At 45.1% G+C, this 144,179-nt stretch overlaps 1 long non-coding RNA gene across 6 annotated transcripts; it reads left to right on the forward strand.

The window, feature by feature from the left end:
- Positions 1 to 16,670: 16,670 nt before the first annotated feature.
- On the forward strand, positions 16,671 to 120,936 carry LOC133375157 (uncharacterized). Of its 6 annotated transcripts, XR_009760082.1 has the most exons (7): positions 16,671 to 16,897; positions 30,175 to 30,556; positions 90,843 to 91,006; positions 91,147 to 91,301; positions 92,727 to 92,805; positions 94,451 to 94,595; positions 100,982 to 101,281. It is a non-coding gene; the product is annotated as an uncharacterized LOC133375157 (long non-coding RNA). The 6 variants fall into 6 exon arrangements; XR_009760080.1 differs by lacking the exon at positions 94,451 to 94,595 and having other exon boundaries at positions 16,675 to 16,897; positions 100,982 to 101,278; XR_009760083.1 differs by lacking the exons at positions 92,727 to 92,805; positions 94,451 to 94,595 and having other exon boundaries at positions 16,679 to 16,897; positions 100,982 to 101,276.
- The last annotated feature ends 23,243 nt before the right edge of the window (positions 120,937 to 144,179 follow it).

Here is a 144,179-nt window from a genome sequence, read left to right on the forward strand (position 1 = left end):
CCTGTAGCAGTTTTAAGAGGAGCCTGCCTCTTTGAGTACTCAGTATTCTGTCCTACCCTAGAGCTGACGCTGGATGGGCTCTGTAGTTGGAAAGCAGCCTTGATTCATTCTGACTGGGGTGACCAGGGGCAGGGGACATCTCAGCCATGTGCCCTGTTGGTTTGTTCGGTGGCAGAAATGGCAGCCACTTCTAAAGTAAATGCCGCACACCTTTGCTGTAGGGACAAAACCTGTCCACCACCCTTCATGCTGGGTGGTCCAGCTACCACTGGATAGGAATAGAGAATGAATACTGATTCTGCTGACTGGTTTGCAAGTTATACAAACTAAACGCATACCTATTACACTTAGCAGACAACAGGCATCTTACAAAACAAGCTCTGCCCCAAAAAGCCACAAACTGTTAGCTGTTTGGGCACCATAGTCTTCTGCTGTTTGGAGTGGGCACCATCACTGAAGGTAGAGACACACTTATTGTTGTGCCAGTTCTACTGCATCTCCACCTCTGTTTTCTGAAAATGGGGGCGCATGATGCTAATCAAACTCCGCCCTTTTTTTCTGTAGAACCTGGTCAGTTCAGCTTGAGTGCATTTATTTTTAAATTCAGCTTCAGACACATTTCACAACTGAATGGTAGATGAACCCCTTGCCCCTCCAGGTGTGGCCAATGGAAATGCTTTGATGCAGGCTCACGCAGAGACAGTGATTGGCCCAGTGCTGCTGTGGGTGGTCCTGGAAGGTCTGAAACCAGCAGTGGGGAAGGGAGGTGTGTCCAGCTGAGGGCAGAGTCCCTTCAAAACACAGCCGGAAAAATCATTCTCACTACTTTTGAAGCGACTAGTGTGCCCACAGCCTGATTTGCTGTGCATTCTTCCTTCTGAAGGCAGGTCTGGGTTGTGTGAGGAGAGAGCAAGATGTTTCTGATAGCTCCCACTCGAAAAACAAAACAAAAACCCAAACCCTAACAGTTGGGTTCTGGAGATAGAAAAGCATTCCTTACCTCCATTGCAGAGCCTGGAAGCTGTGCTTTGTTCCTTAGGGGGTGAAATGGGGAGCTTGATATTTTCAATAGCATGCTCCATTCCACTAACAGCAGCAGCTCTTCTCTCTCCCTCCCCCATCTTCCAGCCAGACTTGATAGGGTTTCCTTCAGATCCTGCCTCAAAAAGCCCACTTTCTCCACAGAACATATGGCACAGCCCCCTAATTCTTATGCATGACTGTAAGTTATCCTGTAACTAAGCCCATGCAAGTATATCTGAAGTAACTCTGAATTGCTTCCCCTTGTGTAAAATTTTAGTTTGTAAGCTGTCTGGGGCAGAGCCCTTGCCTGTTGTATTTTGTAAAGCACCATGCACACAGGTGGTGCTATACACAGTAATACTTGGCTGCATATTTAAGCATGTGAAATACTAATTCAGCAGTGCCACCTGCTTCAAACAGCAGGAGACAATGAGGCTTAAAAGACCATGGTGGTCTCCTAAGTGTGATGGGTATATGTTTGGTCTGTATAGCTTGCAGCTAGCCAGCATCAGTATGCACCCTCCTTGGTAGGTGCCAGGTCTCAGGGAACTCCTTCTGGTCTTGCTGCCTGCATGGAACTGGCAAATAAGAGAGGTTGTTGGTCACCAGGCTGTGCTCTGGCTTAGTGCATCACAAGTTAATGCAAACCTGGATTAATCTACGTGTGCCTAAGAGGTGGATTTGGAAGAGAATCTTTTGTAGTGGGATTAAAAGGCCAAAAAATCCCAAGAGCAATAGGTGTGTCACTGTTCTTTGTAGAGCACAAATGAATATAAGATTCAACCAGAATGCATGTGACCTAATACCTACTGGGACCTACCTGTAATAGATTACCTTAACCACAAAGATAGCATAAATGCCTGAAGTGGTGCAATTACTTGCTGTAGTGAGCTAAACCGCTCTCTGGTTTTGAATTACTATTGCATTGCATTTATGGCTCACCTTTTCTTCCAAGGGAGCGGACATGATTCTGCCCCTAATTTATTCTTGCAGCAATCCTGTGAAGTAGGTTAGGCTGTGCGAATAACTAGTCCAAGGTTACATCCAGTGAGCGTTGTAGCCTGTAGTGGTTTGAACCTGGATGACACGCTGCCTGAATCTCCCGTGCAACTATCTGTTTGTTTTTGTGCTTTGGTGCGCTTTTGAAGTTTTAATGCTGGCTTGTGTTTCATAGATATAAACTGCCCAGAGGGCTATTTTTGTTTTTAGCAGGTAAGAAAATTTAAAAACAAAGTAAAATTTAAAAAAATAAATCACGTGTAGAATTGGGAAAGTCAGTGGCTTCAAGCTAGACGTGCCCTGCTTAAATCTTTATTATTGTTGCTGATAAAATTAAATTTGGTTTCTTACCGGGTCACAAAACACCTTGAGGAGAGCAAAATGTTCTCCTGTTCATTTCTTGATTTTTTTTAAAAAAATGAATGTCTGCTTTTTGTGTCACTCTTATCATCTTCATGCGTAGAGCCTGACCTTTTTTTAGCTTAATGTAGTGGAAGAGCAGAAGGGCAGGGTTGGCAGGTATTGGCATAAGATACAGCACGTGGGTGGTAGCACAGGTAGATAAGTGCCTCATAGCATAGTTTGGGCCATTTAGCCCCATAGAAATGCTGTCCAAGTCAGTATAGGGGCAGAATTGGCACTGGGGTTTGTTGCAGAGCACAATTCCTGGATATGAGGGGGAAGGGCTATGATTCAATGGTAGAGCATCTGCGTTGCAAACACAAGGTTCCAGGTTCAATCCTCGGCATCTCCAGGTAGGGCTGGAAGAGACCCCTGCCCAAAACCCTGAAGAACTGCTTCCAGTCAGGGTAGACAATACTGAGTTACGTAGACCAGTGGTCTGAATTGGTATAAGGCAGCTTCCTATGTCTGTTATCCGTAGTTGCTATTGAGTAACTGTTTCTGTGTGTGTGTGTGTGTGTGTGTGTGTTGGGGTTGGGAGAGCTGCCTGCATTTTATTTATTTACCTGAAACCTCTTTACCCCACTGCTTAACTTGGAGGTGGAGGACCTGTGACTCCACAGATGTTGTTGGACTACGGCTCCCATCATCCCTGACAATTGGCCATCCTGGCTGGGGCTGATGGGAGTTGGAGTCGAAGAACATCAGGAAGGGCCTCGGGTTTTGGTTTAACTGAGAAGACTCCAAGGGCAGGTTTCGAAGATCATTGGCGAGGCCAGTCCTGCCCTCAGGTTTGCAATCTAAAAGACACAACAGAAGCAAAAAACTAAATAGAGAGTGGGAAGGGATAAAGGAAAAAGCAAGCACAGGCACCAGTTCTTAAAGTTACTATTCTGAGTAACAGCCAGCTGGGGTGCCCCTAGGTATCAGTTGAGGGAGGGTAAAAGGGAGCAGGTATTGGCCTTCCAACTAAGTGCCGGGGCTTGTGCCAAATCACTGTACAGTAGGGCCCTGCTTCTCGGCGCCCCACTTTTTGGCGTTCTGCTAATACGGCGCCAGCGGGGGCGATCAGCTGGAGGGGGGGCTGGAGCTCCCCGCACTCCAGCTGATCGTGCTGGAGGAGGGGAAGGTCAGCTGTAGTGTGCTTCTCCTCTTCTGGCGTGATCAGACTCCCCTGCTCGAGCTGATCATAGTGGAGGAGGGGAAGGTCTACAGCTGATCTTCTCTTCTGGCGCGATCAGACTCCCCTGCTCGAACACACCGGAGAAGGGGAAGATCAGCTCAGGGCGATCAGACTCCTGCACTCCAGCTGATCGTACCGGAGGAAAGGAAGATCTGATCTTCTCCTCCTCTGGTGCGATCAGCAGGTTAGGTTTCAGACCCCCACGCTGCAGCTGATCTGCTTTCCGGCAGTTTTTGCTTTCTGGCAGGGGTCTGGAACCTCACCTGCCTTATGAGTGGGGCCCTACTGTACATGGCTGTTAGGCCCTCTGGTTTGGTGCAGTCTTTGCCAATCTTGTGCCTTCCAGGCTGTACTGCCTGGGACTGATGGGAGTCAGCACCGGGTTAGCAAAGGCTGGTGTGGTGGTTCACAGCTTGGGGAGGCCTTTAAGTCTGAAATCTCTCCTCCCCCCCCCATTGGGCTGAAGGCTTCATTTTCACTGTGGCGGTAAACCTGCCTCTGGACTGTCTCAACACAGATTGCTGGTAGAGACTTGGCTACTGAAGGCCCTTCCTAAAATAGATGTTGTATATGTCCAGAATCCCTGCATGCAGAAAGCAAACGTATCAGGGAGAAAGGTTTCGGCCTTGCCTTTTCTCCAGAACACAACTTTTCTATGTGCAGGATTCATTTATTTATTTATTTTTCATGGTGTCGGGGAGAGGGAGGAGCATGCAGTCACCTTATCTGCAGTCTTAACATCGAATAGCTTAGATTCTGGTTGACCAGCTCAGTGAGAACTAGACTGTAAAGTATAGATCTTTGTTAATATATTGCTGATATACTGGAAAGCTTTTAGTTGTAGGGAAGTGGTTTTTGATTTTTCTTTTCTTTTCGTCTGTCTGGGCCTGTTCTACAGCAGATGACCCTTGCATATCCCAACATCTTTAAAGCAATTGTTAGGGTTTTCCTGTCAGACTACTGTGATAAGGGTCCTCAGGGTAGGTTGCCTCAGGCATAGCCAACTACAAGCTTTGTTCATAGCCCAGTGGTATGTTGCTATGAGAACTAAGTAGTTAAGCCAGTTGCTTCCTAATAAAGGATCTTTAGGGGAACGCTATGACTAGGAGTGAACAGCTATTTTGATGAAAGGACCTGTTCCCCCCCCCTCTACTCCTTAGTAGAGGTGGGGAGGCAGCAAGACAGTTGTGTATATATATAAAAAAAGAACAAGATAAGAAGTAGAGAAAGGAAGACACAGCTGAGATTTAGACTAATTTACTGCGTTTGGGGTATGTGTGTGCAGACTGTCTCCAGGGCTTGATTAAGCTTGGGATAGCGGGTTCCCCACTCTGAACTCTCACATGTGGCGTAAGAATATAAGTAGAGCCTGCTGGATAGGGGCAATGATCTTTTTAGTCTAGCGTGCTGTTCTAACGCTGGCCAACCAAATATCTGTGCGAAGACCGCAAGTGGGACCCGAGCGCAGCAGCACTCTCCCCCCTCCTGCAGTTTCTAGCAACTGGTCATCACAAGCATACTGCCTGTCACTGTGGCCTGCACCTATACATAAGAACATAAGCCCTGCTGGATCAGGCCAGCCTTCTGTTCTCACAGTGGCCAACCAGTTATCTATGCGAAGCCCACATGCAGAATTCTGGGTAGAATTAGCATTCTCCCTGCCTGCGATTCCCAGCCACTATGTCGAATGCAAATATTGCAGGTGGGTGTAGAGCACTGATGGCCCCCTAAGACAGTGGCCCTAACTGCAGTTTAGTTAGTCTGTGCCTTAATCTGGACGTGGCTGTCTTCTGTACAGAACTGCTGTGGGAGCAGCGTACTGTGTGTATCTTGAGTGTTTTTAAGTCACACCTCCTCGTCTGCTCAACCTGTAATTTGCAAATAAATGCAAGTATTACAAAATGCCAACAAACTTCCAGTGACCTCCTGATGTAGGAAACCATACCTGGAGACACGCTGCGCTCCTGCAACTTCTAATTGCTTTGAGAAGTGGGGGTAACAGAATGATCACTTAGAAATTGCTGCATCACAACCTCAACCACCAGTGCACCCCCGTTCCATTTTCAACCATCCATAAGAAAACATATATTGCATTGCAGTGCAACTGCACATTTATCAGTGTGCCAAGCGTGTAGACGTGAAAGTGAAAAGATCTAGGGGTGAATTGTTTATTTCCTAATTTTCCTCCTTGAACGTCTGTGAGCATAAATTAAAGATTTCTCCAGGCATATTTTTTCATTGACCATGAATATCATAATTTTGCTAAGTGATGCACATATGTGTATGCACGGCAAGTTTTAATAATTTACAATAGAACTAATAAATGCACTTCTCAGCCTGGAAATGTTGAGCCATTTTTTTTCTGACACAAAGGCCATTGGTAGGAAAGAAATAAAAAGTGTATCAATTTCCTGTAAGTTAGCGTTGTATATATCCATTCACCTGGCTCCTGGTGGCAAGTAAGAATCATAAGAACACAAGAAGAGCCCTGCTGGATCAGGCCAATGGCCCACCTAGTCCAGCATCCTGTTCTCACAGTGCCTAACCAGATGCCTATGGGTAGTCCACAAGCAAGATCTGAGCTCAGAGCGCTCTCCTCACTTCCGGTCCCTAGCAACTGGTTCTCGAAAGCATACTTCCTGCAACAATGGAAGCAGAACATAGTCATTGTGGCTAGTAGCCATTGATGGCCTTGTTCTCCATGAATTTGTCTAATCCTGTTTTACAGCCATCCAAGTTGGTGCTCATCACTGCCTCTTCTGGGAGTGAAATTCCATAGTTTATCTATGCACTGTGTGAAGAAGTACTTTCTTTTGTCTGTCCTGAATCTTCCAACATTCAGCTTCATTTCATGGCCTCAAGTTCTATGTTATGAGAAAGTGAGAAAAACTTCTGTCTGTAGTTTGCAGGAAATAAGCAAGGAGAGATCTTATAAATCGTTTTTTAAATTTTGTTTCTGTATTAGGTTGTTGCTGTCCCTCAGATAACTCCAGTGCATGTGGACTAGTAAGTTTGTAGATTTCCTGCAAGGCTACCTTGTGAGATTTGTATTGGAGGCTTCTAGGTTTATTAAAGAATGGAAATGGACTGCCTTCAAGTCGATCCCGACTTATGGCTACCATATTAATAGGGTTTTCATGTAAGCGGTATTCAGAGGGGGTTTACCATTGCCTCCCTCTGAGGCTAGTCTTCCCCAGATGGCTAGGGCCCGCTCAGCTTGCCACAGCTGCACAAGCCAGCCCCTTCCTTGTCCACAACTGCCAGCTGGGGGACAACTGGGCTCCTTGGGACTAGGCAGCTTGCCCATGATTGCACAGTTGGCAGGGCATGTAACCCCTGAGCCACTCACTGTGGGGGTGATCTTCAGCTGGCCCTTGACACCTAGGAGACTCGAGCAGGGATTTCAACTTACAGACCCTGGACTTCAAGCCAGGCTCTCCTCCCCACTATGTTATACCAACTAGGTTTATAGATCAGGCTTATGCTATGCAATCCTGTATATGCATACTCAGAAAAAGTCCCATTGAATTCAAAGGGATGCCCAGGAGACTTAGATTACTGTCTTAATCTCCATGCCACACTAGCTTTTGATTTGTGAAGCTTTTATAGATGGTATTATCTTGCAAGGTTGAGGGGGGATTAGTCCGATTTGGTTCCTTCAAGTTCTTAAGGTTTTGTGATTGAAGTTGGCCCAATTTCAAACAGTTTATTACAGATTGAAATTTAACAATATTAGAGGCGTCAGAGCAAACACCACAAAATTAAATTAACACTGATGTAATGAAAAGAATTGCAGGTATATGAACCTGTATTCAGATCCCAAATTACTGTGACTTGGATCAATCAATTGGCTAATTTAAGTAACTAAAATGAAACAGTTGGCAAATTAGTCAGCTGGATTTGGCATTTTAAAATGCTGTCAGTGGTCCCTAAGATTAATACATCATTTTTGAGCATCTAATTTTTAAAAAGGTTTTTACTCTTGCTCTCCAGACAGCTAAATACTACCTTTTTCAAATTGAGGGAGGTCTGGAGTGGATCTGTAGAAGATCAGCAGCATTTTTACCTCTTGCCTTTACTTCTTAGAAGTAAAGTTTGAATAGAATTGCCCTTTTACCCATAATTAGGGCTGCAATCCAATATACACTTACCTAGGAGTAAGTCCCATTGAACCCAATGGAGCTTACTAAGTGTGTGTTTGTTGAGGGGGAGGTTAGGGGAACTGATGCCAAGTTGTGTAGGCGACCCAGTGACAGCTGCTTTTTTTCCCTTCTAGGTGTTGAACTTTGAACCTTGTACAGATGTTTACATAAAAATAGACACCTGGAAGGAGAAATCAGGATCTCCCCCTCAATCTCCATACATTTTTATTTTATTTATTACTGCATTTACTTCCCACCTTTCCTCCAAGGTGGCATACAAACATGTTTCTGCCCCTCACAATTTTATCCTCACAACAACCCTGTGAGGTAGGTTAGGCTGGGAGACAGTGACTGGCTTAAGGTCATCCAATGAGCTTTGTGACCCAGTGGTGATTTGAACCTTGGTCTCCCAGGTACCAGTCTGATACTCTAACCACTACACCATGTGTATATTTCTACTTGCCATGCATGTTTGCCTGGGCCTAATTTTGGAAAGGGCATAGCTCAGGGGTAGAGCATCTGCTTTGTGTGCAGAAGGTTCCAGATTCAATCCCTGGCATCTTCAGGTAAGGCTGGGAAAGATGCCTTATCTGAAACCCCAGAGAGCTGCTGCCAGTCAGTGTAAATGATCCTGAGCTGGGTTCTTGTCCTCAGTGTAGCATTGCTTGAGTGTCCAGGCTTTCTCAAGGTTTGCCAAACCTTGCTGAGCTTCCAGCCAGGTAACCTGCTCCATTTGAGCCTTGCTGTCTTTTCTTAGGGTGGCTGTGGGGACACACACCTCTTACTTTGCATGCTCAGACAATAGGCAGTTTGTATTGTTCCAAAACTTTGGGAAGCAGAAGGATCTGACTGCTGAGAGAAGGCAATGTAGTTTAATATGCCCTGAATAAGAAACTTGGAAGAGGCTGCTTAGATTGTGATCTAGTGTGAGCAGATTTCAGGTGTGTGGGATCCACCAACTGCAGCGAGTGCAAAACAGGAGCTGGAAGCCAGTTCACCTCCTGCACCCTCCCCTCCACAAGCCATTACTTTTTTAAGTGTCTAGCTCTCGGATGGGGAAGTTATCGCCCTCCAAATGTCACTGGGCTACAGCTCTCATCAGCTGCAGCCAGCATGGCTAATGGTCAGGGATAATGATTGCTGAAATCCCAACATCTGGAGGGCAACATGTTCCCCATTTCTGATCTAGTTCATGGTGCAGTACGGCTTAGATTGGAGTACCTGACATGGAGTCCTCCAGATATTGTTGGACTACAATTTTCTCCACCCCAGCCAGAGAGAGCGAATTAGAGGGGAGGAGGGGGTACAGGCAGCTAATTGTAGACTTTGTCCTTGTGGGCAAATGCAGTTAAATTTTTCACTTTGCCTTCTCTGTTAGAGAGCGCTTTCAGCCCAGGTGTGGGGACACACCTGAAGGCATTTTCTGTTCCCCACAGGGAACCAGGCAGAGAATCATACTGGTGGCAATCTGTATATATGTCCTAGGATGTACTTGTTTTAAAGGTTTAAAATACATACATCATTTGTTATTAGAAGTGGTCAGTGAGAGCTGCAACAAAATGTTGTAGTGTAGAATTATAGAATCGTAGGGTTTGAAGGGGCCTATAAGGCCATCGAGTCCAACCCCTTGCTCAATTCAGGAATCCAAGTTAAAGCATACCCTACTTTAAAGCCTGTATGTGGAGCAGGTGGTTGCAAATAGAATATATGCCCTGCTGAAAAAAAACCATTCAGCTGGGCTGCGAAGCATTCCTAACATTTCCTATAAATTAGCATCTATGCCTGGCTTGCAGTCATCTTCCATCAGTATCTTATTTCGCATGAAATGATTGCTAGCCCTCCTTGTGCTATTAATAGCCTTCTATTCCTGTGAACATGATCTCACTTGTTGCTGGAAAGGTTGGATATTTTTTTTTAAGGGGGGAGAGGAAGGGGGAGTATGTCTTTGCCTTTTATGCCAGAGCCATGAAAGGTCAGTCACATGGATCCCACGGGTTTTCCTCATATTTTTGTGGTGCAGCAGTGACTGACAGCCACATGACCATTTGTTTGCGGATGGCTGACCGGGGCCCAGATTGGCTGTGAGCTGCTGGGACAGAGGGAATGAAAAGGCTCTGTTTGTATAAGTTAATTCCTGGCAGGCTTGAGTCTCCACTGGAGGGTGACTCCGTGAAATGGCAAAGCCAGCCTTCCGTTTCTGGAGAGAGCTTGAAAAGATTAGAGGCTGCATCAGGGTGATGACTGCTTGGGGGTGGGGGTGGGGTGAGATAAATCTTAATCCAATTCTCAAAAGTGAATCACAGGGAAAGAAGAGTGTGTTCTGTGTGGAAGAGAAAGCTCTGAGTCATAATCCTGGATTCTACAGAATGCTGCTGTTTGCTCTGTCCTGTTCCCTGCTGACTAATGCAAGATGAGCAGCATTCACATTCCTCGGAGAATGACTTTCTTACCCCATCTTCACTTCTTTCACTTTTTCTTTTTGCCTTGCTCTTTTTTCCCCCCCTAACTATAACTCAAGTGAGATATTATCCCTATATGAATTTGGCCAGCCTCTTCCCACTGACCCACATTCCGGATTGGTTTTGTTATTCTTGGAGTTGTGGGGAGTCTAGGTTATTAATGCTCCGTGCTAATTGGCAAATGTGGATGAGGCTGGATTAACCCTTATCTTGAATATACATCTTAAGCTTCAAGGAATCCCTCATCCCTCACCCAAACGCATATCTGCATACGCTTTTACTACTGGGCCTCTTTATGGGAGGGGTGAGAAATTTCAGGCCAGGGAGAACATGCGTCCCCCAAGGCCTTGCTGTGTGGCCCACGGAACTCTTCCCCAGGCCACAACCCTCGCTGGCCTTGCTTTGCACCTTGAGAGTTTTTGCCTGGCTGGAATGAGTCCTTGAACTGTGATCATGCCTCTTGCTAGTCTGGATGGAGGACAGAGAGGTGTGTGCATAAACTAGCCTTCTGTACAAAGGTAAAATATTACATTTGTTGCTCCACCCACTTTTGCCTCCAGCCCTGCCCATCACTGATAGGTGGCCCCTGGAAGGATCCCCAGAAGGGAAGGCGGCCCTTGATCTGAAAAAAGCTTTCCCCAACCCTGGTTTAGGGATCTGTCTGCCCTTTAAGTAATAAACTGTCTCATCAGTGGAGCTGTCACATCTGCCATCTGACTGCTCTCTCCATCCCCATGCTGATGCATCAGTTCAGGCCTTTGTATACATGGCAAAATACCACATATTTGTTAGGGTTTTCACTCGCCCCTTGGCAAGCTTTCTGTGTGACAGGCAGACATCCAACGGATGAAGTCTCCCATAACAACATCTCTGGGAGTAAGGATGGGGAAGGTTCTCTCCTTATGTTTGAACAGCCCTGATGCAAATACTTTGGATAAAGGTGCAACAGGGCTGAATTTAAAAATAAAAGTGGGAGACAAAACTCTCCAACAAAAGCGGAGAGTGTGTTAGGTTTTGAAACTGAGCACAGTGAGGAACAATGCAGCCTGTTCTTTCTGTTCACTAGCTAGGGCATCTAATCTCATTAAAGGAACTCTTGAGCGCAGGGTTGATTTTCCTTGGCTGAAGATAGGAATTGTCTTTGGCACAGAATATGGGTGGCCTTGCTCATGCCTTGTCATGGGTGACAAGGATGCAGCTTCCCAAGGCTGTGGATTTTCTTTAAAAGAAAGGTCCACGGCCTTGGACAGCTGCATCCTTGTCACCCCTGACAAGAGTCTCATTTTCTTTAAAAGAAAGAAAAACAGGAAAGGGAATGGGGTGGGGAAGTTGATGTGAAGTAAGTCCGAAAATTTGGAAAAATGGTGTGGCTACTATTATGAGCCTAGGAAGTTGCCCTGTACTGAACCCATCCACTGGAGTCTCTGTGCCAGCCTCCTCACAACCTGGTGCCCTCCATCAGCCCTGGTCATAATGGCTTGTGGTTAGGGATAATGGGAGTTGTAGTCCAACAACATCTGGCGGGCACCAGGTTGGGAAAGGCAGGTGTAATCCAGGTGTAGGGAGCCTCTGGCCCTCCAGATGTTGCTGAACTGCATCTCCATCAACCTTGATCATTGGCCATGCTTGCTGGGGCTGATGGAAATTGTAGTTCAGCAACATCTGGAGGGCCAAAGGTTCCCCACACTTTGCATAGATGATATTGAGCTGGATGGACCGATAAGGCAGCTTCCTGTGTAATTTCTGCAGTCATTTTCTCAGACCTTGAGCTCACGGTCTTTCTTCTACAGTCTCTGTGGTTCAGGAGGATCACAAGTGAAATATTTGTTTAATTCTGGGCATTTTGTTAGGGTTTTTCAAAGCTTTATTACCCTTTGAAAATTAGGGTAGGATCACTGAACACTAAAGTCAGGATCATTCAGACCATGGTATTCCTGATCTCTATGTATGGATGTGAACGTTGGACAGTGAAAAAAGCGGATAAGAGAAAAATCAACGCATTTGAAATGTGGTGTTGGAGGAGAGCTTACCATGAAAAAGACAAATAATGGGGTGCTAGAACAAAGTAAACCAGAACTATCACTAGAAGCTAAAATGATGAAACTGAGGTTATCATACTTTGGACACATGAGAAGACATGATTCCCTAGAAAAGACAATAATGTTGGGAAAAACAGTAGAAAAAGAGGAAGACCAAACAAGAGATGGGTTGATTCCATAAAGGAATCCACAGACCTGAACTTACAAGATCCGAACAGGGTGGTTCATGACAAATGCTCTTGGAGGTTGCTGATTCATAGGGTTGCCATGTCGTAATTGACTTGGAGTCACATAACAACAAACCCGTTAATTAGGGGGTATCCTGGAAATTACAGGCTTCTTAGCTTAATGACTGTCCTGGGAAATCTGGTAGAAAGTATTATTAAAGACAAATTAACCAAGCACATATAAGAACAAGTCCTGCTGAAGCAGAGCCAGCATGGTTTCTGAAAGGGAAGGTCTTGTCTCACTAACTTATTAGAATTCTTTGAGAGTGTCAACAAGCATATAGATAGAGGTGATCCAGTGGGCATAGTATAGTTAGACTTTCAAAAAGTGTTTGACAAGGGACCTTCGCAAAGATTCTCGAGTAAGCTTAGCAGTCATGGAATAAGAAGAGAGGTCCTCTTGTGGATCAGGAATTAGTTAAGTAGCAGGAAGAAAGTAGGAATAAATGGACAGTTCTGTCAATGGAGGGCTGTAGAAAGTGGAGTCCCCCAAGGATTGGTATTGGGACTTGGCCTTTTTAACTTGTTCATAAATGATCTAGAATTAGGGGTGAACAGTGAGGTAGCCAAATTTGCTGATAATACTAAATTGTTCAGGGTTGTTAAACAAAAATGAATTGTGAAGAGCTCCAAAAGGACCTCTCCAAATTGAGTGAATGGGCGGTAAAATGGCAAATGCAGTTCAATATAAACAAGTGTAAAGTTATGCATATTGGAGCAAAAAATCTTAATTTCACATATATGCTCATGGGGTGTGAACTGGTGGTGAATGACCAGGAACGGGACCTTGGGTAGTTCTGTGAAGTTGTCAACCCAGTGTGCAGCAGCTGTGAAAAAGGCAAATTCCATGCTAGGGATCATTTGGAAATCTTTTGACCATAAAACTGCGGATATCATAATGCCATTGTATGAATCTGTGGCGAGGCTGCATTTGATAAACTGTGCACAGTTCTGGTCCCCTCACCTTAAAAAGGATATTGTAGAGTTGGAAAAATTCAGAAAAGGACAACCAGACTGATCAAGGGGTTGCAGCATTTGGGGCATTTTAGTTTAAAGAAAAGGCGAGTAAGAGGTAACATGATAGACGTGTATAAAGTTATACACAACATGGGAAGAGTGAATAGAGAAGTTTGTCTCTCACATAACACTAGTGAACATTCAGTGAAGTTGAACGTTGGAAGATTCAGGACAGATAAAAGTACTTCTTCACATAGCACGTAGTTAAACTGGAATTTGCTCCCACAAGAGGCAGTGATGGCCACCAACTTGGATGACTTTAAAAGAGGATTAGACAAATTCATGTCAGATAAGGCTATCAGTGGCTACTAGCCGTGATGGCTGTGCTCTGCCCCCATAGTCAAAGGCAGTATGCTTCTGAAAACCAGTTACTGCTAGCTACAGGAGTGGGAGAGTGCTCTGAGCTCAGATCTTGCTTGTTGACTACCCATAGGCATCTGGTTAGCCACTGTGAGAACAGGGTGCTAGATTAGATGGGCCACTGGCCTGATCCAGCAGGCTGTTATGTTCTTATGACATCCTTAATTAGGTTCATGCAATTCTTCCTTTCCTGAGTTGGGAAAAGCTATAATTTGTCATTTTTTCTGAACTTCTAAGCTTTGCGCTTGTCTTGCAAACTTTAATTTGTGACCTGTGAGTATGTGTGTGTCCCAATTTGCAGGGCAAATGTACACTGGAAGGGTAAATTACACCTCAACTCAGGAAAGGAAGATAGGAAATTGCCTTGCAGGGTGGGAGTGGGATGCAGGGTTTGGCATTAATATCTGAACCATCCCCGAGTCTTACATTATCCTGATAAAGTAGATGTGAAGGAATATGATGGTTTGATGACTGTGTGGGGTATCTGCAGCTGTGAGGCCTTCCTTATCTCCAACGCTCTGCTGTGTTTGTTTTCCAGTTCCTTCCTCCTCTCTCTGTTCTGTAATAACCCACTCCCAGTTTTCTGCTTGCTTGCCATCTACCTTGGTGTTCTTTCCCTTAGCTTTTGTCCTGGCTAACAGCAGTTCTGGATTACTGGGATCTTCTGCTTTGCCTTGACCTCTGACCTTTTAGATACGAATGTGCGTTGCACCCCTGCGCTAGAAACCCATTCCACCTCCCTCCATTTGTAGAGGTATCGGAGTATCCAGTGACCTGAGACAGCTTTAAGTTCCTTGGGCTGTATCTTTTCATCCTTTAACTTGTGCAAGGCCTTGCACAGCTGTGCCAGTGCAGTTGCAAACATCAAAGGCAGGTGCATCTGAGAATTTGACTGTGCTAGTGAAATGTGTTCATGATGATGCAGTGCACCTGATCTTGTCTGCCTCTTTCTTTTTTTGCCTTTCACAGCAGATCTTTTCAATTAGAGAGGTAACACTTGCTAGTGATTCAGCTGCCCTAGGGGAAGGAGTTGTAATTCTGTGGCAGAGCACATGCTTTGCATGCAGCAAGGCCCAGATGCCATACTTGGCATCACCATTAAAAAAAAAAGCCTCCTTCCAAATCCATCCCTGGTTGATGCTGTCATTTTTCTGCTTGCTTCACACACATCCATGAGTCATCCAGGAAGCGCTTATAGCTCGATGGTAAAGCACTTACGTTGCATTCGTAATGCAACCATAGTGAGATGTTTTCTTGGATTACGGCCAGTCTGGCTCCTGAGACTGCATGATTTGCCTCCTAAAGTACTCTGATACTTCGAAAGAGAGAAGAAGAAGAAGGGAAGGGGGGAGAGTACAGCTAGCAGCCCAGTTAACTTCCAGTTAAAGCAGCCTTTCCCAGCTTGATGCTCTCCAGGTGTTTGGGGCTATGACATGGCAGTGCTGGCTGGGGCTGATCGGAGTTGTAGTCCAAAACATCTGGAGGATACCCGGTTGGCGAAGGCTCTAGTGCTTCCACCACTCCCCACCCCCATGTTGGTATTCCCCACAAGAGGATTAACTCTGTCATGCCAAGTTGTGTCAAAATACCATGTGGTATTCAGGATTGGCAGAAGAAATGGAGGTGGGTAGGAAATGTTGAGGGCTCCATCAGTCCCTCTGAAATACCTAAATGTAAGTTGCTGTAATAGGTTCCCAACTTACTTTATTGTATAACTAATACTGTTTAAATAAAATGGAGCTATAAGTGCCAAGTGCCCACCAATTTTGGAGTAGATTCACTGGGCAATTTGGGTGCATTCTTCCTGGGTCCCATGTTCAATATGTAGCATCTCTAGGTAGGGCTGGGAATGTCCCCTACTTGAAAACCTGGAGAGCTACTGCCAGTCAGTGTTGACAGTCATGAGCTTAATGGGCCAGTGGTTTGACTCCATATAAGTCTACTATGTTCCTTATTTCTGCAAGCAAAGGAGCTACAGATCAAATTGGTTTTTAAAAATAAAAGCTGAACTTTCAACTTTTATTATTACTTATTTATTAAATTTATATCATCATCATCATTAATTACATTTATACCCCTCCTTTCTTTTCATGATAGAAACCCAAGGCAGCTTACATATGGCTCCCAGGCGATCTCCCATCCAGGCACTGACCAGACTGGACCCTGCTTAGCTTCAGCAGGGTGCTGGCCTCATGTGCATTCCAGGAATAAGGCCTGGTATATCCCTGTGTGAGGCTGCGCCCCCCCCCCAAGTCCTCTACAGCTACAATCCTGGTTGGTTCTCTCACTAGGAATATTGGAAGCTGCTTTTTACCAAGTTGGATCATTGGTCTGTCTACCTCGGCCCTGGCTGGCACTGGCTCTCCAAGGTTTAAGACAAGGTTTAAGGTTTTCTCTGGAGATGCCAGGGGTTGAACTCAGGACATGCTGTGAACCAAATACTCCAGCTATGTTACTGGAGTTGAGGAACTTTGAAGTGTCAACCGAGCTGCTGCTGTGTTAATAATAACTTGGTAAACTAGTCTATGGTGGAACCGGGACTTGAACCTAGCTTTTCCACCTGAGCTTTGATTATCCCCTGATAATTGATAACAAGGGCAGGAACAAAAGCAAATGCTTAAAAAAGCTGGATAAGTGTTGTTATTCTGAAGCAACTCTGCATCGGCCTTTTTTGTGTGTGTGGGGGGGTTTGTCTTCACATGCTTGGGTGGTGTCTGGGAGGCGCAACATCAATTGCCATTGAACGAATCATTTAAGTACGTCTGGAGGGGAGGGAGAGAGAACTAAGGCATCATCTTTTGATGCACTGATGCAGCAGCAGCTGTGAGCAGATCAGAAGCACGTGAGGTTGATAACATCCTTTTAAAGAAGGAGGGGTAGCAACAAATTGTGCCTGAACCACAAACTTCCTTATCTTTGAACTTTTCTCAGGCTGCTATATGAATTGTCTTGACAAGCAAGCGTCTTGCTCTGGTTCTTGCAGCAGTAAAACTCACAGTAAAACTGGGCCGCCGTGGGAAATTTCTTGACTGTGGAAGGATCTGAGGTTCGTCTGTAGTAGTTTTAGTGTTTTAATCTGTGAACTGTGGATAGATTCAGGAACTGCTCTGCACGTAAGACTGATTGGGTGCGAAGGAGGACAAAGCTCCTTTTGGAATAAACTGTATAATTTAATGGGGTTTTTGGCTGCATTATGTTGTTGTTATTTCTTCATTCAGGAGTGAAGAAAGCTACTAACTGCCCTAATTCCCTCTTCTGCAGAGCTATTAAAAGGTTAAGTCAGTGGTGGGGAAGATTTGGTCCTACAGCTGTTGTTAGACTCCAACTCCCATCAGCCTCAACCAGCACGGCTAATGGACAGGAGTGAGGGAAGGTGTAGTAACAACATCTGGAGGGCTGCAGGTTTGCCATCCCTATATTAAACATTGCAGGCATTCAAGATGCAGCTAAACAGCCACCTGTCGGGTATGTTTTAACTTGGATTCCTACATTGAATAGGGGGTTGGACTCAATGGCCTTATAGGCCTCTTCCAGCTCTACCATTCTATGATTCTATGAAATGGTAACTGTACTTTCAGTAGCGAGAGCAGGACCAGAAAGTGTGGTGACACCTGTCCTTTGGAATTCCCCACCTCATGAAACCAAGCAGGTGCCTACAATCTTTCTTTCCACTTCCTGTCTGCAACTAGCATCATATTGATGTGAATTGTGTTTACACTTTAAAAAAAAATTACGTTATATTGTTTTTATGTTATGTATCTTTTTTAAATGTCACACTTCAATATTTTAATGGTAAATGGTCTAACAAGTAAATAATAAAATTGGTGATTAGACACGCTAACAAATAAAAATGCCAGGCTGCATTGAAAGGAGCAGAAAATGCTGTGTAGCAACTGTTGCAGATTAACCAGAAAGCTGCAGGCTCCTGTTTTGGGAAGAGCGTATTGTTGGGTAAAGAGTCGGCTTTCTGGGGTACAGCGCATAGACCATTGGGGGGCAGTGGCTAGTGTCGAGTTCAGGTGTGAGGGCTCAAATTCCTGCTCAGATATTGACTAAATAATTGTTGTAGGATGCATAAGTAGTCTATGCTAAAAAAAAAAGCCTCTACGCAAGTTAAAATTTAAAACAAATAAATAGCATGCAAGTATAAAGCATCATGACTAAATTACACAGGTCAGCAACTAACAGACTCCTCTCTGCAAGTGAACTGCGTATATGCGCACGCACGCACGCACGCACGCACGCACGCACGCACGCACACACACACACACACACGTCCCCATCATATTAAGCAATCTCCAGTGAACAGTAGTAACTCACTGGCTGATAGGAAATGCTCAGGTTGTTGAAAATGCTGAAAACCATTAAAGTGCCTAAGACAAAAGAGAGGCCTTTGCCTAGTGTCAAAAATATTGTAGAAGGGGTGCCGTGAGAGCCTCCAAGAGGAGAGCATCCCACAAGCTGGAGGTGGGGCAATGCTGAAAAAGCCCTTCATTAAGTGAGTATATCTCTGCATCAACTATCTTATAAGGTACAGTTGTGAGAATAAGATGAAATTAACTCTCCCTTCTTGAATGGAAAGATAGCTTATAAATAGGAATGAATTAATTACTGGACTACATCTCCCATCATCTCTGACCACTGGCCATGGTGGCTGGGTGTGATGGGAGTTGTAGTCCAGCAATATCTGGAGGGCAACAGGATGGCTACCCCTCAGTGTTGTTTGTGTGTGTGCAGTCTGCTAAATAAAAGATATATAAATTTGAAATATAAAAATACTGAAGGCCTTCCTCTTTCAACAAGCCTTTTAAGTAGAGACCTTATTCCAGTCTGTCTGTGCTGGAATTACTTTTTTTAGATGTTTTTAAAGCTTTTTTAAAGGGGTTTTGTTGTAATATGTTTTAAAGTCTTTTGAAGATGTTTTAGAATGTTTTTAGCAGGGCTGTGGAGTCGGAAGCAATTTTGGATGGGTAGAAATGTACCGACTCCGACTTCAAAATAAAATCAACATTTTAATATTAATATTAATAAATTAATATACACTTGCCATTTATGAAGGAGTCGTCGGTCAGTAGAAAAATAGAGGAGTCGGAGTCGAAGGTTTGACGTACCGACTCCACAGCCCTGGTTTTTAATGTTTTTGTTGGCTGCCCTGGGCCCCTTTTAGGAGGAAGGATATAAATTTAATAAATACATAAAAATACAATATGAAAAAAAATAGTCAGGGCAACATGCCTTTGAATCCCGGTTGCTGGGGATCTCGAGTGGAGAGAGTGCTGCTGCGCTCATTTCCTGCCTGTTGGCTTCCTATTGGGGCATCTGGTTGGCCACTGTGAGAACAGGACACTGGACTAGATGGGCATGTGGCCTGATCCAGCACCCAGGCTGTTCTTACATTCTTACCATTAAAAAAGCCTATTTGTAAAGTGCTGGTTGTGTTTAAAATGGGCAACTCTACCCATGGGTCAGGCTTATTCTTTCTGGCATGAGAGTCCGTAGATAGTGCTATTAGAGACTCAGAGAGCCAGTGTGGTGTAGTGCTTAGAGCAACCTTTCCCATCCAGTGTGCCTCCAGATGCTGTTGGACCACAACTCCCATCTTTCCTGACCATTGGCAATGCTGGCTGAGGCTGATGGGAGTTGTGGTCCAACAACAGCTGGAGGCACACTGGTTGGGAAAAGCTGGCTTAGAGTGTCTGTCTGGGACCTGGGAGACCAGGGTTCGAACCCCCACTCAGCCATGAAGCTCACTGGGTGACCTTGGACCAGTCACTGCCTCTCAGCCTAACCTGCCTCACAGGGTTGTCATGGGGATTAAATGAGAGGGAGAACCATGTTTGTACGCCACCCTGAGCTCCTTGGAATAAAGGTGGAATATAAGTGCAATAAATAAAAATATTATCATCACGTAGTTCTGTAAGTGTGCATGGCACTTTCCAAAAGTGCAAGGGGACGGGTCTCTGTCCTGAGGAACTTGCAGTCAAAAATTTGACACAGGGGAGGCAATACGGGAAGGGAGGTGAAGGCAGAATATGATGGTTACGCATGCTTAAGCTTAGTTCCGATAGAGAAGGGATGGCTAACTTTTTGACCCTCCCAATGTTGCCGGACTACAGCTCCCATCACCTCTTCCTAACCATGGCTGGGGCTGATGGGAGTTGGAGTCCAACAGAGGCTCTGGAAAGGCACAGGTTCCTCATGCTTGCAGTAGTGCACGTGGGCAGGAGGTGTAGCCTTTTGTTCAGCCATCATAGTGCTGCCTTGTTCACACTGCCACGCGTGGGTGTGGTGCTTTCCCAGCTACCCTTCCTAGGCTGCAATCCAGTACATGTCTACTCAGAAGTAAGCTCCATTTTGTCCAGTGGGACTTACTCCCAGGTAAGTGTGTATTGGGTTGCAGCCCTCGTCTTGAAGCGACCTGCATTAGTCCCACAATAGTGGTAGGTGAGGTAACTGGCTCTGGTAGCAGCATCAGGAGGGAGGAACATGGGACAGTGTGGGAGAGCAGAACAGGGTGTGGCAACCTCTCCCAGTGCAGTTATTTTGTTATGTGCCTTCAAGTCAACTATGACGTGTGGCGACCCTATGAATCAGCAATCTTCAACAGCATCTGTCGTGAACCACCCTGTTCAGATCTTTTACAAGGATGCATTATATAAAGCTGTCATGCATTTTACTCATCCAGGAGTGCTCTTGCTACACTTTTATGATCTCCCCATTTAGCCATCATCACAGACTTTGACTGAGTCGCTTTATATCTCTAGCCCCAGCAGGTTTTTTCCTTCAGCCAGACCTCTGTTCCTTACATAAAAGCACATCTCATCTCAGAAGCACATCCTTTGAAGCATCGTTTCATTATTCAAATTAGACTTGCAATACTTGGGGCATGCCTTCACGAGGGAAAGCGTTTTAATTCATGCCTGGCGATGTTAATATGTTTTTAAGGAGAGGGTAGCTTGGAGAGAAGAGTTTGAATTATGGAGCACAATGTGCAGATACAGATGACTGAAAGTGAAGGCAGCTTATGATAAGATATAATCCAGGAATAGCCAATATAGTGCCTCCAGCTGTTGCTGGAATACAACTCCCATCGTCCCCAGCCAGCATGGCCAATGGTAAGGATCTCAGGGATTATGGGAATTTTAGTCCAGCTAAGTCTGGAAACTACCTAGATTTTTTCATTGAAAGATTGTGAATTCTCTGGTCTCTTGCATATCAATAAAAGTCTTGTGAGAGTGATGTTTTTGTCCTCTCCAGCCACTTCTGGGATGAAGCTCAAATGCCACCAAGTTAGAATCTTTAGTTCAACTCTCCCCGAGAGTACAGTGGCAGGTTTAAAAAGCTCAACACATTTTATTGCTGCATGAGCTTGCATGGGCAAGAGATGCACTTAGAATATGGAGCCTGATGGATGCAGCACTTATGATGAAGGGGAGGAAAGCGAAAGAGAGAATTGCAGGCCTGTGAAGTCTGCCTTTATGTGATCTGGAGGGAAAGGCCCTGATAGTCCTTAATTTGTGATTAACAAGGTGATTTGTATTGCTTAACTCTAGGAATGTTTTTAAATAGTTTGCAAATTGAGGCTTATTTTGAATAGAGGGGCAGGATGGTCATGGGTGGGTGAGTGAGACCATTTAACTGACACTTAAGTACTGTAATTCATGGGAGGATGAAGCTATCAATGTTGCCTCAAGCAAGCCGCCTCTGAATACCAATTGTTGGGGAACAGCTGGCAAAGGGCTATGAGGGCTATTGTGCTCATGTTCTGCTTGAAGGCTTCCCAGAGGCATCTAGCTGGCCACTCTGTAGAAACAGGAAGCTGAACTGGATGGTGGTGCGATGAGGGTGGTAGGCCATGTTCTACCTCCACTCTTGGAGGCAGTATGCCTCTGAATACCAATTGCTAGGAATCGCAAGTGGGGAGAGTGCTGCTGAGCCCATACCCGCGGCTGGCCACTCTGGGAAACTGGATGCTGGAGTATATGAGCCTTATGTTCTCAGTACTTACTTTTTTAAACTCTGTTTGGTTGATTAAGGCCAGCAGCTTGGTTACAGGCAGGCTGGCTTGAACAGGACAATCTAGTGCTGACCTTGAGTCGAATTACTTGTCAATTCAGTTGGCTCTGTCTGTATCAGGCCCATAAATTGAGTTTGCTATCATGCACTGGCTCCTTTTCTCCTTTTAATGCAATTAAGCCCTTTAAACAAGTAAAGGACTCCATGACTCAATGGAGTGTTCCACCCTGGGGGAATATTTTGCCTCCCTAGAATCTTGGGGTGGGGACCTTTTGGAGCCTGATGGATGCAGCACTTATGATAGCGAGAGGCTTAAAGGATGCTCATCTTCCTCTTAATCTCTGAGTTTTTCTGGTTGATAGTCCATTAGCCCATTGGAGAGAACACATAAGGAAGACAGTGATGGGTGGCTTTAAGCAGAGGAGCCTAGTCATTTGACAATTAACAGCCAATTTGGCTTGTTTGTGAGAGGTGATGTGAGAAAATAGTTTCTGGGTTCCTTAGAGTTAGCCAGCCTCAGATGAGTGGGTTTTTTTTAAGGACCCTGGAGGGTTAGGATTGGGAAGTCAATTTTTCAGGTTTCAGAAGAGTGGTTTGAAATGCACATCTTTTAAAAATGCCAACAGGACTCACTTTTCGTGTGCAAGCCAGCCCTGTTGACCTCAGTGGAACTTTAATTCCAAATAATCACTGAGATTTGCAGCCAAAGGCTGCATTGAATTACTGCTTCTCTTCCTGTGGCAACATCCGAATTCAATTAGTGTGGGGTTTGCTAAGCGAGCATCGCTTGCAGCAGGTCAGTTTAGTAGATCTCGCCCACTGATTCCCAAACTGTGTGCAGGGGCTCACTCATGTGCTATAAGCGATCCGAAGTATGCATTGAAATATAATTAAGGCATCCTTGGTGGGTTAGGTTTTTCAGGTTTTGTAGTCATTAGTTTGTGGTTTTAATTTTCATGTATATGTTTTTATATTGAATGTACCATGTATTTTATTGTACGTCGCCCAGAGTGGCAGGACAACCTGCCAGATGGGTGTCTAACAAATCCGATAGATAGACAGACAGACAGACAGATAGCATTGAATGTCTTCACTACTACTACTACTACTACTACTACTACTACTACTACTACTACTACTACTACTACTACTACTACAACAACAAAAACAACAACAACAACAACCTGTAGATCCCACTTTTCCTTCAGGGAGCTCAACCTGGCCTACACAGTTCTCTTCCTCCCTATCTGATCCTCACAACAACCTTATGGGGAAGGTAGGCTAAGAGACAGTAACTGGCCCACAAGTCACACAATGAGCTTCATGGCTGAGTAGGGATTTGAACACTGGCCTCCCAGGTCCCAGTCCAACATTAAATGCTACACCACACTGGCTAGAGTGCTGGACTTAGACCCAGGCTGAAATCCCTGCTTAGCTACAAGCAACATTAGGCCAATTACCACCTCTGTGCTTGATCTTCCTCACAGATTTATTGTCAAGATGAAAAGAGGGGGGGGCAAGCATTTATGCCACCCCGATCTCTTCCTTAGAGGAAAGGTGAGGTAGAGGTCAGTAATGGCCTGTATACCTACATACACACCCTACATTTAAAGCACATGACTTTCCCAAAAGGATCCTGAGACCTGAAGTTTATTAAGGGTACTGGGAATTGTAGCTCTGTGAGGCATAAACTGCACTCCTATGTGTTTTAAACCTGCTCTAAATGTATGATGTGTACACAGCTAGAGAGGCGGCAGTGCTGAATCCGCGCAGTATTTATTCCATTCCTGGACTGTGATGCCACCACGAACAAGACAATAAGGGACACTTCACATGCTATACCTTAAAGGTGCAAAAGTGCCCAAGGAGCATAACCATTTCTCAGAATGCACTGAGCAAGAGGAAGGCAGGATGTTAAGAGGTAATATTTGAAAGGGACAGGCTGCATACACAGTGGTGGACAACCTGCTTTTGTATCTAAAACCCCCAAGTCCATTCCCAGATAGGGCTGGTAAAAGCTTCAGTCTGAAGCCCTGGAAAGCTGGTGCCAGCCATAATAGACAGTATTGAGCCAGCTGGACCAGTGGTCTCACATGATAGAGCATTGCTTCCTGTGCAATATTAACTGGGCTACCTTGCAGATGCAAGGAGAATGCACTCCTTTGTCCTGGGAGCTGATTGAGGATAATTTTCTTTAATCTGTTTTAAGTGTCAAGTCAAGCATGTCTCAAATTTCAATCCACCTCCCATGCTGTAAGTACCCAATGTTTTGGAAACCCCTGAGCTATCCGTTTTTGCCCTCATTTGCCCCCTAGTTACACTGTATCTGAAACCCTCCTTCTCCTGCCCCCCTGTAACTGTTCTTAATTGGAAACGGGGAAGAGCCCTGGTTCTGTGGTAGAGCATTTCCTTTGCAAGCAGAAAGTCGTAGGTTCAATCCCTGCATTCCCTGGTTAGGGCTGCGAAAGATTCCCTGTTGGAATCCCTGAAAGCTGCTGCCAGTCAGTGTTGACTTGGAATAAGGCAGCTTTCTCTGTGAGAATCCTGCTTCTAAGGGTTAAAAAAAACACCTTCTGACCCATCAGCCACTTGAACAGTGCCTGGATATCAGGTTCACTGACATGGTTCCTAGGCATTGCAGAAGGCATTTGCTGATTCAAGCTTGGATTAAAATAAACAGGATGGTTGGGTTGCTTTGGTGAGGCTTAGTTCACCCAGTTGCAATGCAAAACCAGCCGGAACAATCTGCCTGTTCTCTCTCAGACTGGAGGGCTGCTGCCCATATAATGCCCAAGTGCATCCGAAATGACAGATTCATTCATGGCGGGGTTTTGCCAGCTGAAAGCAGAGTCTGAGTGCAGCAGAGAAGCCCTGCTCGATCAGGCCAAAAGCCCTTCAAGTCCAGCATTATGTTCTTACAGTAGCAAACCAGATGCTGATGGGAAGCCCACAAGCAGGACCTGTGTGCAACAGAGCTCTTGCCACTTGTGATTCCCAGCAACTGTTATTTAGAGGCATACTACCTCCAACAGTGGAGATAGAACATGGCCATAATGGCTAGTAGCCGTTGATAGCCTTATCCTTGGGATTTTACAAGCTCTGATATCAGGATGGCTCAAATGTTTCTGCCAGCACCATTGCAATATTTTATCCATGGTCTTCTAGCTCCTAGAAATTTTGGAGAAATAAAATCCTGCTCTGACTTTTGTGCTTGTGTTACTCTGTCAAGTGCCTTGTACATAGGTTTAAAGTAGCAGAGTCCTGTGGTACCTTAAAGACTGACAAATTAAGCTTTCCTGCACCTGAGCTCACTTTGTCTGTCAGTGAGGGGAAATATTAGTTGGCAGACATATAAAGGAGGAAATGGTAAGGTGGGAGTTGAATAGCAATGAGATGCAAAAAATAAGTTGATGATAATTGGAGCCTAAACATAGGTACACCTTTTACAGAAGCAGATTGTTGATAACTTAGTTCAACCCTGACGAGATGATTGGATTAACATCTGTTAATCCACTGGTTGGCCACTGTGAGAACAGGATGCTGGACTAGATGGGCCACTGGCCTGATCCAGCCGGCTCTTCTTATGTTCTTATGTAAATCCCTTTGCCTTGGTGTAACCCACAAGTGATGCCATTCAGCTTCTTGATGAATTGTATAATTTAGCTGTTTCATGGTTGTATTATTCCTTTTTGAAACTCTTCTTGGTTCAGAATGGCCACTTTGAGGTCAAGTTGTTCCTCTGGAAGCTTGAACATTGGGGTGTGTCAGGGCCTGCATTGTGGGTTGATGCTGCCGGGCACCTATGGAGCCCCACACTCAGCAGAGCCCCACTTCTGATCCCCCCAACCAATAGGCTGTGCTCCTTCCTCATTGCTCTTGCTTCCCATTTGTATGCTTACTTCAAGCACGCAGGTGGTGACCCAGAGCAAAAGAAGGAGCAGTGGCCTCCCAATGACCTTTCATAGAAACATAGAATTGTAGAGTTGGAAGGGGCCTATAAGGCCATCGAGTCCAACCCCCTGCTCAATGCAGGGATCCAAATCAAAGCACACCCGGCAGGTGGCTCTCCAGCTGCCTCTTGAATGCTTCCAGTGTTGGAGAGCCCACCACCTCCCTAGGTAATTGGATCCATTGCTGTACTGCTCCAACAATTAGGAAGTTTTTCCTGATGTTCAGTCAAAATCTGGCTTCCTGCAACTTGAGCCTATTATTTCTGTCCTGCACCCTGGGATGATCAAGAAGACATCCTGGCCCTCCTCTGTGAGACAACCTTTCAAGCACTTGAAGAGTGTTATCATATATCCCATCAGTCGTTTCTTCCCAAAGCTAACCATGCCCAGTTCTTTCAATCTCATAGGGCTTTGTTTCCAGTCCCCTGATCGTCCTTATTGCCTTCCTCTGAACCTGTTCCTGTTTATCTGCATCCTTTTTAAAGTGTGGTCTCCAGAACTGAACGCAGTGCCCAAAGGGACAGTGCAAGCCAGTGGGCAGTAGTGACAATAGCAAGGAGATAGATCCACCCAGGAAAGTAGCCTGCTAAGGGCTTCTTGCCTCAGTGACCCCCAACATCTGGAGCTGACACTAAAATAGGTTGCCCATAGGAAATTGCCTTGTACCTAGAGTGGAGAACCTTTGGCCCTCCAGATGTTGCTGAATTGCAATTCCCATCAGCCTCATCAACCATGGCCTGTGGCCAGGGATGATGGGAGTTATAGTTAGCAATATCTGGAGAGCCAAAGGTTCCCCTCCCCTGCTTTATACTGAGTCAGCTCGTTGGTCCGTCTAGCTGAGAGCTGTTTACATCAGCCTTCCCTGACTGGGTGCCCTCCAGGAGAGTGTGGTTCTGTTCAGGTCCTGCTTTAGGGCTTCCCATCGATTGACCACTGTCAGAGCACAGTGCTGGACTAGATGGGAGATTGGCCTGATATAGCAGGCTGTTCTGTGGAGAGTAAGGGTATCAATGACTACAAGGCATGATGGCTATGTTCTGCCTCTGCTGTCAGAAGCAATATGCTCCAAAATACCAGTTGCTGGAAATAGGTGAGAAGAGCACTATTGCACTCAGGTCTTGCTTTTGGGCTTCCCATTGGCCACTGTTAGAACAGGATGCTGGACTAGATGGGCCGTTGGCCTGATCCAGCAGGCTCTTCTTATGCTCCACATGTAGTGCTGAATATGGACATTGCCAGCTGTCAATCACTGGTTCTTTGTTTTCGTTTTGTCCGAGAGAAACTTACTGTCCGGGTTCTCTTTATTTAGGAGTGTCCCACACTAGAACTCTGTGGCCAGTCTTATGTCTTGAGGGTGCAAAAGTCATTAATGCACAGCGCATGCCAATGTGTCATGGCAGTGTAGGTGCTGAAAATGCAAGGTTGCAGTTTAAATGCCTCTTGCGAAAGAGTGGGAACTCTCTCACACACAGCTGGTGCATCCTGCTTAATTGCAGAGGATGAACACACGTGCATTGAGTAAAAAAAAAAAGTTGCTTTTGGGAGTGATAACAGCACTTGGGTACCATGAAATAAATCACTTTCCCCTTCCCTCCCTTGGCTTGCTTGAACAAACACAGCAGCCTCAGCCACACTCCTCCTTTTCTTGGATAGCCTCCAAAGATAAACAATATTTACTATGGAATGCTTCTTGTTTGCCACATCCATCCTACACATCATCCCCTATTAGGAAATGACTTGTGTGCATCTGTTTCAACAGAAACAATGAGAGCAGTTTGCATTTATAGGGGTATCTTAGCTAATACTTTCCTGAGTTAATAATAATGGTTTTGAATAATAAAAAAGAGCCCTTGTTAGAGTTGTGTAGGCTCAGGAAAAAACACAAAGTGAAAAAAACCCACACATTTTTTCCTGCTTCTTTTTCCTGTTCCCTGCCCCCCTGGAAAAAATGAGAAAAGAGAGCCCCTCCCTTCCCCCCCGGACCTTTAAATCTCTAGTCCTGGTGGATCAGACAAAGATCCATCTAGCCCATGGTTTTGTTTGCTGTAATGGTCTGCCAGATACCAGTGAAAAATGAACAAAGAAGGTATGGATGCAGCATCTCCCCCCCCCCCCGCTTCTCCCCGCTGTTTGTTGTTTGGAGGTATTCTGCCTCTGAACATGGAGGTTCTGTTTAGCTATGATGGCTAATAGCCACTGATTGAACTATGATGTGGGTTTGTCTAATCCTTAAACCAACAGACCATGCAGGCCAGTGATCACCTCCATTTCTAGGGGCTGTGTGTTCCACAAGTGTAAGTTATGAGTCTTGTGAAGACATGCTTCCTTTTGCTTGGCCTAAACCTAAAAGTTCTTTGTACTTTTGGAAACTACTAAATAAATTCTGTCAACAGCCTCCCCTAGAAGTTGGTCAGCATTACCCTGTTTTACAGGTGGGCTGGGGGCCGAAGGCTGGGCGACAGCTTGGCTTAGGTAAGTTCACCTGGTGTGTGTGGCAGAGACAAGACTGAACCATTCCCCCCCCTTCCTCTCTGAGTTTGACAATGTTGGCACCAGGATCCCCAAGCACATATAGGGCTGTCTCCTGTGCAGCTTAGTTGCGTGGACAATCACGTGAGTTGGGGCATCATTTTCCCCTAATAGCGAACTCAGGTGGTGTGTGCCAACCAAAATAGAACCACAGAGAAACAAAGAGGGAGGTGTTGGCATGCTCAGGGAAATTCTGAGGCTTGCAGGGACCAACACCCATCCCTCTCCCCAAATCCCAGTGTACGTATTCAGCAGCCATGGTGTCATGAGCCCCTTGGAGAACTTGGCAAGACTGGTTCAAGGAGGAGGAGGTCTGGGATCTGGGGAGGGGCCCAGTGGTCTGGGAGTTGTGAATGAAGAGGTCGGGGTGGGGCCTAGTGATCTGTCTGCCGACAGCCTTTCCCCCAAGTTGCCAGCCGTTGGGGATGGAGAAGTTGAGCCATCAGTCTGCCCTAGTGCACCGCCTCCAATGGCCAAACCATCATCGGACTGGATCAGGCCAGTGGCCTATCTAGTCCAGCATCTGGTTCTCATGGTGGCCAACCAGATGGAAAAGAAACAACAGAAATCTGGGGTGGGCGAAAATGGAATAGAGTATTCTGGAGGAATCTGGCTGGCACCCTGAACAGCAGCATTCACCTTAGGACTGAAGGAGCCACTGTGACTTTTTCTTGTTGTTGGTCCTGGTTTTGTTTTTTTAATTACATCAGGGAAACTTTGTCAGCTTTGAAGGTCATGGCAAAGCTTTAATAGCTGTGGGTTTCAAACTGTGGTGATGGGAATTCTGAATTTGTTTAGTTTAAAGATTGGTACTCTCAGATCACATCTGGCCAGGCCATCACTCCACAGGAGTTGAATGTGCAACCCAGAATTCTTTCCACTGTTCAGGGGTTCCTTGGCAGATGAAACAGGGCAAATGGGGGGGGGGAGCAAGCGAGCGAGCTTGAAAATCACATAGGAAAGAGGAAGGGCTCATTTGAGTAAGAAGGATTTTGGTTATTTAGCTAAGGTCTGCTGGTTTATTCACTTGTAGCAGATGGATGTGTGAGCCAGGTGTGTGTGGATCTGGGTTCTCTGCAGGTGTCTTCCCAACCTTTTTCATCAGGCCCAAATTAACCATGACTCGTGGATTGCACAAAAACATCCCTGTGTGATTTTTTTCTCCATGCCCTGGTGTCCAGTTTAAACGAGTCCCTTAGCTGCTGTGCATGATGAAGTATTAGCTTTCCACCAGGGTAACTTTCTGGGCTGAGGATCCCTGGAGTGCTGGTGTTCCAAGTGCAGGCCAAGTGACCTGGTTGAAATGAATTGCTGTGCACATGTAATGCCACATGGTTCCCTACCGTATGCATGCACCGTATTAAATTGGCCCCAAGTTTATTGAGATGTGTGTGTGGGGAACATTGGTACGCTTGCCTTGGATCTAGCCAAAGTAGATGAACAGTGTTGGCTTTAACCCTCCTTCAGAACCTTGGGTTCCTTCTGTCTCTGTCTGCCTCTCCCCCCCCCCCAAAAAAAAATGATGGTGATTTCCAGGGCAGTATAGTAATTTTAACAAGGCCTGACATACATACTGTACAAGTAAGCCCTTTCAACCTTTGCCCTTGAATTAACCTTGGCTTCTGGAAACCAGGATGCTGTAAAGCAATTAATTGCATGGTGGCTGCCTACTGAGCGATCAGATGTTTCCAGCCGCTTAAAGGAAAAGGGGAAAGTTATAATTTTGTCTTGTGAAGCCATTTCCAGTCTACTTGCTTCCCCCCCCTTTTTTTCTTTCCCTTGTATGTCCTGTGTAACAATCTCTCCTTGTTTTGTTTCCTTCTTCAAGGTCTCTGTCTTGATTTCTCGAACAATCCTGTAGACGCAGCCTCTCCAACGTCTTTGAGCGGAGAGAACAAGATATCCAAGGCCGTGGGATTTATTGAGCCACCCAAAGACTCCAGAGAATGCCAGCTGTGGATAAAATACCTTTTGAGGAAGGAGAAACAAAACATTTTGGCAGCTCCTGTACTTTCTCCCCCCCCCAAAATTCTTGATTTATTTATTTATTTATTTGTATTGCCGAAGATGGATTATTCTCCCACTACCACTGGAATATGTTTTTGTGGTCATTTTTTTCTTTTGGTGGATGCAGGGGGGAAAAAACCCAGTCATCTGAACTTGTGACTCCCTCCAACCCCTTTTCCATATGGTTTAGGTGTGTTACCCAGGTATGTATGCAATTACCTTACGTACAGATCAGTTTTGCAAAGATCGGTGGGGGGAACTCCATTTGTCCCACAAATTGTTCTCTGTCACTGGATTCCAGCATGCATGTATCGCTCCTGATGTTTTAACCACTATTAAGGCAGCAGAACATGGGAGAACATCTCTCCCATGTATGTTGTTTTTGCTAGAATGATATGGAGGGCTGAGTTGTCACAGGGCAAGCTTACAACAACACGGGCTTTCCCACCCAGAAGCGATAGGGATGGATTATTCACTCCAGGTGTGTCCTCCTGAGTTCATTCCATTTCTGCATCAGCCTGCAGTTTTTTTTAAAAAAAAGCATGGGAATTTGCATTGTTTTTGCATGCAGTTTTTTTCACAAAATACAAACACCAGTATACCTTTAACCCTAAAATAAGCATATTTTTTATATATTTTTAAGCATAGGACTATATCTCAAAATTCAGAGAAGTGCAAAAAACTGAAGGTGATAATCGTGTTCCGTGTGCTAATCTGAGAAAGTGCAAATCAGGTTGGTTTGCTAAAAAAAAGCACACAAATAAAAGCCTTGTGTGCATCCCTACGGTGATGGTAAGGAGCTTGGGAAGTGGATAAAGGAATGTCGTTGCCAAGGTCAGGCAGGCCATGTGTTGTGCAGTCCTGTGAGTGAGGCCTTGTCTCTAATGGCCACAGGATTCTCAGATTTTAGCTGTACCCAGTAGCCAGTCATTGTTTCTAGTAGCCAGTTTCTAGAGTGGCAAGTGCAGCAGGAAGCACCCCTTTCCCTCCCGCAGTGGGAGCTGGTGGCTCTGTGGCAGTGAACTCTGCTCAGGGTTTGCTAGTGGCAGTGATACTACATTCTGGCACAAGGTGCAACCTGTGCCATTTTGGAGGACATGCATTGTATCTCCTGCTGTTGCCAGGATGTTTTTAAAATGTGGCAGAGGTCATGTGGTGGGACAGGACTGGGGGTATGAGATCTTCTCTCTAATGGCCACATGCATGGGTGGGCTTTCTTTCCATGTTAATCACCTGGAATTATTTATTTATTTATTAAATTTATACCACGACTTATGGCCAAAAGGCCCTCAAGGCGGCTTACAAAAGAAAACGAACACAACAATGCATCAGTAGAACATAATACATCAATAAAATAATACAATTCTCAAAAGTAAATAACAGTTCTCAAAATTAGATAACAAATAACATTATTAAAGCAAATTATTGAGCAAGTGTTACTTTAAATACTTGTATATACATGTCCACAAGGCAAGAGCAAGAATAACGCTGGCAACTGTTTTCTTCGTTATCAGTCAAATTACTCGTCATTTCCACAGTCAGCTGGGTTCTTCCTTTTCAGACATTCAAATTCTTCAGTCCCCCAGGAATAAACAAGATAGGTTATAATGAAGGGAGTGTTGGCTCATGATTAGCTGAGTCATTCCACAAGTTGGGAATGGGTTAAACTGTATGTAATTAGTCAAGGACACATAGCTGCAACTAATCTAAGGTGCTGGCTATAAATTAGAAGCTAAGAGAGCCAGGCTGTGTGGGGGGATAGTAGGAGCATGTAATGTTGGTGAATGTATTTGTAATTGTTAATTGCACGTTGATAAAGATTTCTGTTACTGGCACGAAGCTGGACTGTGTCGGAGTTCTTCATTCCTGTTTGCCGCCTTACTGGAACTGTGTTGGCTGTAAACCTCTGTGTCCTGTGCAGCAAGCTAATTCTGCCTTGCCTGTGCAGACTAGAGCTCAACAAAGGGTTATGGGCCCAGTCATTGCAGCTGGCACAACGATCCTGTGAGGTTGTGCAACAGGCAGATATTTAAAACATGCAACAGAACTGGACAACCGAGAAGGGTGAGAAGAATGGCAGCGTTTGGAAGCGCGTCTTATCCCTTGGAAAGGCTGGGAAGCACCAACTACTCCTACTGGAAGGTAAAGACTGAAATGCTGCTGGTGAAGGAGGGTGTCTGGCACACTGTTGCAGAAGACCCCCCAGCAGCCCCACCGGCAGAGTGGATAAGAGCAGCAGAGAAAGCTAAAGCTCTGCTTATCCTAGCTCTGGAGAATGAACAGTTAATACATGTCAGTGGCTTAAACACAGCAAAGGAAGTTTGGAATGTTTTACGTGCTGTATATGTGAGAAAAACTGCAGGCTCTAAAGTTTTACTTGCTAAAAGACTGTACCAGACCCGATACAAAGAGGGAGAGTCCATGCAGAGGCATTTACAGAACTTACAACATTTGTTTGCTGACCTGCAAGAAATGGACATGCAGCATACACAGGAACAGGTGGCATATATTACGCTGTCTACTCTAAATGATTCCTGGGAAGGAGTGATAAGTGCGTTAGAAAGTCTTCCGGACGTGGACCTCAGCATGACGTACATCACAAACAAACTACTTCAAGAAGCAGAACGCCGACAAGAGAAAAGTAAACAGAGCAACAAAGAAAACCCGGAGCGGAATGCGCAAGGACCGAAGGCGTATGGAGTGAAACGTTGCTACAGATGCGGCTCCACAACTCATCTACGCAGACAATGCCAGGCAGAGACGAAAAGAAGATTGCAACAAAGCAAGAAAGACCCGTTTAAAGTGCATGTCGTAGGCACTAAAGACAAGGACAATGAACTGCATAACACATCCTGGGCTGTCGACTCGGGAGCAAGTCATTTTCTAGTAAATAATGAAAAACAGTTTAAAATCCTGACCCCAACAAAGAACCAGAAAGTTTATTTGGCGGATGGAAGCTGTCGCGAAGTTAAAGGGGTAGGAGTAATATATTTAAAATGTTTAAAAACGCTAGTTACAAATGTGCTTTATGTTCCCAGTATGGACAGAAGTATTATGTCAGTAGCCAAGTTAAATGCTATGAATTATGTTGTTAACTTTGACAAAGGGAAATGCACAAGAGCTAAAGGGAATAAGATTTGTGTGATGGGAAAGTTCAAAGAAGCCTTGTTCATAGTAAATGATGAAGCCCCACAATGTGTAAACACAGTAAGAAACAAACAAAAGCATGAAAAATGTATACATTTGTATCATAGGAGATTGGGACATGTAAGTTATGCTACTCTACTAAAAACAATGAATCATAGTGCAGACTTGCAGTTTAAACCTTGTAAGCAGTATGAGGACTGTGATGTTTGCAGTGAATGGAAATCAGCTGCAGCTCCCATACACAAAGAAAGGCTAATTAGCACTCAAAGGCCATTTCAGTTAATCCACATGGATCTGGCCGGTCCCTTTAAACAGTCAAAAGGAAATGCAAAATTTTCAAGATACGCTTTTGTTTACCTATTGAATAACAAAGCACAAGCCACTGGGAAGTTACAGCATTTTGTGGAATGGGTAGAGGCGAGATTCAAAACCAGGATAGCTACACTCAGGTCGGATAGAGGAGGGGAATTTCTCTCCTCAACTCTGCAAAAATATCTGTACAGAAAAGGAATAAAACACGAATTAACAGCTCCTTTTGCGCCATATCAGGACGGTGTTGCAGAGAGATATCATAGATTTTTACAGGACACTGTGAGAGCAATGTTAGCAGACTCTAAACTTACCCGGGATTTCTGGGGTGAATGTGCAATTTATGCTAATTTTCTGTTGAACAGGGTATATAAAAGTACTGTGGATTGTACACCTTATGAAAAGATGTTTAACAGAAAGCCTTATCTAAATCATGTAAAGAAATTTGGAGCAATATGTTGGGCACATATTCCCAAACCTCAACGTAAAGGCAAACAAGGTCCGAGAGCGTTAAAGGGTTACTATCTCGGCTTTGAGGGTGCATATCACAGAGTCTGGTTAATGAAAGAAAAACGTTTACATGTGTGTAGAAGTGTTAAAACACAGGAGCAAGACTGGGAAGACAGTACACAACATGTAGAAATAAACATAGATAGCGCACAAGATGAGCAACAGGAAATAAACGTTAAACCTGATCCCCAGGAAGAGAGGGGAGGGGGAATTGTAGACACTGCAGAAACTGAAGTTAAACAAGAGGCAGAGGAAAGAACAGTGGAATGTCAGAATGTTAAAGAGATAGAACAAAACATTGCACAGACAGAGAGTCCAGAAGTACCAATAGTAGAACCAACACCCATTCTAGAGATAGAACAAAACATTGCACAGACAGAGAGTCCAGAAGTACCAATAGTTGAACCTACACCCATACCAAGGAGATCAAAAAGAGCTAATCTGGGGCATCCTCCAGAGAGATTTAAAGTGACGACTGTAAAACAGGAACACAAAACACCAGCAAAGTGTCAGAATGAGGAAGATGACTGGACCGAGCAGGATTTTCAAGAATGGTATGCAATGCTGGATGGGGGTAGAGATTGGCGAGATAAGTTACATAACATTGTTTAGAAATGCTGACCAAGACATGTAAGAAACGGATGACAATGTTTATTGTAAATGTATATGCAAATGTATCTCAAATGGGACTGAGACTGAATGTATATAAAACTGTATTAAGTATGTGGAACAAGAATACATGTATAATGCAAAATGTAAAATGTAAAATGTAAATTGGATTGTTAAATGTAAAACTGGAACAGCAGAGCAACAGCATCACCCAACATGTGAAATGAGGTGGGGGCTGTTGGCTCATGATTAGCTGAGTCATTCCACAAGTTGGGAATGGGTTAAACTGTATGTAATTAGTCAAGGACACACAGCTGCAACTGATCTAAGGTGCTGGCTATAAATTAGAAGCTAAGAGAGCCAGGCTGTGTGGGGGGATAGTAGGAGCATGTAATGTTGGTGAATGTATTTGTAATTGTTAATTGCACGTTGATAAAGATTTCTGTTACTGGCATGAAGCTGGACTGTGTCGGAGTTCTTCATTCCTGTTTGCCGCCTTACTGGAACTGTGTTGGCTGTAAACCTCTGTGTCCTGTGCAGCAAGCTAATTCTGCCTTGCCTGTGCAGACTAGAGCTCAACAGGGAGGGGCCACCCAGAAAACCTGGGAATTAAACCGCCTACAAACATTGAGAAACTTGGTATCGATGGCGAACCGCTTGGTGTTCTCCAGACTGCAGAAGATCTCGTCTGGCGGGAGGGTGATGTTCCTATCCAGGCTGCCGCCAACGACACAATGATGCCACCGCCACTGTTCCGACTACCGCCCTGGCTGCCCCGCTCCGCCATTTTTATTAGCTAACTTGGGGTGGCGAGGGAGGTGCTGAGGCCTGCCCGGGCAGAGGCTCCTCCACAGCAGGCAGGAGGGCGAGTCCTTGAAGCCGGAGCCAGGGCAAACGAGAAAGGTTCTGGTGCCTTTGTCGCCCATGGCCTGAGAGAGTCACGCGCCTGGAGCGGGAGGCGGGCGGGCGGGTTGCGGCGCCCGAGCCGTCCCGATGACAAGGGTGCCTGGCTCCGGCGCTGCCGGCCTCTGCAGCTGAGGGAGGGATGGATGGCTGGAAGGTGGGTGAGGGCGCTCTGCATGGGGCACCAGCTGCAGGTCGGCAGCCAGAAGCAGCTCCAGGCCAAGGAGAGCCTGCAGTAAATCAGTCACCTGGAATTAAATTAGTCACCTGGAATTAAATTCCTTGTCACCACCGGTGACTATATTTGTGGAACCCTGGCAATAAAGAGAGGCTAAATTTTGGATTCTCATAATAATTTCAGATATTAATTGAGAAGCATAATCATCTGAATGCTCAGTCACCCTCTCATTCTGGAGGGGTCTCCACTTGTAATTTTTGAAAAGAGATATGCAGAGTGGCTTTGTTTGTACCTCCCTTTAAATCATAAGTGAAACATAATGATAGTTTAACCGGTGACTGTGCAGCATGCTGGTACATTGGGTTGATATTGTAGGTTAGGTGCTGTGCTCCTCCCTTGCTCCTGCTGCTGCCACAAGCTAAGCCATGGCTCGGCTTAGTGTTGGGTCAGAATCCTGGCTTATGGCTCGTTTCTCTCCAAACAAACTGTGAGTGTTAATCAGGGTTTGTTCTAGCCTTACCACTTGTGGTTTGTTTGAAAGAAATAAACAGTGAGCCTGGATTCGTTTGTACTGCTAAGCCCAAACCAAGCCTTAATTGCTGGCAGCTCAGAAGCAGCGGTGAGAGAGGAAGGGAGGGAAGAGCAAAGTGCCCACGATTTTACCCTCATGCACCAGCACACTGCATATTCACCTTTTAAATCGCAGCTAAGTTTAACTATAAACCATGTTTATACGTGATGTGTGAATCAGGCCAGTGTACCTTCATGTGCAGCCTCATGCTGCAAAATGTGCCGTTCATGATGCTTGGCTGCAGGCCCGGCTCCAGCGGGTGGCTAGGTGGGGCACTAGGTTGGGCACTGGGCTGAGGGCCTATGAGCTCACAGGGCCCCCTCCCAATCACCGGTCCCAGGCCTGGTCACCACCTCCCACCACCTGTCTTTGTTTCCCAGTGGCGCCATTGCCACCTCTTTCTCAGGAGTGCTCCACTGTGAGCCCTTCCGCAGACACCGCCATCAGAAGCATGTCAGGCCCCGCCCCCTCGGAGACTTCCTCTTGCAGACATCGTTGTGGCTAAGGTGTCCACAAGGCAATGTTTCCTGCGCCATGGAGGCCCGATGTGCTTCTGGCGGCGGTGGCTGTTGAAGGATTTCCGGCAGGACACTCGGAGCCCTCCAGTGCTGAAGGGATAGGCGAGCATAGAGGAGGAGCAGGTAGTGACACTGACAGACCCTTGCAGCAACAAAGACAGATGGTGGCAGGAGATGAGTCCTGGTACAGAGGGTGATGAAAGGCCTGCTGTGCTTGAGGGCCCCCAGAAACCTGCTTGGCTGCCATATTTCCTTGTAATGTTGTTGGCATGCTTGCAGTGACAATATGCTTTCTGTTTTTGTGGGTGTTTGGAGCTTAAGAACATCTATCATAGAATTTGTGTTAGATCTTTCCTTGGTCATGTTCTACGTGAGGCCTGTGTGCCTTGGCTAAGTGCACCTTGTTGTGAATGATAACAGGCTGAAATGCATTCTGGCTCTCTTTATCCTCACTGCTTTCAAAGATGCATGATTTATTTTTTAGGATTATAGCAATAGTATAGGAAGCTGAGGGCATGCAGAGGTCAGTATTTCGCACAGTTGCACGGATGGGTGGGGAGGAGGGAATGTTGGCTCAGTACAGAAATGTTGTTGTGATGATGATTAACAGCAAAAGCTTCGTTGGAGTTAAGGCGGAATTCTATGAGTACCCAGCACAGACAAACACGAAAATTGCAAGTTTTTGTTGAAGGTCCCAAGTTCTTGGTTTGCATTCTGATGTGTGCTTCCTAGGGAGTTATGTCTGTTGAGCTTTGTGAGACTCAGATTTGACTAAGCATGTTTTGGAGTGTGGTGGTTAGCAACCAGTAAGTGGGGCTGGATGCTTTTTAAAGCATGTGTTAGTATAGTGATGTATAACAAACCATGGGTTCTATCGAATGCTGTGCCAGTGGGGTTCTGCTGACACAGTGGGACTTCCATTTCTTCTTCTGCTCCCCTCCGGAGCTGATTTTGGAGGGCATACAGGGGGATGGAGAGGACAGGAGAGGAAAACAAAATTCTGTTGCACGCATGGAAGGTGCAGCATTGGATACATCCTCATGCAACTCCACATTTTAACTCCACATTTTAGGAACATAGGAAGCTGCCTTACACTGAGTCAGACCCTTGGTCAATCTGGCTCAGTCTAGCACAATACTGCCTACACTGACTGGCAGTGGCTTGCTTTCCAGGGTTTCAGAAAGGGAGTCTTTCCCAGCTCTACCTGGAGATTCAAGTGATTGAACCAGGGACGTTGTGCATGAAAAGCTCTACCAGTGAGCTACAGTTTTTCATTGCTGGGGGAAGGTTCGCATTACATTAACATCAATGTTTTGTTGTTGTTATGTGCCTTCAAGTCAATTACTACTTATGGTGACCGTAAGAATCAGCAATCTCCAGTAGCATCTGTCATGAAACACCCTGTTCAGATCTTATAAGTTCAGGTCTGTGGCTTCCTTTATGGAATCAACCCATCTCTTGTTTGGTCTTCCTCTTTTTCTACTCCCTTCTGTTTTTCCCAGCATTATTGTCTTTTCTAGTGAATCATGTCTTCTCATGATGTGTCCAAAGTATGATAACCACAGTTTCATCATTTTAGCTTCTAGTGATAGTTCTGGTTTAATTTGTTCTAACACACAATTATTTGTCTTTTTTGCATTCCATGGTATCTGCAAAACTCCTCCGACACCACATTTCAAATGTGTTGATTTTTCTCTTATCCGCTTTTTTCACTGTCCAACTTTCACATCCATACATAGAGATTGGGAATACCATGGTCTGAATCAGTGGCCAACATTTATTAATTAATCCTTTTGCTATCCTATGGGATGCCTTTCAGAGTGATGAGGTCCATCAGGTCCCATCACTGGGCTGGTTCACAGGGTTGGTGAAGATGCGGCTCTTTAAAAAGGGCTTTGGATTAATTGTGTATCTTTTGCTGGCTCACTTCTGTGTCACTTTTGGGCTTCTGGGATTTGTTTAAACAGGTCTGGATGTTCTTAACTTCTTAATTTTGTTTAGTTTTTTTCTGTGTGTGTGTGAGAGAGAGAGAGGGAGAGGGGGAGAGAGAGAGAGAGAGAGAGCCAACTTGCATTTCTGTAGGCAGGATAGAAAGTTTTAAAATGAAAAGAAATATTGTGATTTGCTGACCAGACTGGTTATAAATTACAGTATTTCATTGTTTTTGTATCTGCACCTGTCTGTGGGCAAATTTGTTCATTTATTCCTTGTGAGTTCCTTTTTGCATCCCTACAGGAAGATAAGGTTAATATGTGTGTCATGAAGGGTCTTTTTTTGTATAGTGGTCGTGGGAGTACTTTCTAGTCCTATGAAAAAATGAGGAAGATGTTGGATTAAATATATTTATATAAAATTTGAGACAGGCATTTTCCTTCTCTGTTGTTTGGTGAAATCTGTGCAATCTGACTGACTCTGTTATTACATGGCTGGTTAAGGAAATTCCATTTTGCTTAGGATGATACTGTACATCCGTTGGAATTTTTTTTTTATTATTGTAACTTTATCACTTCCTCTGTTTTGGAATTTTAGCTGTCATTGTTCAGCCCTGGACTGCAGTCTGTGGAATTTGCCCTCTGTGCGAGGAAGCTCTTGAATTTTTCACTGCTGATGTAGCTCTGCCTTTGCCGACTCATGGTGAGCTGTTCACAGCTGTTTTGAGGGGCACTGGAGGGCCTGCGAGAGACTCATACTCGCTTCGGAACATAGGGTTGTATTCAGCTAAGCCCTACTCAAGAGGGTACCCACTGAAATTAATGACATGTTTATTAACTTCAGTGGGCCTAAGTAGAACTAGCATTGACTATCACTCATAGGAAGCTGCCTTATACTGAGTCAGACCAATGGTGCATCTAGCTCAGTACTGTCTACACTGACTGGCAGGGGCTTTCCATGATTTCCGACAGGAGTCTTTCTCCTCCCTACTTGAAGATGCAGACCTTCTGCTTGTGAAGCAAATGCTCCACCTCTGAGCTTACAGCTCTTTTCTTCAGCATTCTTACTCCTTCAGGTAGGGAAAACAGAGAGAGAGGGCTACTGCCCCCAAGCCTAACAGCTAGGGTCTGGTGACATGCTCCCTTTGAACAGTAAGGTTGCGTATAGCCAGGAAGGGCCGCCGAAGGTCATCCGGATATTGCTAGACTACAACTGATGGGAGTCCAGCAGCATCTGGAGGTCCACAGCTGCACATCCATGCATATAGCCATTGTTATTAGTAGCCAGTGGTCTAATCGCCATCTTGTGGCAGTGAGTTACAGAGATGTTATTGCATGAGCAAGTCCTTCCATTTGTCTGTCCTGAATCTCTCTCATTGTGAGAGAGGGGAAGATGGAGAGGGTTCTGTTTTCCTTCCCAGTTTTTACTCCTCCTTCGTTCCTTGGAATGATGGTGATACCAGAGCCTTGTAAATAAAGCCCATGAAAGCTACTAGCCTACTCTAACAGAACAAAATAGTATATAGTTTACCTTGAAATAGGTCTTGCTTTATATTAACTGGGACTAATCATATGCATAGGTTACTGAAAAGGAAGTCTTTTTTTTTTCACTAAAAAGAAGCGGGTTGGGGACAGAGGGGGCACCATCAACACATTCACTGCCAGCTGTATCTCTTCTTTGGCTGGGCATTCAAAGGGAAGGGATGGAAAGGGAGGCAGCCAGCAGGTGGCCAGCTCTGATTCTGGTAACCCTCCTTGGGGGAAAAATATCACCTGCATACAGTTCTTTATCAGTGATGACTGCCAGGTGAGTACTTAAATACAAGGCTTGTGGCAAGGGCTTCACATCATAGAACAGCCTTTAAACCAAGGAAAGGGGCCTTTTGGCTTTCCAGACATTGTCAGACTCCCATCTCCCATCACTCCCGCATTTGCCATGCTGGCAAATCTGAGGCTGGTGAACAGAAGCCCCCAGGGCCAGATCCCACACCACGTGGACACACAGAGATAGAAGCCTTAGATGTGCCTTCTCCTAGACCTGCTTCCCAAACTACTTCTCTGGGGAGCGGGGAGAGTGTTGCTGTACTCATGTCCTGCTTTTGGGCTTCCCGCCGGCATCTGCTTGGCCATTGTAAGAGTAGGATGCTGGACTAGATGGGCCACTGGCCTGATCCAGCACACTTTTTTTTAAGAACATACCGAGTTTGAGCCATCAAAGGGTTTTGTTAAAGTAATTGTGTGAACGTGGTTTTGGTGTGTCAGCAGGAATTCTTACCATAATGGAGTTAAAATGGGTGGGTAATGTTGGGAAGAAGTCACTGGTGATTTCCTGGAGTTTAATTGGTCATTGGGCTGTGCAGTCACACTGTTGGTTAAGGCTGTCTTTTTTGGCAGTGCTGTGTTCCAGACGGTGGCTGGTTTTCAAAGCATAGCCGTCTGCTCCCGAAGCTCAGGCCAAGACACTCTTCATCTTGTTATATTCTATTACTCAGCAGTCTCCAGGCGGATGGTCATTGTGCTCAATTATGTGTTTCAGTTTTTATTTATATATACATGTAAGCCAAAGATACGTTTCCGAAAAAGATTAAAAAAAAATCCACCCAGTTATCCCTAGAGAGTTGGGGAAATCAAGCATTTTGAAAGAGCCGGCTTGTACCACGTCTGTGCAACTCAGATTATGGTTTGGGGGGAAAAAACAGAAAGAGCATGTCTGTAATAAGTGGCTTTTCCTGTGCTGAAGATCAGAGGCTCTGTGTGTCATGGACAATCATGGTTTCACTGATGAAAGCTGCTGTCATTATTTACAGCATCCGATGTGGTTTAGCATTCTCTTTAATCTCTTCCAGTAGTGTTGTTTGATTTTTTTCTGTTTGTGTAAAATATGCGTACTAGTGTGGGTTTGTGTGTGCAAGTATACATGCGCGTGGATGCATATGAACGAAAACACAGTGTGGTATAATGGTTAGAGCATCGGACTGGGACCTTGGAGGCCAGGGTTCAAATCTCTGCTTGGCCATGATACTCGCTGGATGACCTTGGGTCAGTCACTGTCTCTCAGCCTAACCCACCTCACGTGGTGGTTGTTAGGATAAAATCGGAAGAGGGAGAACCATGTATGTACGTCACCTTGAGCTTCTTGAAGGAAAAGTACTATATAAATGTAATAAAATAAAATAATGCTGGAGAAAATAAATTTCAAATTGTAGGGGCTGCAATACATTTTTAAGAGCAAATACCGGGAATGACTAAGGCTGCAATCCAGTACACACTTACCGGGGAGTAAGTCCCATTGAACCTAAGAGCTTACTTCTGAGTAGATATGTATTGGATTGCAGCCTAAGAAATTGAGTTTTAAATTGTAAGGTTTTGTTTAATTCAGCCATGACAATTTGGGATTCAATTCCCTACTCCTCTGTCGGAACCCTGATCAGGAGCCCTACATAGTTTTGTGAGAGATCCTGTATACATTTGGTTGTTAATTACAATTATTTATATGTGTCTTCTGCAGTTCTTCACCCAAAGGGGCCCCCTTTCAAAATTCCTGTTTATGCGTCAGGCTTCCAACCCTTCCTGCCTGCTCCCCCCCACAAAAAATATTAGCCAAAAGTATTTAAACTGAAATGTTTGACGTTGAGGGGGCAAAAGATTGGCAAAGCCCACTTACAGAATGGTCAGCTCTGTGTGTATTTAGTGAGGAGTACACCACACTGTTTTCAACAGAGATTAGTCCCAGGTAGTTGTGCATAGGACTACAACCTTAAATGATACATTCAAACATATTCAAAACTTTACTTAGAAACTTTTTTAGTGGAATATTTGTAAATATGTAAGACATGACAACTCAATAGAATATACTTCCTTTCAGGAAAAAGATGGGGCACCATTGAAAACAGCCATTGTACTGATTTTAGCACGCTTGTGCTTGTATAAATACATACACGTGTCTACACACAATATGTGTTGTACATACATTCACATCAGGGCCGGATTATCCATTAGACTTAGTAGGCTGAAGCCTAGGGGCCTGCCATCCCCCCCGCTTCACTTACCTTTTACTCTGCTGTTTTTTGTGGTTTGCCATCAATGAACATGGCGGCCAAGGTTTCCCTAAGGGGCTGAAGCCTCTGCCGCCATCTTGGTTGATGGCATGCATGCGTGCTATACGCGCACATTGCTGCCATCAACCAAGATGGCGGCAGAGGCTTCAGCCCCTTAGGGAAACCTCGGCCGCCATCTTAATCGATGGCAAACCTGTACGTGCAGTGCGTGCAGCCGCAAAAAAAGCAGAAAGGTAGGTGAAGCTGGGGGATGGGATGGGAGAAGGGGGGCCCAAACACCAATCAGCCTAGGGGCCCTCCTCAGCTTAATCCGGCCCTGTTTCGCATACAGCTTTACTCTTAGTCATCCAGAAAAAGCTTATAACTCTGAAACGGCAGAATTTGACTGGTATATTGTATCAGTTCATGATGCTACTAATTCATTTTTATGAAATAATACATATTTGGAAATGGAAAGTTTTTTCCCATCCCCCTTCACTGTTTCATGTCCTAGCCCAGGGGTGGAGAATCTCAGGCCTGGGAACCAGTGAGGCCCACCAGTCCCCTCTGTCTGGCTTGTGGGATTCCCCCTGGGCCAGAACCCCTCATGCCCTGTTCCACGCCCTCCTCATGTGCTTTTGCCTATCTTGAACTTTAAGACGACGTCTCCTTGCCTGGATGGAAGATGGAGGAGTGTGTGTGCATGTAGATATGCTCTGACTTACGCATGGCTGGGATGTAGCCTACTGAGCAAAGATGAAGTGGATCTGTTGCTCCACCTCCTTTTCCTCTGGGCTTGCCCACCACTGGCACGTGGCTTCTAGATGATGGTCCATGAGGAAATGGGGCCCTTCCCTGCCCCTGTCCTAGCTTTGTAAAACCAGGAGAGGCATTGGACATAGTCATTTGCCCCAGCTGAGACGCACATCTGCAGACTAAACGTCAGTAGATATATCTGCCTAGCAGAAAGTAACATGGAGAAGAAGAATGTGCAACTTGCAGCAGCAGCAAGGGGAAAAATAACCTGGCTGGAAGGATCTGGTCATTGCAGGGGCCTCTCATCTCATGTGCGTCACCTGCTGGGTGCTGTAATCACTTGTCATATCAGAACTCATTCCTGTTGAGGTTTGCGAGCTGTGATAGAGGAAATTAAAACAAGCAGCCACTCTTGTATAAATATTTAGCTCCCACTGTTTAAGAAGTGTGCAGTGCAGCAGACAAAACAAATGAAATTTCACAACTGTTTGGGCAAGTTTCTCCTCTGGTTTGGCTCTGAATCGCAGGGTGGCTGTGACAGGTTTGGGTCCAAGTCTTAAAATAATAAGGCTATGTCCAGCTAAGGTCACATCCAGGCCACATATTTAGATCACTCTTATACCACTTGAGCAATCATGGAGAATCCTGGGAGCTGTACTTTAAGAGTGCTAGGACTTGTTGGTCTGTGAGGTCAGCACCCTTAACAAACTGCAGTTCCCAGGATTCTTTGGGGGAAGCCATAAAGTGGTATAAGAGTGCTTTGCATGCATGGTGTGAATGTGACTCCTGAGTCATACTCAGAGCAGACCTGTTGAAATCAATGGGCATAAGTAACATTCAAGTACGATTTTGCAGTCAGCACTTCTAGATGCAGTATTGGGGCAGTGTGGAGGAGACTCCCCCGTGACCTCCAGTTGGTTGTATTGCTGCTGCCTACTGGGAGATAGAGGCGGAGGGGCAAGGTCAGCACGGTATAACCACATTGGCAGAAGCACTGGATAGAACTATTGCCAGTGTGTTTGCCACCCCACTCCACCATTTGGTACTGTCTGGATGATGGGCATGTCTGTTAAATTACGAGGAACAATTGTGTTCTTGTGGCTTGGGTACAGGCCCAGCACTAGCATGCGGTATTCATAATCAGGGCCTACTGTTGATGCCTCCTCTGGGCCATCTTTATCATTTAAAGAATGCTCCCCCTCTCCCATTATGATTAGTGCTGGATGGCTGGGTCTGGGAGCCGTCTCTTAAATTTCCCACATTGCTGTCAGAGTAACGTTACTGCTGGGCATTGTGGGAAATTGTAAGGACAGACACCACTTAGTAAATCTGCAAGAGGGACCAAGAAATGCTTGTTTGTTCTCCTGTCAAATGAAGTGGGGCAGGTAACCGCCAGGTAGAGGGCCTTTTCAGTGGTGGCACCCTGGTTATGGAACAGCCTTCCCAGGGAGGCTTGCCTGGAACCAGGTGAAGACTTTCCTGTTTACCCAGACCTTTGAAGCAACTTATAGGTTGGGTCCCTCAGTTTTCAAGTTTGCATTTTAACTTTGTGGTTGTGGTAAGCTTTGCTTTATTGTGTTTTATGCAGCTTTTGATTTTATGGTTGTAGGTCCTATTTTGTATTTATTTTCCTTATTTATTGAAAGCAATTCAGAGAACTTTATGCTATAGAGTGGCATATAGATGTCACAAATCTGCAGTGATATAGAGTGAAAATTTTCCAGTGCTTTATTTTTCTCTGGGAAATTTTTCCATTTGATAAATCCATTAATAACAATGAATGAATGCCAGTTGAATATACAATAGTTGGCAGTTTCTAGTTTTTACCTTTGTTCACTAAATCTGAGTAAACTAAGCATGCTTAATTAGATTACTCCCTAGAGCATCAGAAACTTTTCCAATGCAAACTTAAAAGTTTTCCAAAAAGGTCCAATTTAAAACTTTCTGGAAAACCCACAGATTTACTGCAGATTTGAAAAGTGACTTGACACACTCTAGAGGTGATGAACAAAATTTACCACAATAGTTTCATAACTGGTATTGATGTATTGTATAGTATTCCTTGTGATCTATTTGATTGTCAACTGTGTTTTATGAGGCAATATTTTTTTCTATATAATAAGGACTGATTTGATTTGAACCAGCTCTTCCCTGCAGACCATTATTGAGTGATGTCCATTAGTCTCATAGCCCTTGCTTGAAGAACACAGCAATAGTTTTACACCAAGTGCTTATTTGGATAAAGTAACTATCATGATAAGTCTTGATCTGAAAATCTTTGTAATGTTTATTTATTTATTTTATTTATTTATTATTTGATTTATATCCCACCCGTCCTCCCAGCAAGAGCCCAGGGTGGCAAACAGAAATGCTAAAAACCCTTTAAAACATCATAAAAAGACCTTAAAATACATGAAAACAAAACAATGTTAAAAACATTTTAAAAAAATAGTTAAAAACATATTTTTTTAAAAAAGGGTTAAAAACATATTATTAAAGAAAACATATTAAAAGCAATTCTAACACAGACGCAAAATGTTTGTTGTAGTCACTGTCTCGTAGCTAACCAGAAGTCACTGAATGTTGGATATGGTTGCAGGAGAAACAGAGGTTTCAAATCCCTGCTAATCTGTGATGCCCATTGGGTGGTCTTGGGGGATAAAGATGCCTCACAGGGTTGTTGTGAGCCTTAGCATGCCTCTGAGGAACTTGATGAGAGGGTAGGATGCAAATACAACCAAACCCAGCAAGCTGCAATTGTTTCCAAGGGATAATATTTTGTTTAACTAAACTTGCATACTAATCTATTTATTTATTCATTCATTTGATTTATATCCCGCTCTTCCTCCCAGCAGGAGCCCAGGGCAGCAAACAAAAGCACTAAAAACACTTTAAAACATCATTAAAACAGACTTAAAAATACATGAAAACAAAACAACTTTAAAAACATTTTAAAAAAGCATTTTAAAAGCACTATTTTAACTGTAAACAAAACATTTTTAGGCGGTTAACAACGAGTGTAAAATGTACATTAAATTGACAATAAAAAATCAACATCAAAAGGAAGTTTATAAAAAAACCTACTGGGAGGAAGGGCGGGATGTAAATCAAATAATAAACAAATCCTAGAGTGGGGGTTCCCAAACTCTGGTCTGTGAGCTTCAGTCAGGTGGTCTGTGCTGTGTCCACGTTAGGTGTTCACATTGATTTTTAATTGTATTTTCATTTCTTCTTTTGTTTCTCATATTGTATTTTCTTGTATTACAGTATGAAAATACAACATAAAAGAAGCAATAAAAACACAATTAGAGCATACAGCATTTTTAGCACAGTACGCTACAGGTGCTGCAAGAGGCAGACAAATCATTAAGTGGTTCGCCAAGTTCGTCAGCGATCTTTAAGTGGTTCATGGAAAAGAAAGTTTGGGAACCACTAGTTCAGAGGGGAACTTGCTTTTTGTTTTGGTTGCAATCCAGTGGGACGTTCCCTCCATACCAGCTCCATTGAAACAAATAGAACAATGTTCTTGCATCTTTAGTCCAGGGTTAGGGAACCTGTGGGTCTCCAGAGGTAGTCCAACAGCACCCCCCATCATCCCTGACCATTAGCCATACTGGCCAGGGCTGATGGGAGTTGTCCAACAACATCTCGAGTCAACAGGCCCATCGCTGCTTCACTGTTTTTATTCCCTTTTCCCCACAGTGAAAGCTAGAAATGTAAGCTTTTCGCTCTCCTGCTTCCATTTTAAGAGAGAGAAAGGAGTGTGGAGAAGAAACTTTTTCTCCATTTTAGATAATACATTCTGGGCCAGCACAATTGCCTTGTTCCTTAAGATATGATTCTCTGCTTCAGAGTTCTAATGGTATCTTTATCACCATGCACTTTGATAATCTGACGTTGTGCAATAATGGTAAATAAGTTCTTCCTTGGACCCCCTGAGGCTTTTTGCCATTTCCCTGAAGGTCGTGACACACACCACTCATCTCATCAAATATTTTGCCTATGCAAAGATCTTTTATTTTTTAAAAATAAGATTTTGCAGAGGTTTAAATTTTTTAAAGAGCGTTCTGACCATCTTGTCTCATCTTCCCTACATTTACATGTACTAAAAAATGTGAGCTTTGTTTTCTTGCGTCAGAACCCAGGTGTTAAATGGGCTGGAGAGAGACTGAAAAAATAAAAATAGAAGGCCTTGCATGCTTGCCTCTGCAAAAAAAAAAAAAAAAGCTTCCGGTTGGTGATTTACAGAGTTTTATCTTCTCCTTGTTGCCCTGGTTGAAGACCATGGAGCGTTTTTGCTAATGGAACAGCACTGGGTAAGAAATTCGACTTCTGGGTACAATTATGCAAATTGTATCACCTAGCCTAAGCCAGGAACTTCCACATAGCAGATCCCCTTGAGATTTCTGGGTGGCATGATTTGCAATATTAATGGCTTCTTCTATTTCAGCTTTGTAATTAGCTCCTTAAATGCTTACGTGGGGCATGCTGAGGTTGTCCTTGGACATGCGTGTGCTCCAGATTGCACAGTGCTGTAGTGGCTCCAAATGCAGCATGCATCCTTCCTTCCCGGGGTTGAGTTGAACCTTAAAACAAGTACAACTGGCTTCGTGCTGGCTCCAAAGTGCTGCTAGAAAAGGGAGCTGTGGATTTATGCCTGCAGTCCCCATTGTGCTGCTCTTTTTTCCATGCAGGGCAGCGCTGTGGTGGCTTTCTTGCATGGCCCTGGTTCCCCTCAGTCTCTCCAGATCTTTGCTGAGCTCCTTTGGCAGGGAAAAGCTAGTTTTCTGGTCCAATTCAGACACGTATGTGCCTCACACCTAGTGCATACTTTGCACCTGAGCGCCAGTTGCCCCCACTAAAATGTATTGTGTTTGAAGCAGAATGAAGGAGTACAAACATTTAGTTACCCTTTGCACAGTTCTGATTGCCATGTCTCAAAAATAATGCTGTAGGGCTTATAAAGATGCAGAAAAAGCTAACCAAAATGATCAGAGAGCTGGATCGTTCTCCCTACAAAGGCTACAAAGATTGGGACTTTCTGGTTTAGAAAAGTAGCTTGGGAGGAATCACATGACAGAAGTTTAAAATTTTGTATGGTGTGGAGAAAGCAGAGAGAGGAGTTTTTCTTCCTTTGCTGTGAGACCAGAACACAGGGGTCTTGATTGAAACTGACTGGCAGGAGATTCAGGACAGGAAAAAAAGCAGCCGTGCTGGATCACAGCAAATGACTGTGTGGTTCAGCACCCTCTGTTTCATAGTGGCCAATCAGATTACACTGGTCAACACTAATTTTATTGCCAATGATGTTTGATCGATTTTAGGGTAACTTTGTGTCGCTGTTTCCGAATATGGCATCGGTTTTGCTAGATTGGCTCTAATTTTTGAGATAATGGATGCCCCCATTGAAACACATAACAAATTCAAAAAAATTAATGGTCAGGCATAGCCTACCCACAAATGACATGGAAACTGTCTCAAATCATACAAAAGTAAACACATGAAATACCTAATGGCGTTGTATTCAGTACAATAACATTAAAACAAAGTAAGCTGATTCAGATAATCACAATTAATGCATAGAAAAATGCTGTGTGTACGATTTTCTTTTATGTGGGGCATCAGGACAATCACGTTGGAGGCTCCAGCAGTAGTCTGCCATCATGTGTCCGTCCCATCTGCCTTAATACCTTTCCTCCAACACCTTTATATCCTGATGGAACCTCTCCCCTTGTTCCTCACTAAAATCACCAAGATTATCTGGAAATCTGTCTAAGTGGCTATGGAGATAGTGTACCTTTATGCTCATATTAGTACCCAAATGTTTAAAGTTAGCGAGCATGTTTTGCACCAATTCTTCATAATTGTCTGCTTTGTGGTTACCCAAGAAGTTCTTGACAACTGAGACATAACTGCACCAGGCAGAAGCTTCAACATCATTCATAAATTTAGTGAAATTCAAATCATTGATGAGTTTACGAATTTTAGGACCATCAGAGATTCCTCCTTTTAGTTTTTCCATAGTCAGTCCAAGGAACGATCTACAAATGTATTTGAAGCAATCACCATCTTTGTCCAAGGCCTTAACAAATTGCTTCATCAGTCCAAGCTTGATATGGAGTGGTGGGAGAATGATTTTTTCTCTGTCAACCAATGGCTTGTTAATGATGTTCGCTGCACCTACAGTCATGTGTTCCCTTGAAGGCCATGTCACTTTTTCCCAATGATCTCGCTTTGCCCTACTATCCCACAAGCAGATGAAACAAGGGTACTTCGTGTATCCACTTTGCTGCCCAAGCAAGAAGTTCACCATCTTTAGATCAAAATAAATAGACCACTGGTGCTCATGATAGCAGAGCTTCTGCAAGACCATTTTGATATTTTCATATTCTTCTTTAATTTTTGTTGAGTGAGCAATTGGAAGAGATGCATAGCGGTTACCATTGTGCAATAAAACACATTTCAAGCTTCTGGTGGAGCTGTCTATAAAAAGCCGCCAATCTTCTGGTCGATATTCCAGTAGTCCCATTTGGAGAAGAAGTCCAGGAATGTTATTGCAGTATACAAGTTCTTCATCTTGGCTGAAGTATGGAAGTCCCTCCTCTCTTGTCCGATAAGCTGTTATGTTAGCTTCCGGCTGTAGACAGTTCTTTTCCATTAGCCTGGATGCTAAAAGTTCAGATGCTTGCTTTGACAGACTGAGGTCTCGTATCAGATCATTGAGTTCCTTTTGGGAGAACTGCTCAGGTGTTGAAAAGCTTTCTTCATATCCACTTCCAGGGCTACCACCTGTGCTACACTCCACGTCCAGCATTTCTTCAACATCTGACAATGGAAAGTCAGGCAGTGAGGTAAACACTGGTATGGGAACGTCTTCGCTGTGTGGCATATGTTGCCTTGCTGAGTCCAAATCAGGATACTCCCACTTTGTTTCTTGTAACGATTGAAGCCTTTCACATTCACAACACAAAAATAACAATCATCGTGATGGTTTTGCGGCTCTCTCCACACCATAGGCACACCAAAGTTTAAACGTTTCCTTTCTCCATTTTTCCACTGTCGTAGGCACTCTACACAGGTTTTGCAAACCTTATGGGGAGCCCAAGACTTATCTTGATCTCCAAGCTTCACTCCAAAATAAGCAAGATATGCTTGTTTTACAAAGTCAGTGATGTTTTTTCTTTGTTTTTGCAGAGTGTATTTGCCACCAGGGCCAGCTCCAGGAATGTGGGGGCCCTTGGGCATTAGCCTGCCCCGGCCCCCTCTGCTTCCCTTCTGCGATCCTGTGGATCGCAAGACAAGCTTCTGAACCACCCGCCATCCCCAGCACTTCACCTATCTTTATTTATTTATTTATTTATTTTATTTCATTTTTAAACCGCCCATAGCGAATAGCTCTCTGGGCGGTGTACAAAAGATTAAAAGTACAGAAATACAAAATATCACAATAAATAAACTGAAACAAAGAGATTTAAAATTGTAACATTAAATGCATTAAAATGCCTGGGAGCATAGCCAGGTCTTAACCTGGCACCGAAAAGATAGAAGCGTCGGCGCCAGGCATATTTCTTCGGGGAGGCTATTCCACAATTCGGGGGCCACTACAGAAAAGGCCCTTTCTCTGCTGTTCGCACAGGGTTGCCATCAATAAAGATGGCGGCCGAGGTTTCTGTAAGAGACTGAAGCCTTTGCAGCCATCTTGGTTGATAGAGAGGCGTATGTTGAAATAAAATATGTATATAAATATGTATTTTGTAATAAAATAAATACAGTAGGGCCCCGCTTCTCAGCGTTCCGTTAATACGGTGCCAGTGGGCCATCAGCTGGAGGGGGGGCTGGAGCTCCCCACACTCCAGCTGATTGCGCCGGAGGAGGGGAAGATCAGCTGTAGCGTGCTACAGCTGATCCCCTCTTCTGGCACGATCAGACTCCCGCTGGAGCTGATCGCGCCCGAGGAGGGGAAGATCTGACCTTCTCCTCCGGCGCGATCATCAGGTTAGGTTCCAGACCCCCGCACTACAGCTGATCCGCTTTTTGGCGGTTTTTGCTTTTTGGCGCGGGTCTGGAACCTAACCTGCTGTATAAGTGAGGCCTACTGTACTTAAATACATAGGGCTGAATCCTGCGATGTCTGTGGTTCATCCCTGTAGTTGTTGTTTTACTGTTTCCAGCAGTCCTTCCTGATCCAAAACGATTTCAAGACGATGATATAGCCATGTGTGAAAATTTTCTTCCAGTAATTTTGGCACCAAGCTGTGCATGTTAGCGCCACCTGCCTGTGAAGCTATTCTTGAACCACCCCCACCCCCAAAAAGTCAAGGTGAGAAAGAAAGCTAAAGGCTTATTTACTTCTAGATACAGAGCTAGAGTGGGAGTTCAGGATGGCACATCCTCACACATCAATGGAGAAGAAAGGAGAAAGGTGGTCTGAGAAAGAGGAGCAAGAGAAGCTCAACACCCCCCCCCCAAGAAATAAGTAAGGTACAAGAGAATCAAGTGAGAGGAACGCAAGGCTAAGTTTTTCTGTCTAGTAACCCACTGGTTCAGGTAACTAATAACAAGCGTTGTCTCCCATTCAAAGACTAAGATTAGATCCACTGAAATTAATGGACCAAAGTTAGTCACGTCCGTTAATTTTAATTGGTCTACTCTGAATAAAATTAACATTGGATACAACCCATATTTGCCAATTTTTAAAAACATTTAAATCACAAACTCATGGGAAGACAGGACAGAAAGGGTTTAGTAATGAACACATGCAAAATTGACATGGTACGGATCTAGCAGGATCCGTCCCGATGTTAACTATTGGCCATCGTCACATCTTGTGGCAGTAATTTCATAAGTGAGTTTACTCTGTGTGAAGATGTACTTTATGCGTGTGTTTGTTTTTTTACCGGCTGTATTTGAGCTGTGAAAGCCATGCAAAGCATTGCAAATTAGCTGATAACAGGCATCTGCTTGCCAAGGACCCAAGAACCCTTTGTCCAAGTTTGGTGGAGGTCCCTGTGTTTGAATATAGCTGCGAGGTTCCCAGGCCCTGGAGTTGCTTTGACTTCTGATCTTGTGATGTCGTTTCATCTTCTCCATAAACATGAGGGCTAGAAAGTTGCTTTCAGCAGTGGCTTTGGTGGCCTTTTTTTCCAGTGACTGTTGGCCACAGTGTGTGTGTGACCCACTGATACCATAGTGTTGTTTCTTGCACATGTGGTGGTGGGACAAGTGGGCTTTTATACTTTCACAGGGTTGCAGCTAAGTCCCCAAATTGGACATCAGGAATGTTGTGGACAGAGGCCATTGTTTGGGCAAAATTGTGTGTGATGTGGGAGATCGGTGGATAGATTCTCTTGCTGGGTTCTTAAAATACATTGAATAACAGTCCTCTGGGTCCTCACTACCCTTAGGACTGCTGTTCTGCGGAAGCATAGTTTAAATATTTCCCCCCCGCACTGTTTCCCTGATGAAAATTCCCCAGCAGGCTGCTGTGTGCCTTGCAAGGGTGGGGGACATACCAATATATCCCCAGCACCAAAATTGACTTTCTTGTAATAGGTCATGTTCCCAGAACCCTTGCATCTGAGGTTAAAGTTGCACGAAGAGGTGAACTGGTATAGTGGAAATGCCACAGGCTAAGAACATAGGTGTGAGTGGACTGCTAATTGCCCTCTGCTGTGAGCTACTAAATACTAGATTAACTGAACCACAGTGTTGATTTTAGCAACCCATCTTGTATGTTCAAAGTCCTGGAGAACTTTTTTTTTAAAAAAAACCATTGTAAATTACAAAGAAGGCCACATTAGTAATCCTTTATTCATAAGCCACTTTCTAACAACTAAGGAATCTGAAGCATTTTTACAACCCTTTTTTGAAACAATGAGGGTTTTGCAAATCAACTGTGTTAGGAGGATCTGGTTTTTTCTTTCCTTTTTTTTGGAAGGCAGCATTAAAGAGTTGTGGTTTTGTCCTTTTTGAATAGAAGGAATTCTCTGACTTCCGTTCAGTAACTGAAAATGGCATTTAGGGTTGTGTGTGGTTTGTGCTAAATGGCATTTGGCTGGAATGTCAATGCTGAAGCTTGTGTGTATGTGTGAGAGATAGAGATTTAATTTTACAGCTGCCCAGTCTTTTGGTTGCATGGCATCGTTGCCAGCTAGTAGAAGCAATGCAGACCCTTGTTCCAGCTGGTGAACAGCTCTTTCGCTGATTCAGCCCATGCCATTCCCTGAGTCATCCTCACCACTTCCTACGCCATCTAGAAAAATTATGATTAAGAATGATTTTTTTTTCAACACGATTTCTTCCGCATGGGACAGGGATGACAATTTCTTCCGCATGGGACCTGGGACAGGGATGCTCACATTTGTCATGCTAATTCTTCTCCATAAATCAAGAACACAGCTATATAAGCCTAACCCGGATGTCACTAAAGTTCTGCATCCACACAATAAATTTTAAACTGGTTTCATATCTTCCATTCTGTGATTGCAGGAATGGGGATGGGGGGGGGGAGAGAGATTTCTGTGCAGCCTTGTTGAACCACAATTCCCAAAGGCCCAGAAGTGGTGGGGAGGGTACTCCTGTCATGTATGGTTCTGGTAAATTGTGTTCAACTACTGGTTTGCCCATTCAATATCTCACGGAAGTTGTTTATGCTGGAAGTGCAACAGCAACAATCATTCAAGTGTGTAACTTCAAAGTTAATTCTGTAGTCAGTAAGTCAGCTAACCAAGAGGGGTGGTGGAAACATGGCTTAGCAACCAGGCAGAGCGGCACAATCTTTAGTGAGGTGTCGTATGCTCTGATTGTGTAGTTCTGAGGGAATTTTTCCCCTGTGTATGTTTTGTCGCTGCTTGCCCTGTGCAGCCCCTGAACTGAAAGACAAAACCTCTCTGTTCCTTTCTCCTCAAATCATACCGTTTTTGTTGAGTTTGCTCAGTAAAGTGTTATCAGGACTTTTCTCTCTGGACTGTATCTGGCTATTTAAATGCCTTTGCTAAAGCTTTACTTGCGAGAGCAATATAACTGCCTGGTTTGTACAGCATGCTAAGCCAAACTGGGCTTTGGGAGAGGAGATTGCTGTGGCTTTCGTTTCTCACTGATTCATTCTGCCGTGCGCTGCATTGCGCTGAGCTAAACTGTGGCTTGACTTAGCATGCCTTTTCAGCCCATGCTCATTGTTTAGCTCTCTTCAGACTAACCACAAGCTGTAAACCATAGTTACAACTGGTGGTTAGTCTAGAGCAGCCTTTCCCAACTAGTGGGCCACCAGATGTTGTTGGACCACAATTCCCATCTTTCCTGACCATTGGCAGTGCTGGCTGACGCTGCTGGGAGTTGTGGTCCAGCAACACCTGGTGGCCCACTAGTCGGGAAAGGCTGGTCTAGAGAGAGTTAAACCCCAAAACTTGGTTCAGAAGGCGTGATAAGCCAGTTTAAGCCAATAAGTGGTTTAGCTCAGCACTGCAGTAGAACGACTAGGGAGGAGCAAAGCAGCAGTGATCTGCTGTCCCTGGCTTGTGCCCTTGGTTTGATTTATGGTGCTGTGTGGACCGGCCAGTGTGAGAAGACGATACTTGCATAATACTGCACTTGCTGGTCCCTAAAATAATTACAAACCTTACACTCCCAAACTTCTGCTGGGCTGAATCTCAGCCTGCACTCTTGTAGCTAATCTGCCCTTCTATAGAAGCCCACAGACTTAAAGGGCCATTAGGCTGTGATCTTATGCCCACTTATACCCATGCCTAGGGAATAAGACCTATTGAACTCAGTGACCCTTGTTTTCCAGCAGTCATGTATAGGATCATACTGCTAGAGGCCCTAAATCACCCTGTAGTGAATTTCCCCTCTCAGTATCCACATGGCCTGACCTCAACAAAAGACCCTTACGTACAAGACCATGCCCTGGGCAGCAGAGGAAGAGAAGAAACCCTTTCTCTCCATCATTTTGTCAGAACATTTTATCCTACCGTGGCTGTTGTGAGAAAATAGCCAGTGTGGTTAGAGTGTTGGTCTGGGACCTGGGAGACAAGGCTCAAATCCTTACATGGCCATAAAGCTCACTGGGTGACTGTGGGCCAGTCACTTTCTGTTAGCCTGACCTACCTCACAGGGTTGTTGTGAGGAGAAAATCAGAAGGGGGGGGAGAACCATGTTTGTACGCCATCTTGAGCTCCTTGGAGGGAAGGTGTGCTATAAATGTAATAATAAATAAAATAGAAAAGTATAAGGGTTGTGGTGTGGCGGTTTTGGAAATGGCCCTCTTAAGATATAAGAAGCTTTGGGTTGTCATCAGGGAGGGAATAGGGGCAACTGCCGTGGGACCCCCTTTGTATGTATGTAGGGGGGGCAATGTCTGGTGCAAGTGGCCCCAGCCAGCAGCCCTGTCCCCCAGCCAGCACTGCTGTCTCTCTTTCTCTCTCCTCCTCCCACTCCAAGTGAGGCTCTCTGCCGCCTACCTTCCTAGAGTGAGGCAGGGTAGGAGGAGGTGGAGACAAGGGCCTCACCTCTAAGACAGCGACTATGGCCTTCACTGCTAAACCCTCTGCAAGATAGCACCAAACGGTTGGAGGCCACCACAATTGCCATAAAGTGGAGGGGGGGCTGCAGAGGCGTGGGGGGGGAGAGATGAAGGCATTGGTGGGGCACACAGTGTGATTTGCCATGCACTGCGCTAGGGATGGCTTTGGTTGTCATGTTCTAAAGGATAACGGGAATTAATTTGGCTTTGGAAAGGAGAAAGTTTTGTCCCTGCGTCTGTCTCTTGCTCCTAGAGATTTTTCTGGATTATTTTTTTCTGTCTGTGCTTTAAAGTTGTGTTTTTAGGCAGCATGGGGTGGTATTCCGTGCTAGTCCTACTCAGAGTAAACCCACTGAAATTAGTAGAGATGGCTAACTAGGGTTCATCCATTTTTACATTAAATGCAACCCATGGTTTATATAGAGAGAGAGTTTGTTCATTTTGTTGCATAATGTTGCGCAGTATGTTAAGTCGGTATGCTAGTGGCTTGTTATAGTTGGGGTGGTGGGGAAGCCCACCCCAAAACCTCGCACAGGGTGGTTGAATGCAAGAGGCTCGAAATGGGTTGTACTAAGCTCAGTACATAGTGGGGCGCATCCAGTGTTGGCGATACTTGGAGCAGACCCATTGAAATGGATAGACATGAATAACTTGTGCCCATTGATTTTCATGGGTTGACTCTCTGAGCAAACCTTAGTTGGATGCAGCCTGGTGCGTTTGTGCATGCATGATAAATACATTTAAAAACACATCTCTGTCTAGCCTTGTATAAAACTCCTCCTCCCTCCTCCTCTTGAATATGGGAATGTTGCCAGACCGGTTTGAGCAACAGAATGACCACAGTCTCTTGACCTCCATTCTGTGAAAGCGAATCTGAATTGCAAAAGAACAAGTCGCTTGAAAGCGAGATGCAACGCCTTGCCCGAGCAGTTGTTGTCTTTATCTTGTCCTTTTTGAGCCAAAGGTCTTGCTTGGCCAAGCCATCACCTCTCTTTCTTATACCCTTACTTTTTATGACTGCTGTTAATCACTTACATAAAGTACTTTGTATGATGAAGTCCCCTCTGGCCCCCACCCCCCTTGGAGGCCTTGGGCCCAACAGACCAGCAGAATCCCTGACTGCATCCCCATAGTGCTTCACAGGGGCTTGGGTAAGGGCCGTAGCTTAGGCAGAAGCTCCCAGGTTCATTCCCTGCTATCTCAGTTAGGGTTGGCTGAGACCCCTGCCTGCTGTCTTGGAGAGCCATTGCTAGTCAGAGTTCCCTGGAAAGAGGGATTGATTGTTCAACCACTCTGGGAACTGTAGCTCTGTGAGAGGATTAGGAGCCTCCTAACAACTCTCAGTACCCTTCACAAACTAGTTTTCAGGACAATTTTTTTCTTTTTGGGGGGTGGGGGATGGAGCCATGACTGTTTAAAGTGGCATTATAGTACTTTAAATGTGTAGTGCAGATGAGGCCTCATTATAGGTAGTATTGAGCTACATGGACCAGTGGTCTGACTCTGTATGGCAGATTCCTGTGTAGGGCAGGTGGGAAGCCTCCTTGAAAACTTATTTCCTGCCTCTGCTGGGCCTGAACGACCCCAAGTTCATTCATTTTCTCTTCCCTCTCTTTACCCTTCTCATCACGTCTCTGCTGACAGGCCACAAGAGACTTCCTCAAGAAGACAGTCCTTTCCTCAAAAGGACTGTGGAACAGACTTCCTCAGGAGGTGATGGACTCTCTTTTGCAGGAGATATTTCAAAAGAGGGTAATGGCCCATCTGCCAGGGATGCTGTAGCTTCATCCTGCATTGCAGAGCCTGCATTAAGCGGGGGGTCGGACCAGAGCTTGGAAAAGTTACTTTTTTGAACTACAACTTCCATCAGCCCAATCCAGTGGCCATGCTGGCTGGGGCTGATGGGAGTTGTAGTTCAAAAAAGTAACTTTTCCAAGCTCTGGGTCGGACTAGATGGCCACCAAGATACATTTCAGCTCTGTGATTCTATTGCTGTACTGGGAATTGTCTTGTTGGAATCCCTGGGATTCACTCTGCGAGTGCTGGTCCCCCCCCTCTCATACTTATGGAGTCCACAATGCATGACTGGCACTAGTGGTTTTTTGGGGGGGAGTGTACTTGCTGTGGGGAAGGGACTCATTAAGGAGCCCATTCAAGGCCACCCTGATTAGTTCTGCTGACATTGCTTCAGGACCCAATCTGGAGGCTTGCCTGTCTTTGGGGGTGGGACACTAGCTTAGTAGTAGAGCACATTCAACTCCTGGCATCTCCAGGTAGCAGATGATGGGGAAGACCTCTGCTAAGTCCTTGGAGAATCACCACCAGTCAGAGAAGACAATACTGGGCAAGGAAGGGCTGTAGCTCTATGCCAAAGCATCTGCATTGAAGGTCACTGGTTCAATCCTTGGTCTCTCCACAGATAGGGCTGGGAATGACCCCACCTGAAAACCTGGAGAGCCTCTGCCAGTCAGTGTAGACCGGGGTGGAGAACCTCTGGGCCAATCATATTCCCCATTTCCTCCCACCCCGCCCCCCCACCCCGTCCACCAGTTGACGTCAGTAGTGGAGGCAGGTGTTTGAAGGCGTGCTCCCATCCGTATGACAACTTATGAGCCAGTCAGAAACCGTCTTCAATCCCTCCGTGGTTCTCTGTGCAGAGGGGGGGGGTGTTTGAAGGGGTGCTCCCATCCTGGGAAGATCAGAAAGTGCCTTTATAGCACTGAAAATCTGGGCTTCAAAGGGAAGCATTGCCATGATGTCATGTGATTGACTGACAGGTGGGCCTTCCAGGGGTTTGGGAGATGAAGATCTGGGCCTCCAGTCAGAAAAGATTCCCCACCTCTGATGTAGACACTCTTGAGCTATATGGGCTGAATTGGCGTAAGGCAGCTTCCTATGTATGTAGAGAGCCAGTGTGATGTACTGGTTAAGAGTGTTGAGCTAGGGCCCAGGAGACCAGGGTTCAAATCCCCACTCAGCCATGAAGCTCACTGGGTGACTTTGGGGCGGTCACAAACTCTTAGCCTAACCTCCCCTCACAGAATTGTTGTGAGGATAACATGGAGAGGGGAGGAATCATGTATGCCACCTTGAACTTCTTGAAGGAAATGTGGAATATAAATGTGTTGTTGTTATGTGCCTTCAAGTCGATTGCAACTTATGGCGACCCTATGAATCAGCGACCTCCAGTAGCATCTGTTGTAAACCACCCTGTTCAGATCTTGTAAGTTCAGGTCTGTGGCTTCCTTTGTGGAATCAACCCATCTCTTGTTTGGCCTTCCTCTTTTTCTACTCCCTTCTGTTTTTCCCAGCATTGTTGTCTTTTCTAGTGAATCATGTCTTCTCATTATATGTATGTAACCCCAGTTTCATCATTTTAGCTTCTAGTGATAGTTCTGGTTTAATTTGTTCTAACACCCAATTATTTGTCTTTTTCGCGGTCCATGGTATGCACAAAGCTCTCCTCCGACACCACATTTCAAATGAGTTGATTTTTCTCATATCCTCTTTTTTCACTATCCAATATAAATGTAATAATGCATAAATAAAGAATAATAAGGTGGACAAACAGCCTGACTGGGTGGGATAAGGCAGTTTCTTATGCTCTGTTTGGAGCAAGAAAAAGTCCTGCCATCAGAGACTTCTGTCCAAGGAATCTTCCATTCAGAGTGAAGTTCCCTTGGACTAGATTTGCTAATGCAGCCTGATCTGCAGTTGAAGGCTTGATTATCAATGGGCTGTCCAAGTCAAAGTGAAGTTCCCTTAGATTGAGTTAGCCTGTTCAGCAATTGAAGACTTTATCAAAGGGCTCTCCCAGACGGAGGTGGTGCTCCTTTCAGTGGGATTGGCTATTGCACCCTCATCCGGCACCATTTGTTAATCTGTCAGACATTTAGCCACGGAGTTGACAAAAGTCATTCCTCCATCACAAGGTTAAATATTGCACAAGCTGCTAGAAGAAACTAGAACTTTGTGTGTTCCTCTTGAGGTTTGCATCACTGGAAATCTGTCCCCCCCTCCACATTGTAGATTTTATTCAGTTCATTGCATCACACTTCAGCATGCAGAGTCTCCAAGGTAGAGATTATCTCCCAAGTGTCTGTCCCTTTCAGGAATGCTGACCCTGACTGATTATCTCCCCTCCCCCTCCCCTGCCTGCTGGCTTGTTCTGGCCTAGATTTGTACAGTTGCTTCTATCAGATCACTGTCAAAGGATTTTTAGAGAAAGAGGCCATAGCTCAGGGGCACAGCATCTGCTTTGCATGCAGAAGGTCTCAGGTTCAGCCCCCCACATCTCCAGGTAAGGGTGGCAATGTCGCCTGCCTGAAATCCTGGAGAGCTGCTGCCAGTCAGTGTAGAAGATACTGCCTGGTCTGACTTGATATGAGACAGCTTCCTGTGTTCCTGTTTCCAGTGGGATGATTCCATGCTGCGCAAGCATCTTGAGGCTTTATACTACCACCCTTTACACTCTTGACCATTGGCCCTGCTGGGATTTGTAATACATCAACATCTGGAGGGCACCACGTTGGCTAACCCTGGGCTATATGGTGAACACACGGAGAAGAAATAGACTGTTCGATGGTGAAGCCTTGACGTCTCCATCTGGCCACAGTCTTAAGAGGGAATGTGGGAGGAAGTAGCAGATCTAGCCTGATGAATAGCTCTGGTGAACTCAAAAGCTTGCACGCTTGTTTTGTGACATTTTGCTTAGTCTAGTAAAGGTATTGCCCTGATACGGAGTTTTAATTCCCTCCACCTTTTTCTTTTTATGAGCCAACACAGCTACCTTTTTGCTTTTCCAGAACCCGTATCTGCTGCTTAGCAATCCCTCTGAGCTGTGCTGCACAGCTCTTTCTCCATCCCCTGCTGTACATTTTCTGTTGTGGCCTTTTCTCTCCTGGATTGCTCTTGTCTGTTTAATATAAACCCCAAGCCCTTTGGGCAGGGACCCTGTGAACTCCCCTTTCCATACAGCTGTGCTGGCCAGGGCTGATTGGCATGGTTGTAGTCCAGCATGTCTGGAGGGCACCAGGTTGGGGAAGGCCGCCATACAGAGCTTAATACTGTTGGTCCTACGTGAGGTGGGAAAAGATGCACTTCTCAAAGGCAGCAACACCATGTGTACCCTTAGATATTTTGAGCCTGTCTTGTGCTGGCTTTGGCTTCTTCCCCCGTTCTTTGCTCCCTACAAGCTTATTTTGCAATTCCATAATTTTTTTGAAATAAAATGCTTTATAGCGTGTGCACGTGTTTTGCTCTCACAACAACCTTGTGAGGCAGGTCACTCCTTTTACTCCGCTTGTGCTTCCAGATGGGGAACTGAGGCTGGGAGAGAGTAGGTTGCCCATTGGCACCTAAGAGTCTGTAGCAGAAGTGGAGATTGAACTCAGGTTACCAAAGTCTGACTTCTGCATTCTGTCCTGTGGATTGCAGTGTCCAGAGTTAGCAAAGCCTAGCAAAATTGCATGGTCTTCTCCTCACCCATGCCCCTCTATCTCTGTGCAAGAAGTAATTTGTAAACAATATTGTTTTTTTTTAAAATCCCCTCTGGATAAATTTCCTAGTTCCATAAAGAGGGTAATGAAGTGAGCCAGTAAATGGTTATGTGTAAAACTTCTTGGAATTCTTTGTTGAAGGATGCAGGGTGTTTATGTATAATCTGAGGACAGCAGTCTCCTGACTCTCTTCTGGGTTAAACAAGCTCTTACATAACTCACTTTCCTTTTTGGCCACTTTGTCGGGCGGGGAACACTTCCGTCTTTCCCTCCAACCAACATGCCAGATCCCATCACTTGGTCCAGACTGCAGTGCATACCTGTGCTTTGGGAATCATGTGTATTTTTGTTCTTTGCAGTGCTGCCTAAATCCTCATTCTCTCTCCCTCTCTCCCTCCCTCCCTCCCTTCCTGCTCCCCTCCACGCTGTCATGTTCCCCCTTTCAGCTTCATCCACGCTGTTTTGTTTTCTGGCTTAATGTCAAAATTGAGCCTGAATCTGGAATTGCATTCCTTTATCCCAGGAACCTCCATCCCTTTCAAGCAGCCAGGCTTATCAGCGTGCTTTTGAAAATCAGTGCCAGCTACATGGGTGTTTTGAGATTAAAAATAAATAAGAGACAATGGCACTTCCTGTACTCTGTGATGTATCACTTAATAACAAGTGGGTTACTCATTTCCTCTGGAAAGTGTCTTTAAGAAAAGTTTTTGGGAAGTGGCTTTCTTAGATTCTCTTCATGTTTCCTTAATTTTTATTATTCCTACCTAAACAATACCTTATTTGTTTGAATCACACTTCTAATGCAGAAGGGCATCCTGATGGGAGGGGAGCTGTTGGAGGTCTTGCATCTCTAAACTATTTTGGTTCAGGCTTACTTAGCTTCACAGGTGGAATTCTATCATGTGCTTTTAGGCCAGTCTCTGTAAACTTGGATGAAGGTAATATTGAAAACAAAAATAAAAGGTATTTCTTAAATTTGGGGCTTGACAAGCTATACAAGTTGGTGCTGCTTCCATTCCATAAAAGCTTGAATTAATTGGATAAGTTATTTATATATCATAAAGTATCACGGTGGTATGCTTCAATAAAACAGAAAGCATAAAACAACATTAAAAACTATGCAAATAATAATTAAAGTGACTAGCTAATCGACTGAAACAGCTGCAAAAGGCCTGTTGGCCTAAGAAGGTCTTCAAGAGATGACTGAAAGTCAAATGTGAGGATGCCTTCTGAGTCCATAGCCTGGGACACTAACCACTCAGCTTCTAGCGGAGGCCAGATGGGCCTCTGTAACACAGGGGATTACATTGCTCCTCTGGATGATCTCGGTGATTGAGCTGATATAAGGGCTCAGGTAGTGCTGAAGGTATCCTGGACCCAAGTTGTTCATGTTGGCCTTTCCTGACTTTCAGGGGATTTCCTTTGTGCCTAGTTGTAATAAAAATAAAAATACTATGAATACTATGTGTGGTTCTGGTTGCAATATCAAGAGAAAGGTTATTGTAGAGCTGGAAGAGGTGCATAAAAGGGTATGCAAAATTCCCTGGCAACTGGACTTTTGTGACGGTGCTGAGGATTCTGTGGGTTCATAGGGCCGGAGTCAAGGATTTGCATGATTGGGCATCTGCTGAGGGCCTACACCCCAGCAAGGGTCCCACTGGCAAGAGCCCCCTGGACATGCTGCAGTGAAGAGGTAGATTTTACTGACGGAGGGGGCCCATCTACTCACTCTAGCAATGGCAGCTGCCTCAGACCAGGTCAGACTATTTTCCTAGTTCAGTAAGGGGAGATGTGAGAGGGGTCTTCAAATATCTGAAGCATTGTTTCACAAAAGGCAGAGTCGATTTTTTTCACTGTTGCTCTACAGGGCAGGATTGACACCAATGGGTGAAATGACTGGGGAGTGGATTTCAGCTAAACATTAGGAGAAACTATCTGACAGTGAAACGGACCACTATAGGAGGTGGGCTCTCCTTCACTGGAAGTACTAAACAGGCTTAAATCTGCCAGAGATGGTGCAGTGAAGAACACAAGAAGAGCCCTACCAGTGGCCCGTCTAGTCCAACATCCTGTTCTCACAGTGGCCAACCAGATTCTCATGGGTAGCCCGTATGCAGGACCTGAGTGCAACAGTGCCAGTGAATCTAAGCAGCTGGTTTTCATTCATGGCATCGGGGCAGGTTTTAGCCAGGTGAAACCAGAACCTGAGCTCAGTAGCTAAGAACATACTTTTGAATACCAGCTGGAAACTGCATGAGGGGAGCGTGGCCTTGTGCTCAGGTCCTGCTCGCAGGCTTCTCATAAGCATCTGGTTGGCCACTATGAAAACAGGATGCTGGACTAGATGGGCCGGTGGCCTGATTCAGCAAGGCTGTTAGGTTTTTATGTCTTACTCTCTGGTAGCAGCTCTTCAGGGTCTCAGGCAGAGATCTTTTGAATCACCTGCTACCTGATCCTTCTAAACCAGCCTTTGCCCGCTTGCCAGCAGGGACAGATGGCAGGTACAGTCCAAAACATCTGAAGGGCGCCATGTTGGTGAAAGCTGTAAAGCTGCTAGCACTGTGGACTGTCCAAAAGTGAAGCACTTTACTGTGGGAGCAACCTGCTATCGGTGCAAGCAGTCCCCTTTTTCAGAGATATCTAGTGGCTTCATAGAACGATACGACATGCAAGTTAAAAGGTTTGAAACTGGTCTTATATTGTACAGTAGGGCCCCACTCATACGGCGGGTTACTTTCCAGACCCCCGCCTAAAAGCAAAAAGCAGAACTCATTCAATAGAATGGTGCCCGACGCCCGAAAAATGCCATAAAAGCGGAACAAGCGCTGTGTGAGTTACTCTAACTGAAAGCCGCCGTATTAGCGGAATGCCAAAAAGCAGGCCACTGAAAAGCGGGGCCCTACTGTGTATGTTATGCGTTTTAGCTGGTCTCGCTAGCTTCAGGAGAGAGATTTAGAACAGCCTTCTCAACCTATTATTTATTTATTTAATTTGTATCCCGCCCTTCCTCCCAGCAGGAGCTCAGGGCTGCAAACAAAGCACTAAAACACTTTAAAGCATCATAAAAACAGATCTTAAAATACATTAAAACAAAACAGCATTAAAAACATTTTTAAAAAACAACCTTAAAAAAGGGTTAAAAACATTATTAAAAAAACATATTAAACAATTCTGACACAGATGCAGACTGGGATAGGTATCAACTTAAAAGGCTTGTTGAAAGAGGAAAGTCTTCAAAAGGCGCCGAAAAAATAGCAGAGATGGCGCCTGCCTAATATTCCAGTCTCCTCTGGATATTGTATAAAACTCCCATCATCCATTGGCCATGTTGGCTGGGGCTGTGGGGAGTTGTAGTCCAAAACATGTGGAGGACCCCAGAAACAAATGAGGTATGTGCAATAGGTGTGGTTTGGGCAGGGTGTGTGTGTGTGTGTGTTAGATTATACATTATATATGTATTTTTCCAGTTTTGCAGTTGCATAGGACTTGCAGCTATTTGATGTAAAACATGTTTGACTAGATGACTCATGTCCGTAGCTGGAACATCAGAGGATAGTTGGGTTGTGTCATCCCAAAGCATCCATGGCATTTTGATTGAACTTTCTCCATTTTAAAGCAGGACTCCTCCCAGTTCAGTATTATCACTCCTTCTCTTCTTATCAGAAATTCCAAAGAATTGTGGCCTTCCCATCCTGTCTCTCACAAATTCTGATGCAATTTTCTACAGAGAGGCCAAGCATCCTCTCCTTGGCCCATGTTGAGAAACAATAGCTAAAACCCACGTTCACTTGAATAATCTTGCTTTCTTTATAAAAGCTCATTAACATCAAAGTTCACTTTTTCAAAACAAAACACCGCATCATGTAGATGTAGTCAAAACAATCTTTGGAAATGCAAATGTATTTTAGTGATTGCAGGAAAGGGCCATTTGCAGGGAGAGGGCAGGAATATGTTGTCAGGTATGCTTTAGTTTGGATTTCTGCATTGAGCAGGGGGTTGGACTCGATGGCCTTATAGGTCCCTTCCAAATCTACTCTTCTGTGATTCTGTGAATCTTCCAACCTGGGCATAGTGGTTGTCGATGGGCCATGTACAGCAGGGCCAGCCAACATAGTGCCTTCCTGATGTCGTTGGACTGCGGCTCCTATCAACCCCAGCCAATGTGGCCCAATGGTCAGGGATGATGGGAGTAGTAGTGCAATAACATTTGAAGGACACCATGTTTTCTACCCCTGATGTACAGCGTTCCCTTTGCTGGCTACATACCATGTCCATAGTCATTTGAATGCAGCTATGGTCTGTTTTGAACCTAGCATTGCTAGGTCTTGTGCCAGTTGGTAGCTGGATATCTTCAAATGCCCCAAGAGAGGGAGTGGCAGAAGATTCTTCCTCCTACTCCTTTTTGTCCACTGGCCACTTTAGCCACTCATCAATTCTACATGCCTTAGAGCAACATTAAAGTCCTGTGTGTAGCAGAAAGAATTGGGGTTGGGAGGAACTGATTGGGAGCTCCCACAACGTAGGAAGCTGTCTTATACTAAGTCAGACCCGTTCACTCATCTGGCTCAGTTTTGCCTACTCTGACTGGCAGCAGCTCTCCAGCATTTCCAATGGAAGTCTTTCTGAGCCCTACCTGGAGATGCTGGGATTGGCCCTGTGGCCTCCTGCATGCAAGGTGGATGCTCTTCCCACTAAGCCCTTGAAACGGTCTCCTATGAGAACTTTGCAGTTCTTCAGTGAGATGATCAGCTTCTTTGAAAAACGGAGCATCCACAAGAGAATTTGGGGTGTTCTAGATTCCCCCTCAATTTATGTGGGGCAACGGTTAGGACTGTGTTGGTGACAGGGAGATCTGTTCTCAAATGAGCAGTCAGTGGGAGATACTCTTCTGGGATAGACCAACTGGACACTCCAGGTGCTTTGTGTGCAGAAAGTCCCAGGTTCAATCCCTGGCATCTCCAGGCAGGGATGGGAATGTCCCCATGCCTGAAAACCTGGGAAAGTCGTTGCCAGTCAGTGTGCACAGCACTGAGCTAGATGGACCCAGTGATCTGATTCTGTATAAGGAGGCAGCTTTCCTCAGTACATAAAACATACATTGCATGCTCTTCCAATCCCTTTCAAACCCTCTGAAGGCATTCTCTTGTTGACTTCCATCTTGGTGGCAATTAAATCCTAAAGTTTTCATGGATAGTTTTATTAAATCTTCAGACATTGTGCAGTATCGCTGAGCGATATCGAAGTTTCCCCCCATGTGCTGGATTCGCAGGTTGCTGTGCATTTTAATTGAGCAGGATGGGCACATCCATATCTACAGCCATGTCAACCTCTCCTGCCGTCTAATTGCTTCCTTGGTAGTCTTCTGTTCCATATGATGTTGCTGTGCCCAGAGTCAGTTTGACTCAAGGGAATTCTCTCTGTCTGGCTATCACAACTTGATGATTCAGTTCCCTGTTCCTTTTTGTTGGTGTTGGTGTTGTGGATTTTTTTTTTTTTTTTAATTTGGCAGTCAGATTGCATTGTTTATCTGGCTGTTTTGCAGGGACAGGATGCCTGATGGGAAAAGCCAATGTGTTGAAAATAACTAAGGCCAAAACACAGGTTGCTTCTCCTCTGTTACAAAATACTTAAAGCACTTGCATAGTACAAACCTCTATGGCCAGCTGCTCATGCAAGTAAAAACAGGGATGGTATAAGGAATTCTGTGGTCTGTCACTTGGACCACTGGCCAGTTTGGGGGAGCATGTACCTGCCTGGTGTTGACATCCCCTCACTGAATACTGAACCTTGGTCTGATCCAGAGAGGCATTTCTTAGATTCTTAAGCATGGATGCATACTTATGATCTCTTGAAACAGATTAGTTATAAATCATGTTCTTGGAAAAATGTAGGAGATTTTTATTATATGTGGTGGACATGTCCATAGGCGAAAATAAATTGGAAGAAGACCAAAAAAAACTTATAATGGAAAAAATGATAGGTTAGAATACAAACTAGATCTATTACACTTTCTCTAAAACATACATAAAAGAACTCGTATGGAAAACACCCCCATATAGTGATCAGTTACATTATAGTCACTTGCAGGATTAGTGTATGCAAAATACTGGAAGTCATCTGAAATTCCAAATACGAAAGAATGGGTTGTGAAGTTGTGGGACTTGGCAACTATGGCAAAGTTGTTACTCATGAGAACAAAGGAATCACTCTAAAAACCTGAGTAACTTTATGGATAAATGGGCACCATTTTATTATGTTTTGTAGACTTTTAATTGTTATTACCTAGCCCCACAATTTTATTTTAAGATGAATTAGTTAATGCTTTTTCTTAAAAAAAAAAAGTCAAGATATTCTTTATTAAGGAAATTTTGGGGAATATTGTTAGGAATGCTGAAATTGTATACACCCTCTCCATTGTTTACTGTGACAAATAATTGAGTGTTATAACCAGTAGAGCCAGTGTGGTGTAGTGGTTAAGGTGCTGGACTACGACCTGGGAGACCATTGTTTGAATCCCTACACAGCCATGAAGCTCACTGGGTGACCTTGGGCCAGTCACTGCCTCTCAGCCTCAGAGGATGACAATGGTAAACCACCTCTGAATACCACTTACCATGAAGACCCTATTCATAGGGTCGCCCATAAGTCAGGATCGACTTGAAGGCAGTCCATTTCCACAGTAGCTGGTGTAGCACAGTGGGGAGGAGAGCCTGGCTGGGAGTCCAGAGTCTGCGAGTTCAAATCCCCCCTCGTGTCTCCTGGGTGTCAAGGGCCAGCTAAAGATCATCCCCACAATGAGTGGCTCAGGGGTTACGTGCCCTGCCACCTGCGCAGCCTTGGGCAAGCTGCATAGCCCCAAGGAGCCCAGTTGTCCCCCAGCTGGCAGTTGCAGACAAGGAAGGGGCTGGCTTGTGCAGGTGCGGCAAGCTGAGCAAGCCCTAGCCATCTGGGGAAGACTAGCCTGAGAGGGAGGCAATGGTAAACCCCTCTGAATACCGCTTACATGAAAACCCTATTCATAGGGTCGCCATAAGTCGGGATCGACTTAAAGGCAGTCCATTTTCATTTCCCCAGCCTCGTAGGATGGGGAGAATGATTAGCCATAACTACTAAGAGGTCTTGAGTATGCAGTCTTGTTTTATAGATTTGAAATACAGTGGCAACCGATGGAATTCAGGCTTATTTTATTTTTGAACTAGACCATTTACAACTGAAGTCAGCCCACCCACTAGAATAATGTATGAGAACAAACAAGGGTTAGGATTCCTCATTCATAATGTTAAGTTATTGGAAATCACTCAAGTCCTTTGATTTCTGTGGGGCTACTCTGAGTATAACAAACGGTGGTATTACCTGTTATGTTTGTGACAGATGCTGCTGCATATGTTATGAATTGGCTCTCATAACTGTAGGCATCTTAGCCGTAGGCACCTTCGGGGGGGGGAGACCCTACCAGCCCGAGGGTCTTCCTTGTAATGCCAAACCATAGTTTAGCATTACATCTGAACTCAGCCAGTGAAGCATGAATTATATCTCCAGTTTTGATTGGAAGAGGGGGGGAAACCCTGCTGCAGCACCCAAAAGTTTGAGAAGCAAATGTCTAGGCATCTGGTTGAAGTTGCCACTGAATATTCTGGAGGAGGGAGTCTGTCACAGGAGTTCAGAGGAAAGGGATTAAGTTATGCTTGACGTAAAGGTAGCTGAGTAATAGGACATCATCGCCCCAAACCGAGGACCAGTGACAGGTGGCTGTGCTGGAGGAGCTTAGCACCTTGCCCCTGGCTACTTCTGTTCCATGTTTTCGACCTGCTTATCTCTGCGGTGTGAGAAATTACACAGTGCTTGTGCAGCACTCACTCAGGCAGCAACAGGGAAAGCGGTGAAACACCTTTTCCAGTAAACACTTGACAAGCCTGCGTCAGCTCTTGTACTCTATGCCCCAATTTCTCAATAACAAGCAGGATGACCTGGCTCTGTCAGTATTTTACAGAGAGTGAAGGAGAGAGAGAGTTTGTTTTCCATTCCCCTTCCTATTCTAGATCAATTCCTCCCCCCGCAATATTTTGTTGTTGTTATGTGCCTTAAAGTCGATCACGACTTATGGCAACCCTATGAATCAGCGACCTCTAGCAGCATTTGTCATGAACCACCCTGTTCAGATCTTGTAAGTTCAGGTCTGTGGATTCCTTTATGGAATCAATTGCATCTCTTGTTTGGCCTTCCTCTTTTTCTACTCCCTTCTGTTTTCCCCAGCATTATTGTCTTTTCTAGTGAATCCTGTCTTCTCATGATGTGTCCAAAGTATGATAACCTCAGTTTCATCATCTTAGCTTCTAGTGATAGTTCTGATTTAATTTGTTCTAACCCCCAATTATTTGTCTTTTTCGCTGCTGAGACCTCATATGTCTCCTTAAAGCTGTGAACTGATGCTCACCCACTCTTGCGTTTTTCCCCACTTTTTCTACCTTTGTCCCTTTAAGTAGCCTTTAATTGACTTTGGCGGACATCCCTGAACTGAGGTATGAATGCCAACCAACACGCGCTGTCTGTAAAGGACAACACGAGACTTTTCAAATTGTAAAACTGATTTCTGTCTGTGCTATAGTGTGAGGTTTATTATTTTTCTTTGCTGGGAGATTCCGTAAAGTGTGTTACATGTCCGAAGCATAGCTCAGTGGTAGGGCATCTGCTTTGCATGCAGAAGGTCTTTGGTCCAATCCACAGCATCTACAGGTATGGCTGAGGGATACCCCTGTCTGAAGCCTTGGAGAGCCACTCTCAGTCTGTGTTGACAATACTGGATTAGATGGACCAATGGTCTGGCTCAGCGTAAACCATTTTCCTGTGTTTCTATAAGTATACAAAGCTTACATTCTGCTTGCGTGAGAGCCGGTGTGGCATAGTGGTGAGAGTGTCAGACTAGGACCTGGGAAACCAAAGTTCAAATCCCCACTCAGTCATGAAGCTCACTGGGTGACCTTGGGCCAGTCACTGTCTCTTAGCCTAACCTACCTTGCAGTGTTGTTGTGAGGATAAAATAGGGAGGGGGAGAACCATGTACACCATCTTGATCTTCTTGGAGGAAAGGTAGGATAGAAATGTAATACATGAATAAATGTGTGCATGTTCCTTGTGGCAGTTTGAAGTTCTCTTTCCCCCAGGTGTGAAGAGGCAACAAAATCCCTACATTCTTCTGAGGCCCTTCTCCAGGTCTGCCCTCTAAGGGCGCCTTGGAGGGTGGTGATAAGGGAGAGGGCCTTTTCTGTTGTGGCTCCCCATCTGTGATACATGCTCCCCAGCGAGGTCTACTTGATGTCTTTATTGACATCTCTTTGGTGCCAGGTAAACGACTTAACTTTTTTCTCAGGCTTTTGATAGACTAAGGCTGCATGCCATTATACACACCTGGGAACAAGTCCCATTGAATCCAGTGGAGCTTTCTTCTGAGTAGACATGTATTGGATTGCAGCCTAAGATGATACTGTTTGCTGTTAGTGTGCTGCCAAAGCTTCCTGTGGTTGTTACAGGGATTGCTGTTTTTTTTGTTGGTTTGTTCTTACCGTATAATGTATTTATTTGTGTTTTTAACAGTGTTGTAAGTTGCTTGGAGACCTTTGGGTAACAAGCGACTAACATAATAATAATAATAACAACAACAACAACAACAACACAACACAACACAAACAACAACAACAGCAATACAACAACAATAACAACAATAACAATAATAACAATAATAATAACTACTACTACTACTGCTACTACTATTATTATTATTACTACTACTACTGCTATTGCCATTACTATTACTATTGCTGCTATGTCTGGGTTAGATATGTATCAGATTGCAGCTTTCTAGATCGCCTGGCAAAAAGCCTCAAAAATATTTGAGTTCCCCTTTTAAACATTTTCAGACGTTTGTAGACATTTTATGTGGCATTGGGTTAATCTCATTCCACATTTCAGGGCTGCAGTTCATAGGGAAATAACCTCATCATTTTGATACCGCTGTGAATGGGGGTGAGTCAGCAAACTTAGCTATAGCTGTATATTTTTACAGCTATAAAGCAACATTTATATATAAAAATCTGCAATGAAACATAGCTCAAAGTGAGCATTTGTCATGTCCCAAGTGGGAACAATAGGGCTGTGCAACTTCTAGAGTTACTAAACACTTACTGTAAAAATCTCCTCATCATCCTGAATCCGTTCAAAAGTTCTAAACTCTTTTTCCCTCTGGGAACCGGCAAGGCGGCTGCTGTTGCTGCGTCACTCACATTCTTCCCTTTTGCCGCATTGTTTGGGAAATCTGGTCTCTGGAGGAACTGCAGTGTTCTTTTAGTGCTAATAGTAAGAGATTGGTCTGATGTAATAATGTCTTTTGCTTGTTTCCAGCATGCTTTGCAAAGGGTAGTATTGCGATATTTTCTGATGAAGTGGGCCATAGTCCGTGAAAGCTTATGCTGGGGTGAGGAATCTTTTCAGGCTGAGAGCCGCATTCCCTTCTAGGCAACCTTTTGAGGGCCACATGCCAGTGGTAGGCAGGGCCAGAGAAAAAACTTGGGGAGGGGGAGAGCAACAGCTGTACATTTTACCCTTGTGTTAGCAGACTAGTTTCTACATTTCTGCCGGACAAAACCAGGGTGCAAAGCAAGTCCAATGAGGTACATGGTCTGGGCAGCAGCTCCAGGGGCCAGGTAGAGAGAACTGGAGGGCCGCACATCCTTGGCTTTTACCATAATAAATTGGTTAGTCTTTAAGGGGCCATAAGTTTCATTGTTACTGCCGCAACAGGGTAGCACGGTTACCCCTCTGGATCTATCATCTGCATCCTTCCAGTTACATCTTGGACTTTAGGCCCACAGAGGATTCTAACACGTGTAATGTGGCTTTTGAACTTCCATTAGATGTTGTGAATGGATGTGGTGTGGGCTTTCTCTTCACCACCACAGTGTCCCCAAGTGAAACGCTTTACTTTATCCATGCATGTGAGATAAAATACAGTAATACCTCAGTTAACATATTCTCCAGGAAGTAAGCTCCTTTTCACAATTTTTTGGGGGTGTGGGGGGGGTGCATACGTAGTCAGAATGTGACTCCTCCTCTACTGGATTGTAGCTGCTGCAGGCAGCTCTCACACGCGTGACTGGAATGCTGTTCCTTGCCAGATGGCACAGGCACCTCCACAGTAAACAATGCTTCGAGTGTGCTGGAAGCACTGTTTACTGCAGACGTGTCTGCTCGAGTGTAGGGGAGGATGGCAGGGGGAGAGAGAGACTAAGCACAGGGTGGTGGTGGCGGCTGCCTGTTGCCTGCCTGCTCGAGTGTACGGAGAGGAGAACTGTGCTCAAAGCTTTAGCTTGCTATAGCAAGATGCTACATGATAAAAGAAAAAAGGCAAAGCCGGCATCCCTGGATGCATTTTGGAAGAAGCCTTCAAGTGGTCTATATGCAAGGCTTACCTGACCTGGTTGTTTAATTTCAGACAAGTTTGCTGAAATATGTTGACCTGCTCTTTTTTATGTGTGTGGTTTAGGAACCTATCCCTATTCTTTCCATGTTATTCCTACTTCTAGTGCCAAGTTTCTGTTAAAGAAGTAACATCCAGGAATGCATCTACTTGGTTAACTGATGTAATACGGTAAAGGTATGAAGATGGGGGCTTCATTGGGTAAGCAGATAAACCTGCCCCCTGCTGGTGATGATGACCCTGGTTTCATGGGAGGGGGCAGGTTTTGCTCCTTTCCAACAATCTTGCAAATTGCTCATTTTGTTGCTTAGAATGTACTGAGCTCTGCTGAGAAACCAGTTTGCCCCTATTTGTGCAGCTCCAACTTCAGATTCACATTTTCGTCACACGGAAGTGTGACAAAGAGAGAGAACCCAGGAATTAGCTGTTCACATACATGATTATAAACAGCCAGGTCTTCTGCAAATAATGAGAGACCAGCAGTGTTTGGTTCTTCCTCTCTTTGAACTTTCCCACCCCAGCTGATCATTGGAAGAAGTGTAACTAAGATCATGTACCTGTGTGCCTATTTCCTCCTCCTTCCTAATCTGTTTTCCTTTTGTGTTGTGCCTTTTTAGATTGTAAGCCTGAGGGCAGGGATTGCTTTCTCTGTAGTGATCTATAAGCCACTTTTTTGGCTGAATTGTGAAAAAAAAAAGAAAATTACGTAGATAAATGAATAAATATAACAAAGAGTGCATCTCCTCATAATTTAGTCTAAAGTTACTTCCCCTGGGGAGGGGGTGGGGAGATGGCCTTTAAAATAATTTAAATCCATTGCTTAATGAATTAGTTAACCAATTAATTAAAAAGGGTCAGTAGATGATTTGCCTCTTGTACTGCTAGTGCTTCAGCTTTTCAACCCTTATAGAAGCCTCTTGCTGTAGGCAGCCACCCAGAAAGGATATGTTCCTCCCCGCTATATTTCAAACTCTTGCCAGAAATAGAATGAGAGCTATTGTTAATATAAGCGGCCAGAGATCCCCGTGGCGAGACTTTAAATAGCTGTTTGACAAAGATTCTAAAGCTGGAGGGAGGGGAAAAGTCCTGTATGCAGACCCTTTATTGACAATATATGACATCTGATGGAGATGCCTGCATATCTGTATAAATGTGCAGTTCCAGTTATTGTTGCCAATTTAAGCCTGCACCTGGAAAAACTCCTCATAAGGAAGTAAGTGTGTTTCCCAGGCCTCCCTTTCTCTTTGACTGTAATAGGCTGCAGAAGCCTTGCCTCAATTAATTCCGGTTGTCCCCTTGCGCAGGGAAAGAACAAGATCCCCCCACATCCTGTCATTGGAATAAATTCATACCTGTTTAGAAAATCAGCACTTGCACTTAATATCAGCTTGGCAAACGAGTCTCGTCTACTTGTCCAGAGAGGTAATTCTTACTTGCCACTGGTGACCACTGGTGTTTTACTCCTTACAAGCTGAAGGTTAATGTGAGTGTGCCCGCGTTTTGCATGCAGAAGGTCCCAGGTTCAATCCCCGGCATTTCCAGTTAAATGGGCAGGTTGTGGCAAAGACCATCTGCCTCAGACCCTGGAGAGCTGCTGCCAGTCAGAGTAGACAGTACTGGCTTACATGGACAAATAGCCTGACACGACATAAGGCAGAGTCTTGTGTTCTCATGGATGGGGAACATTTGTGTATGCTTTTGCACAGCAGGCTATATTTTCCCCGTTAAGAGTTTGTAAAACGCAACAAGAAATAAAAAATGCATTGCTTAGGCAAAAGGCGTGTAAGGGCAGTCCTTGGGCTCACAACTGGGGAGAAGGAGATGTGTTTCATATGTCTCATAAGAAGAGCCTGTTGGATCAGGCCAGTGGCCCGTTTAGTCCAGCATCCCATTTTCACAGTGGCCAACCAGATGCCCATGGGAAGCCTGCAAGCAGAACCTGAGCACCTTCCTGTGATTTCCAGTGACTGCTATTCAGAAGCAAACTGCCTCCAGGCCATGGAACTAGAACATAGCCATCTCGGTTAGTAGCTACTGATAGGCTTGAAAAAATGTAAACTACTGCCTTCAAGTCGATTCCGACTTATGGCAACCCAATGAGTAGGGTTTTCAGGGTAAGCGGAATTCAGAGGGGGTTTACCATTGCCTCCCTCTGAGGCTAAGAGGCAGTGGGGATTTGAACCCTGGTCTTGTAGTCCAACACCTTAACCACTACGCCACACTGGCTCTCAGTAAGTCACATACAATTCTGTAATACTTTCTCTTTGGTCATCACCTTTGATTTGCAGAAGGAAAATTAAAATGGAGACTGGAAAATGGAAATGGACTGCCTTCAAGTCAATTCTGACGTATGGGACCCTGCGAATAGGATTTTCATGATAAGCGGTATTCAGAGGTGGTTTTACCATTGCCTTCCTCTGAGGTTAAGAGCCAGTGACTGGCCCAAAAGGTCACCCAGTGAGTTTCATGGCTGTGTGGGGATTCGAACCCTGGTCTTCCAGGTTGTAGTCCAACACCGTAACCACAACACCCTCCATGAATTTGCCTTAATCCTCTTCTAAAGCCATCCAAACTGTTGGCCATCACTGCCTCCCATGCAAGCGAATTTCATAGTTTTAATCAGGGCTGTGGAGGCGGTACGCCAAACCTTCTACTCTATTTTTCTACTGTCCAACTCCGACTCCACCCAAAATTGCTTCCAACTCCACAGCCCTGGAAAGGGCTGTAAATGTCTTTTTAAATTGGAAGCTCTCGTAGGAGCATTTTTATCGCTGCCTGAATATGCGCTGATCTTGGCATCACAGCATTCATCTGGGTCCTGTGTCATACACTGACACACAAAATGTTTTCCATCTTGAGTTATGGTGAAATGCTCAACTACAGCTGACTTCACGGGAAGCTTCTTTGACATTCTGAATTTATATTTTTAAAAAATTGTCAATCAAAATTTATTTTTAAGTCAGAGTTGGTACATTTCTACCGACTCCACCCAAAATTGCTTCCGACTCCACGACTCTGACTCCACAGCCCTGGTTTTAATTACGCGCTGTGTGAAGAAATCTTTTTCTTTTTGTCTGTCCTGAATCGTCCAACAGTCTCAGAGAAGTGTAGGGACCCCATTTGACCTCTCTGCCCTTTAATTTGCTGCTGTTAAGGAGTAAAATGACAGGATGGCTTGGATTTCATTGTTTGAAAGTCCCCAGTTTTCCAGAAGTCTGGGAGCAGCTTGGAGTATATCAAATGGTGGTGGCGAATCTCACTTTAAGCCTTCTAGGAACTTAGGATTGTTGTGACTTAAAAGGCTGTTGATACACTGTTGGCCTAATTTCGGTCATGCATGTTTGTTTTTATAAATGATCACATCTTCTATCTCTCAGGTCTCTGACTGTCGTGAGTTCATTATTTCTTGATTTTTTTCTTTATTTAAAAACATTATTTCTTCATCTTATTTACGGTCTGTCAGCATTTCAGGTTCTCACACACCAAAGACATTTGATCTGCAATTACAGGCCTTTTAATCAAGTTAAAACGTATGGTCTCCTTAAAGCTGGACATCCCCTGTGGCTGGAAATATCCACGGGGAAAGTCTGCTCCCCCCACCCAGCCCTGCAACAGTGCCTCTGACCGGGCTGCAGGGAACTCTGCCAGCTGTAAAAATTAAGCAAACTTGCAAGCATTTGCTTATTTTGAATTACTGCTTCTGTTGTGCGATGGGACACTTACTTCCCTACAAAACCCTCTCTTTTAATAAAGAAATTCACAAATAAATAAATAAATAAAATTGACTTTTATTGTGCAGCTAAACGTCAAATAACAACACTCCCACCTCCAGTGGTGCTTTTAAACCATTTGTGTCCCTGTAGCATGATTTGGGGTGCTGGTTTTCTGGGGGTGCTGTGTGCTCCCCACCTTGCTTCAGCACCTCCAGCATCTCCTTTCAGTTTGTGCCTCTGTCCCACCCCCCCACCCCCCGGAGTTCTTTCACAGGCGATTGCAGGTATGTCCTTATAATCTGAAGATAAGATGGGGGAAGACATTGAGGATGTCGAGGGGGGCAGGTAGGGGCATTGGCATGGCTGTCTTTAATGAGAGAGATAACTGCAAAATCTATAGTTCTGCTTCCAACACCAACTAATTGCAAAGCGTACCAAGCTGTGGAGCAAATTTCCATCTGCTCTGGTTGTAATTCTAAACCTTTTCATTGGACAAGTTTCCTCTTGCGAACCTCATCTGTAGCTCTAGAGGCTCCCATTTAACCAGAAAGAAAACCAGCAAAAATATGCAGCAATTTTATATATAAAAAAAAGACATCAGACTTGAGGACTGCTTGTATTTCCTGGACAATTTAAATTAATTCATTTTCAGCAGAGGTAACCTGTAGGAAAGGCCAATCCATAATGCAATCTTACTTATAAGTGTGAGACTAAGGCATAGTGGTTAGAGCAGCCTTTCCCAACCAGTGTGCCTCCAGATGTTGTTGGACCACAACTCCTATCAGCCTGAGCCAGCATTGCCAATGGTCAGGAAATACGGGAATTGCAGTCCAACAACAACTGGAGGCACACTGGTTGGGAAAGGCTGGGTTAGAGTGTTGGACTATGACCTGGGAGACCAGGGTTCGAATCCCCACACAGCCATGAAGCTCACTGGGTGACCTTGGGCCAGTCACTGCCTCTCAGCCTCAGAGAGAGGCAATAGTAAACCACCTCTGAATACCGCCTACCATGAAAAGCCTATGCATAGGGTTGCCACAAGTCGGGGTCGACTTGAAGGCAGTTCATTTCCATTTCAAGGCTATGCTCCTAGTACACACATATTGATGCTGATAGCTGGTGTATGTGTGTGAGGTCATCCTCTCCACTGACCACAAAGAGTGCTGCTATTAAGGGTTGGTGATGGTAGTCTGCTGTGGTGAAGTCCAGACAGGTGGTAAGTTACTGCCAGTGGCAGCCAGTAGACAGCCTCTAAATGGCGTGTTTTTATGGTTGGGTTTGAGGTGGGGTCCTGGAGGAGCCCAAGCCTGCACCGGTGTAGCGACAAAGCATCACCACCACCCTCCACTCTTGCTGACAGGAGCCGGCAGGTCTGTGCATGCAGTGGGGCCACCACCACTCCCCTCCTCCCTGGCCTCTCTTAGGATGCCTCTGCCCCCCACCTTCTCCTTCCTTGCTGTGCTCTCATGATTCAGACACTCCCCCCAAGGCTTGTGTGACTTGGTGTGCCTTTGTCTTATCAGTGTTGTTCCTTACTGCTAATGTGTGTCATTTTCTAACCCAGGGAAAGCAGTAAGCAGGAGATCAGCAGGCACTGGAATTGGTTAAGTTAGCAGGAGGCAGAGAGTAGGAATAAATGGACAGTTCTCCCAATGGAAGGCTGTAGAAAGCGGAGTCCCCCAAGGATTGGTATTGGGACCTGTGCTTTTTAACTTGTTCATAGACTACCTAGAGTTTGGGGGTGAGCAGTGAGGTGGCCAAGTTTGTTGATGATACTAAATTGTTCAGGGTTATTAAAACAAAGGGATTGTGAAGAGCGCCTAAAGGACCTCTCCATACGGAGTGAATGTGCAGTAAAATGGCCAGTGAAATTCAATGTAAACAAGTGTACAGTTATGCATGTTGGAGCAAAAAATCTGAATTTCACATATACGCTCATGGGGTCTGAACTGGCTGAGACTAACCCGGAATGAGATCTTGGGGTCAAAGCGGATAGCTTGATGGAGATGTCGACCCAGTGTGCGGCAGCTGTGAAAAAGGCAAATCCCATGCTAGGGATCATTAGGAAATGTATTGAAAATAAAACTGCTGATATCGTAATGCCGTTGTATAAATCTATGGTGAGGCCGCATTTGGATTACTTTGTTCAGTTCTGGTCGCCTCGCTTCAAACAGGATATTGTAGGTTCAGAAAAGGGAAACTAGAATGAACAAGGGGATGGAGTGACTCCCCTATGAGGAAAGGTTGCAGCATTTGGGGCTTTTCACTTTAGTGCAAAGGCGAATCACAGGTGACATGACAGAAGTGTAAAAAATTGTACATGGTATGGAGAATGTGGATAGAGAAAAGCTTTCTCCTCTCATAACACTAGAACTCAGGGGCATTACATGAAGCTGAATGTTGGAAGATTCAGAGCAGAGAAAAGAACATGCGTCTTCACAGAGCACATAGTTAAATTTATGGAATTTGCTCTCACAAGAGGCAGTGATGGCCACCAACTTAGATGGCTTTAAAAGAGAATTAGACAAATTCATGTAGGATAAATCTATCAGTGGCTACTAGCCATGATGGCTGTGCTCTGCCACCATAGTCAGAAGCAGTATGCTTCTGAATACCAGTTGCTGGAAGCCTCGGGAGGGCAGAGCCCTCTTGCGCTCAGGTCTACTTGTGGGCTTCCCATGGGCATCTGGCTGGCCACTGTGAGAACAGGATGCTGGACTAGATGGGCCACTGGCCTGATCCAACAGGCTTCTGAGTGTCAGTGTTCTCCCAACCTGCAGATGGTGAACACTGATGCCAAAGGAAATTGTGGGTTTGTGGAAGTGAAGATGTAAATTCCTGTTCAGGGAGTTATGAGTAGGGGGTGGTATTGTGAGCAGTGGGGGATATGGTTGCAGAAGGGTGGGGTGTGGATGACTTCAGGCCATTCCACTCCCTCCGATTCTTCATTCACTTATAGGTACTTGGTGGCCAGGCTACTGAGTCATTTACCTTGACTCTTAATAGCACTTGCAGATGACCTGTGTGTTGAGTATTCTTGCTGATTTATTTGCCGGGAGATTAGACGATATTGGCTATTTAATGAGCATTCACTATGATTTATTTGTGGAGAGGTTAGATGACATTGGATCAGAGTAAATCTTATCCCACACTTTCCAATGCATTTTCCCACCACTTTCCTTGTTGCAAAAGTCTGATCTTGTGGGGAAGCAGGTTTGTTGCATCAGCTATAAATCCACAGCGTGAATTTGCTGGCATGTGATTGAATCCCTCCCCAAAACAGCGACCACCTGGAAGTGCCCTTAAGGTGTTTTCAAAGAGTGCTGCTACTGTTGCCTTTTAGGTTTTATTGTTCCCTTTGGTATTGCAGTCTTTTTAGTTTCTTTGTTGGTTATATAATACAAATGTTTTCTTTTAAAACTTCTTAAGAGACTGTTTTGGTATTAAGCAGTATACAAGCAGATGAAATAAATGAATAAGGAAGCACGATACGAGAGACTGCAGTGTTTTCAGTGTGGGATTGCAGAGTGCTCACCATTTCCACGTGTTTGGGTACATGAATGAATTTGGGGCCATGAGCCTTAAGTGTCCTAAGAAACCAACGTTTGTTTGCTTTTTTACTTCGTTTATAAATAGTCCTAGAATCACTGGATAAATGTACATTTCATAGATAGCCATGAGAATAATGCAGGTGTTGCTGAAAGCACTGTTGGGCTTTATTACAGTAAAATGCCGCACACCTGTACTTTGTTGCTGTCCTCTGCCTTCTAAAGAGCCCGTTGGGTTAGAGGAGTCCTGACAGCTTTGCAGTGCCATATATGGGTCAGCAGCCCTGGGCACCTTGTTAGCTGCTTGACTTAACGGTGTCATTCATGTGCCTCCGCCTTGGCTGGCTCATTACATGCATTTGTTACTCGGGTAGACCTCAGCAGCAAGGCTTGCGTCACAGACCCTGTGCGGTGGCGAGGAGGCCTTGAGCGGTTCGCGGTTCTGAACGCATAGGCAGTGCCAGTTGCTGGCTGTTGGCATATATTAACAGGGTTGTTTCCTTTTTCATTCTCCCCCTAATTTGGCCCGGCATTCCATCTGTGCAATTAAATTAATTTAGCCAGGGGATTTCCACTGGCAACTTCTTTGACTGCTCTCTGCCGGGATTGCCAGGCTTGCAACACAGCTCCAGCCTACCGCGGAGCAGGAGAAATGGCTTTGTGTAATTAGTTCGTGTGGCGGTGTGTAATATTTGGAAGTCTGCAGGAAGGACAGCTGTGGCTTTTCTTTTTTCTCCCCTTGTTTGTGAGAGGCAGTTGGGGCCTTTCAGCTGCAAGGACCCTTGTCATGGGATCCTTTTGGGTGCGGTGCCAGAGCCTTGCTTACAAGACCCGCCCTGTCGGATCAGGCCAGTGGTCCACCTGGCCCAGCCTTCCTCTTTTGAACATTGGCCAGCCATATGCCGCTGGGACACTGACAAGCAGGGGGAGGAACGCAACAGCCCTTCCTTGTTACCTGTTGCAGCAGCGGACGATCCTGCAGGTCTGGAGGTCCTGCAGCCTCTGGGCATGTCGATTCTTTTAAACCAGGGATAGGAAATCTGGCGTCATGAACCTGGGGGATCTTCAGGGGATGGGGTCAAGGACCCTTAAGCGAGAAGGAGAGTTGCATGCTGGGCCAACCCCAGACGCATGCCCGTGACATGAATCCCTAGTGCCACTGTTGCATTGACATGACTCCATCGCAGAATCCCTAATAACAACCCTAAGAAGAGCCTGGCTGCTGGATCAGCCAGCGACCCGTCTAGTCCAGCATCCTGTACGCACAGTGGCCAAGCAACATCAGAGCTCTGCTTCCATGGCAGTCAGCTTGAGCCCCTGTACCAGGCCTTCCATCGGATGAGGTCAGCACTTGCATCATAACATCTGGGACCCTCCAGATGTTGCTTGGCTACAACTCCCATCATTCCTGACTGTTGGCCTCTCTGGCCTGCACTGATGGGAGTTGGGGTCGCACATCATCTGGAGGGCCACAGGCTCCCCTCAGCCCTGTGTTAGACACTGCCTCCTGGGCCTGAGCAGCTGCTGCCTTTGCAGCAAATAAAAAGTGGTGAGGAGTTTCCAGCCCCCCCCCTTTCGGCTTTTGCATGTACCACCCCTTCTTGTTCCTGGTTTGGCTCCTTCCAGCTTCATCTGCTTTTATTCGCCTCTTCAGAATGCTTGGTCCAGCCTTGTTACTAAGCCCCCTCCCCCAAAAGTTCCTACCTGCCAGTACTGCTCACCCAAGGAGGGGGCTGCTCCCACTTAGAGCCATGCCCCCAGGCGTGCAACCCAGAATCCTGCTGACCCTGGAATTGGGTAATCCCCTGAGAACTAATATTTTGCCACTGACTGTTTCAACCAGTGATGGGGAAACTCTGGCCCTCCAGGGGCTGCTGGATTCCAATTCCCATCAGCCCCCTGCCAGCATGGCCAACTGGCCAATGATGATGGGTGTTATAGTCCAGCAGAAACTGGAGGGCCACAGGTTATCCAACCCCTGCTGTAAAACTTGCCCTCATTTGCTGTGCTCATGTGAGTGTTCGACAGAAGGAGATGGAGGGAAGAGAAGAAAGGGTGCATGCTAGACTATCCCTCACCCCTCACCCCAAAAAAAGCCTATGGGAGCATTGTAGAAAGCATAAAGACATGTTGCATGGGTAAAACGGGATGAAAAGGCTCATTTCTCTTGTAATTCCCTAGCAACTGTCTGTGCCTGTGCTTGGGAGGCTGGCCACTGAGACCTCTGGATCTAAATTACCAACTGATGCCTGAAGTGCACTGAATTCCTTGGCAGAAGTTCTGCATTATGTCCCTTTTGCTATAATGGCCGTCTTGCGCACCTGTGCAGGCTTTTGTGAGGGCCGTTGGCTGAACTTCTGAAGTGTGAATTGTTTTATTTATTTACATGGGCCGTTACAGAACCTGCGGCCTAGATTGGAATCAGATCTGACACAGTGAAATAAAAGACACTGGCTTGCAGATGCAGAGCTTAATGCCATGTGTGTGTGTGTAGGGAAAATGCAACAGGCTTTCTTCCCTGTCTTTCATAGAATCATAGAATAGTAGAGCTGGAAAGGGCCTATGAGGCCATTGAGTCCAGCCTCCAGCGTGGGAGAGCCCACCACCTCCCTAGGTCATTGGTTCCATTGCCTTACTGCCCTAACAGTTAGAAAGTTTTTCCTGATGTTCATTTGAAATCTGGCTGCCTGCAACTTGAGCCCATTATTCTGTGTCCTGCATCCTGGGACGATGGAGAAGAGATCCTGGCCCTCCTCTGTGACAACATTTCAAGTACTTGACAAGTGCTTTCATATCTCCCCTCAGTCTTCTCTTCTCCAGGCTTTCAGTCTCTCCTCATAGGGCTTTGTTTCCAGGCCCCTGATCATCCTTGTTACCCTCCTCTGAACCTCTCCCAGTTTGACTGCATCCTTCTTGAAGCGTGCTGTCCAGACCTGGACACAGTACTTAAGGTGAGGCCTAACCAGTACCAAATAGAGGGGAACTAGCTTGCTTGCTTCCTTCCTTCCAAGTGGACTTTTCCTTTTGGCAGTGGTCTTTGAACTATTGAGTGAATAGAAGCTCTTGCTTCTCTTTCTTTCACTTGGAAGGGGAAAATGAAAAAATCTCCTTTTCCTTGTCCGTTTTCAGGGTCATTATTCTGGGGTGCTAGACCCTGGACATCAGCACACACTTTTGCATCAAACTAACTGGAACTCTGCTAAGATTAGCTCTGCTGCTCTCTGGCCATATCCTTGCTAGCCTTTTCCTGTAACTTATCCTGCATTTTGCAAGTCCTGGGAGAAGGAACAATGTACATCCTCAGTGTATCTCTATCCCCTTAATGCTGAAAATGTAAACATGCCCTCTGGCCTTGCCATCATATTTTCAAAATTCCAGTTGCTGCCTTAAGGACTAGAAACTTGGAATTCTGTTTGTTTGTTTATGAGAGCTGGGATTTTGGGTTCACTGAAGATGAGACTTGACACAATGGAAGACACTTGGACTATTGCTGAAAACAACATCCCTACATCTAGTATCTTCCTCTTCCCAGTGCCTCCTGTCAATTGTATGGAGAGCGGGAGACAGGGCAGAGAAACTCAGTGTGATATATCCTGTCATGCAGTGAGCTTTTCTGGATGTCACAATGGGGAAAGGGAGAGGGAGTCAAACTTGGGGATGCTGTTCAGTGCAGCCTGTGTTATCCCTACCCTCTAATTCCAGCCTCAGGTTGCACCCAAGACAGATTCCTAAATTTGTTGGGGATTACCATGGAATAAGATCCTCCTCTCCTTCCTCCCGGTGTACATCTACAGGCTGGCTGTTCTTTCGGCCTTTGGGCCTCTCTTCTGATCCAAGCCTCCAGCTGATTCTTTTCTAATATTGATGCACTGCCAGTGTTGCTTTGGCCACGACCCATTGGACCATCTGTTCATTGTTTCCTGAGCCAGAGGGAGATGTGGGAACTGGGTAAGATGCTTGCGCAGAAAGGGGAAAAGCCACAAGAAGTGTTCCAGTCAGATTAGCAGGGAAGGTCTCAGAATGGTCACACTGAGAGTATGTTAGCTACTCTCAGTCTCTGCAGTGAACAACAGTGGATTTACCGATTTCATCCGGGTGAAAGCAAGGGCAAACATTTCCTGCCCTGTGGTTGCTGCAAAACCCTGACCTGTGATGTGGAGGTGTGGACTATCCCAGTATATGAGCTCCCCTCTGCCTTGCCTTCAAAGTTTAAATCGGATGGGGAACATGTGCCCCTCCAGATGCTTTGGGCTATATAACTCCCATCAGCTCAAGCCAGCAATGCCAGTGGTCAGGGATGATGTTGTAGTCTAACAACATCGAGAGGGCCACAGGTTTTCCAGCCCTGGTCTACCTAAATACATCTGAAGCCAGGTTGCTTGTAGGAAGATGCTGGCAGGTATGCAGAATGTATCTCTACTGCCTGTTTTTCAGTCGCCGTGAACTCCCGGACCATAGCCATGGTTTCTCCTGAGACTAGCCCTCAAAATAAGCTCTAGGTCTGGGGTGGGGAAAACTTTTTCAGCCAAAGGGCCACATTTTATTAATTTATTTTATTACTTGATTTATATCCCATGCTTCCTCCCAGCAGGAGCACATTCCCTTCTGGGCAATCTTCTGAGGGCCACATGCCAGAGTGTGTGGGGCCAGAGGCAAAAGTGGGTGGAGCAATGAATGTGACTTGTCCTCTTTGTACAGTAGGGTAGTTTTGTGTCACTCACACACCGTTCTGACCTCCATCCAGGCAAGGAAGAAACATTATTAGAGTTTAAGGACATGTTTCTGAGTGGAAAACACTTAAGGGGGGGTTCAAGGGGTGAGGCTTGGGTGTGTGTACAGGGGAGAGTCCAAAGGGCAGTTAGAGAGGCCTATGGACCACATTTGGCCCCTGGGTCTGAGGGTCCCCAGCCCTAGGTAGACGAGCCTCCTCCCTGTGCTCAGTGAACGCATGAGAGCGGGAGTGGAATTGTGACACCCCCATGGACAGTCACATGTCTTGGGGCACTATGCCCTTACAGCTCCTTTGCACCAGCAGGAATCCTCATTGGCTACGATTCCCACTTGTGTGGAGGAGCCCCATGCGCCTACATTTGAATACGTACCATTGGCAGCTGGTGGCTCCATGTCAGTGGGGCAGTGGAATCCACTACAAATTTTAGTCCGAACTTTACATGGAGCCATCAGCCACCTCGGAATACTGCAAGATCACATGGACAGCTTCTGGGGATCTGACTCTCCTCATAGCTGTTCACTGAGTGCACGTGTGTATCGGGGAGAAAGTCTGTTTCCGCATTGTTAATAAGCATGCTGTCTCAATTCCAGGCAATGAACTAAGGTTTGTATATGCATTGCTGTGTATGTTGGTGAGCCAGTATCATACTCATGTGTCCACATGTGTGCATTTGCAGCCAAACTGCATGGATAGCTTTGCAAACAGGAAGAAATGTCGTAAGCCCAACCTTTTAGAGGGAAAGAAATAAAAATGATGCTACCTGGTTGCCAGGTAGTAGCACACATGCTGTTCTCCCCTGTGGTCGCCATGGAACCTTCAGGGAGCAGCAGTTGGAACAGCCATAGCAGTAGCAACCTCTAAGGCCTGGGAAAGTGGGCCTTTCATTGCCCCCCCCTTTGAACTTTCACCTTCTGAACTTCCTTCTCCTGCTGCGTTAGTATTTTATTTATTTTTATTATGTATTAATTTTTACTTATGGTCTTAAATATTTTGTTTCTCACAGCTTTGCTCTCAGAGTGCCTGGAATGTTTGTGGACATTCTGTATCCTCAGACTTAAGGTCAGGTACCTTTTGTCATGCAGAAAGGTCAGATGATCTGTATTTTCAAATAAAACAATTACCTTTATTTCTGATGTTCAGGATGAGAGTGTCATTTTTTAAAGCTAAAACAATCCCACAATCAAGGTGTGTGTGGGGGGGGGGGGAATCAGCAGGCTTTAAGGAACCCTAATCTTTGCATAGGTACAAAACAATCTTTAGTGGGGGGAAACTCAAAAACAACCCAGTGAGGCCAAAGAATACTGGCTGCCAGTTGCCATGGTGGGGGATTGAAAATCTGGATGGCTGCAGGGGAGGAGGGTGACTGGTTGACTGGAATGGAGTGGCTGGAATCCTGAACGGTAGGATACTGTTATTACTACTAGTTCTGTTCCTCTATAATTTCAGCAAGCTTTGATTGTTCAGTTGTGTGTATGCCTCTTCAGATTGTATAAAGCAACTAAAGGGGGGAAAATGGAAATAATGAAAAAGTGCCTGCAAAAGAAGTGAAACAAAGAGAAAACTGCCTGCAAAGGTGAACTTTTATTATACTGCCAGGTTCACCGGGGTTGTATCCTCCAGGAGGACGCAGCCAGCTGCAAATCCCTGCCCAACATTAAAAAGTCATGAATACTCTTATAGTTTGGATCTAGTAAAACGAGCAAGGAGGGGCAGGAAACACTATATGGTTTGTGGATTTATGTATTAGATAGATGAGCGGTTTGGAAAGTACACATGTATGTGCTCAGGTGAGTTAAAAATGAACTTTTGAAGAATTGCACAACTGTTGCTTGTGGCTGTTGCAGCTGTCAAGTCTTGGGCACGGTTTTCCCTCTCTTGTTGTTCCTGAGATGGCCTATTTGCATTTCTGCCACCTCTTCATCCATTTTCCTGGTTCTGCCTTTTCATTTCACTTATCTTCCCTGCAAATAATCAGTGCCGTGTGTATAATCCCATGGCTTTTCAGGAAGCAAAGTGGTGTAGAACTGGTATCTCATATTCCTAAGAATATAAGCCTTTTATTTTAAAATACAAGTTCCTAGTCCTCCTGTTAGACCAAAAAGATGTGGACACGAGGAGGAAATAGAGTTTAGGGTCATTCCTGTTTTTACTTTACCTCAGTGATGGGGAATCTGTGAGTAAGTCACAACTTCTGAGTCTTGGTTTTTTTCCTGTAAGATTGGATTTGATATAGACCTATCTTCCAGGATGAAAACAATCTTTAATGTATTATGCTTTGTAGCTGTGAAGCCTCTGTCACTGGTGCAACCAGTGTGATGATACAGAATGGCCACCAACATTCCAGCTGCTCAGGGAGCAAAGCTGCAAGCAGCGGAATGTTCAAGAAGTCTGGCCTCTGTGAGAAGGGATCATTTGCCATTTTGTCTGGCATTAAAACATTCTGCAGGCTCATGCGGAGCAGGCCGAGGACTGTCAGGAGATCTCAGAAGGCAGAGAAATGAAAGGGCTGAGATTTCAGAGATGCAGTGTCAGACAGAATGGGCAAAGTAAGCTGTTGGGTTGAGGTACAGGAGTCTGAGGGAAGGACTGCGGGCTAGAGAACCAAGAAAACATAGGTGTGCTAGGTCTACTGGGCCCCTGCAGCTTTTGGAATTGCATATGGGAGAATTCTGCCAGCTGGGACTTCATCAGTGCTGCAACTGTGTGTCCTAGCAACCCTAGGGGGCAATGAGTGGGGAGAGCTACTCAATTTCACATTGAGCTTTGCAGTAACCAGACACTCTAACCACTTTGCCACCTGGCTCATTCCAAAAGTCCCTTCCCTGGATGTGTCTTATTGGATCTGGCTGTATTGGTAACAAAAAGCAAACACCTTCTTTCATGGTTGGGTATTGCTGTCAACAATCCCTGGCCCAGTGTCCACTTCTGCCAAGGTAACCTCTCCTGTGAGCAAGGTTTAAAAATGAGCCAGGAATTTACATGCAGATGCATGCACATGCACTCACCCCCCCCCCAAAAAAAACCAAACACAAGGCTCAGGTTGGAGAAGGGCTTTGATGGCAAGCTTGTGTGTATTTCACTTGATCTTAGAGCTGGCTGGGGGAATAACCATAACACCAGAATAACCTTGTGTAATAATTGCCTGCTCCCTTCTAATCATCAGTCGGGTCAGTGCCAGCTGAAGAACCGTTGAAGGGGAGGCAGCCAGGCCAGCTTGCTTGGAAGTGGCCGACATGGGGATTCTTGCTCAAAGAGACTGGCAAAGAAAGCGATCTGGTATCAAAGAGGACGGGACACAATGCACCTCTTCAGCACAAGGCGTGGGTGATTATGAGCGCGCAGGGACAGTGAGGTGGAAAAAATGCATTGACGCGAAACAGCTCCAAGTAGTCGATTGTTTTCTTTTCCAAGTGAGCCAGTGAGCCATGAGATTATACAATATGAATGTGCCTATTTACATATGTTTCACTGCCTCTGTTTGGGGAAGGGAGGTAGGTAGCTCAAGGGTAGAGCATCTGCTTTGCATGCAGAAGGTTCCACGTTCAATCCCTGGTATCTCCAGGCAGTGCTGGGAATGACCCTGGAGAGCCGCTGCTGGTCTGGGCAGGCAACACTGAGCTTGAGAGACAAGTGGTTTAACTCGGCATCATGCGGCTTCCTATGTTCCTATGATCTGTTAAGTTTGTTCTGCCCATCTTGAAGGTTTGGGAACTTTATACTTTACTTCTGAAACAGGTGGAAGAGGGAATTAAACATCTGCCTTGCATGCAGAAGGTCCCAGGTTCAGTCCCTGGCATCTCTAGGTGGGGGTGGGAGAGGCCCCTGCCGGAAAACCTGGGAGGGCCACTGGCAGTTAGTGTAGACCATTGGCCTTCATCTGGTGAATGGATCACAGCCTGATTTAAGGTGGGCCACAGCAGCACTGCCACCATTCAAATACATGATTTAAGAAATGAGAAATGGGTCCCTAAATGCATAGGGTTAAAGGTGGGTCCTGGGTCAGAAAAAGCTGAAGACTATTGGTGTAGCCAGCACTGGGTTAGATGAACCAATTGTCTGACTCGGTATAAGGCAGCTTTCTATGGTCCGGCTACTGAAGACAGGCCAACTGCCCACTAGGTTTCCTGCTCAGTAGGAAACAGATGGGACTTGCTAACTGAGGAACAAAAACTACTACTGCTACTGTTGGGCTTAGGATGCACCTGGAAAGGTATCCAGTGTGGTGCCCATGGGCACCATGGTACTCTCCAACACCTTCCTTGGTGCCCTTCAAAGCCTCCCGCCCATCCTAATTTTTATTTTATTTTTTAAAATAATTTTTAGGAGAAGAATTGTGTGATGGGCACGTTTTGCTTGGAGAGGGTGTTGCCTGCTTTTTTGGTCTGTGCTTTACTTCTTTGGGGAGGGGAACAGGTGTTTTGCCTGTTATTTGGGGTGGGTAGGTTCAGAGCATCTGTGAAATGGGTATTTTTTGCCGCCCTCAACAGCTTCTTAGATTTTCAGATGTGCCTCCAGGAAGGCCAAGCAAGCGATGGATTTATTCCATAAAGGAAGCCACAGAACTGAACTTGAAAGATTTGAACAGCGTGGTTCATGACAGATGTTCTCGGAGGTTGTTGATTCTTAGGGTCGCCATAAGTCGTAGTCGAAGGCACATAACAACAGCCACCCCAGGTCCATAAATGTCATTGTGATTTAATTCTGAGTAAACTAGGCAAGGATTGGGCTGCATTCCTATCCATACTTACTTGGGTGCAAATCCTGTTGAAACCACCCTGAAGACCTTTGGACTTGGAGCCAGCCCTATGCATGCTGCTCTGTAGTAAGTCCTGCCTAATTAACAGAAGACGACCCTACAGGATCAGAACAAAGGCCCATCTGGTCCATCAGTATGTTCCATAGTGGTCAAGTAGTTTATTTACTCCTAGGTAAATGTGGACAGGATTGCAGTTTTAATTAAGGTTTCATGCGTAGTATTGTGCCTTAAATTATACTGTGGGATGGAACATTTTTATTTACTTTAGTTATTAGATTTATATCCCACCCTTCCTCCCAGAAGGAAGTTTTCCATATCATACATTCATTAGATACAATGAATGGAAGCCAGTTGCCAACACAATACTAGGCAAGGTTGGCAGTTTCAAAGTTTTTAGCTTTGTTTACTAAATGCAAGTAAAATGACCATGCAGAATTAATCACACTCTACTCTCTAGGGCAGCAGAAAACTTTCCAATGCAAACTGAAAAATTCTGATGCAAGTTACCCTAGTAGGAAAATTTTCCCAATTCAGAATTTTCTGGAAAACCCGCATCACTGCTGGCGACTGAATACATAGGAGTTGGAAGACTTTCTGAGCAAATTTCTAATGCTCTAAATCTGATTTGGTGTGTTTTTTTTTAAATGTATATTTAGTAATTCAAGCATCACATATGAAAAGCTCCTTTGGTTGTGTGCTAGATTGAATCACTCGCCCAAGGACACCTTAGCAGTTGCTTGTGGCCTTCCAAACCAGTATTGCCATTACACCTTTTTATTTCAGATGCTCCACCAGCGAACCTGAAAGCTGCACTTAAAGTTGGACTGAAATTGAAATCTCTGGGAGAAATTACTTTTGCTTTTTCCTGGAGATCATAATGTGAAGAAAAGGAGATTAAAATAACCAAGACTAATACCCCATTTGAAGATGCCGCTAAGACATTTATGGTAGGTGGGGCGAGAGTTACCAAGTTACATTGTGTTTTTGTGTAATTAAATCACTCCTGGTGCTGATTTGCCAAACAAACCACCAGTATTTTAAACAAGGAAGGGAGAACTCCTGAAACGTTTTCTTTTTCTATAAACAGAGCTGGAATGGTTAAAACCCGCTTCTTGACTTACATTCAAGATCTCTGGTCTCCAAACAAAGTGGAAGCCAGTCTCTTGAAGCTGAAGATCAAAGGTTTCCAGTGCTTAGGAAGGAAAGACTTTGCTACATCTTCGGTTTCTAAGGGTCTGCTAGGTGCTGTTACTATTATTTATTTAAAGTGCTTATATGCCACTTTTTGTCACAAGTGACCTCAAAGCAGCTTACATAAAAATAAATTGTATCATTACAAATTACAGAACACTGTAAAGATAATAGTAAAACATCAGCAACAGTGATAACAGTAAAAAAAACTCCACAAAGCCAGTAGTATAAAACAAAAGATTCAAGGCTCAAAACCCTATCTCACTATGGTCACCAGAAGCTAGGGAGAGAAAGCCAAGTAAATTTTGATAAATGTTGAACTCCCAACAAACATGTGGCCATCCATGCCTCTAGAACGAGGCTGTTCCAGAACTGAGGAATGCTACCACTCTAGAGCCTTTTGGGTCTTCCTCTCCCCCGTGTCTGTACACATCCTATCTGGATTGACACTCTCAGAATGACAAGTGTGGGCCAGCTCCAGTTCAGTGTGGCCTACTTCCCCTGTTTTCCACCAATTTTAAGTAAAATTGACCAAGCAAGAGTACATACGTGGCTCTCTTTAACAACACAAGGCATATCTAATCTGTTTTAAGCGATCACAGATATGAATTCTTGCTTACAGGCATAAGGCGTGTCTTGATATGTAAGACTATGGCACGCCTAATCCAGCATTCTTTACAAAAATCCCAGGCATTGACTGGTTCCACATCAGGTTAGCTGACATGAGACCTTCTAGATATTGTTGGATTGCAGCTGCCATCTTCCCCAGCCAGCATGGCCGGTAGGGAAGATGGGAGTTTTGCCTTCCAGATGTTGTTGAACTTGCAACTCTTGAGAGCCCTTGCTAGCAAGGCTGATGGTCAGGAATGATGGGAGTTGTAGTCCAGCAGCATGGGAAAGGGTGGGAGGACTGTGGTCCATGTATTGTCAGGGTAGGTCAGGGAAGAGGTGGCAGTGGGAAGGGAGCACAGAATAAGAGTGCAGGTGTACAGATGCAAAGAAGTTATATAGTGATATATTTCGTACTGTTTCTACTAATGCCATTTTATTGATTTTACATTGTTCACTGCCGTTTCTCCCCCCACCCCCAGCATTGATAGTAAAGAATTTTTTGGCAATTAAATATATATTGACTCCAACTGGTGGCCCTCCAGATGTTGCTGGACTTCAACTCCCATAATGGCTGACTGTTGGCCATGCCAGATGGATCTGATGGCAACTGGAGTCCAACAACATCTGGAGAGCCCTAAGTCACCGCCACCACTCTAGCGTTGTGGTTTTGATCTGAGAGGCCTGGGTTCACATCTCCACTCAGCCATGGGCCCCATATTAGGAATCCATCAGGAAGTCACTGGCTGTCCTGCAGCCTCAGTTGTCTGCCTCCAGACTGAGAGTAAGCTGGATGGTTGTGGTCTAAATACCTTATAAAGGCACTTTATTGAATGCATTAATTGTGTACTCTGCTTTTCATCCCAGGAGCTCAAGGTGGCATACATCACTCCCCTTCCGTTTTACTCGGAGATAGTTCAGGCTGGAAAATAGTGACTGGCCTGAGGTGAGCTTCATGACCAAATGGGGAATTAAACCAGGATCTTCCCAATCCTAGTCCAACGCTCTAACCACTACACCACACTGGCTCCTGCATGTTAGAAAGCACCATGTACACAATAGGGTGTGGCCTGTGCGTCTCCCCTTTAAAATACACACAGCACAACTTAGAGGAATATTAATTCAGTAAAATGTAGAACAAACTTTAGTATTCAGTGAGGGTTTCAATGCCTTCCCTTTCATTGCAGCAGTATGCTGGAGATGTCCTGTGAGGGAAGTGTCGACCATGTTTTTGAAAGGGTTCATGTAGGAGATAACTAGCAAGTTGTGCTGCTGGGGTCAGAGGGAAGTGATGTCTTGCTGTGAGGAGTGCATTATACCTTAAGAACATAGTCCAGCGTTATGTACACACAGTGGCCAACCAGATACTCATAGAAACCCTGCAAGCTGCAAGAACACTCTTAGTACCTACAATTCCCAGCAAGGGGTATTCAGAGGTAGAGGTAAAACATAGCTATTGTGGCTAGTAGTCATTGCTAGCCTTATCCTCCATGAATTTGTCTCACCTCCTTGTAAAGCCATCCAAGTTGGTGCCTTCAATTGCCTCCTGCGGAAGCGAAATCCATAGTTCCACTATGTGCTGTGGGAAGAAGCCGTTTCATTTGTTTGTACTGAATCTACTGACATTCATCTTCATTGGATGGCCCCGGGTTCTAGTATTATGGAAACAAAACGTCTCCCTGTCCACTTTCTCCACACCATGCATAATTTCTGCACATCTCCACCGTGTCCCTCCTTACTTTCTTTCCAAACTAAAACACCCGCAAACATTGTCACGTTTTCTCATAGGAGAGTTGCCCCAACCCCTCAGTCGCTTGGGCTGCCCGCTTCTGCAACTTTTCCTGCTCTTCAGTATCTTGCTGTGACATGGCACTAACAGATCTTGTTCACCCTGGCTTTTTGTACCCTTCTCAGGAAAGAGCTTCCCTTTGCTCTTCCCTGAGCTGCCCCAAAGGACTGTAGCTCAGTGGCAGAGCATCAGCTTTGCATGCGGAAGATTTCCCTGACATCTCCAAGTAGGCCTGGGAGAGAACCTTGATAAGCTGCTGCCAGTCAGTGCAGACAGTTCTGAGCTGGATGGACACATGGTCTGACTTGGTATAAGGAAGCTTTCTAAGTTCCTAAATCCATGTCACAATCCCTGCATCCAGCTTTAGCTCCCCCCTTGTGCAAACTGTATGTGGCTTCCAGAATTCACCCCCTCTGCATCGTTCTGGGACCTGGGACTTTCTGTTGCTGTGGGTTTGCTTGTAGGGTAGGCAGGGCAGCTCCTGCTTTGTGCATGTTTTATATGCTGTTTCTCATGCAGATAGGAGGTGTCTTTTTTTTTTTTAAAAAAAGTGGTGCTGTTAAATAACATGCACTCAAAGGCCTCCCTGCATGGGGGAGGGAATGAACTCTTTCCACTTCTTTGTCGCTGGAGCCTCACTCTCCATATTCATGTGTTGGAGGAAGGAATGAAGGAATCTGTGCATGTAGCAATCAGGGTTGCCCAAGAGGAAAAGGGTGGGGATATTTCCCTCTCAAGTTGAGTTGAAAAGTCCATTGGTTGGTTTTGGTGTCTTTAGCCACGACGCATCTTCTGCTTTCAGTTCTGCATCCAGAATGGGGAACGCTGTGAGGTGGGACATTCTAGCTGCTGTTGCCGACACAACTTGCTCTTCCTGCCTACAGCCCCTGAGTACTTCTTCAGCGTGGCCTTCCAGCTTGTCGCATCAGATGCCAGCCCTTCCATGGGTAACGGCTTACTTCTTTGCATACCTCCCATGCTCACCATTGCACAGTTGCAAGCACCACGGGTTAGCAGTCTGAACACCACTGTTCAGAGCCAACCTTTCCTTCTAGCCAACAGTCTTCGGGCAAGAGTTACCTGCACGTGCAAACTTGGCATGAGACTAGTCCTCCCAGTACTAAAGCAGGGGTCTTGCACAAAGAACCTGGAACATATTGGCATCCCTTGCCAATGTTCAGGCCAGCATTCATGCTCTGCAAAAGGATCATGGAGCCGATTCACATGATCACTGGGCTCATTCGAGACAGCCGGGGATCCCTGCCCATCTTGGTCCCGGCCATGTGCGGACATCTGTTGTAGGGGAAGGGCCATTGCTGAGGGGTAGAGCATCTGCTTTGCATGCAGAAGGTTCCCTGTTCAATCTCTGGGATCTCCTGTTAGGGCTGGGAATGTCTCCTGTCTTGCAACCCTGGAGAGGCAGCCACTGCCAATCTGTGTAGCCAGTCTGGAGCTAAATGGGCCAGTGGTCTGATTCAGAGACAGAGCTGCTTTACCCTGTTTTTTTGCTTGCTATGTCAAACCGATGTTTTCAGTTGTGTGTGGTGATGCAGAAAAAGCTCACTCCTGTGCAAGGCAGCAGCTGTGCATGGTTGGCTGGCTACGGCCAGGAAGCTGACATGCTCCGTGTTCTCAGGTGGCTTGCCAGTCACCTTCCAGGCACGGGCCTCTGAAGTCTGTGGATGGAAGCTGGTTGGTCCTGGGATGAACAAAAAAAGGGGTGGGTGGGGAGAAGCACCAAAAGCTGAAGAAGAGGCAAGGCCTCAGACTGGTCCTGAAAAATGAATGTTAGTCTTTGCAAAACAGCAAAAGCGTCCAGTGTGTTTTGGTTGCAGACGGGCTCCTTCATGGGCTGGACAGGAAGGGTGGTGGCTCCTTGACAGAGCACCTGCTTTGCATGCAGAAGGAATCAGTTCAATCCCCGGCATCTGCAGGTAGGGCTGGGAGAGACTCCCTGCCTGAAACTCTGGAGACCAGCTGCCGGTCAGTGTAGACAATACTGAGCCGGATGGACCAATGGACTGAGTCAGTAGAAGGCAGCTGCCTATGTTCCTCCTGTTTCATAAAGATTTCTACTGTTTGGAAAAAGATTCAAATAGTAGAAAGATCCATCACTTTGAGATATTTTGTGGGAAGCAGTTGATACACGGAGTCAAATAAATGCAATAGCAGTTTGAGGCCTTGCTTTTGTTGCTTTTGTTTTGGCCCTGGGCTGAACCGGTCGGCTGTTGCATGTTGATGCAGCTGCAAGAGTTAGCATTCCCAAACTGTGGTCCACAATTTTCATTCAGGTGGTCTGCGGCATGTCTATGAAACTACAATTAAAAATCATATAGCGTCTAAGTACAGCGCACTGCAATTGCTACAACAGGCAGGAAAATTATTAAGTGGTCTGCCAGGCCCCTGAGCAATTTTCAAATGATCCTTTTGGGGGGGGGGAAATTTGGGAACCTTTGACTTAGACCTTTACCCAGAGTGTGTGAATGTGCTGCTGCCTCTACAATTGCTGTAAAATCATCAGCTGATGTGGCATCTCTGCATGCCATTTCCAGCCCCCTTGGGAGGGCTCTCATTTGCATGATTTGTTAGCAGGGCATCAGGATTTTACATGGTACCATGTAAATGGCTAAATATGCTGAGAGAGAGAGGCAGGCATAGTAAACTTCCATTTTTATTTTAAGCTTAAATTTTGCTGTATTGATAGAGTCATAGGGAGGGAGCCTGTTTTTTCCTCTTGTCCTCGCAGGAAGGAAGTCTCTTGTACAGCCAACAAGGACCCCCTGATGTCTCAAACACTGGGGATTTTTTCTTTTATTATTTTTTAAAAAGCAGAAATCACAGTCCAGACAGGAAGTGATTAAGACATGAATAAAGATCTCAAATAGACTTGGGGTCAAGGCAAGGATGGAAGGTTGGCTCTGGGCCTGAGATGCTTTGGGAGAGAAGAGAAGAAGGCGGAATAATGAATTTAGGACTGTAGGTTGGAGCCATGGGAAAAAAAGAGGAGTTTTCCCTTTTGGAGGAGGTTGTGGCGTTAGAGGGGTTTGGCAATAGGAAATTTACTCCTTTGCTACCCAATTGTCATAATTCTCTCCTCATTTCACAGAGGCACATAACAAGACATGATCATATCCAAGTTTCCTTTAAGGTCTTCTCCTTCACGGGAGCTGAACTACTTGATACAAAGAATCTGTTGGGTCACAATATGGAGCCATTTTGTTTTGCTTGGGTGCCTGTATCACACTTTTCTTTGATAAAAAATCTTAAGTTGAGGCAGTGTACAAATACATAAAATAATACAAGTAAAAGAAAAGCAAGGAGCACTGAGATGACACAATTAAACATCCTTACAAAAAACACCATCGACAGCAGTGGAGTAAGTATTGGCTGGAGCCACGCAGTTTTGCCAAGGAATGTTTCAGATGAGACTTAGGGCCCTATTCCAGTATTTGCCTGGAAGCATGTGGGTAAGGGCACTCATGCGAGACCTGCCCCAGTGTCACCCCACTAAGCATGCTTGTAATCTTCCGCATGATCAGGAACCCACCTTTATCAGGACTGCTGAGTGAGAGGAATATTTACCTGAATCTCTCCATGCAAAGTGGAGCTAGCATGTGTAGGGAATTTAGGAGTGGGGCTTGCATTACACCTCCCACTTTAGCCTCACCTCTCCAACCGATGCCTTCGGGAGGGGGGGGAGGATTATGAAGAGGCCCTAAGCCTGACCCACAAAAATCATTATGTTGTATTGATATGGATTTATCTGGAAAAAGCTGCCATATACTGAGTTGGACTATTGGTCCATGTAGCTTAGTATAGACTACACTGACTGACAGTCATTTGAAATGTGGTGTTGGAGGAGAGCTTTGTGCATACCATGGACTGTGAAAAAGACAAATAATTGGGTGTTAGAACAAATTAAACTGGAATTATCACTAGAAGCTAAAATGATGAAACTGAGGTTATCATACTTTGGACACATCATGAGAAGACATGATTCTCTAGAAAAGACAATAATGCTGGGGAAAACAGCAGGGAGTAGAAAAAGAGGAAGGCCAAACAAGAGATGGATTGATTCCATCAAGGAAGCCACAGACCTGAACTTACAAGATCTGAACAGGGTGGTTCACGACAGATGCTGTTGGAGGTTGCTGATTCATAGGGTCGCCATAAGTCGTAGTCAACTTGAAGGCACATAACAACAACACTGACTGGCAGCAGCTCACCAGGGCCTCTCCCAGCCCTACCTGGAGATGCTGGGGATTGAACCCGGCACCTTCTGCCTGATGCTCTACCGTCGAGCACTGATGCTCTACCATGGAACCTTGGACCAAAACAGATGCGCTATCATTGAGCTCCACCCCTTCCCAAAGACCCTGTGAAAGGTAGGATAATCCAGAAGGTGCTTACACATGCCGTTTCTCTCTTGGGCTTCTCTGACACACATGCTCGTGCATGTCTACGCACACACCAGTCGCTATTTTTCAAGGTAGGGCAGAGAGGCAGAGTGATGCAGCCGCTTTTGTGCGGTATTCCTCTGCTTGGGAATCAGAGTGTTTGGCTGTCCCAGCTGCCACTTCGAAGGCCATTTGAAGCACTTGCGGAAATGCCAGAGCAGCATGACCAGGAAGAAGGGGTTGGTGAGAGAGGAAGAGGAGATGCTTTCTGCCACTTGGCTGCTGGCCCAGAGGTAGCTGCTGCTGCCCTCCAGGTGAATGACACATCTGTCTGTTCTTGGTGTGTTGCTTGCACCATACACACAGAGAGAGAGAGATGTTCTAGATGGCTGCCCCACAGCTGTGGGACTCCTTCCTCTTCAGACTTGCCTGAGCACTTTTTTTGGAAGTCCCAAAAGACCTCCTTAATTTGGACTTGTTTCAGTGGCTAGGGCAAATCTGTAAAGCTTTGCTTGAAGAGTCTTGTCCGTTGGATGCAGTCCAAAGAAACCGAGCATGCTTAATTTACTAGATCAGGGATTGCCAACCCAGTGCCCATGGTGCTTGCAGAGGCCTTTGGTGGTACCCCCAGCAGGTGGCCCAGAGTCTGAGCTTTCTTTAAAAAAAAAAAAAAAGTAAGTCTCTAGTCCTGTAAAGAAAGGTATGGAGCAAAATGTGCAGTTAACCTTCTAAGTGATTTCTGTGAAATGAGCCATTCTGGCTGCTTCCACTTGCCAGTGTTTTTAGCTAATGAGTGAAATCCAAGATGCAATTGTTTGGATACCAGGCAAGAGGAATCCCTGAGGTTCTAAAGAGCTTCTGTTTTGCCTTTCTGTGCATTTTGAGCTGTATGGCAGACAGAAATTCAACTAGTCAAGCTTCACCATGACTCTAATGTGTTATACCTGCCCCTCATGGCACCCCTTTGGTGTTACACTACACACCCATGGCAGTCTTTTTATAACGCTCCCTCAAAATTTGAAATGTGCCCTCTGGTCCAAAAGATTGGCAACTCCACTAGATGAATCAGGGTAAGCCTAGTTATCCCTGCATGTTCCTTATTTAAACAGTCTGCTTCTGTGTTGGAAATGCTTTTTAATATGTTATTAAACCTTTTCTTTCTTTTTTCTTTAAATATGTTTTTAAAGCTTTTTTAAAATATGTTTTTAAAGATGTTTTGTTTTAATATATTGTAAAGTCTGTTTTTATGATTTTTTAAAGTGTTTTTAGTGCTTTTCTTTGCTGTCCTGGGCTCCTACTGGGAGGAAGGGTGGGATATAAATCAAACAATAAATAAATAACCCCCCAATCACCCTTTATTTAACAACTATTGAAGAACTGCATTGTTTTTGAAGTGACAAAAAGTTTCTTTTTCTCTGGCAGTTGATCCATCTTACTAAATTCTTACGTGCAAAGTCACTGGTAGTTGCTACAGTAATTTCGGGGCGATTGTGTATGCACAGAGGGGTTTTTTCTCTCCTTTCACTTATCTGTCTACATTGTATCCACTGTTTAGCACCTTCTGGCATGATTCTTGACCTGGAAGACCCTTTCAGTAAAGAACATTGAGAAAATGTGGCCTCTTGGTCCCTTTGAACTGCAGCTGCTTCATGTGCCTTTGGTTTTGAAATTAGGATAATACACAGATGCTTATTCGCTCACCTGTAACAAGGTAGAATTGTCCCCAGGCAACCACACTAGGAACCGCCTTGCATCCCCTTGCTTTCAGAATGGCATTGGGAGGTTTTTTCCCTTTCAGCTTTGTTTTTCCCTTTCACATGGTTGGAGAAGGGTCATAGCTGCGTGGTAGAGCATTTGCTTTGCATGCAGAACAGTTCAGGTTTGATCCCCAGCATCTTTAGATAGAGCTGGGAGAAACTCCTCCCTGATGCCCTGGAGAATTGCTGCCAATCAGTGCAGACCAGGCGTGGGGAACTCCCATTAGCCTTGGCCATTGGCCCTGCTTGTTGGGGCTGATGGGAGTTGTAGTTCAGCAACATCTGGGGGGCCAAAGGTTTCCCATACCTGGTGTAGGCAAAATGGTTTGTGTGCTTGACTAGAACCTGGGAGACCAGGGTTCAAATCCCCACTCGGCCATAAAGCTCATTGGGTGAGCTTTGGCCAGTCACTGTCAACACCCTAACCTACCTCACAGGTTTGTTGTGAGGGTAAAATGGATAGTGGGAGAACCATGTATACCACCTTGAGCTCCTTGGAAGAAAGGTGGGATAAATGCAATAATAAATAAAAAATAAACAAACATTGGGCTATATAAACCAGTAGTCTGGGTCAGTATAAGTCATTTGGGAGGTTGTTTGTTAGGAATTGTTGCCAGTCTGAAGCTTTTAGGGTTGGTTGGGCTAGCAGTTTGGCTTGCCAGTCGACATATTTATTCAGAAGGCACTCACCTGGTTGCCTACCGTCACATTTTATGTAGTGCCCCGGGTGTCTCCCGCCCAGTGTAAGTTCTCACTTGTTCCCTTGTCCATTCTGTGCATTCCATTGTCTTCCTTTCTCACGCCACAAAGTGCAGAGATGCTGCTAAGCCAGTCTTTGTGGGATGGATTTTCTCTGTCTTGGGGGTGGGGTGGGTGGGGACACCCACCGGTCAGCATCGACATCACAGGAGCCTTCACATGAAAGACAGGCTCCAAATCCCTGGCTTTGAGAATGTGAAACGCTCTTGCAGTACAGTTCACTTTCCGAGGGTGGAAGGCGTGGTTGGAGGCACATTGTAGGGGAAGGGTTCTTGCCCTCGGGAATGCACCCAGCAAGAAATATGAAGGGGTTGTCCAGTCAGATGCTTCCTGGTAGTGTCATACCTTCATAACATTTGCTGCTGCTTCCAAATATATTTGTTTTCAGTATGTTCATACCCTGCTCTTTCTCCAAAATAGGAGCATAGATCGTCTTATGGCACTTCCGTGGAATCGATCTTTTCATCGTGGCAGCACCTATTCTCTGGAACTCCTTTCCTTTTGATAATAGGCAGGCACCTTCATTGTACTGTTTCTGATGCCTGCTGAAAACTTTTTTGTTTAGATAAACCTACCCAATCATCTATCATTTTTCAATGTATGTTGATTTTATCGGTATTTTCTTAGGAATGTTTTATATTGATTTATGTAAACAGCTCTGAGGCTTTTTAAAAATTAAGTGGTATATAAATCATGTTAAAATGAAATAAATAAATAAATGCAAGATAGCATACAATATGATACAGGGGTCGCCAACTTTTTTTGTCTGCACATTTGCAAATTGGTACCAGGTGGCGCAGAGTGGTAAGCGGTGGTAACGCAGCCGAAGCTCTGCTCCTGGCCAGAGTTCGATTCCAACGGAAGGAGGAAGTTGAATCTCCGGTAAAAGGGGTCGAGGTCCACTCAGCCTTCCATCCATCCGTGGTTGGTAAAATGAGTATCCGGCATATGCTGGGGGGTAAGGAAAGGCCGGGAAAGGAACTGGCAATCCCACCCCATATATATGGTCTGCCTAGTAAACGTCGCAAGACGTCACCCTACGAGTCGGAAACGACTTGCACTATAAGTGCGGGAACACCTACCGTTTTACATACCACAACCAAGCACACAGTACAAAGTGTCCCATTGCCTACAGCCGAATGCTTCTTTCAAGCTTTCTTTCTGTTTTCAGTAGGAGGGGGGGATCCTGTGGGTGCTAGGGAAGGCCTCTACGGGCACATGTGCACCTGTGGGTGCCACATTGGAGACCCCAGCAATATAGCAAAGAGACAGTCATATGTAGTATAAAATGTAGAATAAAAGCAGAATAAACTGACACCTATTCTAAAAACGACAACACTAAAACCTAAACTTCCAATCAGCATCAACATCATCAGGTTCCAGAGAGGGTGTTGGAACGGTGGTGTTAATTCAGGTTTGTTTGATGTTTTAAAATTCAGAATTCTGCACTGAGTGACTGTGTTTTGCATCCTGTTAAATAATGGGTTACGGTTAGGGTTAGAAAAAATCAACTCATTTGAAATGAGTTGGAGGAGAGCTTTACTGCAAAAAAGACAAATAATTGGGTATTAGAACAAATTAAACCAGAACTGTCACTAGAAGCTAAAATGATGAAACTGAGGTTATCATACTTTGGACACATCATGAGAAGACAGGATTCACTAGAAAAGACAATACTGCTGGGAAAAACAGAAGGGAGTAGAAAAAGAGGAAGGCCAAACAAGAGATGGATTGATTCCATAAAGGAAGCCACAGACCTGAACTTACAAGATCTGAACAGGGTGGTTCATGACGGATGCTCTTGGAGGTCGCTGATTCATAGGGTCACCATAAGTCTTAGTTGACTTGAAGGCACATAACAAAAATATTTTTTTAAACAAAGGAAATATATAAACATATGATTTATTTAGCTAAACAATTTGCAAATACTAATGTCCACTGCCTGCTAGAAATCCTGCTGGGTTGTACTTCTTCCTTCCCTCCCCACTTTTCACAATTTCACCAAACTTTGCCCATTGGAGGATATCTTTGCAATCATAAGGGTGCATTTAAAATAACAAGGACCAGGGGGTAGTTCTTTGGAAAGCATGGCAAACTTGACAAAGCCTTCCTGGAGAACATTGCTTGTCAAAATTAAATAACTCTGACTCCATAAAAAATAAAAAGAGAGGTGTTTTTTTTAAGTTCTCACTTTTTAAAAAGAAAATGCTAAATTCTAAAAATCTGTTTTGAAAGAAAGTGACTTTTTTGAGTTTTGAATTTAATAATGAAATACCTGTTAAGGTCTATATTTACAGTGTCTGTAGGCTGAACCATGGTCCTCTATCAAATCAAATCCATTGAGTAAAAGACTGTAAAAGAGATTTTGAAGGGGAGGGGGGATGTCTGAGTTGAGGTTAATCATTGCAAATGCTGCAGTGAGTCATGCATTGTATTTATGATTGTGAGCTTCCTGCTGGGCAGAAGGGCTAGCAAGTCATCAGTGGACCTAGAATCCTGGATATGCAGTCCTGCTTCTCTCCTGGATCATCCACTAAGTTCATGTGAATAATATTGTGTGCCTGTTTTATATCCTCCAACTGTCTGGGCTCTGCAGATGTTCAGTTTTCAAATTATGAATATTTATGACTGTACCAACTAAACAGCATAGACATTTGCTTTCCATCTCTTGTAGAAAGACTGTTTTGCCCAGTAATTACTATGTCTTACTTCTGGCAAGTTCTGAATACTTTACAGCCTGATCCTCTGCATGTTAACTCAGAAGTTGGTCCTACTTTATTCGGTGGGACTTATTGAAAGTGTACATAGGGTTATAGCCTTAGGCTTCAGATAAATGATTGTGCTTAGTATACTTGCATATGTGGATGGATGGATGACTGCCTTCATGTCGATTCCGACTTATGGCGACCCTATGAATAGGGTTTTCATGGTAAGTGGTTTTCATAGGAGGTTTACCATTGCCTTCATCTGAGGCTGAGAGGCAGTGGGCTTCATTGCTGTGTGGGGATTCGAACCCTGGTCTCCCAGGTCGTAATCCAACACCTTAACCACTACACCACACTGGCTCTCACTTGCATATGTAGAGAGTCAAAAGGCAATCTGTCTTTTGTCTCAAAAATGATACACTTCTGCAAGCAGTGGTTCCCAAAACCTTCTCCCCATGGACCACTTGAAAATTGCTGATGGTTTTGGTGGCAACTTAATGATTTTTCTACCTGTTGTAATTGTAATGCACTGTACTAGATGCTATATGATTTTTAATTGTATTTTTATTGCTTTTATTTCTTACGTTGTATTTTATTGTATTAGAATTTGAACTCTGGAATGCAAATTGCAATTCAATGGAAGAAGTAAAAGAAGCATAAAAAATACAATAAAATCAATATGAATGTTTAATGCAGGTGTGCCATAGGCCACCGGAATGAAACTCGTGGACTGGGAACCCCAGCTGCAAAGTGTATTGTCAGCATTACCAAAAGTTTAAGATATGCTCCTAGGTGGTACCAAGGCTCTTAGTTGCAAACCAGCGGGTTTTAATGTGTTATAAGTGACCAGTTTGTGTGGATGCCTTTTCAGGAAGTATTTGAAAATGGGAAACTTAGTTTGAATTAATTATTTGTTGTTTGTTTATTAAGTTTGGAGGTTATAAATCATCCCTCCCTGGGTGTTGCTGGAACATCATGCAAAATCAGAAGTGTAGTTGTATTGTGCTTTGCAGCAAGGTGCAGATATACCTTGAAGCTGTATGAAATGTGTGGCCCATTTTGACCCAACCAGGGTGGAGATGTTTGCAAAACAAAGAAACAGAAATAGAAAGTTAAGGGGATCCCCCTGACCCACCAAAATGTGTTGAAATGTCGTGTTTAATTTCCTGCGTTGTTGAGGATTTGGACTTTGATTACAAAAGATTTGCTGCAGCCTATGAATGATTAATCCATCTGTGTGTAGTCAGGACACATGGGATGGGCCAAGCTCTGTAGAGAAGATGCTGCTCCTGTCAGGGGCTCTTCTTCCTCTGTTACCTTTGTGTGGTCTGTGCCCATACGGCAGCTTACCGTTTAGCCAGTCGTGGACCACGTTAATCCCAGTCAGTACAGCCAGTGGACAGAGATGATGGGAGTAACAGGCAGATCCACACTATACATTTAAAGCACATCTAATGCACATTTAAGGCACATGACTTCCCCCAAAGTATTCTGGGAGCTGTAGTTTTCCCCTCACAGAGCTGCAACTTCCCAGCTCCCTTAACAAACTACTTTTCCCATGATTCTTTGGGGGAAGTCATGTGCTTTAAATATATGACGTGGACTAGGAACATACTGACCTGCCTGTGCTTTAAGATCAGCAGATGACATCCTCCTGGTGACTCCCTGGATGAGGTACATGGTATTAAGGGCTCAGAAAAGGGCTTTTTCAGTGGGGGCTCCTTGTATATGGAACTGCCTCCCTGGCTGAGGTGCATCTGGCCTCATGTCTTCATAGCTTCAGGCAGTTGGTCAAGATGCATCATTTTTGACGACATTTGGAGGAGGAGAGACCTAATTATTGCTGCTGGTGCGGTAAGTAACTGTCATTCAATTATTTGTTGCAATGTGTGTTTTAAAAGATTGTCTTTTGTTTCCAATGGATTTTATGTATGTTTTTTATTTACGAGTTTTTATTTTAAACAGTCCTATGATCTGGCCAAAGGGCAATATATAAATCAAATTGGTAAATAAATAACATCTGGAAAGCCACAGGCCTGCTCCCCATCCCTGCTGAATGGGGAGCAAATTGTATTGTGGAGGAGCATTCAGGGGTGCCACCCCCACTCCCGCGGCACAGCCTAAAATGGTACAGTCCAGGCACAAGTTTGCCATCTTAGTGAGAACTAAGTAAGAGTCTGGGCAGAAGCTCACACTTCCCTTAGCTTTGGTAACCACTTTGTGCGGATCTTAATACACCACAATTCTCTTATCCTGCTGTTGCATGTGCTAAGGCAGCCAGTTCTCTTGGGTTTCATAGCTCTGGACTTAATTTATCAGAATTTAGAGAGTAGGGACACCTTGCAAACACAGCTTGGGGGTCTCTTCTTGGAGTTCAAAAGTTCTTTTCTGTTTGCTGTGTGGCATTAATGAGGCTGCCCATTTGAAGAGAGAGCTCTTGGCAGCTCTAAGGCCTGCAGTGAAAGAAGCCAGGGGTGTAGCAGCTCCTGTCTGTAGAGTGGAGTGCATTCTTCAGCTTTTGATGCGCTCTCTGCTATGTCTTTTGATGTGGGCAGGAGGGAATGGCGTTGGTTTTGTATCATATAATTTTTTTAAATGCAAAAGATGTCTATATTGCATCCTCACACAATGCAGTCTGATCTTACCTATCCCAGTTTCCGTGAAACGTCTCTTCCCCCCCCTCAGGCGAAAGAAACTCAGACTACTTTTAACTTCTGGCATTCACAGCTCCTGCCAGTCCATCTTGGTGGTGATGCAGTCACACCTCTCATTGAGGGAGGGCCAGACGCCTCCACGCATTGAAAGAATGCAAAGAAAGGGTTGCAGTGCCACCCAGCCTAGCTCCATCCTCCCTGCCGGCCATGCTGTTTGCACGCTTAACACATGGTAGAAGGGGCTCTATGTCCATGCTGACATTCACACATTGGCATCCTCTGTGGGTGTGCGGGAGCTCTTTGAGTGCGCATCCGTACACCTGTGGTGCCCCTTCTTGTGCATGCTTAAATGCATGGGCAGCGGGGAGGATATGGTAGCCAATGTGGCCCTGAAACTCCTTTAGGCATTCATTCAACATATATATGGGGCTGTCTAAAGCCACCCATGTCAAATTCTAGAACAGGTCAGGAAGGGGCGTAGCTTAGTGATGACACTCATGAGTTGCCTGTCTTTGCCTGACATTCCCAGGTACAGCAGGGATAACGAACCTGTGGCCCTCTAGATACTGTTGGACTACACTTCCCGCATTTCTGACCATGGGCCATGCTGGGTGAAGGGACTGAAGGGAGTTGGAGTTGTTGAACAACTGGCAGGCACTGCTTTGGCTATCCTGATCAGTTGATTGAACATTGCAATTCTACTGCCCACCACCCACCGTTTCGTTACCCTTGATTTCCTTACTTGAATTTCTCCCAAGTCATCTGTGTTACCGAGAAGGTAACCCAGCCCTGGAAAACAAAGGCGAAAACAGCAAAAGCCACTGCTTCATAGATAAGAGGCATCTATAGCACTGTTCTTCACCATATCTGTAATGGAGACAGGGAACATAGGAAGCCGCCTTATACTGACCCAGACCTTTGGTCCATGTCGCTCCGTATTGTCTGACCGGCAGTGGCCCTCCAGGGTTTCTGGCAGTAGTCTCTCCTAGCCCTACCTGGAGATGCCGGGGTTTGAACCTGGGACCTTCTGCATGCAAGGCAGATGCTCTGCTACTGAGCTATGGCCCTTCCCCTGTTCGCAAGCCCCAGGGGCCATTGGCCAATCTGACTTGTCAGGAACATTCTTTTCTCCCCTTGCAGAATGTGGCAAGTCTCGCTTGTTCCTTCTGGAGTCATGTGAGTTTCTTTGCCGAGCTGCATTTCTGGGATGGCCAACCTTGCTCCCTGCTTTTTTTTTTTTTTTTTTTTTTTTTGCATAGGCGCTGCGGTTTGAATGCTTTGAGCTAATGAGTTTGGAATGTTTGGCGGCAGAAAGAGGAACACAGCAACCCTCAGGCCTGTTTCCATCACGGGCATTACTGTGCCATGACATGAGAGATCCGAGTACCTTTACCTGGTTCTTCCACCTTTACCCTTTTTGTTTGTTTGTCCTGTTGCTTTAAGAATCTCCCCACCACATCTGCCCACTTCCATATTCCACAAACACATTTCTGCAAGTTGGGGTTACGCTTTCTTATGTTTTCAGCCCAAGGACTGTGTTTTCTTCTGGACAACCTTCTGAGGGCTGTGTCTGGTGGTGGGTGGGGCCAGAAGCCAACGTGGGTGGAGTGACTAACGTCACTTTTACCTCTTGTGCGGTAGGCCACTCTGTGCACACTCTCATGCACCCCGTTCTGTTCTCCATCCAGGTAAGCAAGAAGCATTATCAGCATTCAGTGGCACTAATCAGCCAGGCAAAGCACTTAACGGAGGTTGCAAAGCGGGACTGGTAAGGGATGTGGCCTAGGGAGACTTCCAAGGGACAGAAAGAGTGTTCTGAATGGCCACATTTGGCCCTGAGGTTCCTTTCCCCTGCCTAAATTTGAATGCGGTAAAATGTTTGTTGGAATTGCAAAGAAAACAAGGCAGTGATGGGCTTCACAACTCTGCATCCCAGTTCTGTTCCAGTTTACAAGTGCTGCTGCATGGAGATTATTCTGACTTGTCACAGTCAAGTCGGTTTTTAGTCCTGAGTATAGAGTAGAATCAGGTCTATAGAGACTGCAGATGATCCGTGTAAACATGCATGGCATTTTAATTGTATTGAATACCAAACTTTTCCTCCAAAGAGGTCTTCCTCCAGTGTTTTTCCCTGCAGCAACCCTGTGAGGTGGGTTATGTTGAGAGAGAGGTGCTGGCCTGAGTTTCATGGCCAAGGGGTTTTTTGAAGCAGGGTCTCCCTTCATAGTCAAACACTCCAACAGAAGGAGAAAAAAAAAAGAACGTCTTCTATGTGTATTCCCGCAGGCTGTAGTCCAAAATTCTCTCTGATTGGTGGAAGTACTCCCTCTGGCTAGAGTCCTCTGACCTCTTTTCCCTCCTCCTGTTTTTTGGCTTCATTGTGTTTGCTCCTTCTCCCTCCCTCCCTCCCTCTGGAATGCAAATTATAATACTATAAATTACAGCATAGAAATAAAAGAAGCCATAAGCGCACAGTAAAAATCCAGATGAATGTTTAATGCAGGCGTGCTGTGGAGCACAATTTAAGAACGGCTGGTATAGGGATAGGGCATGTGGGAAGGCAGCAAGAGCAAAGTGAGAAGGAGCCAGGCCAGGGGGCAATGGGCATCAGCGGTGGGACCCTGGGTGGGGAATGGGCCTCTGCAAGTGCCTTGTGATGCCAACCCCTGGTGCCAGTTCTGAATTGCATCTCCATTTTGAAAGCTTTTTGGTTGGCTCTCTCTGCTTCAAAGGTTCTGCATGGACAGTGAAACCAACACTGTGTCTTCTTAGGTGCTTTGCCTTTTGTCCCACCACCTCTTGTAAGCCAAAGGATGCGGGATCAGGCTTTTCAAATGGAAGTGGCTGCTTTCTGCTTGCTTCTCCGGGAGCAATCGGTATCTCACACGAGGGATAAGTTTGCTTTCACATGATGATGGTGATGATGGTGAATATCCCTGGCGGTGGGTATTGATTGCTCCTGGGGAAAGGGGCAGAGTTCACGTGGTGGAACACGTGCTTTGAGTTTAGAAAGCGCCTGGTCAATTCCAGCTCGAAGAGGCTTGGGCACCTGGGCTAAGAACCAGTCCTGCCTGACCTTGCTGGACAGAGTAGCAGAGTGTAATGAAGGTAAACAGACTGCATGAAACAGCTTCGTATGTGTCCATCCCAGGAAACAAGTAGCACGCAGAGGTTTTTCTCCTTGAGACCCCAAAGAGCCTCTGCCATTAGCTTGGAGAAACCCAGTGTCCAGATGTTGTTGACTACCACTCCTATCACTCCTGACCATTGCCGATGCTGGCTTGGGCTGATGGGAGTTAATAGTCCAAATAATGCAGTTTTGACTATATAAGGATTCACTCTTGGGCAGCGGTTTTGTGATTAGGATTAATGTATGCCCCACCTTTTCTCCAAGGAGTTCAAGGTTGTGTTCTTTCCCCTCCTTTTGTCCTCACAACAACCCGGTAGGGTAGGGTAGGCTAGGCTGAGAGAGAGATTTAGAGGACAGTCACCCAATGAGCTTTCTGGCAGAATTGAGTTGGAGTTGGATCCTGAGTTTCTCCATTCCTCATCTGACTCCTTAACCATTTACCATGCTGGCTTTCACAAAAAGGCAGCTTCTATGTCACTTTCTCTGTATTTCTCAGTCGCGATTGTGAAAGGGCTTGCTTACTGAAGAGATTGAGTCAAAGCAGACATTTGCTTTCAGTGGCTGGCAAAAGCCCAGAAGATTCATTGCACTAATCGGGTGTAACGTCCATATTTCAGCCTAGAGTCACAAAGGTGTCATCTTATTATTGGCTTTTAACTGCCGAGATCATTCTGTTCCCAGGGCCTGTGAATCGGCACGGCAAACACACACACACGTATATATTTAAAAGGCAATATAGCTATTTCACAGAAAGCAAAGGTTTGTGTTTATTAAATGAAGTGGAGTCTCTCTTATCGCCCTGATAGGGAATGGCGCCTTCCTTTCGCCCTTCAGAAAACCCTTGATCAAAGAGACCGGCGGAAGGTTACCTGAGGCTGGCATGACTCAACTCTCTGTGATAAACTCTGGCCATTGCCCAGGAAGATACAGAAGAGTGTGGTTGTGTGTGTTGAGCGTACATAACAGAAAGAGGTGAAGGCCTAGGACGCTTCTTCTGCAGCCCCTCCTCCTGATATGCTCGGCACAATCCAGAGTTTTTCGACTGCGGTGAAGCCTCTGCAGAGCACACTGCTCATCAGCATAGATATTAGGCCTGCAAATGACATGAGCCAACCAGGGTCAGAGATAGAGGGAGAAATTCAGTTGCAGTCTGGACTTTGAGCTCTTTTCCAGGGTATATAGTCGTGATTTGTAATCTGCCACGAAGGGAAAAAAACGAAAGAGAGACAAGGGGGTGTAGTGGTTAAAGCAGCCTTCTCCATGCTGGCAGAGGCTGATGGGAGTTGTAGTCCAATACCTTTGAAGGGCACCAGATTGAGGAGTGGGGGCTTGGTTAGACAAGGGCTGTGGAGACCCAGGTTCATGTCCCTACTCTGCCATGAAGCTCACTGGGTTGACCCAGTCATCATTCAGCCTAACCTACCTTACAGGGTTGTTGTGAGCATAAAAGATGTGGCAGGAGAACCACGTACGATGCCTTGAGTTCACTGGAGGAAAGGCAGGATGTTAATAAATCTATAATGTAAAAATATGTACTCATGGAAGATGCTACCCACAGCATCTCTGTGTGCCTTTTTTGGGAAGAAGCAAGGTTGAATCAGTCTGTCTCCACTGGAGTCAGGTAATTCTATCCCCACCTCTGTATTAGATGTAATTTGAATATTGAAGCATTCCCAATAGAACGGCATTACTCGCTTTCAGGCCAGGATGTCTGTTGTTTCCCTGTATAAATCAGTGTCCTGCCTTCCTCCTGATCAAGGCACTTCCAGAATACTCATGCAGAGACACAAGGGGAGATTACTCCCACATAGTCTAAAATAGACTAAAATAAACCTCTTCAAGTGTGGAAATAAAATATTCTTCTAGTCTTATTTCAGAAGCAACAAAGAATTAAACACAGCACATGGGAAATCTGTGTGCATTCTGTATCTAGAAGCATCTAATTCGTATAGTTTTTTTTCCAAGTAAAATCTACAACTTAAATGTTTTAAGTTAATTAAATTAACATAACTTCACATATTTGGTGCAGTTTGTTCTAGCCATAACTGAAGAACAAAAAGCATCTCAAGGCACAGTAGCTTTATCTCTCAAACCCTATTAATCACTGCTTGGCTTCTCGAATATTGTCATACCCACATACCATCACCATAAGGGCTAGAAACTTGTTAATAAAAAGTAAGCTAGCTGACATCCTCACTGAACTCTGTGCCTGATATTAACATCACTCACAAATGCTGTATAGGCAGTTTACACCAAGTCCAAAAACACCAAGACTGATAACAGTAGTGTTGATTCCTGAAACGATTATGTTTGGCTGTATGCATGTAGTAATTTACTTACTTTAGTTTCACCAGAGCACAGCATATTGCTCAGCGAAAAGCAATTCATACATTCAAGATTAGACATTTCTCACACATGCAAAGCCATTTTCAAAATTTGTCATTGGAACTTTTTTAAACTGGATTTCTTCTTGGGAAACCCAACAACTCAACTGACAATGTAAACCTAAACCCAGACTTCTTGAGAAAGCTGAAAATTAAACTTTTTTCTTGTCCCCCCCTTCTCAGAATTGTGCATTTGTCATTAGTTGAAAAACGTCCCTGATCATATGCAGAAGGCCTCCTCCTTAACCACTGAGCAAACACACACCAGCTTCAAACATGCAAGATTAGGAGGAAGTGGTTCTAAGTCCTTGGGTGTGACAAGCACTTTTCACCATAGCATCTCTTATTTTAGAGAGTAAACACTAGGTCAGGTGTGGCTAACCTGTGGCTATCCAGAAGATGTTGGACTCCAATTCTCATCATTCCCAGCCAGCATGGCCAGTGGTCAGCAACGACAGGAGCTGTAATCCGACAGGTTAGCCACCCTTGTCTGAGATTCATAAGTGCCTTGGATATTATCGTGCACCAGGACAATATCACATATTCCAAACAGAGGGAAATGGTCCTCTCTTCCCCACTCCAACCCAATCCAACCAAAGCAGAATTCCTTCCCACCCCAAATTAGGTTTGGAAGGCCGTAGCTCAGTTGCAGAGCATCTGCTTTGCATGCAGGTCCTGTCCCTGGTATCTCCAGGTAGGACTGGAATGTCCCCTGTCTGACACCCTGGAGAACAACTGCCAGTCAGTGTAGACAATACTGAGCCAGATGGACCCATGGTCTGTCTCCTTATAAGACAGCTTCTTATGCTCCTAGATCCTTTAGTGTGAGAGCAAAAGGTATCTACCAAACATTGTGTTCCCTCAAGCACGTGTCTCTACCACTTGATTTCCCCCTTCCTCTTTACGGCACATCTGCTCTCCTGTATGCTATGCTTAGACTTAAGTGTAATTCTGACGGGTGGGGCTAGAAAGGTCCAATCTGGGTTCATAAATAAAAAGACGAGCCAATAGCTTATTGATAAAGCACATATTCTCGTATAAAACCTCCAGTTTCAGTGTTGGAGTTAGTATGACTCTGTATTAACAGCTGTTGGGAATCAGAAGTGAGGAAGAGTGCTAGTGAACGCAGGCCTTGCTTGCGGGGTTCCCAGTAGCATCTAGTCATCCGCTGTGAAAACAAGCTGCAGGACTAGATGGGCCTTTGGCCTGATCAGAGCTCTGCTAATGATCTTCAGAAAGGATCTCTTGCAGGAGGTGATGGGGAAACCTCTGGAGAGTCACTGCCAGTGAAGAACACTGACTCAGATGGACAAATAGTCTGACCTGGTCTTAGGCAGCATCCCAAGGATTGTGTTGCCTTGTTATCCAGGTAGAGGAGGGCTCTCATTGACATCAGGACCGGTTGCATGAGACTGGGAAGATGGTTGCTGATCTCTTAAGGAGTGAGAGTGGAACCGTCTCAGAACCCAAGTGTGCCAGAGTAAGTGGAAAGAAAAAGCACACGATCCCTCTCTCCCCTCACTTTCTTTTTTTCTAAATTCATCTTCAGATGTCAAAAAGGCAAAGAGAACTCTGGCACGTTAGAGGCAGATTTATCACAGCATGAATTCCCAAACACAAGAGCCCACTTCATAATAGCTTTTTAGCTGCAGCAGACTAACAGCACCTGCTATTCTGGAATCTTGTCAGATGTCGTTTTCTTGTGGTAAAGCTGCGAAAGCACCAAAACAGTTTCCTTCATAGTACTGCATGCAAACTCTGAATTTTCTTTAAGGTGGAGGGTGCATTGTGTGTGTATGATTACAGAGGTCCCCATCTCAAGGTAAACTAACCTTGTTACATGCAAATTTCTCTTGGCATAAATTAGACAGGCAGCAAGAGAGATCAGACAGCTGTAAGAGTATCCAAGTAAAATTGAGAAGGCAGTCTCCCTACCACAAAGACAGCTAACTTCACTTACCTGGAAGGAAGCCCCGCTGCATTCAGTAAGTATTCTGAGTGGACATGTTTAGGATTGCACTGAAAGTCTTTATCCCCAGTGTCTTCTGAGGTTAACCATTGCAAAAGAACACCAATGTTGCCAAAGCAGCTGGAATTTGCTCATCTTTTAAAGCCTTTCTGATTCTTCTGATTGCCACTCTGAATTGCAGCCCAGGCATCTTGTATCCTGTCGGAAACGACATTTCCAGCTTAGATCCCGCCTCGTCTTCCAAGCTCCCATCCCTGCCTGGCTTCTTTTTGGCCATTGTTGCCATTCAGCCTGCTTCCTGTCCCTTTTTTTTAGCTGCGCTTCATGTTTCTAATCATGTGAGAACACCAGGAGGATCCCGCTGGATCAGGTTGGCCACAGTGTCCAACCAAACGCTTTAAGCTTGCAAGCAGGATCAGGGTGCAACAGCACTCTTCCCACTTACGCTGCCCGGCAGCTGGTATCCAGAAGCATATTTTAGTTTGAAACACTGAAACTCAAAATCAATTATTGTAAGGCGACATTGGTTTTGTGTCGGGGAATGCTTGTAAGAAACATAAACTGAAACATGTTGCTTGCACAAGTATTCAACCCCTGTGCTGTGGAAGCTCCCAGTTTACACAGATGAAATAAATTGCCTTGTCGAGGACACAGGTACCTTACCATTGGCCTCCACCTGTGAACCATTAAAGTTGCTGTCACATTGTCAGGATAAAACCCCCACCGTTGAAGGATCGTTGGTCAGGCTGTGGATCTGAAGGAAAGTGAAGACCAAGGAGCATTCCGCAGAAGTGAGAGACAATGTAATACAAATGCATAGATTAGGAAAAGGGTACAAAATAATACCCAAGTGTTTGGATATCCGAGTGAGCACAGCTGGATCAATAATCAGGAAGTGGAAGCTGTATCACACCACCCAGGCACTGCCAAGAAAAGGCTGTCCCTCAAAACTCAGCGCTCGAACAAGAAGGAGCCTTGTGAGAGAATCCACAGAGAGGCCAACAATCACTTGGAAGGAGCTACAGAGTTCAGTGGCTGGCAGTGGATTAATGTTGCACCAGTCAACCATACCAAGAACTCTGGATAACACTGGCCTGTATGGGAGGGTGGCAAGAAAGAAGCCGTTACTCAGAAAGTACCATCTGAAAGCACATCTGGAGTTTGCCAGAAAGCATGAAAGTGCTTTAGCTGCGATGTGGGAAAAGGTTTTGTGGTCAGATGAGACCAATATAGAACTTTTTGGCCGAAACTCAAAGCACTATGTGAGGTGCGAACCTAACACTGCCCATGCTTCAAGGCACACCATCCCTACAATGAAGTATGGTGGTGGCAGCATCATGCTGCAGGGATGCTTCTCATCAGCAGGGACTGGACATCTTGTTAAAATTGAAGGAAGAATGGATGGAGCAAACTACAGGGAAATACTGCAAGAGAACCTGCTTTAGTCCCCTAAAAAACTGAAGCTTGGTAGGAAATTCACTTTTCAGCAGGACAATGATCCCAAGCACAAGGCCGAAAGCAACACTAGAGTGGCTCAAGAACAAAAAGGTGAATGTCCTACAGTGGTCTAGTCAGAGTCTTGATCTCAATCCCATTAAGAATCTGTGGCACTATTTGAAAGTTTAGGTCCACAAGCGACGTCCAACCAACCTGAAAGACCTGGAGCGAATCTGCCAAGAAGAATGGGCCAAAATCCCTCCGACACTGTGTGCGAAGCTGGTACATGCCTACCACAAAAGACTTAAAGCTGTTATTGCAGCGAAAGGTGGCTCTACCAAATATTAATGGGGGGGGTTGAATATTTGTTCAAGCAACATGTTTCAGTTTTTTATGTTTCTTACAAACATTTCCCAACATAAAACCAATGTCACCTTACAATAATTGATTTTGAATTTCAGTGTTTCAAAATAAAATATCATACAGAACGAAATTACAATGTACCATTCAGTAATATGAGCATTGGTCAGGGGACTGATTACTTTTGCAAGGCACTGTATGCTAGACTAAATGCATAGTCTCCCCCTTGGTACCCTGGCCTTCATCTTCCTCCTCATTCCTGTGCTCCTTCCGCCTGGATTGAGTTTTAGATTGCCAGTCACTGGGCACAAGGATCTTGTCTTTTTTTACTGTTAGTTTGCCATGTGCCACTCACGTTGATGCCAATGTGCAAATGCATTAGTCAATAACAATCTTTTTTTAAAGATGTTTTAAAGTGTTCTTCTTTGCTGTCCTGGGCTACTTCTGGGAGGAAGGGCGGGATATAAATTCAGTAAATAAATAATAAACAATTAGCACTTTTTGATACTGGGGTAGAATGGTAGGCAGACTTCCATATAGAAGAAGCATGATGTGGGAAGCATTGCCAGAAAGATTGGGTTAGAATGTCAGACTAGGATCGTAGAGACCAGGGTTCAAATCCCCACTCAGCCATGAAGCTCATGATTGATTGATTTGATTTATATCCTGCCCTTGCTCCCAGTAGATGACCTTGGGCCTGTCACTGCCTCTCAGTCTGAACTACCTCACATGGTTATTGTGTGGATTAAATGAGGAGGGGGAGAACCATGTATGTTACCATGAACGCCATGGAGAAAAAGTTGGAATATAAATGCAATAAAAGATTGGCACCTCTGGTTTGTGAGCAACTACAGCTGTGGCTTTTCCACTGCTGACTAGGTGGGAGTGGCTTGCTGTTGTAGGTCCGTACCTTTCCTGGATCTGGATTTTTAAACTGTTGTGTACATGCAGTTGCAGACAAAGCACTCTCTCTTTGAAAGACGCAGAAGGCATTGTCTAGTTCATGCTGATTGAGGCTGATGGGAATTGTAGGCCATATCATCTGGAGGGTGATAGGCTGGGGAAGGCTGCTCTAGTGTTGTGTAGCGTAAAAGCTAAGAGTGTGTGATGTGAAGTGGGAAATCCCCTGCTTTGAATCTTGCTTTAGCTATGACTTATCAGGGCAGTTTCTTGGCAAGTCGTTCATCTCTTGCCTTCGGTGCCCTGTTTGCAATATGGGGATAATGCTGACCTGCTTAACAGGGTTGCTTTAAAGATTACCGAGATAAAGTATGTGACCCATTTTGAACAGACGCATAGTACTGGTGTTAGTCACAGATAAGACAGTTTTGAACTTGCACTCTGCTATTACCAGTGTTCTTTTATACCTTCTGAATCAGCCATGCCCTCGAACAAAAGCTAATCTTGGATTTTTATAATTTATTAAGCTTGGGGAGGGGTTGAGGATTCGGGGAGGGTCCTCAACGACCATGGAGGGTGGGGAACGGTAAAGAGGGAATGGCCAAAAAGTGAGCAGTGAGCAAGGATTACATTTCCCTCAGGTATGGCCAGCCCCAAACCCGAGTGTTGTAGTGCTCTGGGGAAGTGGTGGGGAGGTTTAGGGGCTGTTGTGCAGGAGGTGCTCATCCAGTCCCCAGCCACAGGAGTGCAGTTCCTTGCACTGCATCAAAGAGTTCAGGGCTGGATGGAAACATTGTGCAGCCAGCCTCTATTAAGGGCATGAGTATCCCACCACCACCTTGGATAGGAGGAAGAGGAAACCAAGGAAACAGGGTGGATCATAGCTCTTCCAGGCTACTCGGTTCTAGTCCCCCTCCCAAGAAATCCAGCCAATGTTCCTTGCCTACTGAACATGCTCAGTCCTCACTGAGCTGTTTTAGGGTCTTCCCCCACCACCTGACATTTTTTCTCCCTAAAGATTTTTTTTGTACTTGCAAACCTTTTGGTTTTCCTCAAGCATGCTGACACCTTCCTCTCGTGTGTGCGTAGTGCCATTTTTGCTCCATAAGGATTCGCACTCTGAGAATGAGCTTGCTGTTAGTATCATGGAGGCGATGAGTCTCCCCCTCCCCCCAAAAATACTGTTACATATTACAGTACCGAGAACTTTTACTGTTCTTGCCTTCTCTACCAAAAAATGAGCTTGCAGGTCAGCGGCAGCCAACATGGTGCCCTCCCGATGTTGTCAGACAATGTCCAGGGATGATGGAAGCTGTAGTCCAGCAACATCTGGAGAGCACCATGTTGGCTATTCTGGCTGTAAGTCGTTCAAAGCTAAGGGGCTGTGGTCTGCCCAAAGCCATGGGGTGACCATCAGGGTTGAAAAAGGCTCTGAACCTGCCCTTCTGTGTCGGGTGCCCCATAGTGGCTCAGCTGTAGTCAGTGGCGGTGGTAGCTCCATGTCAGTGGGGCAATGGAATCTGTTCCAGGTTGTATTCTGAAATTTCAAGGAGCTGTCCAAGGTGCTGAAGCACCTCTGGAGCTGATTCCACTGCCCCACTGACATGGAGCCACCAGCCACCGCTGGCTGTAGTGTCAGCTGTTTTGAGGAAGGAGCCATCATTCCATTGAGCAAAGGCTGTAAGGTGTTCTCCAGAGCCAGAGATGCCTGTTCTCTGCCCTGCCCCTCTGCTTTGAAAATAATAACTCTAATCTCAAGGTTTATGTGCTGGTGCTGCAGGGGAACCCGAGATAGTCTCTGTTTATGTATATTCATCTCCTCTGGAGGTGTCCCCTTGCTCTGCTCAAGCCTGCTTTGCTTTCATGATAATTACACATCAAGACTTGCTCACTTGCTCATCTGCCTTGGATGCCTGCCATCCTTGCCCTTGCTGGATGGTGGAATGCTGGGAATGCAAAATGTAGCTTTTTGGGCCCTGGAAAAGCTTGAGCCCAGCAGTTAAGAGGTAGGACTGCTCTCCCTTCTTCCTTGGTCAGCATCCAGGCAAAAGCCCGGCTTTTATCACCCCTTGGGGGGAGAGGATGGGTGGTTTCTAAAAACTGGAACTGTACTATTTTCCAGATGTAGCCTTCCAGGGAAAAAAGCGGACTTTCGACTTTATTGTTCCCCCATTGGCTGCAAATGGTGTGCACTTGCTTGGTAGAGGCAGGTTACTGGGTCTGCTGGATGAATCCAGATCTGCTGCCATGAATCACTTTGGATTTTAGGTTGTGTCTACATAAACAGGAGTGTGAGAAGCAGCACCTTCTGTCTCGTCTCTCCTTCCTCTCCTCCCAGAGGCACAGTTCACAGACGTGCCCTTTCTGGATGGATCCCTCTGCAAGAACCTAAGAACTTGAGAAGCTGCCTTAATGCTGAGACAGACCATTGGTCCAGCCAGCTTGATAGGGTCTGGGAGCACCTCTCCAGGGCTTGGGAGAGGAGTCTTTCCCAGCCGTATCTGACAAGCGAGTGACAGAACACACACACACACACACAGACGGTGTTTGAACTTAGTCAGACTTACTTCTCAGTAGACTTGCATAGGGGTGTGCTGTAAAAGGTCCAGAACTTCAAATCTGGTATGCTACAGCAACATCATGCGATCCAGTTTCCGCGTAAGAGCTGGGTACTGAATTTATACGCAGATCTCACACTTCACCTGCTTACTATCCAGATTTGAAAGTCAAAATACAGTCATAGGGCCATAGCTGAGTGGTAGAGCGCTTGCCTTGCACGTGGAAGGTCCCGAGTTCAATCCCCGGTATCTCTAGTTGGGCTGGGAGAGAACCCCCAGAGAGCCACTGCTAAAGCTTATAAGGCAGTTTTCTGTGTTCCTATGCTTAATAAGTACAACTGGCAGGGGAGACGCATTGTTGAGTATGGATTCAGTACACAAGAGCAACCTTGACATAGTGGGGAAAGCAGTATTGTGCCTATTCAAAGTGTGCGTCTCCCGATTGTGCAACCCCTTACAGTTAACCGTGCCATGTTGGCAGAGATCTGAAGCAAGCGGCGTGAGCCCACGCCGGAGATACCTGCAGGCACAAACAGTTCAGTTGAACAATTTGCTCCAGATGGCTTCAGTCTGGAAATGGCCATCCCACAACACTTCTCTGTCAGGAAATCCAAATGCATGTCAGTACTGTAGCATTAAATAGGGATTGTTTAGACTGAGATTATGAGAGACCTGGGCTGGAACCTTGTTTGCTGTCTTTATTTCCTCCGCCCCTGTGAATCCTGGAAATGTAGTTCTGTGAGGAGAGGTAGACAGACCTCTTAAAAGATAATTCTGGTCACCCTCACCAAACTGAACACCCGGAATTCTTTGGTGGGGTGCCGTGACAAATCTGGTATAAAACTGAAATGAGTTATTAGTGTAGACCACCAGTCTTCATTTGGGTGGTCCGTGGAGTGTTTGTGGATGTGTGGTTGGAGACGGCACATGTTGCCTTAAATATATTGATTTTTAATTGTACTTTTATTCCTTCTTTAATTTTTTGTGTTATATTTTGTTGCATTACAGTTTGAATTATGTGGAATTACTATGGCTACAGCAGGGAGAAAAATCACAAAGTGGTCCACCAAGACCCTCAGCAATTTTCAAGTGGTCTGAGGGGAGAAAAAAAGTTGGGGAACTACTGATTTAGGATCATGAGCGCCATTCCCCCCCCCAACACACACACGGGGATTCATTTGGCTCCCCATGTCACGAAAGAATATGTGAGGGGGCGCATGCAGGCTAGCCCCGCCTGCTACCTCCACTGGCAGGTGCAGCGAGCACTTCTCTCCACCATTGATGCTTGCGATACTGACATCCCCACATGCTCAGCCAGTGTGAGAACTGGCTCTACGTCAAGAGGGACCCTGGCCCAACCAGGATCCCCTGGCATAGAGGACTGTGAGGTGTGTACACCAGTGTATCTGTAGAGCCTCTTCACACATGGCCAAAATACATGGACCAGGGGTGGTGGTGGTCGCTGCACCTGTCTGCAGACTGTGGCTGCAGCTCACGTCAAGGGTAGGGGACGGTAGTTTTGCAACCCGCTTCACACCTTCTTTCAGTACGTAAGGTCATCTGAGCACCACCACCCCATCTTGCACACATGCATGAACACCAGCCGATGTGAGAATATGCAAGCTCTCCTCACGTCATTCTTTGTATACCTGGAGGAAACTGCTCTAGAGAATGAAACAGTGGGATCTGGAGGGCCTGTATTTTGTTAAAGCATCCTCACATGCAACCAGTTAAGAAACAGGGGCACAAGCTCCTCTCTCTCTCTGCGTATTCTTGTTTATTTCCCCATTTCAATCCTTCTGAGAAGTTAAAACCACATTAAAGGGCTATGAAAGCCAGAGTAACTGTTTATGCGACCAAGGCCGTGGGTGCATATTTTGGGCTTTTGGTGAGGTGAATTTCCTTAATATCCTTTAAGTGTTTACGTGGCCAACAAATCATAGTAGAAAATATATACAAGAGAGATCACATCTGAATTTTATGAAAACTGAAGCTGAGCTGGAGGATTCTAATTGTTTCTATGACAGCCTTTTCAAATGCTTCTTCATCTTGTATCACTTCAGATGAAAGGATTAACTACAGGGCACAGCTAACAATTACTCCTAATTATGTGTATAGCAATAGCGTGCTTGCCTACACCAGGACTGATTTGCAAGGCAAAACTTTGGTGAGTCTTTTATATTTCCTGTCTACCAGGATATCTGCCAGTGTAAAATTGCAGGTTGAAGATGAGGGCTGAGAAGGTTACTTGAAGGCAACAAGATACAAGATTGGCCGGTTCCAGAGGCTTCCTGCTGCATGCCAGTTGCCAAGTCCTCAACACCAGGGATCTGGCCTATGGCAGCTCGTGTCTATATGCATGTGTGCAGTGTGTAAATATATAAACTGTCTCTACACACATATACACACACGCTATATTTTATTTATTTATTTAATAAATAGTAATGAATCACCTTTTACATGTGTGCCAAGATGATTTAAAACATATAATAAAAACAGCAAAAAATAGTTTTAAAAAGAGTACAAAATATAACTGAGAAAAAGTTTTCAGGACAATACAAAAGGAACATTTCATCCAGCTGGAAAAGCTCTTCCCATGTGGGTAGACTATATGGGCTGGGGATGGGGGAGGCATCACTGGATGAAAAAGTTTAAAAGCAATACCAAAAGAACATAAATAAGGCAGAGACTTTTTTATCCAGCTGGAAAAGTCTGTCAAAAGAAAAACATCTTCAATTGTTTTCAAAAAGTGCGGGTAGTGGGTGCCTATTCCCCCCTTCCTCTGCATCTGCAGTATAAATTTAATGCAGTATCATACAGTCATAGCTTCCCCCAAGAATCCTGGGAACTGTAGTTTGTTAAGCGTGCTGAGAATTGGTAAGAGACCCCTCCTAGTCCTTAAAGCAGAAAAAAACCGATGTTAATTGTTGGTGCTATGGCAAGCGAAACCATCTTTCATTAGGCTGGAGCATTATTTAAAAATTTGTGAGGTTTACAACCCAAAAGACTCCTCCTTTTCCCCAAACCCCCCTGCCTTATTCCACTGGTCATGGTAAAATTAAATAGAACAAGGTAAGTGAGACCCTGCAACAAAATGTTGCCATATGACAAACTTCTGTTCAGAGTCCCAACAATTCTGTTTGATTTCCTCCTCCACCAAGTTTTCCTTCTGCAACACTCAGTCTTCATTCCATGTCCACTGAGCATTCTCAACCCTCTTTGTGTGTGTGTGTGTGGGGGGGGAAACTCACTAATGCCAAGCATTAAAATCTTGGCTTTCTCTATGGGCAAGTCTCACTTTCTTCCCTAGGGAAACTTAAACATAGCTTCTGAGCTTGAACCAGGAAATGATCTACCCAGGGTTGATTTGATTTAAATCATGATTTAAATCACTTCTCTGAAGGACTCAATTATTTAAATCACTAGTGAGGAAGATTCTATTTCATCATCATTTTTATTGTTTAATATAACTTTAAAAAATATACTCAAAATATGTAGTTTTCAGTAAGCAATTATTCTGAATAGTTTTCAGATTAATTTTCATCAAAAAATGGGATGATAATTTGGTCATTTTAGTACTAAAGCAAAATGAACTTGTGAAGTCATTCAAGAGATGAACCAGCTTCAACTGTTCAATTAGCAGTACAACGATGGAACCAATTCCCTAGGGATGTGGTGGGCTCTCCAACACTGGAGGCATTTAAGAGGCAGCTGGGCAGCTACCTGTCGGAATGCTTTAAGTTGAGTTCCTGCATTGAGGCAGGGGGTTGGACTCAGTGGCCTTATAGGCCCCTTCCAACTCTTCATGATATTTTTGTCATGATGTGCCAGAATCACCATCACCAAACAGGCTTTTAAATTGTACTAATAAGGTTGTGTGTTGTTCTAGCTAGTTTTCTTCTTCAACAAACAACAACATTAGCAAAACGTGTGTGGATTTTTTTAATGGTTAACTAAGTTTTTAGATAAATATAAAGTTCTTTAAAACAAAATTTAGGTAATTTCAACTAAGTCAACATGAGAAACTTAAAATATTGGGTGGTACAGTTAACTCAGTCTTCTTCGCTTTTGTCTTCCTTGTTTATTGTCTGGAAAAGAATACAAGTTTTCCTGCTTTTTCAATTCCTCAGTTTAGAATGAATTAATCAAAAGGAAGGAAAAAAAACTCTCTGCACCTGCAGAAGAGGCTACTGCTCTTGAGAGCTGGATTGCCACTTCAGTGGGTCCCCTCCTTGTTCGGATCTTCTTCATCTCCCCAAATTCTCTATTAATTGACCTTCTCTCTCTTTGAACTTAGAGAGAGGCAAGGCCAAGAGAGGGAAACAGAGAAGAACATACACTTCATGTACACCACCTGCAGAATAGGGCTGATCAGGTTATCTCCCATCTCCATAAACTGCTGTTAACATTCATAGAATATAATTAGAAGTATAATTGGTATTCATGATTATATCTTTGACCTAGGCTCTTTTTTTACTAATTGTTTTAAGAAAATTTTGAAATCTGATTTAAATTTAAATATATATATATATATATATTTAAATCATTGATTTTTATCAACCCTGGATGTATCTAGACAGTGAGGTGGTTCTCTCCATTGCATGTCTATGTGCCTCTTCTTCAATTCTCTTTTTTCAGCTACTCCGTTCCATTCCCCCTCCCACCCTGTTTGTAGTCCCTATCCCCTCAACAGGCAGGCAGGATTCTGTGGGCAATGAGCATACGTAATCCTCATTGCATCTTTTTTCTTAAATATATTTATTATTATCATCATTATTATTGCAAACCTGACTGTGCTAATAACTCCATCTTGTGCATGGCTATTGCTGTTTTGGCTACATAAACAAAGGCAATTAATTGGAATTAGAATATAGGATAGAATACATTTTTACATGTCCAAATTACTTGGGAAAATGCACATTACAAGCGTGTAGCAATTTCATTCCAGTTTAACTGTCATGGCTTCCCTCAAAAAAAAAAAACTTGAGAATTTTAGTCTGAGGAAGGTGCTGAGAATTCTCTCTTGAAAGTCCTTATCCCCGCTCAAAGGACTACGGTTCCCAGAGTTCCCTGGAGAGAGGCAATTGCCACTAAAGAGATCTAATGCTGTTGCGTGGCTGTATGCTAGGTACAGCTAATTTCATTTTAATTGAGTTGTAATTCTCCTTAGTTATGTCCTACTGGTACAGTGGAGAAGTGTTGAAAGAGCAGCTCAGACTCAGGGCGATTCACAGGAGACTTTTCCTCCTATGTCAGCCTTCGCCAGTCTAGTGCTCTCTCTGCCCCCCCCCCCAACAATGTATTGAACTGTAGCTCCCATTAGTCCCTGCCAGCATGGAAGTCTGACTGGCCATGCTATCTTCCTGAACTGAGTAGAGACACGCCTTCAGTTACACTGCTTTCAATGAGTCTCCACCTCTGTACTGAGAATCCGGGGACACACGATGCTGGTCCAACTCTGTCCCTTTTTACCCAAAAGCTGGGATTTTAGAGATCAGATGCCTTTTCCCTTTAAACCAGCTTCACAAGGACAGCTCCCTCCAAGCAGGAAGGGGCCAGAGGGAGCTATTGGGGGCCACCGCAGCAGCACACAACAGGGAGTGCGGAGGCCCGTGTGCGAGGAGGGGGGCCTCCCTTCACACGCTTCCTGCCTTGGAGGCTCCTGTTTCTCTCAGAGGCTCCAAAACCATCTCGCCCCCTCAGCTGCCGCCGTTTATTTGTTACTGTAAAACCTTTGGGGAAGAGAGCATCTAATCAGAAGCCATAAAGCAACGGAGCAGTGCTCATCTCCTTTCGCCTAAAAGTGCGATCCAGGGACATCCACAAATGACACAAGCAAGTAACTGCAAGGAAGGAAGGGGGCAGAGGGACGAGTCGGCTGACTTGTTGATTGCAAAACTGTTTGGGCGTCGTCGCCCTGCTCTGCCCACTAGTGTGTACACGGAGTCAGTACGATAAGAAAAATGTATCAAACGTGTACAGCCTGCTGCAGGTTTGTTTCAAACTCCGCCCAGGCAAAATGGTCTTGCCGCTTTTTAAGGACATTAGCGTGCACATAGTCAACCGCCTTGGTGGGTGGCAAGTGGAGGCATTGTACTGCAGTGGTTCTGCTCCTACCTGCAGGGCCAGCTTCAGAAAGTGTGGCAATAGTTGACTGCACCTCGGCAGTTAGTGCTGTACTGAACTAACACTGTCAGGTGGCACAGGCTTCCATGCTGTCCCCAATGCTGTTTAACATCTATATGAAGCCATGATGGGTGGGAGGAGAGTCATTAGGGAATTTGGAGTGTGGTATCATCAGTACCCTGATGACACCCAGCGCTAGTTCTGTGTTGCATCTGAACCCGATGTAACTGGGCAAGTCCTGGACCAGTGCCTGAGGACAGCAGTGGATTGGATGAGGGCCATTGAGCTGAACCTGAGTCATGGGCAAGACGGAGGCCCTGTGAGTAGGTGGTTCCTGGATCCAGGAAGTCGGTAGATTGAGTCTTCTGGATGGGGTTGTACTTCCCCCTGAAGCAACAGGTGCATCGTCTGGGGGTACTCATTGATCCATCCCTGTCACTGGAGGCCCAGCTGGCCGCAATGACAAGCAGTACCTTTCCTAGATGGGTAGCCTGGCTACAGTACCTCATGTGCTGGGAAACCCATAATTGGACTACTGCAGTGTGCTCTTTGTGGGGCTCCCCTTAACGTTGGTCTTGACACTCCAGCTGGTGCAGAATGCAGTGATTAGGTTGTGGAGTGGATCTGCTGAGAATGAGCATGTGATGCCAATCCTAAAAGGGCTACACTTACTATCAGTTTGCTACTGGGCCAAGTGTAAGGTTTTGTGACTGAGTTGTATAGAGCCCTAAATAATTTGGGACCAGGTTACCTGAAAAATAACATCTCCTCCCTTATAGACATGCCCATTCACTAAGATCCTTGGATCAGGCCCTTCTGGCTGTGCTGCAGCCTGTTGAATTCTACATCTTGCTGCAACCCAGAGGAAGGGCTTTCCTGAAATGGTGCCTAGCTTGTGGAAACACCTTCCCTCTGAAAGAAGGCAACCACAAACTGTGGTGCGTTTTCAGCACTTGATAAAAGTGTGCCTGTTTGCCAACGCATTTGCTGGTGATTGATGCCCTGCTTCTTGTAACTTCCCTGGCTGCTCTGGATGTTGCTGTACTCTTGTGCTATTGCTGATTTTACTTAATTTGTTTTGTATTCCTGTGAACCGCCTTGGAACTTTTTTGAAATGACAGGCAACTTAGCCATGTTTTAAGAAAATAAAATGAAGGGGGTGTGTAGGGTTGCAGACCTGATGTCAGGACAGGTGTGTGTGCAAGAGAGAGAAAGTTCTTCTTGGTTTCCCAGGATTCACTTTGGCATCACATAGAGGAAGGGTTGTAGCTCTGTGGTGGAGCATCTGCTTTGCTCGCAGAAGGTCCCAGGTTCCATCCGCTGGCCTGCCCCCCACCCCCGCCCCCCAGTAGAGCTGGCAATGCCCCCTGCTTGAAACTCCGGAGAGCAGCTGCCAAACAGTGTAGATAGTATTGCTCTACATGGACCAGTAGTGTGACTCCGTATAAGGTAGCTCCTTAGATTCCTACAAGCCATTATGTCTGAATCAATACTGTAAGATTGGGTTGCTTTGAAGTATTGTTCCTTTTATAGAAAGAAAGAACTTATCACAGGTTTTGTCCGTCAGTTGCTTCGTGCACATGTGCTAGCATATGAGTAAGATTGTGTGAACTTTTCAGGGCCGTATATCCAGCTATTTGTTTATTTTCCACCACTGATCTGCCTTGCCATTGGCTGGCGTGGTCTTTACACCCACAGTGTCCTTCGATGCTGGCGTGCTCTGTTTGATAACATCCCAGCATATACCCGCTTTGTACTGTATCTTATCGCACCCTAAGAAACGCCGTTCCTTTGGTTTGACCTGGTGTTACGCTCATACCTGGTGTTTCTTTTCTTGCTGAAGAGTCCCAAGTTGTTCATTTCATTCCCTGCGTTTGAAAGTGACAGGAAAATACTGACACTGGAGACCTGGAATGTTGTACTCACTATTGCCTATGTTGCCTGCCACCAGCAATGCAGGGATTCAGACAGGAGTCTCTCCCAGGCCTATCTGGAAGCGGCAGTCTTTTTGCATGCAAAGCACGGGCTTTTCCACTGGGCTGTGGCCCTTGTCCTAGCCTACATGATTTGTGGCAATACAGAACTCTAAATCCTCCCTATCATTCATATATATATATATATATATACACACACACACACCCTGAGCAATCAGCCCTGGAACTCCTGAAAGCAAGTGACAGCCACCATCCTTCTGACCCGCCTTGCGACTTTCATCTGGAACGACTTGCCACTGTAAGCAGATAGTTACTCAGACTGCTTTATAGGAAGGGTGTTACTTTACCTATTAAAAGCATTAATGGCTGCCGCCTTCAGGCATGTCTGCATGCACAAACGAGAGGACAATTTGGAACCATAGACGGGACTTTTGCTGCCATTATTTGCCAGCTTTGTCTTTCAAAAGGGCTGATGAATTAGTCCAGCTGTCCTTCCTTAATAGTAGTGGAATAGCTTTTAGGGTGAGCATGGGAAATGGGCGGGGCAGCCTGTGGATCCTTGTAACAGGATGGCAGATGTTAAAAATGCACATTGTGGCTGGATCTGGTGGCCGGATGGGGATCAGGGAGACCTCTGTTCAAGGCCTTATTCTGTCATCAAGCTCACTGGCTGCCTTTAGGCCAGTCACTGTCTCTTAGTCTAATGCACCGCACAGGAATGAAATGGCAAAAAACATGTGCACATTGCTCTGAAACCCTTAGAGAAAGTACGGTATCAAAATGTTATCGGTGAAGAAAGAATTGGAAAAACAACCCCAAAATATAGGTTGTCTTATATGGCAGTTGGGCATAGTGCAAAGTGAGCCAAACTCTCAGTCACATGGAAAGTACACATTTAATGTTACACTTCAAAACAGTTGTATTGGCTGCCAAGTTATGAATGCACATTTTGTTGGTTATTTGTGGGAGTTTATTTCGATTTTGCCAACAAAATCCGCTTTGCTACCAGTATGGCCAATAGTCAGGGATGATGGGAATTGTTGTCGAGCAACATCTGTCAGGCACCAGCTTGGGGTAGACTGCACAGCAGCCTTCTGCAACCTGGTGCCCTCCAGATGTTGAACTGAATGTAAGTCACACTTTTTAAAAAGTTTGTTGGAATGCTTCTAAAATTCATCTAGTCCAATCCTCAGATGGATCTCCTGTATGCAAAGCTCCCTAAACAAATTAGCCCACCTAACCCTGATTAAATGTCACAAGCAGAAAAGATGAACAAGCAAAGTATACTACAGGAAGGGCCGTAGCTTACAGGTTGAGCATCTTTGCATGCAGGAGGTTGCTGGTTCAATCCCCGGCATCTCCAGATAGGGCTGGGAGAGATGCCTACCTTGGAGAACCACAGCCAGTCAATGTAGACAGTACTGAGCAAGACAGCTGACTCAGTGAAAGGCTGAACACCAAAGTCAGGATCATTCAGACTATGGTATTCCTGATCTCTCTGTATGGATGTGAAAATTGGACAGTGAAAAAAGTGGATAAGAGAAAAATCAACTCATTTGAAATGTGATGTTGGAGGAGAGCTTTGCGCATACCATGGACTGCGAAAAAGACCAATAATTGGGTGTTAGAACAAATTAAACCAGAACTATCACTAGAAGCTAAAATGATGAAACTGAGGTTGTCATACTTTGGACACATAATGAGAAGACAGGATTCACTAAAAAAGACAATAATGCTGGGAAAAACAGAAGAGAGTAGAAAAAGAGGAAGGCCAAACAAGAGATGGATTGATTCCATAAAGGAAGCCACAGACCTGAACTCGCAAGATCTGAACAGGGTGGTTCACGACAGATGCTATTGGAGGTCACTGGTTCATAGGGTCGCCATAAGTCGTAATCGACTTCGAAAGCACATAACAACAACATTGAACAGGGCCTCTGAAACGTCATGCATCAGTTTGTGTGACCTCAATTCTTGTGACCCTTCTTCCTCAGTACATGGGGGGTGTGGGTGTGAGAGAGGGAGAGATTAGCCAAATTGTAATTCTCAATAACCCCTCTGTCCACGTTCGTATAACTCTGGGCTGCTGTCATCCAAAGGCTGCATGCTTAAAAAATACTGTGCACTGATCGTACACATTGCCCCAAACAGGGTTGATCCCTTGCCAGCACCAGCTCTTGCAGTAACAAACACCCTGGTCTCATTGCAGTAGCAGCTATGAAGTCATCCACAAGCTATGCTCCTAGATCTGTCTGCTTTTGCAGGGGAAGGGAGGACTGGGAGTGGTTTTTGGCTCAAAAACGGAAGAATGGAAGCTATTAAACTGTAGTCTCCCCACCCCCCACCCCACCCCCTGGCACAGTAGGGAGTGAAGACCCAAAAACTTGTTTCTGCTCTTTGATCCCACATAGCAGAGCGGTGGAGTGTTTCGGCGCTGCTTACCCATCCCTGCCTCAGCTTCCCTTTTGATTATGACTTGCACTGTGGTTTATATGCACATAGATTCCTAGGGAGTTTTATCAGCACCATCGCCCTCTTCTTGGATATTCCCGTACGCTGGTGCCCTGCAGATTCGGAATGCTAATTAAAACAAGTTTCTGTAACCTTTGTTGTCTGCGAGAAATGGCCTCTTTGAAATGCTGCGCCCAGAACTCCTAAGCTTCACTGCCAGGAATAACAGGTGTGTGTGTGTCTGCCTGTCTGTGTGTCTGCCCACGCCTTTTTGTCGAGGCTGCTGCATCTCCTTGGCTCTTGAGTTTATGCAGATCGTGTGTGTGTTATTACAGCACCCAGGAGATGGCGTGTTGCAGTGGATGGTGGCTTGCAGCAGGGTGTGTGTCTTGATCTGTGACGGTTCTGATCCGGGATCTTGTTATTAATTGAACAGCAATACTTAGCTTCGACTGCATCTGCAAACATGTCATATCAATTCTAATTTGCTCCGCTTCCCAGACATTTTGGTTTCTAAAATGAAGACTGCCAGAAAGTTGAGAGTTGTCTGGCAGCGCAAGTTTCTGGGAGCTTCTTCTCAGATGTGTATGGGCTCATTATGGTTAGGATGCAACATAGGAACATATAGAGATGTGAAGGCCCAGGAAAAAACCTGAAAAGTTCGGGGAGGGGGGCATCCTGAATTCTTCCCGGTTTTCTTTCAGGCCTTCACACCTCTAGGAACATGAAAAGCTGCTTTATACCATTGGTTCACCTAGCTCAGTACACCAATTGGCAGTGACTCTCCAGGGTTTCAGACAGCTGGTCCCTCCTAGTCCTACCCAGAGATGCCAGGGATTGGACCTGGGGCCCTCTGCATGCAAAGCAGATCCTCTACCACTGAGCTGCGGCCCTTCCCCAAAGATGCAAAATGGTGAGTGGCCCAAGCTCACCCAGTAAACATCAAGGCTGAGTGGGGGATTTGAACTTGGGTCTCCACAGTCATAGTCATGACTCTTTTGCCTCACCGGGTCTCTTAACTGTATGGCACCTGTTTATTCCTGTGGGGAAAAGTTGTGGCGAGGGCAGAAACTGCTCCTTCACTCTTGGAGGCCCAACTATCTCTGAATTAGGATTGAGGAGGGGAGGACTGGAACTCTGCACCCCATCCTCCCCTGTCACAAAACTGAAAAGGCCTTTTGCTGGTACATGCATAACCATCACTGTGCGTATTCGCACATGCATAATCTCAGTATTCTCTATGCCAACGTAACTCAGATTTTGTGCTGAGAAAAACAGCATAAAGTCCTTAAACGCTTCGGCCCAGTTTACTTAAGGAATTGGTTTATGCAGTATGTGCCTGTTCTATCACTTTGATCTGCAGAACTTGCACTTTTACAAGTGCCACACTACGTTTGTTCCTTTCGTATGGCATCACCTGTCCTCTGGAACTCCCTGCCTATTGACATTCACCAGGTACCCTTACCGTACTGTTTTTGATGCCTGCTAATAACTTTTCTGTTTCAGCAAGCCTATCCAGACACATGCTTTAGTTATTTTTGTTTTAAATGTGTTACTGATTTTATCTTTCTTTTTGATAGTGATTTTATGTATATTTGTTTTTAATTGGTTTGTGTAATTTAGTCATGTTTGATAGATATAACCGGACCCGTACATCACTTGGACATGATTACATCTTTTTTAGTAAACGATGTATAAATTTTCCAAATACAAACAAAATAAATTATGTAGTCTGGGGTAGCCAGTGTGGTTCCTTCCAGATGTTGGACTACAATTCCTATTGGTCTTGTTGGCTGAGGCTGATGGGAGTTGGAGTCCCAATAACATCTGGAGGGCACCATGTTGGCTACCCATAGATTAAGCAAATGTCTGTTATGTGTGTTTGCTCTGCAATAGTATATTTAGCTTCTGGAGGGAGGAGAGCACAAAGAGCCATGCAGGTAATGATGCTTTGCCCCTACTTAGAAAAACCTGCTTTGCTGCCCCCTGGAGATTCTATGTGAGGTTCTACCCAGGCATTGGCTTACTCTTTCAAACCTAAGTGGAAGCTTAAGGGCTAGAAACTTGCAGGATGAATGATCTCCAGCTCTCCTACTAAGATTGACACTAAAGAATGGAAGAGGGGAATTATCCCTGAATTTGTGCTGTGTTGGAAGAGGGACAAAGTGCTTCCAATATGGTGTCCAGGACATGATCCCCTTTTGGGAGGGGGAGAGGGACGGGGTTCTGCCAATCACAGATTTTGGATGACTACCAAGGTTTAATCTAAATTTGTGGAGCCCTGTCTCACTGATTTTGGAATCTTCTCCAGCACTCAGCTAGAACACTCTGCTCGATACATGTCATTTACTAGAAAAGGTTGACAATGGCAAATTGTTACATCTTTCCCTTACCATTCACAATACGGCACTCACCCCAAAACTGTAGCTAGCTCTCTGGCACAGAGCAAACAGAGGCACAAAGAGGACAACAAGCTCATACATTTTGGAACAGCATTCAGTTGGGGGTGGGGGGAGAGAAAAAGGTTTTCAGTGGTAGCTAGCAATGTTTAGTCTCCTCTTCGCACACTATAACAAACCTTGGGGGTTGTTTTTTGGGGGGGTGAGAGGTTATTTGCCATGGCAACCAGGCCCATGCTGTAATTTCTGCCTGTGCATAAATTAACTCTATTTTATTTATTTATTTATTATTTGATTTATATCCTGCCCTTCCTCCTAGCAGGAGCCCAGGGCGGCAAACAGAAACGCTAAAAACACTTTCAACACATCATAAAAACAGAACTTAAAATACATTAAAACAAAACAACGTTAAAAACATTAATAAAGGCTTTAAAAAAATCTTTGAAAAAAAGGGTTAAAAAAATTAACTTTAGACTTGCCTTCCCTCGACTGTCTGAAAGCCCCAAGTCAGAGCATCTTTCAGCAGCGTTGTTAAAACTTTTATGATTTGCGCTGGCATTGTGTGCTAGGGGTTACTGCCTTGGGAATATAGGGAGCTGTCTTATACTGAATCAGACAATTGGTCCCTTCCAGCTCAGTATTGATTACACTGACTGGCAGCAGCAATCCAGGCTTTCAGACGGGAAGTCTTTCCCAGCTCCACCCGGAGATTCCAGGGGTTGAACCAGAGACCTTCTGCATACAAAGGATTCTACTTGGCAGGAACAGGTTCCCAAACCTAGCAGTGGGCTACATCCACAGGATGGTAGGTGGCCATCTGTACTCACCCTGTGTGCATAAACACATGTACTGCAGGGGTAGGAAACCCGAGGGCTGCACTCTGGTTTGGACAACCTTCTGGGGGCCACATGCCAGGGGTAAGTGGGGCCAGAGCAACAAATGTGAACTTTACCTTTGCACAGTAGGATAGTTTCTACACACCCTCTCTATCCTCCATCCAGACCAGCAAGAGACATGTTCAGAGTTCAAGGGCACATTCCAGCCAGGCAAAAACACTCAAGGGTGTGAAGCAGGGCCAGAAGGGGGTGTGGCTTGGAGAGAATCCCAGGGGCCAGATAGAGAGACTTGGAGGGCCACTTTAGCCTCCAAGCTTGAGATTCCTCACCTCCTGATGTACCGTACGCAGCTTACAGACTTGTCAGGGGTGTTGCCCATTCAGCCCTACCTCATTAATTGAAAATGTCGGCACAGGTTAGGCCTTATGTTGAGTACTGCATCTAGTTTTGGACACTGCACTTCAAGAAGGATGCAGACAAACTGGAACAGGTTCAGAGGAGGGCAGCAAGGATGATCAGGGGACTGGAAACCAAGCCCTATGAGGAGAGACTGAAAGAACTGGGCATGTTTAGCCTGAAGAAGAGAAGACTGAGGGTAGATATGATAGCACTCTTCAGTACTTGAAAGGTTGTCACAGAGAGGAGGGCCGGGATCTCTTCTTGATCATCCCAGAGTGCAAGACACGGAATAATGGGCTCAAGTTGCAGGAAGCCAGATTTCGACTGGACATCAGGAAAAATGTCCTAACTGTTAGAGTGGTACAACAATGACCTAGGGAGGTGGTAATTGACTCTCTGACACTGGAGGCATTCAAGAGGCAGCTGGCTAGCCACCTGTTAGGGATGCTTTAACTTGAATTCCTGCATCAAGCAGGGGCTTGGACTCGATGGCCTTATAGGCCCCAGCTCTACTATGCCATAATTTTATGTGATGGGCTTGCAGGCCGTGCTGTGGAGACTTGCCTCCTGCGGCCGACATGCCTGTCTTATGTGGATACTGATGTGTGTATGCTGAGCTCTGCCCCAGGCAAGAAGATGGTACCTTGGGATAAAGAGAATTCATCTTTGTTCAGAGTGAGCACAGACTAGTAAGCAAGTAACGACCCTTTCAGGTGACCACCAAATCGGAGCAACAACCTCACATGTTCCTGATTCCTGCCATTCCCCCACCTGCATTTCTCCTGCACCCACATCTGGACTGCCATTCAGGGATTGGCTCCAGCTCGCCTCTCCAATCTGTGTGTTTGGTCTCTCGGTCAGACGCTTCACCCTGGTTGGAAAAGGCAAGGCTCTGTGACGATCCAGCTTGCCTTGATCGCCCCTGACCTCAAACAGGTTTGGGGGGAAGGGGATATGTAGCACCCGTCCAGCATGTGGCACAACCGCTGTGCTGGTCATGGGAGAAGAGGCATGGTGTTTTCCTGTCCTCTCCAGTTACCTTAGTTCAGCCTGTGCTGCTTTTTTAATATTGCAGCTCTCAGAAAGGCAGCCTAGGAGGAACTGGAGGTCTCTCTGACTTATTTGCACAGAGATAGCTCCAACGAAAGCACAGCAGCAGGAAAAACAAATACATTATTCATTTGAACCTTCGATCCCCGAGTCATTTCCTTGATATTTTCCTATTTATACCTCTTTGCAATTGTATACATGGGTCTATTTTCGGCACTCCAGCCACTAAAGCTTTTAATCCTGACGTCATAATGTTCTAAAGCAGGTGGCTTCTGATTTAAAGCAGGTTGACGTCCGTTCTGTTTCTGGGGGTGGGGGCTGGGATAAATATATTGATAAAGTACATCAAAGTTTTGTATTTGCAAAATGGAAATAAGTGGGGTTTTTTGAAGGAGCTGTGGAAGGGTGTCCTTATGCTGAAAGACTCTTGAACATGATGTTCCCTTATGCGGGCTGCATTCACACAATCAAATCTCAGCTTAATATATTGAGGTATATACAGACTTCATGCAACTGGAGGCAGCTTCCTTCCTGGGGTGTAGTTGTCCGGGGTCTTAGACCCCTTATGTTTTTGGCAGCCAGGTCCCAACAGGGTCTCTGTGTCTCCAGCATCCTACAAGCTGATCAGCATGAAAGGGGAGTGTGTTGGCCACTGAGAAGAGCCTCCTTCCTTGTCGTTTCCTGCTGATTGGAGTGAAAGGAGGTGAGTCAGACGTTGAGAAGACTCTTCTCAGTGGCTAACACAGTCCGCTTTCATGCTGATTGGCTCCTTGGGACGTCTGCTGTTGTGGGAGAAAGTGCGTGTGGGAAGGACCTAGGAATGTGGAGAAGAGGACGGACAGCAATCACGAGAGTGAGGGGGCATGGCTTTGGCTATCAGGGAGGGACCCTGCACTTCTGAATCTGCCACTACATGACTGCTCCTTCCTCCCACTTCATTCCTCCCTTTGCACCAGTGAATGAACATGCCAGGAAACCACAGTTAACTGTAGCTTCCTGTTACGCCTGAACCTGGAAACTATGGCAAATGGTTTGCAAACAACCCAGGATCTGGATGGCAGGTGTGGTTTCATATTCTGGCCAGTTTGAAAGCCATTCAGCACAGTTTCCTAATAGTTTGGGTGTAAAGTAGGGGTGAGGAACTCCCACCTTGGGCCCTCCAAACCTCTCTATCTGGCCATGAGCTCTCTCCCCAGGTCTTGGCCTGCCTCCAGTCGCCTCCCCCTGCTGGGCACCCCACGTAAGAGGTTTTCCATGCCCGCCCTATCCCATGAGGGGCGTCCCAACTTCTGCAGGTTCATAGGGTTTCAAGCAGGGCGCCTTTCCCAGCCCTACCTGGTGATGCTGGAGATTGAACCCGGGACCTTCTGCATGCAAAGCAGATGCTCTGCCACTCAGCTGAGGTCCCTTCCCCAAATACAGCCTTGACACAGGAAGCTGCCTTATGCTGAGTCAGACCATTGGCCCATCTAGGTCAGTGTTGTCTGCACTGACTGGCAGCTGCTCCCCCAGAATTCAGCCAGGGGTCCCTCCCAGCCCTACCTGGAGATGCGGGGGCTGGAGCCTGGGCCTTTTCCATGCAAGGCAGATGCTCTGCCACTGAGCTCCGACCCTTCCCCCACTTTAAAGGATTTTGTCACTAACTCCGGCTGTGCCAGGTTTGTTCCCATGTGTGCATGAAAGAAGAGCAAGCGGTGCTTGCCAATAGCACGTCTTCTGCTCCCCATGACTGGGAAGAGTTGTCCCTCTCCCTCCACCCAGGCTTCACTGTCACCATTCCCAGAAGTGCTACGTGAGGGTCAAGGCTCTTATATTTGATCCAGATGATAAGATTTCTCATCCCGGTGGCAAAAGGGTCTGGGCAGGCCGCAGGGGTGATGTCCTCACATGATTAAAAAACAACTGAGAACGTAAAGCCAGCACGAGAAACTTTGGGTTCCTCGTTCACCATGAGTGAGCATAGATTGGGGGGGGACGGCGGAAAAGGGTGTAACCTGAAACTTGACGGTGTGTGCTACATGTGAAGCACGTTCCGCTCTGGTATTAGGAGTTCTGTCTGGAACGAACTTCATCTGAACAGGACAGAACGTCACCTCTTATTGGTAGCTGCGAGTGATAGTTCTAAAGGCTGCAGCGTGTATGTGTGCGAGGGTATCCAATGCTAGCCTTACTCCATTGAAATGAATCAATATGGCTTAGGTCCATTAATTCCAATGGGTCTACTTTGAGTAAAACTCAGGCGGATACATTCCTGTGTGCATGCAAGCATATTTACACATACATATTAAAAACAGCAAATTCAATGTGTGTATCAGCATGTATGAGTTATGCAAATGAATTGGTATGCATTTGCATTTTGCATTAATTATTATGCATCTCACGGGGAGGAATAAAACAGAGACAAAAATGATGCACGCCACTGAAGCCGCTTAACCTAACTGCACGAAATTATTGTTCAACTTTTCATCTGGCTTCTGGGCAGTGTACAGGTATAGAGTCTATATCTGCAGAGGGTCTTTTGTAAAGCAAGATGGAAAAAATGCTGCAAAAGAGATTTTGTTGAATCGTGGTTGGAAGAGGCCTGTTCGATGCAGGAAATCCAGAGTTTGTGGATCCGGAGCAGATGGGCCGCTTGGCCTCTTCTGGAAGACCTCCAGTGAGGGAGAACCCCTCATTTACTGAGCTATTGGTCAAACTGCTCTTACCTTCTGAACAATCGCCCAAAATCCACCATCCTTAAACTAAGCTCCTTAGATCTAGGGTGTTATCTGACTGAGGCCACATCAGCACCTTACATTTAAAGGAGTATTGTACCATGTTGAATAGTCATGCCCCCCCCCCATCCGGATCATACAGTTTGTTAAGGGTGCTGAGAGCTGTTAGAAGATAATACTAAACTAGACGATCCATCGGTCTGAGTCTCTATAAGGCCATTTCCGCTGTGCTCGCCAATAAAGCTCAGGCCTGCACACATGGTAGTTTATGTTATTATTTATTACATTTATTAGTCGCTTGTTACCCGAAGGTCTCCAATCGATTTATAACACTGTTGAAAGGAAAAACATACTGTAAAAACAGAACACACACACATACAGCCATAGGAGCCTTGGCAGCATACTAATAACAGACAACATCATCTCGGTCTGCCTGGGAAGAACGGTAAGACTTTACCTGGTACCAAAAAGATGTCAGTGATGGTTCCGGGCAGACCTCACAGGGGAACCTATTCCACAGATGTGGAGCCACAGCTGAAAAGGCCCTCTCTCTTGTCACCACCCTCCGAGCCCCCCTTAGAAGGGGAATCTGGAGAAGGACGTCAGAAGAAGACCTAAAGGTCTGGATAGGCTTATCTCAGGAGAGGTGTTCCAGAAGATATTGGGGTCCTGAGCCGTTTCCACTTTTATCCTCATAGCAACCTTGCGAGATAGGCAAGGTTGAGCAGTAACGCCTTCCCTGAGTTCACTCAGTGTGCTGTGTGACTGAGGAGTGATGTGAACCTGGGTCTTCCCAGGCTTAGTCCAGCCCTCTGAACCACTACACCAGCCTGACTTGTGTGTGAGAGATGTAGGGTGCAGGAACAAGTGCACTGGGGAGGGTTGTAGTGCAAAACATCTGAAGGGCACTAGGTTGGGGAAGGCTGGTCCAGACTCACATAACCAGCTGTCCTATGTGGTACATCTGGACTGTACCACTTAAAACGGTGGGTAGGGGATCATATCCCCAAATGCTTTCATATATTAAAAAACAACGCATACACACCCATATAGGGAGAAGGCTAGGCTAGAACCGTCTATCTTGCCAATTCTAATTTTGTATGCGTGGAGCAGGAGTTACTAACATTTTTAGGCACATGGGCACATTTGGTTTTCTGAGCGAGTGACATGGGTGCCACCCGCTCTGGTCACTTCTCCCCCAGATCAGCACCACCACCCCTGAGACAGTAAGGGAGAAACACAAACACTTTGCTTTTCCAAGGGATCCAGGTAAAAGTTGGATCCAGTAGAATTAATGTGATCCCCTTGAAAAGCACGTAAAGCTGAAAAAGGAAGTGGAAAAGAGCATAGCTCTTCTAGTTTCCTTCTTCAGCTCTGTACTTTTCAAGGGAGAAAAAGGTAACCACCCTCAACACATAACTGAGGGGGCAGTGGTAGTGGGGCTCAAAGACTTTGTGGGCACCTGGGGAACACCTCAAGAGTGCCATAGTGCCCTTGGGCACCATGTTGGCAACCCCTGATGTAGCAACTAGGATTTTTTTTTTTACCAGGAAAAGCATTTGAACATGAGATTCTCTACCTGCAGTCTGAAGAAGTACAGTCTTTGTTGTTGTTGTTACGTGCCTTCAAGTCGATTACGACTTATGGCGACCGACCCCCTTGCTCTTTGCATACCAGCCAGACCACTGCAATCATCTGGGGAAGCCTTCCTGACTATCCCACAGGTATCACATACTCCTTTGGCTGCTATGCAGGTTAAAGCTGTTAGCATAGTGGCACCAGGATGTTTAGAACATAGTTCCCACTGGGATAGGGAGAGCATCTACCATTTTAATATTTCGTCGCCTGCTGAAAATGCTTCTGTTTCGCCAAGCATGTTTTAGATGTTTGATTCGATCCAGTGTTGGTAATTTGTTGTATATTTTATGATTTTACATGTTCTAATTATTTTATTGTACGCAGCCACGATATCTCTTATGACTGGTCATATGAATGAATATATGAATAAGGGCTGTGGGAGAGTTTTGTCCACCTAATGCTTGCAAAATACTCCATTGGGACGACAAAGTTTGAGTGGGCTTGGGGGCTTTCTAAAAAGTAGTGTGCTAGATATTCACAGCCCTTTCCCATTTGACTTAACACAGGATGCCATTGTAACTGCAGTTCTGCATGGCCACTGTTAGTAATTTTAAGATCTGTCTCCCGGTCATCCTGCAGCATTTTGTAATGAAAATACCCCCCTGCAGTGTTTAAAGGGTAGTTTATATAGCTCAAAGGTTAATTGATTTGCATCTTGTCCATCAAACAGACTGTCAGTAGCTAATCATTGCAGATTGTTCTGTGGTGAAGCCAGCAAATGACTAAGAGCTTTCAGTGAATGTACAAAGCATGCGCTCAAGACATAAACAAGGATGTAGGAAAAGGGAGAAAAGCGTTCTTGGCTAATTTGGTACAAAGGGGAAAAGAGCTGTCCTATACTAAATGCATCTATCAATTTAAGGCTTTGTGTGCATTGCCTTTTCCCTGCAAGTTAGATGCAAGATGGAAATGGGGGGGGTATAGTACTTTTAAAGTACCTCACATCTGTATAGCACCTCCCTGCACTCCCTATTGTATATGTATGTTTAATTAGGTTATCATCATTAATATGTTACTGTAGGCTGAATAGTTTTGATTTTTACCTCCTAATCATTTCTCATTTTTGACCATTTATCCAGAGTTTAGCAGGTAAGGGGTTGTAGCTCAAGAGGCAGAGAAGCTACTGTGCATGCAGAAGGTCCCTGGTTCAATCCTCATCATCTCCAGGTAGGGCTGGAAGAGATCTGTGGAGAGCTGTTGCCAGTCACTGTAGACCCCTGAAGTCCAACAGTCACCACTCGTTACATGTGGCAAAACGGCTATTGGCCTGTGGCAAATTGGTGCTCTACTTCTGCCACCTATTTTCTTAATATAAAATATTTAATCAAATTCTTGTATACACTGTTGTTGTTATGTACTTTCAAGTCAATTACGACTTATGGGGACCCTATGAATCAAGGAACTCCAATAGCATCTGTCATGAGCCACCCTGTTCAGACTTCTTAAGTTCAGGTCTGTGGCTTCCTTTATGGAATCAATCCATCTGCCTATTAGTGAATCATAATTGCAAATCCCTTGCATTGCTTCATTTTTGATCTGTTGATATTCCATTATAATAAGTTTGAAATTATGGGTGCTTTTTTATGATGGCCTGTGTTTTCCTTAGATAAAACTGACTTGATGACATGAGAATGGGTTGGTAGTGCATATTGTGGGAGGAAGGAAGTTAAAAATATCCTCAGTTAATAGAGTTTCAGAAGAAAACAAATGGGCTCTTCAAGTTAATTGAGGTGAGGCTCCCGAAAGACACCCCCCAGTGTTTCTAATTAGGCCACAGAACAAAGTCAGTTGTTGGCTTTGGAGGGGAAGTACTGATAAAATACAACTGTTCTCATCAGCAGGAGATGCAATAGGCTGCTTTTGAAGGAGAGATTAGACCCAGTCCACCCAACATGGACATAATGAAAATACAACTTTTGGAAAGTTGTGTGGGATGGCAGCGTGTGGGTGTTTGTGGAGTTGACCATTAATGATCATCTTAAATCAAGCTAAGTCTGTTGTTCACATTTTAATGATACAAGGTTAAGCCCCTAAACAACTGAGGTTTTAAATCTAGTGTGCGGTGTTTTTTCTTTTTCTTTTTCTTTTTTTTTAAAGTAATTTAGAGTGGAACCAATTGCCCTCAAGAGGCTGGGCTTGTAATCATCAAGTACAGGGAAACATAACAAGATGTAACTGGAAAATGTTATCAGGGCTATGTGTAAGCTATTATGTCTGAAGGTTTTTCACTTCCTGCACAGAATCTGACACAGAATTTGAACTTGCTGAAATCTTATTCTTCTCGATTTAAAAAGCAAAACAACAGTGCAATCCTATATATGACTACTCAAAAATAAGTCATAAGAAAACAGAAGAAGAGCCTGCTGGATGAGGCCAGTGGCACATCTAGTCCAGCATACTGTTCACACAGTGGCCAACCAGATGCCTGTGGGAAGCCCACAAGCAGGACAAGAGTGCTGTGCTCCTGTGCTTTCCAGCAACTGGTATACAGAAGCATACTGCCTCCAACTGTGGAGGTGGAAGCAGAGAATAGCCATCATGACTAGTCTTATTCGCCATGAATTTGTCTAATCCTTTTTTAAGGCCCTCCAAATTGGTGGTCATCACTGCCTCCTCTGGCAGCGAGTTCCATAGCTTAACTATGTGCTGCGTGAAGAACTGGGCTTACTCCCAGGTAAGTGGGTAATAGGATAGAAGCCCACGTTTCTAGTGCAGAAGAGAGCTCAGGAACACACTGGCAGTGTTTGGGAACAGCTCAGCAAAGATCAGGCAGGGAAGGCTTCAGTGGTTAGAACTTTCATGGCACTCATCTCTTGAAGAACTGAAATGACACTCATCACTCACTGAGTCCCCTACCTGCTGTTTCTCTATCTTTCCGTCTGTCGTTGCTGGCAAAGCTGCAATAAATTATGCAAAGCAAAGGTATGCAAAATGCTGAAGTCATTTTTGCATAACTTTTGTATGAGGGGCTGAATCTGGACTACGTGGATACCGAATGCTTCATTCAGTTTTAAGTCCAGCGGATTTTGAGGCTGTGGGATCTTGCTTCGACGGTGTCAAAGCCTCGGTGAAAAAATCGGGTTGAAGCCCCACTTGCTTTTGCAAATTGCATGGGTTTTTCTTCTTCCATGTGTCGGGTTGTGTGGCACTCACTGTTACATCAAATCAATGTGCCTGTGTGCCCACAAAGAGAGAGGAAGTCCTCCCCACCATCTTCTTCCCTGCTGTGGTCCCCAATTACTCTTAGTTCAAGCAAATAAATTACCTTGCTCATTTACTGTGAGCTCTACTGCAGCTTGCCATATGTTGCAGCCTGATAGAGATTCTTATCTGTCGGGGCTAAAATTACCCAGTGAAGGATGACATTTCTTATCAAGGGCTTTGCTGAATCAGAAAGAAGGGATGGGGGGGAGAGGAGGACTGGTGCCCAATTCCAGGGAGTCGGGTTGCCAAGGGGGGCCTGCACTTTTACAGTGGCAGAGCTTTCTGTTCAGGGACTTAGTTGGAAATGCGTGCCTGGATGTTGCAGCAAGACTGAACAAGAGCATATGTTTCAAAATTCAAAGGGACCTTGATAGGCTGGAGCATTGGGCTGAAAACAACAGACTGAAATTCAACAGGGATAAATGCAAAGTTCTACACTTAGGAAAAAGAAACCAAATGCACAGGTATAAGATGGGGGACACTTGGCTCAGCAATACGACATGTGAGAAGGATCTTGGAATTGTCGTTGGTCACAAGCTGAATATGAACCAACAGTGCGATGTGGCTGCAAAAAAGGCAAATGCTATATTAGGTTCCATTAACAGAAGTATAGTTTCCAAATCGCGTGAAGTATTAGTTCCCCTCTATTCAGCACTGGTTAGGTCTCATCTTGAGTACCGCTTCCAGTTCTTGTCTCCGCACTTCAAGAAGGATGCAGACAAACTGGAACAGGTTCAGAGGAGGGCAACAAGGATGATCAGGGGACTAGAAACAAGCCCTATGAGGAGAGACTGAAAGAATTGGGCATGTTTAGACTTGAGAAGAGAAGACTGAGGGGAGATATGATAGCACTCTTCAAGTACATGAAAGGTTGTCACACAGAGGAGGGCCGGGATCTCTTCTCGATCGTCCCAGAGTGGAGGACATGGAATAATGGGCTTATGTTGCAGCAAGCCAGATTTCAACGGAACATCAAGAAAAACTTCCTAACTGTTAGAACCATACAACAATAGAACCAATTACCTAGAGAGGTAGCGGGCTCTCCAACTCTGGAGGCATTCAAGAGGCAGCTGGACAGCCATCATTTGGGAATGCTTTGATTTGGATTCCTGCATTGAGCAGAGGGTTGGACATGATGGCCTTATAGGCCCCTTCCAACTCTACTATTCTATGATTCTATGTTCCCTGACCAATACTATATGGATACAAAAAAAGGCAAGGTAGTTTACAAGTTAAATATAAATCTGTTACATGCGCCAGGGGTCACCAACCCTGTGCCTGTGGGTGCCATGGTGCTCGTGAAAGTCTTCAGTGGTGTCCCAGCAGGTAGCCCAGACTCTGAGCTAAAAAAAAAGTATGTCTCTAGCCCTCCTAGAAAGAAAGTTATGGAGCAAAATGTGCAGATACACTTCTCAGTGATTTCTGTGAAATGTGTGAGCCTGGCTGCTCCCACCTGTCAGTGTTTTTAGCCAATGAGTGAAGTCCTAGATATGATTGATAAGTGAGTTGTTTGAACACCAGATAGTAGAAATCCCTGGGGTCCTAAAGAGCTTCTGTTTTCCCTTCCCTTTCAGTGCATTTTTACCGGAATGACATACACAAATTCAACAGGTCAAGCCTTTTCTAGTATGGAAATACAATTATGGAAATAACTTCACCATGACTACTCTCTAATTTTGTGTCAAGCCACGCCCCCATGGCAGCCATGTGGTGTTATGCCATGTTTGTCCCCAATGGCAGCCATTTTGTGATTGGTGCCCCCTGCACTTTCTCAAAATTTGAAATGTGCCCTCTGATCCAAAATGGTTGCCGACCTTAGATCTTCTGCATGCGATGCAGATGCTCTGAGCTGCTGTTCTTCACAGTAAATAACAAATAATGATAAAATGTTCCCCAGCATGAGTGCCAGATGTTTGTTATTTGAGTCGCCTTAAAAGGAATAAAAGGTTGGGACAAAATTAGAAAACACAGGTGTTTTCCACCCCCACATCCCAAACTGGGTGGAAGGTGTACATCCTGCACATATAGACCTATCTCAGTCTGCGTCTGTGTTGGAATTGCTTCTTAATATATTTTTTTAAAACTTAAAAAAAAATGTTTTTAACCCTATTTTTAAAGATGTCTTTAAAGCTTTTTAAAACAACGTTTTTAAAGTTGTTTTGTTTTAATGCATTGTAAGGTCTGTTTTTATGATGTTTTCAAGTGTTTTTAGTGCTTTTGTTTGCCACCCTGGACTCCTGCTGGGAGGAAGGGCGGGATATAAATCATATCATAAATAAATAAAATAAAATATATTCCACTAAAGCCAAAGAGCAGCCAATGATGGAGGCTTTGCTGCTCATGGCCACCTCTTATGGCCCCCGTGGCTGGAGGGCTGCAGAGACGGACATCAGCAGAAAGAATCCGCAGGAGCGTTCTTTCCTGCTTCCGCTCCCTGAATTGTGCCTGACACCTCTTTGCTCTTCAGGCCAAGATGGTGGCGTTTAGCAATTTCCTTCCCTTGTTCTGTTTATTATTTGTAACTGGCTACCCTTCAGCTCATGGGAAACCCAGCCGTGGAAGATCCAGACCATTGCTGATCTCCAGGGAGATGGAGACGCCTGACACGTGAAAGCTGTAGCAGTGAACAGCAGTTGCGTGCCTAGCAAAGTGGCTTATCGCTCCATGTGTTTGTGTGTCTTTTCCCCCCTTGGTGCTGGGACAGCTCTTTGTCTTGAACTCATTTAAACTGACAATTAGATTTGCACCTGTAGCTCAGTGGCAGAGCACC

Source organism: Rhineura floridana, chromosome 1 (genome assembly GCF_030035675.1).
Source record: "Rhineura floridana isolate rRhiFlo1 chromosome 1, rRhiFlo1.hap2, whole genome shotgun sequence".
In the NCBI taxonomy this organism is placed as follows: Eukaryota; Metazoa; Chordata; class Lepidosauria; order Squamata; family Rhineuridae; genus Rhineura; species Rhineura floridana.